This window comes from Rana temporaria, chromosome 7 (genome assembly GCF_905171775.1).
Source record: "Rana temporaria chromosome 7, aRanTem1.1, whole genome shotgun sequence".
Lineage (NCBI taxonomy): Eukaryota > Metazoa > Chordata > Amphibia > Anura > Ranidae > Rana > Rana temporaria.
Window position 1 is genome coordinate 155,009,988 of NC_053495.1, and position 144,179 is coordinate 155,154,166.

Sequence of the window (144,179 nt, forward strand, 5' to 3'; positions counted from 1 at the left end):
TGGAGCAGCTGCCTTGGACTGAGTTAGTTACATGCTGCAGCTTGCAGAGCATGCAGACGTGGTGGGAAACCAGTGTCCGGGTGCCACCAGGCAGTACTGCGCCCTAGGCGGCTGCTTAGTTTGCCTAGTGGTAGCACCGGCCCTGAGCAGTGGTTAAGTGGTTAACTGCTTCTCATCCAACTTCATTGTGTGGCCACATGTCTTCTTTAGAGACCTTTGTTTAAATAGTATTCTCCCAATGCTAGAGTCACCATGCAAAAGATTTGTATATTTTGGTCATATCTTATATGACTCTTCTCCAGGGGAAATACATTTATTGTTTGCAGTTGTTTCTCACAACTGGGTCCTTTGTCCCATAATTAGCTTTTTTACCCATCTCTGTACTCTATTAGATTCCACTAAACAAGTAAAAAAGGCGCAAAGCACAGGTACCTCAAGTAGTGGTACCCAATAGTCCAAGGGCAACGGTAAGAAGGTGTGTATATACACATATATATGCACACATAGAACTATATGGCAGGGTATCAGTCAGGGCAGCCACCAAGAAAACCAAAAGCCGGTTCCGGTATACTAGGAAAAAAACAAGAAGAGGGGCGCCTCTGAGTATGTATCATAAGAATAATTTAATAAACAACAATATCCACTCACATGGAGAACAGGTAAGTTGCATTCAAATCCGTTTGCTGGGCTGAAGAGATGAAAGTGGGACTGCAAGTCACAGCAAGTCCTGTAAAGCTGGCACCACATCAGATCCGTGTAGGATGGAGTGGGATGGCTGAGCACAGAGTGGTTTTCTTCAGTGATCCAGGCTTGGGCATATCTTAGTCTATCAGGAAAAATCCATCTGATAAGAATATGGGTTCCAGGTAAAAGTTGTAGTGGAGAGTGACAAGAGTCAGTGGTTATAGTAAGCCGCGCTGTGGCTTAGGTGTGCACTCTGTCTCTGTAGATTGAAAAGTAAACACGGCCGTGTATTCAGAGTGAGACTAGAGGAGCATCACAGCACGGCGCCCGGCAATGACATCACACACATGCGACATGTTTCGAAGCTAGCAAACCATTGATGGAAAAAAGTCTGCACCTCTTTTTCAAGCATTTACTATGCTTGAAAAAGAGGTGACGAGATTCCTGGCAAGATTCTCTTGCCGGCCGAGTGTACACACGTACGATTCAAAAGAACCATCGTTCTTTTGAATGGCACAAACGCGGTGACGTCATAGACTACAACAAGCATGTGCTCATCACATTCAATGCCGTCGCCGCCATCTTGCTTCACCCTACCTATGCTTTGGAAGCTACCAAGCATGCGCTCATCACATTCTATAGCCACGTACACATGTCCGAGGAACTAGACGGGCGAAACACATCGTTTTGCTCGTCGAGTTCCTTGTGAAGCCGCTGAGGATCTCGGCGAGCTAAATTTTCCCATTCCCGTCAAGGAAATAGAGAACATGTTCTCTTTTTGGCCCAACGAGATCCTCGACGGTTTCCTTGTCGAAAAGTGTACACACGACCGGTTTCCTCGGCAAAAAAAAAAAAAACAGCAAGCTTCTTGCTGGTTTTTGCTGAGAAACTCGGTCGTGTGTACGAGGCCTATGCCATCGCCGACATCTTGCTTCACCCTACCTATGCTTTGGAAGCTACCGCGCATGCGTCAAAGTCATTTCGAGCATGCACGGGTTTCCATGGAGAGAGGTAAGTATACACAAGCTCGGGTTTCTCGGTAGGAAAACACTACCGAGAATCACAATGAGAAAATAGAGAGCAGGTTCTCTTGACAAGAATCCTCAAAGCCTCGTACACACGCTCAGTTTACTCGGCAAGAAAGTTCTGCCAGCAGTTTTCTTGCTGTTTCTTTCCGAGAAAACCGTGTGTGTGTGTACGAGGCTTAAGTTGATAATCCTTTGAAGAAGCTGATTAATTTTGCGATTTAGTGCTGTCTCTCTTTTGCTCTCTCTAAATTTGAAGTCTCACGTATGAAATGCATGAAACTGATATAAAGACAATAGATAGTTACTCTTCTGTCAGTAAATATAGTTAAAACTGTGTGCAGAATAATATTGCAAAATATAATATAAGGAGGTGTGTACTCCACCTGGACCATACCTGAAACTGTGGCTGATTTACTAGATGAGGCTAAAATATTCATTCATTGTTTATGCTTATTGGATTACACTTGCCAGCAACATTACACAAAAGGTTCAGCCTTCCCAGACCACTGCCACTGTAGCATGGACATTTTTCTGCAGCGATCACAACTCTCTCCCCTGACTAGCCTAGAGTCCAGGTACCCTTTCCTGCTATCTTTGCTCAGTCCTGGTGCTGTCAGGTCAGGAATAGGGATGAGCTTTATGTTCGGGTCGAACATGAGTTTGACTCGAATATTGGCTGTTCGCCGAATAGCGAACAATTTTTTGTGTTTGCGGTAAATTCGAAAGCCACGGAACACCATTTAAAAGTCTACGGGAGAAATCAAAAGTGCTAATTTTAAAGGTTAATATACAAGTTATTGTCATAAAAAGTGTTTGGGGACCTGGGTCCTGCCCCAGGGGACGTGTATCAATGCAAAAAGTTTAAAAATAGCAATTTTTTCAGGAGCAGTGATTTTAATAATGCTTAAAGTGAAACAATAAAAGTGAAATATTCCTTAAAATTTCGTACCTGGGGGGTGGCTATAGTATGCCTATAAAGTAGCGCATGTTTCCTGTGCTTATAAAAGTCCCTGCACAAAATTACATTTATGAAAGGTAAAAAAGTCATTTAAAACTAATACTCACGGCTATGATGAATTGTTGGGTCCTGGCAATACAGATAAAAGTAATTGAAAAAAAAAAAACGGCATGGATTCCCCTCCGGTTCATTACCAGGCCCTTTGGGTCTGGTAGGAATATTAAGGGGAACCCGAACCAAAATAAAATAAAAAATGCGTGGGGGTCCCCCCCAAATTCCATATCAGGCCCTTCAGGTCTGGTATGGATATTAAGGGTAACCCTGCGCCATTTAAAAAAAAAGGCGTAGGGGTCTCCCTCAAAATCCATACCAGACCCGTATCCGAGCACGCAACCTGCCAGGCTGCAGGAAAAGAGGGGGGACGAGAGAGCGCCCCCCCTCCTGAACCGTACCAGGCCAGGTGCCCTCAACATGGGGAGGATGTCCCCATGTTGATGGGGACAAGGGCCTCATCACCACAACCCTTGCCCGGTGATTGTGAGGGTCTGCGGGCGAGGGGCTTATCTGAATCTGGAAGCCCCCTTTAACAAAGGGGATTCCCAGATCCCGCCCCCCCCCATGTGAATTGGTAACGAGGTACATTGTACCCCTACAATTTCACAAGAAAAAGTGTCAAAAATGTTAAAATGTTATATGGGAGAAACGACAGGTATTTCTGAGGCCTGCCAACAGGCCAAGTTCAACAATGTGAACTGCACTGAATAGCAAGAGGTCCATTGGTAGAGTGTTGAAGGCAGGGCCAATCATGCTCTGCTTCTGTATCCCATGCCTATAGTAGACATGTGCAGTTCATTTAGTTTCAAATCAAAATTCAGATAATTTCTTTGTTATCTGGAGATTCGGATGTATTTGAATTTCCAAATTACAATAGTAATTCATTTAAATTGAAATCGAATTCTAAAACAAAATTTGAAATTGAAATCGAATTTGAAACAAAAATAGAATAAAATAGAATACTATATAGAGTAGAATAGAAAATGAGAATAGAGTAGAAAAAATTGGAAAGAATATAACCATCTTCCGAAATTATGTCAAGTAGCATGTTGAAAATATAGTACAATACCTTATACTGAAAGATTTAGAAATTAGCCTTCCCAAATAATAAATGTTATACTTGACATCATATTCTAAATATTCTGGGTAAAAAAAATAACACAACTTCACACATTATATTAATTTGAAAGACATTTATTGATTAGAGAATAAAGTTACAGATACGAATTTTGTGGTGCATATAAAAAAAAAATTAAGAAAATCAGCAAATGTATATTTCTTGATTTGATTTTATATATATTTTTTTGTATTTTTCATGCATGTTGCTCTATTTTCTATGTTTGAAGTCCAAAATGCACCTAGAAAATTAATTTGAATTAGTTATATAAATAAACAACAGAACAAAGGGAATTAACTACTGCAGCATTAAAGTGGTAGTAAAAGTAAAATGTGTTTTACCTTAATGAATTTTCTGCATTAAGGTAAAAAAAAAAAAAACTTCTAATAATAGCTCCTATTACCCTTAGCCCGATCTCAAGCCAGTGTAGTGCATGTCTGCAGCAGCCTTGTCTCCTCTCCTATTGTGACGGGCCCCTGTATTTAAGATGAGTCTGTCCGCTGTAAATGCTTCCTCTGTCGGGAACCACACTATCAAAGATCCCTCAGAGCACACAGTCATTAGCCGTAACTCAATGTAGGATGAAAACAACAGACTGTTTATTGAAACACATGTACAAACAGATATACAACTCAGGGGCAATACCCCCTCCCTTGGATTCAGGGAGGGGTAAACAGTCCAATCGTCAATAAGGAACACACAGGCATTGAAACATTTGAACAATAGAGCACCTTATGAGCAGGGAGGGTTGTTGGAAGTATTCCACCCTTGCCTCTCTGCCCCCGGTTTACATGCCAGGAACACAAATACAAACATCCATCCCATAATACACTTTTCCTAAGGAAGACAGACACAACAGAACAATGGGACACAGCCACACCCAAACAGCCCAGCTTGGGATTAAGCCTACATGAGTGCTCCCATAGGAAGCGACTTCCTATGGGGGGATTCTCGGCAGGGCAAGGGGCAGAGCCAAGAGCACTAGCAGGATATATCTGAAGAAGAGTATTAGGATTGCTCTGTGCAAAGCCACTGCACAGAGCAGGTAAGTATGATATGTTTGTTTTTTTAATTGCAAAAAAAGAAAACTTTACAATAACGTTAGGTATATTTTATCTCTTGTCTACGCAAAAAAATCTTGACAAGAAGAGTATACAGATTTTAAGATGTGACTCTGCAAAGCTGCTTAGTAGTTATGTGAAATTTAATGCATTTAAAATCAGATGTCTTCTTAACAATATTGGGCCAGATCCACGAAGCGCGGCGCTTCTTTCCGGCCGGCGTAGTGTATCTCAGATACACTACGCCGCCGTAACTTACAGCGTATTTCCCATATTCTCAAAGAATTTGTGCCGTAAGTTACGGCGGCGTAGTGTATCTGTGTCGGCGTAAGGGCGCGCAATTCAAATGGGTGAGATGGGGCGTGTTTTATGTTAATACGTCTTGACCCAACGTAAATGACGTTTTTTCTGAACGGCGCATGCGCCGCCCATGGGGGTATCCCAGTGCGCATGCTCGAAATTAACCCGCAACAAGCCAATGCTTAAGACGTGAACATCATTCTACGCAAAGCCCTATTCGCGAACGACTTACGCAAACAACGCAACATTTTCCAAATTTGACACGGGAACGCCGGCCATACTTAACATAGGATACGCCTCATATAGCAGGGGTAACTATACGCCGAAAAAAGCCTTACGGAAACGACGTAAAAAAATGCGCCGGCCGGACGTACATTCGTGGATCGCCGTATCTAGCTAATTTGCATACTCGACGCGGAAATCGACGGAAACGCCACCTAGCGGCCAGCGTAAATATACACCTTAGATCCGACAGCGTACTAAGACGTACGCCAGTCAGATCTAGCACAGCTTCAGGCGTATCTTGTTTTGTGGATACAAAACAAAGATACGCCGGAGCAAACTAGAAGTTACGCGGCGTATCAATAGATACGCCAGCGTAACTTCTTTGTGGATCTGCCCCATAGTATGTATAATGAAAAATAAACTCTTAGGCCCCATACACACGGTCGGAATTTCCGTCAAGAAAAGTCAGATGTGAGCTTTTGGTTGGAAATTCCGACTGTGTGTAGGCTCCATTGGACTTTTCCTGTCCGAAATTCCGATCGTCTGTAGCACGATCCGATGCATGCTCGGAACTGTGAAAAATTTGACGCATGCTCGGAAACAATTTGACGCATCCTCGGAAGCATTGAACTTAATTTTCTCGGCTCGTCGTGGTGTTGTACATCACCGCGTTCTTGATGGTCAAAAGTTCAGATAACTTTTGTGTGACCGTGTGTATGCCAAGCTTGAGCGGAATTCCGTCAGAAAAAACATCCAAGGTTTTTCTGGCGGAAAAACCGATCGTGTGTATGCGGCATTAGTTATATAGCACTGAATCTATTCAAATGAGCTAATAACAAATATCTGCTCCTCTGGCAATTCATGAATTTTAAATTCCAAACCATCTGTCAATCTCCTAAAACTTCCCACTTTTATGTTATGATGACATTGCAGTAAATACCAGAGCACTCGTGTGACAAACTGACAATTTAAAGTGGTAGTATACTCTGTACTACCACTTTTACCTACAGGTAGGCCTATAATAAGGCTTACCTGTAGGTATAAAGAATATCTCCTAAACCTGTACGGTTTAGAAGATATTCCCCTCGCAATGCGCCGCTGATTACAGCAGCACATGCGCAGCAGGGATCTTCGGCTAAAGGCCCGGCAGCCACCGGACCTTGCCGGAAAAAAGTCTCCCGCGCGCGGGAGTGATGACATTGTCGCTCCAGCCACTCACAGCGCTGGAGAGGTGATACCCGGAAGACACGCCGAGGCAAGATGACATCTCCCTCGTTGTGGACCAGGTAAGTTCCCCACACCTCGTTCCAAGGTAAGTATTTAGCTCATTATGGCTTTTTCTTTTCAGGTATGAAAAGATCCATGGTCCTGCTGTGATTGAGGGCCATTGCGGGTGCCCGGCGGACATCGTGGCAGCCGGGCAGGTGCACCGGGTCCTGAGCGAAGTGGCGGGTGCGCGCCCCCTAGCAGCCCGGGAAGCTCAGGACGTCATATGACGTCCACCCAGAGGGAGAGAGGGTTCCCACCAATGTCATTTTACAATGACTCGGTAGGGAAGGTGTTAATAACATTCAATTACAATATGACTTGTGTCCCTATATATATGCTATATTCATTTTATTTTTTATTTTTATTTGCTACTTTTTTTAAATGAAAGTGGAGTTCCCTTTTCATTGAACACACTGAAATTAGAAGCTGATTGGTTACTATGCACAGCTGCACCAGATTATGTGTGTCCCAGTTTTAGTAAATCTCCCCCAGTATGTAATAAAAAGTCTGGATGTTGGCAAATCTTTGTTCAGGGGTAAAGTTCTGCTGTAAAGAGATAGATGACCTCTCTGATACACTGATACTTACCTTGTCATCACTCCACCTACCCTCACCCACTAGAGCTGCTACCAGCCAGTGAAAATCCCCCGTGCTTTGGGTATGAGGGATGTGACCTTCTACCAAGTGACAGTGCTTGGGTCTATCATTACAGAGGAGTGATGTCACTGCTCCCCCTAGTGTCTGACATGGAGGATTGTGGAGACAGCTGTGATGGAGGAAGAAGTGGAGGGAGGCAAGGTGAGTATCAGTGTGTTGTGAAGTCCCTTTACACTGACATTGTCACTTTGCCCTGAATGGATATGGTGACAGTTTGTCTTTAAGTAATATTTTTTTTTTACGGTTTGAGGGGAACAATTAGATGATAGTGACGTCCTAATATAAAACATCTAATATAAAATATCATTACATTTTGTCTGTAAACAGTATAGAAGCCGCCATTGCTGATATGAGTTTAAAGGGACAGGCTCTGAATTAGTCACAAATTTGAACAAACGTTTAATCGGTGTATTTGACTGCCCTGGAACCTGCAACTTAAATACCAAGTCAGCATTGTCAGTCCCCATATTTCTGACCTCACAGGTTCCCTTAAGATGAAATGTCTGATTTTATTATAAGTCCATTTCTTTTCTTGAAGTAAAATCCTGATAGATGTATTTAAGAAAATATATATAATAATAAACTTACCACACGCATATTAATGCTGTAAGTAGTTTCCAGCCTTAATTCATATGGCGGGCAGGCCGGGCACGGCGGGCAGGCCGGGCACAGCGGGCACAGGGTTGATCTTGGGAAGAAAAAACAAGATATATACATTAACTATTATTAACTAGAAAACCATATTGCTTCATGTCAGGCTTGCAATATATGGATTGTTATTATAAATATAGATATCAAAATGAAATCAGTAACTGATGATATTCCAAATCCCTAAGATATATAAATAGAAAAAACCATCAAGCAGTAGGTCATATTTAAGTAAATAGAAAATGTATTAGGATTTTTAAAAGTTTACAATGTTACAAAAATATACATAGTTACTGCAAACCGTTTTTTCCATTTGGGATAAAGGTTTTACATAAAATGTGATCATTGCACTCCTGTCAGTGTTATATGGGTTGTCTCAACCCTCTAACTGCTAAATCTGTAGGATAGCTTGTTCTGTTAAAAAAACAACAGTCTTACTGGCAAGATCACCTAAAAAAATTAAATTCGAAAAAAGAAAACAAATGCAGCCATCACACTCAATAATTGGTGAGCTGCAATACAATAAATGTTTTCTTTTGCATTTAATAGCACTTTTATTCAGAATACTGGGTACTATTATTTACTAAAGACAAGAACCTTTGAATACAGAGGCAGGCAACAAAACACATAAGGGGTCTTTTACACTGGTGGCAGTGCATACTGTCCTCTGAAAAGCAATCTGCAGTTGATCACTTTTCAGGGAGGGTGGTATAGCAGTGACTGACAGGCAATCCTGCTACCTCCTGAATGTTTGTTTTTAATATCAAGGGGAATTTTTGTATTAAAAACTGCACAGCAACCAGTCAAGCGTTGGGCCCACGATTGCAGAGGGCTCACCAGGGACATTTTTAATGTTGATTGGACCCTGGGCAAAACATTTCTGGAATGATTGGGGAGCTATTAATATGTTTTAGGGACTATTTAATGTGATTAATTTTAGCTTGCAAAAAAAAAAAAATATGCCCGGAACCCCGCTTTAAAGAGGAAGTAAAGCCGACTTTATTTTTCCTCTAAAAAAAAGAGAAAGGCATAATGAGCTAGTATGTATAGCATACCAGCTCATTATGAATGACTTACCTGAGATCGAGGCCCCCAAAGCGCTTATCGTTCCCCTCCTCCGCCGACATGTCCCCTCCACGCTTCTTCCGGGGAATCGGCACGATCCCGGCATGATCACAATCATAATGCCGGGACGCTCAGTGCGCCTGCGCCATTGTCTACGTTCACTGCGTCGTAGACATCGGTGCAGGGTTTTCTGCAAATATCTCCTTGACCGTGTAGGTTAGGGGATATTTTTTGCACCTACAGGAAAGCCTTAATCTAGGCTTACCTGTAGGTGCAAGTTTACAACCACTTTAAGCCCAGAGAAAATATAATTTGAATGTATACCCATATGAGTATAGAGATAAACTGTACCACTTGCTGACTGCATATTGTATATATGGCGGGTAGGCAGGTCTGCCGGCGAATGATCATGTACCTAGTATGTAATCCTGCAACTTCTGGATCTGGGGCACGAGCCCCCAGTGTGCCACTCCCGCTGTGGTTAGACACAGTGGGAGCTGATCGGAGGGTAACAACAGCACCCACCGATGCTTCAGTACACAGACAGAATGGTGGTCTGCCTATGTAAACAAGGCGGATTGCCGTTCTGTCAGTACAGAAGGCAAAGATCCGGTATCACTGCTAAGTAGGGGCACCAATCCATGCCTTCTCCTAGTACAAGCACCTCCCCCACAGTAATAAAGCACTGGTCAGGAACACATTTAACCCTTAGTTCCCCCAGATGTTAACCCCTTCCCAGCCAGTGTCATTAAAACAGTGACAGTGCATATTTTTTTAGCATTGATTGCAGTATTAGTGTCACTGGTCCCTAAAAAGTGTCAAAAGTGTCAGTGTCCCGCTACTTTTGCAAAACCAATCAATATACACGTATTTGGATTTGTTTAACAAAAATATATAGCATACATATTGATGAAGAAATTCAATTGTTTTTCTATTTTTTATTGGATATGTTTTATAGCAGAAAGTAAAAAAATGTGGTTTTATTTTTTTCAATTGTCTGACTTTTTTTGTTTCTAGAGCAAAAAAAAAAAAATGTAGAGGTGATCAAATACCACCAAAAGAAAGCTCTATTTATAGGGTTACAGCATGACATGACCGCGCAATTGTCAGTTAAAAATAATGCAGTGCCATATCACAAAAAATGCCCCGGTCATGAAGGGGGTAAATCTTCCGGAGATCAAGTGGTAAAATAAATTATTATACTTTTTTTTTTCTTTTTTTTTCACAATATACTTTATTGCATAGTATTTAAAGTTATACAATACATACAAATATAAGGAACGTATTAAAGTATACTTTTCTATATGAGTTAGCCAAACCCAAAGAAGATTATACCGACAATGAAGAATCTCAGACTAATGAGATTTGAAAGATAGCACAAAGCCATATTTACTAAGGAATGCATTTCAAACTTACCACGTGACATAATGTATCGCTAACCAAACCGACTTTCTATAATAAAGATAAGATAAGATAATTAACACACTAAGGTAAAGCTATTGAATAAGTGGAATATTGTTTTAGGGCTTTATACTATTACATTTTTGCAACTGTTAATACATTTAATAAAGAAGTAATTTAATAAAGACAATTAGGTAGATTCAGTAAGAGTTAGGCCGACTTATCAGTAGATAAGTCGACCTAACTCAGAATCTACGCCGACTTATGTTTAAGCGTATGCTCAAACAGAGATACGCTTAAACATATCTAAGATACGACGGCTTGCGCCGTCCTATCTTAGGTTGCAATTTTTCGGATGGCCGATAGGTGGCGCTTCCATTGCGGTCAGCGTAGAATATGTAAATGAGTTGATACGCCGATTCACGAACGTACGCCTGGCCGCCGCAGTAGTTTTACGCCGTTTCCGTAAGGCATTAGCAGGCCTAAATTTATTCCATCTATTAGGTGGAATAACAATGTTAAAGTATGGCCGCCGTTCCCGCCGCGAGATTCGAATTTTTTACGTCGTTTGCGTAAGTCGTTCCGCGAATCGGGATTTACGTGAGGTCAAGCCTCATTTACGTGAGGTCAAGCCTCATTACCATAAAACACGCCCCCCTCCAACACATTTGAATTCGGCGCCCTTACGCCCGCCCGCTTTAGGCTACGCCGCCGTATATTAGCAGGCAAGTACATTGAGAATCATGTACTTGACTAGCTAACTTACGGCGGCGTAGCCTAAACACGCTAAGCTACACCGCCGTAACTATAGGCTTCTCTACCTGAATCTACCTAATTATTTCTCTTTAGCTGTAAAATGGAATTTTTATTCTGGAGAATGTAATAAAAGAAATGTGTTCTTCAATTCCTGGCTGCTTTTCTCAATCTCACTATGCAGTTCACCGAATGTAATATTAGCTGTATGTATCAGAATGAGGAATATATACATTAATCACGAACCAACAAAACATTTTACCCCAGTAAGCAGGAGAAGTTTCCCAACCAGTGGCTCGAGTGAATCATGTCCAAGGCATCCCAGTAATATTTCCTTAATAAATAAAACAAAAACATTTGTGAAATCCTAAAACCACACAGAGAATAAGCTAATACAAAGTCCCATTATTTAATGTGTTTATTGCTTTACATCTTTGCTGTATATTTTAGTTGGTTTTATAATTACTATGCTTTTATTGGATAATTTTTATAATGCGTTTATTGACCCAGGCATTGTTAGTGCAGTGTTGAATCTTTTAACACTTATGCCGCGTACACACAACCTTTTTTAATGGTCTATAAAAAACAACGTTTTTTTCTACGTGATTCTTGTCAAGCCTGCCTTGCATACACACGATCGTGAAAAAAAATGCTTGAGCAAAACGCGGTGACGTACAACACGTATGACGGCACTATAAAGGGGAAGTACCATTTGGATGGCACCACCCTTGTGGCTGCTTTTGATGATTTAGTGTTAGTAAAAGTTTGGTGAGAGACGATTCGCGTTTTTCAGTCTTCGTGCTTTTCAGTCTGTTACAGTGTGACGAATGTGCTATCTCCATTATGAATGCTAGTTTTACCAGAACGAGCGCTCCCATCTCATAACTTGCTTCTGAGCATGCACGTTTTTTTCACGTCGTTAAAGCCTACACACGACCGTTTTTCACAACGTGAAAAACAACTCGAAAAAAAAGAGCATGTTCTAAACATTTCCGGTGAGTGTGGGAACATTGAGGGAACACGGAGCACTTTAGAGCATAAGATCACTTTATGAATGAATTTGTGCACTGAGCGAGGAGACATCGCTGGAATCAGCAGCAGAGGAGCCCCATCTCGTTCTACAGAGCATATATAAGTATGCCAGTCTCCTCCTCCCATTAGATCCGATGAAAATGCGGAAGCATTGAAACGCGTCATTACTACGAGCCCCTGTCTGACGTCACTTCCTGTCTCCGAGAGCTGTGTGCGCTCCAGGCCGAAAGCACGCCACCGAACAGGTACTACCGGGATTCGCTGTTCCCGCAGTGCTCTGCCTCGCTTCTTTCCTGGACAGCAACCAACAATATCTTCACCAGAGGAGCCACCATCATCGGCTGACTATCCACAGTGACTACACTTCCCCTTTTTATGAGCGCACTTTGTACTACTTTTTAGTGAGTAGCCATTTGGCTGTTTTAATGAATTAATAAATTCCATATTAACAGACATACTGCACTTAGTAGGCGCATTTTTTCTTTTTGTTTTTGCTATTACAGAGTCTTGCTTCACTCTCCAAAGTGCTGCCATGGTGTATATGTAATTTTGAACTGTTTATATACAAACTTTAAATATTGGGACTTTTATTACCATCCTTTTTATTATTATCCAGTTACTGGTCTTTTTGTTTCCCTTCCTCCCCTTCCCTTTTTATAACAATTTATTTATCAACTTTTTGTGGTATTGTGGTTCAAATCTCCCTCTTTTGCGCCGTTATTGTGTTTGTTTTTTTCTGGAGCCAATGGCTGCGCTGCTATCAATATATCCAATGAAGAGCCGAGAAGCAGTGGAGAGAGCGACGCGGGATCGTGCCCACTGAAATTCAGGGGCTCAGGTAAGTAAAACGGGGGTGCTGGGAGGCTGGACAGTGCAAGGTGTTTTTTTTAAGAATCTGCTAGACAGAGAGAGCAGTTAAGTAATTTTCAAGGTTTTCTGACCATTATGCCACGTACAAACGATCATTTTTCGGCATGAAAGAAACGTTGTATTTCAAAAATGTCATTTGAAATTATCGTGTGTGGGCTTCACAACATTTTTCAGGTTCTGAAAAACGACAAAAAAAAAAATTCGAACTTGCTGCATTTTTTAACGTCGTTTTTCGGGTTGTAAAAAATGATCGTGTGTGGGCTAAAACGACGTAAAAACCTGTGCATGCTCAGAAGCAAGTTATGAGACGGGAGCGCTCGTTCTGGTAAAACTACCGTTCATAATGGAGTAAGCACATTCGCGCAAATCATCTTTTACTAACACGGAATCAGCTAAAGCAGCTCAAAGGCGAATTGAACTTCCCCTTTATAGTGCCGTCGTACGTGTTGTACGTCACCGCGCTTTTCTAGATCATTTTTTTAAAACAATGGTGTGTAGGCAACATTATTTTAATGATGAAGTTGGGAAAATGTTGTTTTTTCGACATGCTGAAAAACTAAGGTTTTTTTTCATGCTGAGAAATGATCGTGTGTACGCGGCAGAAGAGATTTTCTAAGATTTCAAGTTACTTCCCCGTCTTTTTTTAATAGGAGACATTTATTCTTTGCCTATTGCTCACTGTTACATTTTATCTCATATTAATTACAAAAGCTCTTCTTTCTGTATAGTCAACACAGACCCTGGCTTTTAACAGCAAGGCTTCCAGGGACAGCACACACCTACCCACACATCATTCTCCGATATTACAAATGATTCAGACTGCTGCCCTGCATATAGCTACAATTTAGCTGAGTTCTTATTATTGTTGGTGGAATAGCCCAGATAGCAAGGATAACTTGCCACAAATTTGTGGCAGTGTTGAATTGTAAGTGCAGTGGAGGTCACAGAAGATGGACACTCACTTGAAGCATAAGTTCTAGTTGACCCTTTTCCTATTTGTGGCAAATATTACATGGCAAGGCTCTAGCAAGAGCAAAGTTGCAGTGGTGAGTCTACAGTAATGCCGCGTACAGACGGTCGTTTTTTGCGATGAAAAAAAAACGACGTTTGATGTGATGAAAAAAACGACGTTTTTGAAACTTCATTTTCAAAAACGATGTAGCATACAGACCATCGTTTTTTGCAAAATCTCTAGCAATGCGCGCTGACGTCCATCACGTACGACGGGACTATAAAGGGTAATTTGCATGCGGAAGACGCCCTCTTTTGCTGATATCGTGTTGCTGCGTGTTAGTAAAAGTTTGGTGAGAGACGATTCGTGCTTTTCAGTGGTTGTGCTTAAAATTTCGTTTTCTGTCGTACAGTTTGTGTATTTGTAGTCGGATCTGTGATACAGTGCTTGTATTTAGGACGTATTTGTTTTGCAAGTGCGTTCTTGTGTGCACGTTGCTGTTTTGCAGGTCGTTCTTCAGAGGCCTTTCTGTACTTCAGGGCAGAATTTTTAGTCCGATCTGATTTGACGACCGTTTTCTAGCCATGTTGCGGGTACGTTCTCGTCGCCGAGATCGTGCTGTGCATGTTGTTATGATGTGTGCTGCATCCCGGCTCCGGTCCTTGAGGAGGAGGAGAAGGACTTTGTGGGCCAAGAACTGGTTTCTTTGCAGGGACCAGTTCTCTCATATGCCTCTGCTGCGGGAGATCCAAGAAAATAACCCTGATGATTTCAGGAATTTTCTTCGGATGTCTGACCCCGTATTCCAGCAGCTTTTGGCTTCGGTGTCGCCATATATCACCAGGCAGGACACCAATATGCGGGAAGCCATAACTGCTGAGCAGCGGCTAGTTGCTACGTTGCGATACCTTGCAACAGGGAGAAGTCTGCAGGACTTGAAGTTCTCGACGGGCATCTCCCCCCAGTCTCTGGGCGTCATAATCCCGGAGACGTGTTCTGCCATAATCCAGGTTTTGCAGGAGGACTATATTAAGGTAAGTTCTGTCCTTTAAATGCATAGACTATGTTTCTTCTTTTGTTTTTTAAACAGTCCCTAATTAACCTTTTTTTAATAATATGCTGGTAATGTTACCTTTGTCTCCATGCATGTATCTTTTTTTTTTTTTTGGGTCCTACATGCATTTTTTATCTAGCCCACATGTCCATTTTGGGTTATTTTGTTAGTGGCAAACCCACCTAGCTTAGTCCCTATATCCCCCTTGATTTTTTTTCTCCATTGTAGTGCACGACCAACCCCCCCCCCCCCCCCAATGTTATTTTTGTAACTGTCTATTTGTATTAATTTGATGTTAAACCATCATTTTTTGGAGGTCACAAACTGATCTTGGGGGGGGGGCCCCCATCACACTTTTATGTTAATTTTTCTTACCATGAGAGGGTGTGATTAATCTGCTTAGTGATCCCTTAATATTGTTGTTTTTACAATAATACCTGAACTAATATTTTTTATTTTTAGGATCCAATAATCTTTGCTGATATTCTGTTAGTAATGTACTATCTTAAAAAAAAAATTCTGCTTTATTTACAGTTCCCCACAACACCACAGGAATGGCAGACTGTGGCAGCGGACTTCTCTCAGCGATGGAATTTTCCAAACTGTGGAGGAGCTATTGATGGCAAGCACGTCCGCATCGTGCCACCACCCCATTCTGGATCCCATTATTTCAACTACAAAGGGTTCCACAGTGTCGTACTGATGGCGGTGGTGTCTGCCAATTATGACTTTCTCTATGTTGATGTGGGGAAAAATGGGCGGATGTCAGACGGCGGGGTCTTTGCCGAGACCGAGTTTGCCCAACGGCTTCAGGCGGAGGACCTTGCATTGCCACGTGCGGAGGATAATGAAGAGGGGCTGCCCTTTGTTTTTATTGGTGATGAGGCATTTGCCTTGGGTCCCCACCTCATGAGGCCATTTCCCCAACGTGCCCTCACCCATGAGAGGAGGGTCTTTAATTATAGGCTGGCCAGAGCCCGAAGAGTGGTGGAAAATGCGTTTGGCATTATGGTCAGTCGATTTCGCTTGTTTTTAACCGCCATAAACATGGCAGAATATAAGTGGAACAATATTATTTTATGTTGTTGTATATTACATAACTTTCTACGAAGACATTCTTCAAATTATTTGACATTATTGCCTGATGAGGGAGTTGATGTCCCAGAGGCGGCCCATGAGGCAGGCCATCCAGGCTTGGCCCCCCGAAACGCACGTGCAGTGCGCCAGGCATATGTTGACTATTTTATGGGTAGGGGGGCCATTCCAATGCCTGATCTTTGGTGAATGAACATAATAAATATTTTATGCAAGAAACATTGTATTTTTTGTTCTTATTGTTTTGAATGTTTGTGTATTTTCTTTGTCTCCTAGGTTATCATAGTTGCATGTGTTTTGGATGGACTAAATATCCTTCCTCGTTCTATGTTCCCAGCCTAAATTTCACTTTTTTTTAGGTTTAATGTCATCATTGATCTAAAATAACAAGCCACAAATATATTGATCTGCATAATTTTTATTTTACATATTTTGTGAAACCAAATTTTCAGTCTCACATGTGTTTTTTGGTTGGTCGAACAAGTAAAATCACATATTATTTATTTTTTTTTTTTTTTATTTTTTTGATCAGTAAACATAGAAAATCTTTTTTTTTCATTTTTTTGTAATTTTTTGATCAATCAACATATATAAAATCTTTTTTTTCATTTTTTTTTTTTTTTTTGATCAATCAACATATATAAAATCTTTTTTTTTATTTTTTTGTATTTTTTTGATCAATCAACATATATAAAATCTTTTTTTTCATTTTTTTGTATTTTTTTGATCAATCAACATATATAAAATCTTTTTTTTCATTTTTTTTTTTTTTTTTGATCAATCAACATATATAAAATCTTTTTTTTTATTTTTTTGTATTTTTTTGTAATTCAAGAATGAGATGAAATAATTTTTTTTTTTTTTTTTTGGTTTTTTTCACACCCTACCCAAAACATCCAGTAAATTTTTCAACTGGACCTCAACACTTTTAGCATTTTTGATTATTTTCCGGGCTGCTATCTGTAGTTCTTCATTTTTTTCCCGGCAGGACCAAATTTCGGCAATGAGGAGCTGGGCAGTGTCCCTGTCAATTGAGGAGCCAGCACGAGTTGCTCCTGAAATGTGCAAGCAAACCATGTATTACAAATATGTTTCTCCTACATCTACATTACCTGGGTATCTTTTGAATATGATACTTTACCAGATGTGGTGGCAGGTTCACATTCATCAAGATCCGTCGGGGGTGTGGCTTGTGAACTTGCGTCCTGCCTTGATGCTTCCTTTCGCCCTACGAGATTGAAGAAAGGGAAAACACAATGGAAAAATTTTAGATGAAACTTTAGCTCACAATTTTCAAACAAATAAATCCCTATGTGTATAAATCCTCTGCTGAGTACACTGTCCTTTTTGTGCATATTTTATATCGAAATTATTAAGATCTAATTAGGTAAACATGTACATAAATGTTTACAAATTGATGTCACATTAAACCCAATAAATTTATTGTAACTGGAATATTTGGGAACACAGGAAATGGTCGTATGAGTCGTCGTTCGTTATAACATAAATCAGACAAATACGTTTTTATTTGTGGCTGATACAGTGATTGCACTACAATTTGTCCATGTGAAATAGGCATGTTGCAAATTATCGGGAATCTCGTCGTTTTATATTAGTTAAATTAACGAATGAACGACAACACATACGACAATTTTTAGTGCCCACACAAATACATTTCAACCTGAATGGAAAAGCACATGGCACAAAGAACAAACACCTAAAATTAGGGAACATAAAATTCACTTACTTTTTGCTCGAATCAATCTTTTTATTGCCCGAAGTTGCTCTGGCTCTCTTTTTTTCAGGTCTGACCACCTCTTTCTTATTTGTTCTCTTGACCTGCGTTCACCAAATTTCAGCCGGAGCCTTCTGATTACTTTATCAGTAATGTCCGCCTTAACCTTATTGGGGTGCAGGTAAGGCCCGTGCTTCCCATCATAATCTTCATTAGTGAAGATGGTGACCATCTCTACCATCTCCTGGAATGCCATGTTTTTGGCCTTGTACCTCCGCCTGGATCTTCCTGTTGCCTGGGCCTGGCCTACCTCATGTCTTGAGCCTGACATTTTTTGCTGCTTGTCTTCCAACACCATAAATCACACCCACAAAAAAAGAACGAGAAAGGGGCGTGTAAAGGACGAGACGGAACGTCAGGGGCGGGGTATCGTGCGTTGCGTCACACGTGCGCAGTGTTTAAAGGGATCCGACGTCATTGAAAGCGACGTATACAGTCTGAAGAAAAAGGCGGAAGTAAACGATCGTGAAATACGACGGTACGTAACTCTATTTTTGACATTTCTATTACTGAAGAGTGGATCAGTTTGTGGGCTAGATGATATGGTGTAAAACAGGGAAATGCAATTCTCGGACCTCCAGCTGGTGCGGAACTACAAGTCCCATGATGCATAGTGAAACTCTGACAGCCACAAGCATGACACCCAGAGACAGAGGCATGATGGGACTTGTAGTTTTGCAACAGCTGTAGGTCCACTAATTGCAGATCCCTGGGGTAAAAGCTTGTTGTAGTAGTAGTGGCTTTACTGACACTTTGTTTTTTATTTAATTTTTACATACAGAAATTATGGACCCCTTCAAGGAGCCAGAATTTTTCACGGAGTTTATACAACGCTGGAAAGAACTTCCTGTGCTCTGGCAAACAAAAAGCAAAATCAACAAAAACAAAGATGCCAGGAAGCAAGCACTGGAGACCCTGCTTGCATTTGTTAGCCCAAGGCTCCCACACGCAACTACTGACACGGTCAAAAACAAAATTAATTCGATTAGGGGCACCTACAGGACCCAACGGTCACAAGTCCTGGCCTCTATGAGATCTGGAGCTGCAGCTGACAGCATCTACAAACCCAACCTGTGGTACTATGGTCAGATGCAGTTCATTGATGACCAGCTCGAAACACGGGCATCCGTGTCTACCCTTCCCCCAAGGAATCAGTCCAGTCTTCCCGGCAGCCAAGAGCAGGCTACATCTGATGAAGATCTAGACTTCATGGAGGACACAGATTGTGACCCATCGAGCCAGGTATTGCATTTTAATACTAATTAATGAAATGCAAAGTATAATAATGATTAGAAATGTAGGTTAGAAGTGGTGTAAAATTTAGCTGAGTTGTCAAAACATTGGTAAAATAGCAATAGCCAATACGGCCAAAACAGAATGGGGACAAGATACATAAATGCAGAGGTCATAATGATTGTGGGTAATTTTATGTTACACCATTAGGGGGGTAAACGCTAGACACCTGGAAGGGGTCACAGATATCTAACAAACTTTGTGTTCATTAACATTTTTTCTACTTTTTTTTAACTAAACAGACATTCCTAGCTTTGAGAAACGCACCCTACTTAGCAGGTTCAGTCAGCATCAACCCCCCCCCCCCCACACAACTCCAGGGGGCAAATATCTGAAGCTGGGTAAGGGGCAACATAATTAGGGATGGCGGGCCTCATTTAAATCTATTTCCGCATTCACTTCGCATATGTCATGATTTGTAAAATGTGTGTGATTAATGAAGCCAAAAAATTAAATAATATCCTTTTTTTTGTAGACACACACAGAGCAAAGCCAGGAGGAGGCAGGCCCCACAGGGAGCCAGGGTGAGGCAGAGGCCACTCGGAGCCAGGAGGTGGCAGGCCCAACAAGGAGACAGGGTGAGGCAGAGGCCACTCGGAGCCAGGAGGTGGCAGGCCCCAGTGGGATACAGGAGTCACGCAGGCGGGATTGCATCTCCCAGATCCCTCCTTTTCGCGCTCCAGGAAAAAGAACAAGGAGACTGATGCAAATGGAGGAGGAGACCCAGGCCATTCTCCGTCAAGCAGCTGCGGCCATCAGAGAACAACCATCTGAGGAAGAGGGATTCGCAGCGCTCATCGCAGCCAAGCTACAAAATCTAGAGCGGGCCCAGCGTGTGCGCTGCGAATATATCATATTCAAGGCCATAAGCATGGCCTCACTGGGCAACCTACATGAGAATATAGATCTTGGGCTGATTCCCACTCCTGTGCTTTCTGCTCTTCCTGCTCATTCTCCTGCTCCTGATCCTTCTCCTGCTCCTTCTCCTACTCCTGCTCCTTCTCCTACTCCTGCTCCTTCTCCTGCTCCTGATCCTTCTCCTCCTCTTCCTGAGCCTGCTCTGGTTCCTGCCACAAACTTGGCTCATGAAACCCAGCCCCCGAGGAGGCAGACTGCAGGGAAGGCTGCAGGGAAGGCTGCAGGGAAGGCTGCAGGGAAGGCTGCAGGGAAGGCTGCAGGGAAGCCTGCAGGGAAGCCTGCAGGGAAGCCTCAACCAAAGAGGAAGAAGTGAGGAGATGGTGCCCCTAATCCCAAAACATTGGCATTGCCAGCCTGGATTATTTGCTTGCTGGACCCTTGCCTTGCAAAATCCAAGCAGGGTCTTCTTTACTTTATTCCGGGCTTTTTTTTTTTTTTGTTTATATGTTTTGGTTTGACAGATGTGTTTAAGTTTATTTTATTTATTTTATACATGAATAAATGTATTTGTTTGTTTCTGAAAAAAGTTCACATGTGTTTTTTTGAAACATATATAGAGATCATTAGTGAGGAGGCAAACACATTTCACCAAAAAAAAAAAAAAAAAAAAATTAACAAGGGACAACAACCTCCTTGTGGGTAATTTGCATAATAAGATATTATGTTGTTGTGGTGACTTCACACACTCCAAAATAACAAACATTAAACATGGTATTCATTTGCTCAAATACATTAAACAACCCAAAATAAAAAAGGGACATGGAGATGTGCATAAACCAAAAAAAAAAAAAAATTAACAAAAATAATTCAAAAACAAAAAAGGTTGTCAGAACTATGTAACAAGATGAGCCACAACAAACTAGGGTTTTAGTGTAGCATTTAAATGCATTGTGTCAAATGCTGCGCAGTCTTTTCTTCATTACTATTAAAACGAACGAATGTGCTGAAGCCATTCTGGACAGTAGATTTACCACAACAAGCGCTCCCGTCTCAGAAATTGCTTCTGAGCAGGCGCGGGTTTAAAACGTCGTTTTCAACGTCGTTTTGCCCACACACTATCATTTTAATTGACACAGAAAACGACGTTTTGAAAAACGACACAAAAAATTCGAGCATGTTCGAATTTTTTTTTGGTCGTTTTTCTCAAGACATAAATCGACGTTTTCCCCACACACGGTCATTTGAAATGACGTTTTTCAAAACGTCGTTTTTTTTCATCGCAAAAAACGACCGTCTGTACGCGGCATAAGAGCTCTGCAAGTTTACAGCATGAAAATTCAACCATAGTGACTTGGTGTGCTGGAATGACAATTGCACAACATAACTGAACCAGAACTTGCAGTAGAATTAGACCCCTTTCACACTGGGGCGTTTTTCGGGCGTTTTTTAGGCGCTTTGGCGTTTAAAAAAAGCCTGTAAAGCGCCTGAAAGAAGCCTCATCTGCAATCCCAATGTGAAAGCCCAAGTGCTTTCAGAGGCTTTTCACACTGCCAGCGCCCGAAAAACGCTGGTAAAGCGCTGCTAAGACCCCTTTCACACTGAGGCGCTTTTCAGGCGCTTTGGCGTTAAAAAAAGCTTCCTCAATGGGAAGGGGGCTTTAGGAGCAGTGTATTAACCGCTCCTAAAGCGCTGCAAAGAAGCTGCATGCAGGACTTTTTTTGACGCCCTGCCAGCTCAGCGCCTCAGTGTGAAAGCACTCAGGCTTTCACATTGGGATTGCAGATGCAGCTTCTTTCAGGCGCTTTTTTTTACGCTAAGACCATTTTCACACTGGGGTGTTTTTCAGGCGCTTTAGTGTGAAAGCACTTGAGCTTTCACATTGGGATTGCAGATGCAGCTTCTTTCAGGCGTTTTACAGGCGCTTTTTTTAACGCTAAAGCGCTTGAAAAATGCCCCAGTGTGAAAGGGCCCTTACAGAATGTGTGTAAAGAAATTTGATCTGGAGACATGCAATGAAGACTTTCTGCAATTGTGCAACAAACTTGTGAAGCCTGGCAAGTCTAGGAATAGCTTAGCGAGTCATTTTCAAACTTGCAGCACAATTGCTTCCAGTGTACTAAGGTGTACAGACCCAGTGTGGATGAACTGTAAGCACACAGACTGAACTGACTAACAGAGCAGGGTGAGAGTTTGCCTCTTCTAATCATCAGTGTTAGGTGTACTGTCTGTGAATCTATCTTGTACATCTTCTCCACTCCTATCCTCAGTGTGACTTGTGTGGCTATGAGGTCAGGTCTTGTCATTATGAAACTAAAGTCAGTCTTTTGCAGTGAGTGGGCACACGATAGTTGGCTTAGGGTTGCAGAATGAATAAATATTGCCCTGGCTCTTTAGAATTAGAAAGACACAGTTTTCTCAGTTTAAACCACAGCTTATCAACCATTTACATATGTACCCCAAGAGATACTTCAAGCATTTTCAGGGGTACATCTGTAAAAAAAAATCCATTATTAACAATGCAATGTTTTTGAAAATTAAGTCAGATATATAACAGAATTTGACATTGTATTCTTAAAGTTGATGTAAACCCAATTTGTGAAATCTGACCTGGGCACATATATCTGCAGTGTTTACTTATCCCGTGTGTTTCTGCTGCTCAGTTTCTCTGTTATCAGCATGGTAGGTTCTGACAAGTTCTCCGACATAGGAGATAAAAGCAGTTGGTAATTTGTGACGGGAAGGGTGCTATAAATAGATTAGTACAGAGCTTGTCTATTCACAGCACAGCTCTGCAAGTTTATTTCTTCCTCTGCCTATGTGAAGGGGGCTGTAACGGTCACCACCGTTTACGACCTTCCATCCCATCCACGACAGCTTATCTGACACTCCAACCGTCCAACAGACATCAGACATCCCAGAATAACGAGACTTGCTCCATTACTGGTTTCAAAATGAAGACAACTTTAATGGTTTTTTCTCAGCTTATATACAGTACAAGGCATGGAAGTATTCAAAGGGACAATGAAATCTCCACCCCCCTAATCACACACTAAGGCTAATTACTAAACATTCCTTCATTAACAGCATAACAAACAAAACACCATCACACAATGATCTCCTTCCAATCCACATCCCCAGACAGACGCTCTGTCTCCGACAAGTACATTCCACACATAAACAGTATTTAGCATACATAATTAGAGGTCTGGGAGCAGACCTGGATTAACACCTTTACACAAGGACAATGGAATGTCTTCCAGGCCCTGACTCAATTAGCATGTCACTAGTCAGGGCTAAGCATAGAAATGAGTCATAGAATATTCTTTGCAGGCATTAACCACTTGACCACCGCCCCATGTCAAAAAGACGTCCTGTTTTTAAAGTTGAATATCTCGATAACGGCAGCAGCTGCTGCCACAACCGAGATATTCATCTTTTCAGGGGGCGGTGGTGTACACGATAACGGCGGTCTCCGCGGCGGATTCGCCGCGAGATCGCCGTTATCGGTGGCGGGAGAGGGCCCCCCCCCCCTCCCGCCGCTCTCCCGCGCCCTCCGCCGCTTACCGGAGCCGTCGGTAGCGGCGGAGGGGACCAGATGTGTCCGGCAGCTGAGCGGGGACGGGACTGAAGGAGAAATCTCCTTCACCCGTCCTCATAGCTCTGCTGGGCGGAAGTGACGTCAAAACGTCAGTCCCGCCCAGCCTCTTAAAGAAACATTTTTTTTTTTGTCATTTGAAAAAATGACATTTTTATTTATTTTTTAATTTAAGTCTAAATATGAGATCTGAGGTCTTTTTGACCCCAGATCTCATATTTAAGAGGACCTGTCATGCTTTTTTCTATTACAAGGGATGTTTACATTCCTTGTAATAGGAATAAAAGTGATCAATTTTTTTTTTTTATTTCAGTGTAAAAAATTATAAAACTAAATAAAAATAAATAGGAAAACAAAAAAATTTTTTTAAAGCGCCCCATCCCGACGAGCTCGCGCGCAGAAGCAAACGCATACGCGAGTAGCGCCCGCATATGAAAATGGTATTCAAACCACACAAGTGAGGTATCGCCGCGATCGTTAGAGTGAGAGCAATAATTCTAGCCCTAGACCTACTCTGCAACTCAAAAAATGCAACCTGTAGAATTTTTTAAACGTCGCCTATCGAGATTTTTAAGGGTAAAAGTTTGACGCCATGCCACGAGCGGGCGCAATTTTTAAGCGTGACATGTTGGGTATCATTTTACTCGGCGTAACATTATCTTTCACAATATATAAAAAAATTGGGCAAAATGTATTGTTGTCTTATTTTTTAATTCAAAAAAGTGATTTTTATCCAAAAAAAAGTGCGCTTGTAAGACCGCTGCGCAAATACGGTGTGACAAAAAGTATTGCAATGACTGCCATTTTATTCCCTAGGATGTCTGCTAAAAAAAAAATATATAATGTTTGGGGGTTCTGATTAATTTTCTAGCAAAAAAATTGTGATTTTCACATGAAGGAGAGAAGTGCCAGAATAGGCCTGGTGGTCAAGTGGTTAAGGAATATACTGTAAATCACTGTCCACGCCAAAACAATCCAACATGTGTACCCCATCTCCTGGCTCAATCTGTGCCCAAAAGTGACTCCTGTTACAGGGGCGTGTGTCTTTCACACAGTGTATGCCCAGACTGACCTCCCACTGCTGAAACAGGAAGGAAAATTCGAAAAATGTCTAACACAATGTGCACTTTTTAAAGAATATAGCAAGCTGAAGACTGCATATATATACACATGTAAAATGTATGTAGGAGTATTTGTTTCATCTCTGTGTATCATCTCAAGCTATTCACTTCACTGAGTATCTGTGAGGGTTTACATAAAAAAAAAAAATATATTGTTTGTAAACATTTGAGCACAAAAGTTATTAATGATCAATGTCTACTTGTCATGGGGAGCAGTACAGTATACAGTAATTATGAGGGGGGTGGTGGGGGGATTATTAAGTGCAGTGGAGGTCACAGAAGATGGACACTCACAGAAGTGTCTTTTTCAGAATGAACTTCACCCCGGAATTGCTCTGCATCAGACCTGTGTTCAGGGTTTAGAGACAGCAGGATAGGTAAGAATTTTTCTTTCTTTCTTGCAAACACACATCTATTTAACCACTTCCTGTCCACCATATAGCATTATGACGTGGATAAAGTAGTTTAGTTATCCTGACCGAATGTATTATCACGTGAACAGGAGAACGAGTTGGCGCGAGCCCGCGGCGGCATGCAATGCAGCGATCGGTGGTGCGTCATGTCAGTCTGACACACCGCAACTCCGATGTAGGTAAAAAGTCTCTAAGGAAGACTCTTTACCACGTGATCAGCTGTGTCCAATCACAGCTGATCACAGTGTAAACAGGAAAAGCCATGTACTAGCTTTTCCTCGCTCGCGTCTGTCAGATGTGAGTAGAGGAGAGCTGACCGGCTGCTTAACTGACAGGGAGGTCTGCACTGATTGATTATCAGCACAGCCCCCCTGAAGTACCCCAGACAGGACCACCAAGGATGCCACCAGGACCACCAGGGATGCCAACCACATGTGACCACCAGGTATGAAACCCATGGCCACCGGGGATGCCAATCAGGGCCCACAATTGATGCCAATCAGTGCCCATCACTAATCCCTGCCAGTGCCTCCTTATCAGTGATGCCATCTATCAGTGTACATCAGTGCCAGCCATCGGTGTCCATCAGTGCCACCTATCAGTGCCCACTGTGCTCATCATTGCCACCTATCAGTGCCCATCAGTGCCACGTACCTATCAGTGCCCATCAGTGCAGCCTATTAATGCTCATCAGTGCTTCATATCAGTGCCACCTGTCAGTGCCGCCTATCAGTGTCCATCAGTGCCACCTTATCAGTGCCTGTCAGTGCAGCCTCATCAGTGCCCATCAGTGAAGGAGAAAACGTACTTATTTACAAAGTTTTGTAACAGAAACAAAAAAAAATATATTTTTTTCAAAATTCTCTAACTTTTTTATTTGTGGATGCGTGTCACAATGTGCGTTTGAGTAGTACACAGTGTAACTGTGTACCCAAATCTATGTGAAAAACCAAACAGATTATAGTCTAAACTCTATAAGTACAATAGTGCCAAATGTCGTGGAAAATAAATAAAAGATAAAAAAAAAAAAAAAAAATTTTTTTAAAAGAATGTCCAGCAAATAAATAGTTAAGTGCAAAATGGATCCAGTGTTGTATCAAGTCCAGGTGCAAAATGCAAATAATCCAATCCCAAATCGCAGGGAAAAGTGCAAATGCTAAAGTGCTTGTGAATCTTCAAAATAGCCAAAGTGCGAGAAAGAAGTGATCCGCCTTCACCTATAGGTCACCAGAATAATAATGGATGGCTCCTTACCACACGGTGTTGACCAGATTACTTAAAATATGGTCGATCAGGCTTGTTTTAAATGAGGATCAGCAGGGTCTCATTGGATTCCAATGTTGTTTGTCACTTTTCCCTGCGATTTGGGATTGGATTATTTGCATTTTGCACCTGGACTTGATACAACACTGGATCCATTTTGCACTTAACTATTTATTTGCTGGACATTCTTTTAAATTATTATTTTTTTTTTATTTATTTTTTTTTAGATTTTATTTATTTTCCACGACATTTGGCACTATTGTACTTATAGAGTTTAGACTATAATCTGTTTGGTTTTTCACATAGATTTGGGTACACAGTTACACTGTGTACTACTCAAACGCACATTGTGACACGCATCCACTATTTTGATATAGCGCCCCTCACCTCACTATACAATATATGCAAGTCAGTCACCTGATTTTATTTGGGAGCAGCTTCACTCAGTTAGTCACTTGATTCATCAAGTATATAATTTAGTGTAATTCATTTGGCGCGAGATTTCTTTTTCCTGTAAACTTTTTTATTTGTTTAGCAGAAAGCAAAAATCCCAGAGGTGAAGAAATATCACTGAAAGAAAGCTCTTATTGTGGTAACAAAATGATAAAAAAAATTGTTTGGGTACAGTGTAGCGTGATTGCGCAATTGTCATTTAAAAAGCGACAGCGCTAAAACCTGAAAATTGGCTTGGGCAGGAAGCCGGGAAATTGCCCAATATTGAAGTGGTTAAGCAACTTTTGCTTAAAGTAGAACTAAAGGCAACAATTGTTTTTAGTAAGAAAGGATTATAACCACCAGTGGCGGCTGGTGCTCAAAACTTCTTGGGGGGCGCAAACAAACAAAAAAAAAACATCAATTGCAGCCTCACGGTGCCCATCAAACATAGCCAGTGTGCCATCAAATGCAGCCACTGTGTCCATCAAATGGCACCATTGTGCCCATAAATTGCAGCCACTGTGCCCATCAAACGCTGCCACTGTGCCCATCAAATGCAGTCAATGTTCCATCAAATGCAGCCACTGTTCCATCAAATGCAGCCACTGTGCCCATCAAATGCAGCCACTGTGCTCATCAAATGCAGCCACTGTGCTCATCAAATGCTGCCACTGTGCCATTGAATGCCGCCACTGTAACCCCCGCCCGCTCACTGTCTGTCTGGCACTTACCCTGTCTCGGTGGGGCAGCAGGTGACAGTGGCGAGCAGTATCCTCCAGGCATCTCCTGCCATCATCTTCTCCTGATAGGCGTCCAATCACAGCACCTTTCGTTTCAGCCAATCAGGTGATGGGTAACAGACCCAGATTGGCGGAGAGGCGGTTCAGTGTTAGGAAAGAAAATATTTATTCGCTGTTCTAACACACCTGGGTGAACAGCGAGCGCCAAGCATGTCGCTCATAGGTCACCTTTTTTGACGCCTATTAGAGCTTATGGCTCTAATCAGGTGCTTCAAAAACACCCCAGCCACTGTAATTCAGGCGCCGGGCACCTGAATAGGGGGTGACAGCGGCGGCCTATGCATGAATCTATCCATTGGTCATAGAGGTGGTAGCTGAAGAAAGGGGGCGGCGTCCGTCCGCCCTTATGGATGCACCGCCACTGATAACCTCTGTCAGTTTTTTTTCCATCTGTGTACCATAGGGGAGATTTCTCTTCAGTTTCTGTTCCATAACCAAAACAGGAAGTGAGAGTAAATCTCTCCAAAGCAAGGGAATCTTAACTCTATAACTTTTTAAGAGCCTCCACATTGGAAGCACATGCAATATAATGGATAGATAGAGGGCAGGAAAGCCTGGAAGGAGCCCATCCCTCCTTAAAGACACCTTTATTATGCATGTGCTTCTATTTTATTTCTAGAGTTAGTACTACAAATTATTTTGGGGTGCCGTGAAGTGGCTCTGCAGCTTACGCATGTATTTGCAAATGTGTGCAAACAAAATCCCTTTTTTAACGCATACTGTTAGACAGTATAATTTAGTATACGTTGTTTGTAGGTTGGTTGGTGCAACAGAACCTGCTGGAGAGGTTTCAATAATTAAAGGGGTTGTAAAGGTAAAAAAGAAATTCCCCTAAATAGCTTCCTTTACCTTAGTGCAGTCCTCCTTCACTTACCTCATCCTTCCATTTTGCTTTTAAATGTCCTTATTTCCTGTTGTTCTGTCTGTAACTCAACACCGTAATGCAAGGCTTTCTCCCTGGTGTGAAGAAAGCCTCTTGAGGGGGGAGGGGGCGAGCAGGAATGTCAGGATGCCCAGTAACACACAGCTCCTTTCTCTATGTGCAAAGTAGAGAGCATCCTGACTTGCCTGCTCGCTCCCTCCCCCCCTCAAGAGGCTTTCTCCACACCAGGGAGAAAGCCTTGCATTACGGTGTGGAGTTACAGACAGAAGAACAGGAAGTGAGTATTTCTCAGAAGAAATAAGGACATTTAAAAGCAAAATCGAAGGATGAGGTAAGTGAAGGAGGACTGCACTAAGGTAAAGGAAGCTATTTAGGGATTTTTTTTTACCTTTACAACCCCTTAAAGTGTAAGAATGAACATTCATTTCCATACATGTTGAAGAATATCCTTACCAGTTCTCCATTTTCCAGTCCAAGCTCCTCATCCAAGATACATCCAAGTTGTTTCTGTTTTAAAATAGGTAAAAAGAGGTTTGTACATGATTATATATATATATATATATATATATATATGCTTAAATGTGACACACAAGAAAACTAAGTATGGTGGAGCAGGAAAGCAAAAAAAGAAAAAAAAAAAATATATATATATATATATATATATATACACACAGCAAAATTCAGAAGAGTAATATAATGTAATATATAGACTGTGGACACCTCTGGAAAACAGTTACATTGCCAACCATGGACAGCTGCACCAGATTCTGTGTGTACCAGCCCTTGGCGTCTGCCCAATTGGGTTTGGGGACTGATGTTCGAGAAGTGACAGCAGTTGGGGGCTTTTCTGTAAAGTAATCATTCCCAATTGCAGAGACAATCTGTCTAAAGCCTCGTACTTAAACCCCCAGGACATTATATAGTTTCTGAAAGCAAAGGCCTTGTAGAACAAAAATATGATAGTTGCAATTGTTTATGTCACTTGATATTTGCGTGTGCCCGTGATATCGGAAAAAACTATGATATCCAAAAATCTCCATAGGTGACGCTTTAAAAGCCTTAACATCAGTTTAGCATTAACCAGGAGCTCTTGTGCTAGAATTATTGCGCTCATTCTGATGTTTGCAGTGATATGTCACACGTGTGGGGCGATCGCTGTTTATATATGTGTGCATACCATGGGCATGTATTTGCATTTGTCCATGTGTGTAGGGTGACAGTATTTTTGTACATTTTTGTTATAATTTTTTTTTAATCTTTTTCTTTTATTTATGTATTTATTTTTACTTGATTGCTATCTAAAAGAGTTAATAAACCCTCATGTGATAGCATTGGGCAAGTGACAGGTACTCTTTATGGAGACATTAGGGGTCCAATAAACCTCAATGTCTCCCCTGTGCTGCCCTTGACAATCAAACAGAGTACCTAACGGAGCACAGTTCTGCTTGTTTAGATGTGTTCCCTAGCTGTACCAGCCAGGAAATTGAGGACCAGTAATTGGAGGTCATAAAATCAGTTTTGCTTCTGATTTCTTTGTTTACAGGGGGTATCAACATACCTGTATGTCAGTCCGTGCACTAGATACAGCGGGAGCGTGAGTGCCCGCCGCACGCTGTGGGAGATTGCACATGGACTCTATGTCCACCGGCCACCCGCGATCACGGTGAGGAGAGGCAGAATGGGGATCTGCCTATGTAAACAAGGCAGATCCCGTTCTGACAGAGGAGGAGAGAGAGAGATCAGCTGTTCCTATTGATCAGGAACAGCGATCTTTCTCTACTCCCAGTGAGCCCATCCCCCTGACAGTTGGAAAGCACCTGCATAGGGAACACTTAACCCTTTTATCCCCACTAGTGTTAACCCTTTCCCTGCCAGTGTCATTTATACAGTAATCAACACCTTTTTTTAGCACTGATCACTGTTCACAAAAAAAGTGTAATTTAAGGTCAGATTTGGCCGCCGCAATATCGCAGTCCCGCCGTCATTACTAGTAAAAAACAATAGAAAATAAATAAAAAGTTCCTAAATCTTTTCCCTATTTTGTAGACGCTATAACTTTTGCGCAAACCATTATACTCTTATTGTGATTTTTGTTACCAAAAATATGTAGAAGAATACATATTGGCCTAAACTGATGAATACATTTTTTGGGATATGTATTATAGCAGAAAGTAAAAAATATATATATCTTTTTCAAAATTGTCAGTCTTTTTTTGTTTATAGCGGGAAAAAAACACAGGGGTGATAAAATACCACCAAAAGAAAGCTCTATTTGTGGGAAAAGAAGGATATCAATTTTGTTTGGGTACACCATGGCACGGCCACGCAATTGTCAGTTAAAGCGACACAGTGCCGTATCGCAAAAAATGACCTAGTCATTAACGGGTAAATCCTTGCAAGGTTGAAGTGGTTAAATAAGACAATTAAAGTATACGCCTAGCAATCAGATTTCAACTTATTCCCAATACAGAAATGATTGATAATTGGTTGCAATTCTTTACAACACTTTGCATTCACATAATAAAAAGTTCTTACCAGTATTTCTATTAGTTCAGCAGCAGCACCAGTTGCACCACTGTCCTTTAACTATAAAACAGAAAATGATGGATGTAAATGAATATGTTATCCAACCAGGGCTGCTGATAGGGGGACCACCGGTCCTCCTGTAGGGGGCCCGAGGAGAAGGAGGATCAGTCGAGCAGAGAATGGATGACAGCATCTCTCACCCAGAAACTGAAAGACGGTTTCTTCCCCTTTCCCTCCAGATGGCTTTCAGCTCCTGGGTGAAAGAACCGGATGGACGGATTTAGTGGACGCTCGCACTCACAGCCAGGATAAGGAGAAGGCAGCCTGGAGGCTGGAGCAGTGAGAGAAGAAGAGCCAACAGGAGGTGTGCTGTATTGTGCTCTCCCCTCCTGTCAGAAGAGCGCTGGTCTATACAGTACAGGAGACTGGAACGATCTTACTGTAGATCTCATCGCACTGTATACAGTGTGATAAGATCTACGGTAAGAGCGATCCGGTCTCATGTACTGTATAGAATATGCAAGCTCATCTCACAGGAGGGGAGAGCAAAGCACAGCGCACGTCCCGCTGGTTATATGTGTTGGCAAATGCAATGGGGATGTTGAGAGGGGGGATATGTGCTATATGGAAGTGGGGGAATTTGGGATAATTGAAGTGTTTGGGGGGTAATTGTGCTCGTAGGGGGGATTTGGGGGAGAAGATTTGTGCAAGGATAGAACTTTTGAGAAGAAAGAGTATATGTGCTAGGCAGGTGATTTTTTGGGGTGAGTGAGATTTGTGCTAAGAGGGGGGATTTTTTTTGCAGGGGGGGGGACTCCATCACTGGCTGTATGGTGCCCCATGCTTTCTAACAGCAGCTCTTATCCAACAAAGTGCTTATGGCATTCAAAATACTGATTCCAAGCTTTCTGTTTTGTTTTCTGGATTTAGAGAGTAAATCAATGGTAAAGTTAACCCAACCTGGTTAACAGATGTTCTTGCTGAAATGGGGACAACAACATATGCCTTTAAGCACCCATGTTAATCTTAAAATCTGTTATTTTGTCTCTGTGGAACCCCTTTCAGCCCATTCTGTATACAATGCCTTGGCATCAGTATAGCACATCTATGCCCTTTGACAATTCAACTGTAAGGGTAGGACTTAAAGGGTAAGTCCTTGTTCAATGAAAAAATTGTATAAGTGTGTGTGTATATATTTATATATATATATATATATATATATATATATATATATATATATATATATATATATATATATATATATTCTTATATATCACATACTACTGCTACATAAACCATATAGAAATGTAATATTACTAAAAACTGAAAATGTAATTTCCTGCTTGCATGTTTGGCTAACAGATTTTCTCAGAAATCTGCACTACAATGTCAAATTTTAAGCATCCCTTATAATAAAAATGTAAGTTTTGGTGAGATACTCCCCAAGGTTTAAATAAGGGTTAGATATCTTTAAAGGGACACTGCTGCTATCCTCATTAGAGCACAGGAAGTACACCAGGCCATTATAATGAACCAGATTCTTACATTCAATCTGCAACTGGTGTTAAAGAAACATCTATTTCTTCAGAGCAGAAAAAGTTTGTTAAAATGATTGCAATGTATATTAATCAACCGGTAAAGGAGGATATTTTTTCTCAACAAAAATGTATGAGAAAAAAAAAAAAAAAATACAAAACATGTTTAAATACGGAGAAACTGGCAGACTCAATGAACCACTTTTTCTTTTTTGTTCGTGCCGGCGCTTTTTTATGTTTCTATGATTGTGCAAAATAAAAAAAATATTTAGTACCTCTCTCAAATACATTCACATTCTCCATGATTTGCATGTTTACAAATGCTGCAAGCATAGAAAAATACCTATTCATCCACTAAAAATCCAGTGAGCACATAGCTTCCTATGTACCCTGCCTCTGCTGCACTGAAACATTTTGAACTACAGAATATCTCCCCTCTATGCTAAGAAGGCAAGGTGAGGGGGGGCGTGTTTTGTTGTCTAGATCAGAAGCAAGCAGCACAAAGTGATAACACTGCTCACCCATATATACAGTATTGTAGGAAAGAATTGTCACAGGAAGTGTACTGATAGGAGTACCAGGTGAACATAAAAGGAAAAAAATGTAAAACTATTGAAGTCATCACATCTTAGGACTGGTGAGCTGAAATATAATGCAATATAATAATTTCTTTTTGGGTTTACATACATTTTATCACCAAAAGGGAGTCATAATTTTGACTTGGGTAGAAGTAAAAGCCCCATGTACAGGTTGGGTGCAGGATCCAATGTGATCCACAGGAACACAGAGATCAATCTGAAGACTATCACAGGTCATGAAGATCATCAATAGACCTCACATAGTGCCAATTCCTCAGCACTAATGTTACCTTAGATAGGTAAGATATTTGTTTCTATAAATGATTCGATTAGCCAAGAAAATCGCACACAGTATAAAGCAGTTTTATAAAATCACAGATTGTATGAAGTAGTGACACATATTTTTACTCACACAATGAACAATTTGATTACTCAGGTTTGCTTGGGGAATATTCCCAATCATCCATGTTGGATTTTTCCAGAGCTGTATAATTCCCTAATATTTCTATTTTTGAATACAGTATAATCATATCTAGGAAGTAATTACCTTACAATAAAGGTTTTTCAGATTAAGTAATATGTCCGGAGCAATATTCTGAAATGAAATACAGCAGTTCACATAACAACTCATATCCACATGACAGACATTCATTGAAAAAGCACAAATAGCAAAACTGTTTACACCGTCATATATTTCTTTGAATAAATTATCACACGCTAAGAGTTAAACTCCAGATAATTCTATATACATTTTCACCCACCAAAAGATTATTCACTGTGTTCATGAAGTATTGAGATGAAGACAACCTTAGCAGTCCTGACTTATCTCAACAGCTTTGTCACTAACCTTCTGCTATTCTGCAGCTCTCTCTGTCAAAAACATGTATGAATTTTATTGACTGAATATCTGGATCAAATATTGTTTCTTATATCTGCATGGGGTTCATCTTGATTAAAATATCATGAATATGTATTATAATGTTCATTATCCTCCGTGATAAATCTGTAAAATCTCTTCAGTAAAAACCTGTGTTTGGTATTAGACAAATGTCCAAATCGTATGTAAAAGTTCAGATTCTGATCCCATAGCGACCAATAGTTCTAAACAACATCACACAGTCTATTTTTATGCCATTTCTAATTTACAGATGATATAATATATACATACCACAAGGGCTTTCTGCAGGCACGGTGATTGTAAAATGTCCGCTGCCTATTGGAGGATATTATTTCTAATTAGTATATATGGGTAATTAAAGTTATAAATATAATGAAGTCATGTAAATCATCATATAATACAGTTAAAGGGGTTGCAAAGGTTTTTTTTTTTTTTTTTTTGTTCTAAATAGGTTCCTTTAAGCTAGTGCATTGTTGGTTTACTTACCTTTTCCTTCGATTTCCCTTGTAAATGTTTTTTTTATTTGTCTGAATTTCTCACTTCCTGTTCCTCCTCAGTAAGCTTTCCACCATCATCCGAGCGGTGGAAAGTCATTTAGAACAGCTTACTGAACAGCTTACTTAGGAGGAAGTGAGAAATTCAGACAAAGAAAACAAAGAAAAAATTTTTTTAGAAGGGAAATTGAAGGAAAAGGTAAGTGAACCAACAATGCACTAGCTTAAAGGAGTTGTAAAGGTAAAAGTTTTTTTACCTTAATGCATCCTATGCATTAAGGTAAAAAAACATCTGACAGCACCGCCCCCCCCCCCCCGAGCCCCCGTTTTACTTACCTCACCGTTCGAAAGTCCCGGGCGCGTGCTTGTCATCCTGCTCGGTTCCCAGCCTGGCCGTTGATTGGCTAGGCTGGGCGGATTGATAGCAGCGCAGCCATTGGCTGGCGCTGCTGTCAATCACAGCGGATGACGCGGCGCGCCGGGGGGCGGGGCCGAGTGATACAGTCGGCGGCTATGGCCGCTGCTGTATCACGGGAGCGCGCTCGCAAAAGCTTTCCACCATGCGAGGGAGCTCGCATGAACGTGGAAAGCTTTTGCGAGGAGGAGCCGAGACAGCCGCCGAGGGACCCCAGAAGACACGGATCCGGGTCACTCTGTGCAAAACGATCTGCACAGTGGAGGTAAGTATAACATGTATGTTATTTAAAAAAAAAAATAATTGTACCTTTAGTGTTCCTTTAAAGGAACTTTTTTTTAGAAAATAAAAAACAAACCTTTACAACCCCTTTAAGCCCCATACCCTCTATCAGTTTTCCTACAGGTTTTTCTCTTCAGGTTTACCAAAACCATCTAATAGGAGGTCAAACCTCAAGAGTTTCAATTTGTATGCAATCAGGCAGGCCCTTGCACTATATGGTTTTGGTAAACCTTTAGAGAAAAACCTGCAGGAAAACTGATAGTGTATATGGGACTTTAAAGTGGATGTAAACGCTCACATATACCCAGTGAAGTGAACAGCCTCAGATGATACACAAAGATGAAACAAATCTCCCTTCATACATTTTACATGTATATCTAATGTCTGTATATATCCTTTAGAAAGTGCACATCATGTTACAGATTGGAGAAAAGGCACACACTGCCCCACTCCACATTGGCAAAGGAAGGAATAATGGGCCAGATCCACAAAAGGGATACGATGGCGTATCTACTGATACGCCGTCGTTTCCCTGTTTCTATCTTTGGAACTGATCCACAGAATCAGTTTCCAATAGATAGGCAGAAGATCCGACATGTGTAAGGGACTTACACTGTCGGATCTTAGGATGCAGTACCGCATCCGCCACTGGGGGCATTTCGAGTCGAAATGCCGCTTCGGGTATGCAAATTAGCACTTACGGAGATCCACGAAGCTTTTACGCTTCGTTTTTTCTCCGTAAGTATTAGTTTGCAATCGTAAAATTAGGGCTGCTTTTACAAGGCCGAAACTGTTTAGGCCTTGTAAAAGTAGACCCTTCTATCCCACGTCGCCGTCTTTTTTTTTTCAATTTTTTTTTTCCCACCGCAACTCGTATTTTTTTTTACGCCCGTCGCGATTCTCAAAACCCGGCGCAACGTAAAACCGCGCAAAGCACGTCGGAAAAATGACGTCGTGAGCATGCGCAGTACGGCCGGCGCGGGACCGCGCCTAATTTAAATGGGACTCGCCCCATTTGAATAGGAACGCCTTGCGCCGGCCGGATTTCAGTTACACAGCCGAAAATTTCTAGGTAAGTGCTTTGTGGATCGGGCACTTAGGTAGAAATTTTCCGGCCGTGTAACTTAAATTGAAAAAGTTACGTTGCGACGGGTTTTTGTGGATCTGGCCCAATGTGCAGAGCTCTGCTGTGAGAAGGAAAGCTGTCTGCTAATCTATTTATAGCAACCTCCCACAACACAAATTTCAGGCTTCTTTTATCTCCTGTGTCGGAGAACTTGTCAGAAATTTTCAGGCTGATAACAGATCAGGAGAAAGACACTGGACTCTTTTCAGAGAGATAAGAAAACACTACAGGTAGAAGTTCCCAGCTCAAATTTCTCAAATCAGGTTTACATCCACTTTAAGAGAGACATTTTTAAAACACCATTTATTTAATACAATATGAGAAGACATATTGTTGTATTTAGTAAATGATACACAGTATGTTTTACATGAGCAGGGTGGTTGATTTCTTCCTCAAGCGGTTGTGGTAGCCTCATAGATAAAGTGCTTGTTTTAGTTATAGTCACACATACAGTATTTCAATGCAATAATATACCAAATTGTATAAAAAGTTTTTTTTTTTAATTTCCTAATAAAAATGTATTTACCGAGGAGTGCATTGGAAAATATGATATATAATAAACAAAACAAAATGTCTCAGTTGTCAATATACAGTTTTGGTCTTACCACTGTGCAAATAATATTTGCCTTTAATTCGTCTAGTCCCAGTATTTGCTGAAAAAGCAAAAGCCCAAAAAAAGATCATTAGTATATTTATTCACAAAAATGAGAATAGTATAGCCAGTACCTTGTCCTCACAGGCTTCAATGGGCTGTATACACACACCAACTAGTGTTTAAGACACATAAACACACCACCCATTCACAGACTATGGTCCCAGCGCATCTGTGAATGAAGATTAAAACACAAAAAGGTTTCTTCCCTGAGGACAATAATATTGTCATTGGCCAGGTAGGAAATTATCAGCCCAACAGTGTCTACATCCTATGGAATGTTGGGTATCTAGGCACTGCAGGTGGTGTGATGGGTAAATATAATAGCCAGCAGTGGAAAGGCCCTCAACCACTGTGTTTAACTTGGATGGGGCAATAGACAGAATTTTCTATTTCAGCCTGTGGGACTGAACAAGGTACATCAGGCAATGTATGGTCAGCCTTAGTAAACTAGACGAAGCATTGTTCACTTTGATTGCCCATTTATTCATGTGCAAAGGAAATAGACAAACAGGATTTTTTTTAAATTACCTGTCTACCTTCTTCTATTCTTTGTACTAAGGATGGGTGAAAGGTTTGGCCCAAGCATGAGTTCAAGCCAAAAACTTGCCTGTTTGACCATTCTCCAAATACCCAAATTTGCAGGGTGTTCGCCCAAACAAAAACCCTGCAATGCACTGAGCACTGCACAGTGCATTCTTCACCCTGATTGGGAAAAGCTTTTTCCAATCAAGGTGCAGTGTAAGCTGGTTGCTAAGGAGCGGGGCTGGGTAGCCGGACACGGGTCCTTAATAACCTATGAGTCATCAGCTGTCAATGGTTTTCCCTGCTGAACAATACAAAAAGTGTCGGTAAAAAAAGAAAGAAAAAAAAATGGCGTGGGGGTCAACCCCATGCGAAAACAACTGTGGTCGTGGTTGTGGGGGTCTGTGGATGGGGGGCTTATCACAATCTGGAATGTACCAGATTCTCATTTGTTATAGGGGCTTCCAGATTATGATAACTGCTCCGCCTGCAGACCTCCATAACCACCAGCCACGGTTGTGGAGATAAGCCCCCCTGCCCCAAAGAAACCACCCCCCATATTGAGGGCATCTGGCCTGGTATGGTTCAGAAGGGGGGGATGCTCACTCTCCCACCCACCCCCTTTCCTGACCTGCCAGGCTTCATGTTTAGATAAGGGTCTGGTTTGGATTTTGGGGGGGACCCCCACGCGTTTTTTTTTTTTTTTAAATCCTGGCATGGGATTTCCCTCCAAGTCCATACCACACCCGAATGGCTTGGAATGGACTGAAGGGGTCCACACCATTTGTATACATTTTTTATTTATTTTTCCAATAGCCAGGTGTCGGCAATTGCAATCGTGAGTCATTTTAAATGGGGTTTTTTTTCTTTACAATTTTTATTTTTGCTGCATGTTACAGATGTGCCACTTTACAGGCACATTAAGGGGACCCCCATGCACTATATTTAAAGGAATTTTTCATTTTTATTGTTGCACTTTAACCACTTAAGCCCCGGACCATTTGTCTGGTTAAAGACCGGGCCACTTTTTGTGATTCGGCACTGTGCCGCTTTTACTGACAATTGTGCGGTCATGCGACGTGGCTCCCAAACAAAATTTACGTAATTTTTCCCCACAAAATAGAGATTTATTTTGGTGGTATTTGATCACCTCTGCGGTTTTTATTTTTTGCGCTATAAACAAAAATAAAGCGACAATTTTGAAAAAAAAGAATATTTTTTACTGTAATAAATATCCCCCAAAAATATATAAAAAAACGTTTTTTTTCCTCAGTTTAGGCCGATACATATTTCTCTACATATTTATTGTAAAAAAAAATTGCAATAAGCGTTTATTGATTGGTTTGCGCAAAAGTTATAGCGTCTACAAAATAGGGGATAGTTTTATGGCATTTTTATTAATATTTTTTTTTACTAGGAATTGCGCCGATCAGTTATTTTTATCGGTACTGCGACCTTATGGCGGACACTTCGGACACTTTTGACACATTTTTGGGACCATTGGCATTTTTATAGTGATCAGTGCTATAAAAATGCATTGATTACTGTGAAAATGACACTGGCCGTGAAGGGGTTAACCACTAGGTGGCGCTGTAGGGATTAAGTGTGCCCTATGGAGTGCTTCTTACTGTAGGGGGGGTGGGCTATGTGTGACAAGACAGTGATCACCGCTTACAATTACAGGAAGCTGTGATCACTGTTATTGTCACTAGGCAGAGCGGGGATATACTTGTTTACATCAGCATCTCCCCGTTCTTCCTCACCGTGAGATGATCGCGGGTATCCCCACGGCAATCGAGTCCGCAGGACCCACGGTCAGGCTCACGGACCTCGCTGCGCGCGTCCACAATGCCGCTTCCTTAAAGGGGATGTACAAGTACGTCCTTTTGCCCTGGAGTGCCATGTTGTTGACATATAAGTGCGTGCGGCGGTCGGCAAGCAGTTAAGCATAATTAAAATAACTGCGCCTGAAAAAAGGATTGCTTAAAAAAAAAAATATATATATATATACATTGATACATGTCCCCCAGGGCATTACCTAGACCCCCCTATACCCCTTTGATGATCAACTACTTGCATATAAGCCCCTCAAAATGGGCAATTTTTTTTTTTTCTGTTCGGCTCCCATAGACTTCAACAGGGTTTGCCGTTTAAGTTAAAACATTTCCCCTGTTCGGGAGTTCAGCTGCGAACCAAACATGGGGCCAGATTCTCGTACAGCCGCGTATCTTTGCGGTGGCGTAACGTATCCGATTTACGTTACGCCTCCGCAACTTAGACGGGCAAGTGCTGTATTCTCAAAGCACTTGCTCCGTAAGTTGCGGCGGCGTAGCGTAAATCGGCCGGCGTAAGCCCGCCTAATTCAAATTTGGAACAGGGGGGCGTGTTTTATGTAAATGTTCTGTGACCCTACGTGATTGACGTTTTTCACGAACGGTGCATGCGCCGTCCATGGAAATCTCCCAGTGTGCATTGCTCCTAATACGCCGCAAGGACGTATTGGTTTTGAAGTGAACGTAAATTACGTCCAGCCCCATTCACGGACGAGTTACGCAAACAACGTAAAATTTTCAAATTTCGACTCGGGAACGACGGCCATACTTAACATTGGTACGCTGCACTTACGCCACCATATAGCCTAACGTAAACGGGGTAACTTTACTGTGTCGGCCGGGCGTACGTTCGTGAATTCGCGTATCTAGCTGATTTACATGTTTCGACGCGTAAATCAGCGTACACGCCCCCTAGCGGCCAGCGTAAATATGCAGTTACGATCCGACGGCGTAAGAGACTTACGCCTGTTGGATCTAATAGATATCTATGCGTAACTGATTCTAAGAATCAGGCGCAGAGATACGACGGCACAACGCAGAGATACGACGGCGTATCTGGAGATACGCCGTCGTATCTCCTCTGAGAATCTGGCCCATGGTGGTGTTCGGCCCATGTTTACTTAGTACCATTAGTGTTTGACTAATCTAGTAGTGAGATAGGCATGCACTTCTGGTAAGTGTGTTTTCCCATATTAGTGGTGGTGGTCACATTGGATCAAAGATTTTTTACACTTGGAAGAATAATATTGGTGATGGGAATTTTTTTAGTTGTTACACCCTCGTTACGTTTCTTCATTTGAACCTATTTTGTTTGAAATTCATTTTGGTTAAAAATACTTTAATCTATAGTTTGGAGGGCTTTTTCTATCACAATATTTATTGAATGATTTATTGTGCATGAATTTTCACACTGAAGAATATTTTATATTATTGAATCAGTGATGTAATTATTATTTTGTTATATTACTTAGGGGTTTGTATTTATTTATAGCTGCTGGTTATTGGTAGAATAATATGTTTTATGGTTCACAGTTTTGCAATATAATTTTCTCACAATTTATTATATACATCAGAGATGAAGGGTTTATACATCTATTCCAATTTAGTTTGTTTTATTTTTGGAGAAATGTCCCTGAAGAATAAGTAGCTATTACTTTATAGACCAATGGGCTTATCTTATACAGATATGACAATATGCAAATTAGTCCTATTGCTAATTTTAGATGATCGCAACTAGATCAGTGAAAGATAAATTGCCTTGTGATGTGCTTTACACGGTCATCTTTTTTTAAAATACATATCTGCTGCAAGTCTTCATCTGACTCCACCTTGGCCTGAGTCACTGAGGCTGATTTACTAAAGAAATTGAGAATATTCACACTATAAATTGTATGAAGATTCACGTCAATTATCTAATTATAAGAAAAGCAACCCCATGTTCATTTATTTCATCTTCACCTGATTAGGTAATTGAAGTGAATATTCAACAATTTATTGGGTGAACATTCTCAATCAGCCTCAGTATCTCTCTGACCAGTTGATACAAACAAACAGAAATGAGTGAACAAGCAAACTTACCAAAACCTTTAACACAAGGTAATAGGCTGCACTTCCAGTTTTTCCAACTCCCATCAAAATATCTTCCTGTAAAAAAAAAAAAAAAAAAAAATGCATCAGGATTGTGAATGCATGCATGTCAATTATTTCACTTAATACATATAAGGTGTAGCTTTAACCACCTCAATACTGGGCACTTTCACCCCCTTCCCGTCCAAGCCATTTTTTAGCTTTCAGTGCTGTCACATTTTGAATGACAATTGCGCAGTCATACAACGCTGTACCCAAATAAAATTGTTATCATTTTCCCCCCACAAATAGAGCTTTCTATTGGTGGTATTTGATCACCTCATATTTTTATCCCTTGCGCTATAAACAAAAGAAGAGGGACAAGTTTGAAAAAACACAAGGGGCCAAATTCTCAAAAGAGATACGCAGGCGGAACTGCTGTTCAGCCTGCTTATCTCTGTGCCTAACTTTGGAAACGATCCTCAAAAGGCTTTTTCCAAAGTTAGGCAGAAAATCTGACATGTGTAAGACACTTACACGGTCAGATCTTAGGATGCAGTACTGCATCCGCCGCTGGGGGCATTTCTCATTGAAATGCCGCTTTGAGTATGCAAATGAGGACTTAAGCAGATCCACAACGCTTTTCAGCATTGTGATTTCTGCGTAAGTTCCGATTTGCTTGCGCAAAACTAGGGCTGGTTTTACAATGTGGAAAATTAGTCACACCATGTAAAAGCCCATTCAAGCGACGGCATTTGGTATGCATTCCCGAGGGAGAACTCCACGGCAATTTGTAAAATCAAAACCGACATGGGTTCCCCCCCCAGGAGCATACCAGGCCCTTAGGTCTGGTATGGGTTGTAAGGAGACCCCCCCCTACGCCGAAAATTCGACGTAGGGGGTCCCCCTACAATCCATACCAGACCCGTATCCAAAGCACGCTACCCGGCCGGTCAGGAAAGGGAGTGGGGACGAGCGAGCGCCCCCCCCCCCCTCCTGAGCCGTGCCAGGCCGCATGCCCTCAACATGGGGGGGTTGTGTGCTCTGGGGCAGGGGGGCGCACTGCGGAACCCCCCACCCCAGAGCACCCTGTCCCCATGTTGATGAGGACAGGACCTCTTCCCGACAACCCTTGCCGTTGGTTGTCGGGGTCTGCGGGCGGGGGCTTATCGGAATCTGGGAGTCCCCTCAAATAAGGGGGCCCCCAGATACCGGCCCTCCACCCTAAGTGAATGGATATGGGGTACATCGTACCCCTACCCATTCACCTGGAGGCAAAAAGTTAAAGTTATTAAACACACAACACAAGGGTTTTTAAAATAATTTATTAGTCTGCTCCGGAGGCCCCCCCTGTCTTCTTTATTAGCTCTAATACCAGGGGGGCTTCTTCTTCCACTCTCCGGGGGTCTTCTCCGCTCTCCGGGGGGGGTTTCTTCTTCCGCTCTCCGGGGGGGGGGTCTTCTCAGCTCTCCGGGGGTCTTCTCCGCTCTCCGGGGGTCTTCTTCTATCTTCGCCGCTCTCCGCTGTTGACTCGGCGCACCCCGGTTCTTCTGCAGCTGTCCGGTGCCTTCTCCTTCAGCGCTGGCTGCCTGCTATCTTCGTGTGTTAGCTCAATTACTAACAGGCAGCCAGCGCGGTCTTCTGTGACGTCATGTTCTTCTTCTCCCTTCTTCCGATGTTGACACGTCGCCTCTTCTCACTGCAATGATGGAAGCGCGCCTTGCATCCCATTTATATAGGCATCACCGTCCCATCATGCTCCGGTAGGTAGCCACGTGGTGGGTGCACGTGGGTAGGCACCCACCACGGCAGCTTTTTTGAGAATTTGGCCCAATATTTTTTTCTTTTTGCTATAATAAATATCATTTCTTTTCCTCAGTTTTGGCTGATATATATTCTTCTACATATTTTTGGTAAAAAAAAAAAATCACAATAAGCGTATCTTGATTGGTTTGAGCAAAAGTTATAGCGGCTACAAAACAGGAGATAGATTTATAGCATTTTTTTTTTTTTACTAGTAATGGCTGCGATCAGCGATTTTTATTGTGACTGCAATATTTCGGCGGACACACCGGACACTTTTGACACGTTTTTGGGACCATTCACATTTATACAGCGATCCCCGCAAATTCAATAACCAGACCCTTCAGGTCTGGTATGGATATTCAGGGGAACCCCGCTGTCAATTTAAAACAAAAATGACGTGCGGTTCCCCCTAAATATCCATAACCAGACCCGTTATCCGAGCACGTTGACCTGGCCGGCCACAGAAAAGAGGGGGGGACAGAGTGCGGCCCCCCCTCTCCTGAACCGCACCAGGCCACATGCCCTCAACATGGGGAGGATGTCCCCATGTTGATGGGGACAAGGGTCTCATCCCCACAACCCTTGCCCGGTGGTTGTGGGGGTATGCGGGCGGGAGGTTTATCAGAATCTGGAAGACCCCTTTAACAAAGGGGACCCCCAGATCCTGACTCCCCCCCCTGTGTGAAATGGTAATGGGGTACACTGTACCCCTACCATTTCACGAAGGAAGTGTAAAGTATTGTAAAAAAAAAAACACACTGACACCATTGAATAAAGTTCTTTATTAAAAAAAAAAAAAAAAAACCTCCAGCGGTGAGAAATCCACTCGTTCCCGGCTTCCTGCGTTGTCCTGATCCTGCGACGGCTGCGGGTGATCTCCAGCGATGAGAAGATCCTGCGTCGGGTGATCTCCGCTCCAGCGATGAGAAGATCCATCCATCCGGCGCAGCAGCATCCCCGACCTCCTCTCAGCGCTGGACACTACTTATATAGAGGAGGCAGAGCCACCCGTCACGTGACCCCGCCCCCTCTGACCTACCCTCTGCTACGTCACTGGGTAAGCCCGGCTTCCCTCTTCCTGGGCTTCCCCAGTGATGTAGCAGAGGGTACGTCAGAGGGGACGGGGTCACGTGACGGGTGGCCCTGCCTCCTCTATATAAGAAATGTCACAGCTGCAGCGCGTCATTCGCTGGGCTGTGTCCAGCGCTGAGAGGAGGTCGGGGATGCTACTGCGCCGGATGGATGGATCTTCTCAGCGCTGGAGCGGAGATCACCCGACGCAGGATCTTCTCATCGCTGAAGATCACCCGCAGCCATCGCAGGATCAGGACAACGCAGGAAGCCGGGATCGAGTGGATTTCTCACCGCTGGATTTTTTTTTTTTTTTTAATAAAGGACTTTATTCTTTGGTGTCAGTGTGTTTTTTTACAATACTTTACACTTCCTTCGTGAAATGGTAGGGGTACAGTGTACCCCATTACCATTTCACACAGGGGGGGGGGGGTCAGGATCTGGGGGTCCCCTTTGTTAAAGGGGTCTTCCAGATTCTGATAAACCCCCCCCCTATACCCCCACAACCACCGGGCAATGGTTGTGGGGATGAGACCTTGTCCCCATCAACATGGGGACATCCTCCCCATGTTGAGGGCATGTGGCCTCCAGCGGTTCAGGAGAGGGGCGCACTCTGTCCCCCCCTCTTTTCTGTGGCCGGCCAGGTCAATGTGCTCGGATAATGGGTCTGGTTATGGATATTTAGGGGGAACCGCACGTCATTTTTGTTTTAAATTGACGGCGGGGTTCCCCTGAATATCCATACCAGACCTAAAGGGTCTGGTTATTGAATTTGCGGGGACCTCCGCGCATTTTTTTTTCTAAAAGTCCGTGTCCCATTTCGGTTCGGAGTTCGGGTTCGGGTTCCCGAACCCGAACTTTTTTTTTAAAGTTCGGGTTCGGACCCGAACCCGAACATACAGGTGTCCGCTCAACTCTACAGATAACTTATATAGAACAAACAAGTTAAAATTTCTGTAGAATTAACATACAGTGTATTTAAAAAAATAAAAAAATAAATAGATAAAAGCTTTTTTTGCATTGTAGTTTTGGGTGTGGTCAGTGCTCATTTATGTTTCTAGTGTTTTTTTTTTATATTTGAAAACATTATGAGATTAGAAAGTGAACACTATATAAAAAAAATATATAAAATAAATAAATATATATATATATATATATATATATATATATATATATATATATATATATTGCTGGGAACACTTACCTCCAATCCAATCCTGATGCATGCACACAGTATATGAGTTATACCCTCTGCTCCCATAAATAGAATATACACTAAAATACTTGTCCTGCAGCACCTCGGGTGATTTATTTAAATATTTGCAAAATCTACAAACTTTACATTGTGATAAATCAATGCAATCGGTAGAACATTTTTGAAACGCTCACAGTCCTTTCTCGGGTAAAGTATGTATAAAGCTGAAACAGATCATCTAAAGCCCACGTTTACACCAAATGTGGCTTTGAAATTGCACTACTTCTAACATGTACACCCGCATACGGGCAAAAAATAGACATCAAAGGGTACTACATATGTCAGAGCTCTTTTGTAGTTTTTACGTTAAAGTGCGCCTGAGGTTTGTACTATATTGGAGAGATGACACAGAGGAAGAAATTTAGATTATCACAACATAAATCCTCAATGTAGGCAGATCGGCTGGAGCTCCCTGTCCCCAAAAATGCTTCTATGCATCAACAGATATTCCATCTCCCAGCTTAGATTTCTAATCATTGATCATGTTCCTAGATCGCGGAAAGGTGCCAACAGGCAACTGCAGTTGAAGTGCAGAGAGGTTAAGTTGGATCAGGATATTCAAGATTTGATCCATCTGTGGGCAGGCTGGTTGTACTGAAGTCAATCCATCAGTCGTGATCATTGTGTTCTGCCGGCTGGGAAGGCTCCCCACCAGCAGAACACAATAGTGAGGCACAGTGGATATCTGGAAGAGGCATGCTAGGGGAGCAGGGTGCAAGGCCAGAGGAGAGACTCTGGGATTTTGTGTCAAATCAATGTGGCCTGCGGGCACAGGATTTCCAAGTCGGGATAGCTGGGATCAGTAGTCCACCAACCAAATCACAACAAAATCTGGGGAATAACCAGGGAAAAACCAAGCCTCCTTACCGACCAGCCTGCAGAACAACCAAATTAACCTGTCTAACAGTATGCATTAAAAACAGGGGTTTTGTCCGCACGCATTTGCAAACGCATGCGTGAGCCACAGAGCCGCGCCAAGGCACCCTGTAATCTGTGGTCCTTACACTATACACTTGTGCTATATGCTGGGTGTTTGGTGTGCTCCTGTACCTTTAAGGAGGGATGGCTCTCCTTCAGTCCACCTGCCCCCATCTATCCATTAGAAAGCATGTGCCTCCACTGTGGGGACGCTCATTGTTTAGTGTTAGGACCACAGATTACAGGGTGCCTTGGCGGGGGTCTGTGGCTCACGCATGCGTTTGAAAATGCGTACGGACAAAACCCCTGTTTTTAACGCATACTGTTAGACAATAGACAGGTTAATTTGGTTGTTCTGCAGGCTGGTCGGTAAGGAGGCTTGGTTTTTCCCTGGGCATTCTCCAGGTTTTGTTGTTATCTGTGTTAGCCTTCCTATGCCACTTACTGCGATTGCCAGCAATAGATGGGGTCGGTGGACACGTTTTTGTTTCACCTGTGGTGTTTATATTGCACCAACCAAATCAAGCTGCTAAACAATTAGGCCGCAATAAGGGGGCACTGCAGGCCCCTGGCTTATTAACAAGTTATTCAGTTTAGCCAGCATTTGGGACCATTCAGAGTGATCCCTGGTATAAATGTGAAGATGATGGGGTGAAGAAACTAGCATTGTACAGTGAAGTTTGTGCAGAAGGAGAAGAGTCCTGGGTGCAATAGTCTGCAGGAGTTGTGTGCAGAGGAGGAGCGACAGCCTGCAGGAGTTGATGCAGGGGAAGTGACTGTGAATGTTAGAGTCCATCAGGTCTTCAAGGCTCAATTCATTCAACAATTCTTAAATATGATGGCAAAGTGATCTGTTCTATGAGCATCCCATATGCCCTTTCCCCAACGTTACCCAAAGTTATATCCCCCAAATAAACAAAAACAAAACAAAGCAAAATGACTGTTCGTTGTCTCTCAGAATGATATATGGAGGTCTGGCAGCAGGGTGATATGGTGGATATTAGTAACTAGTAGCAACCATCCACTGCATTGGGAGGTACCACCAAGATCCACCTTCACAGTTAACCTGCTGGCCATCGCCCCTAGCAACCATCAGAAGCAAGGGGGACTTTGCCATGTTTGGGATGTAACAAGGAAAGGACACTCACAAAAGTAATAAGCTCTGCAACTAGTGACTGTAACCATGTGCCATCACCTGTGGCAACCACGGCGAGCGATCGTGCTCATGGATTACAAATATGTCCAGCAAGCTGCATAGCACGGACATTACACACTGTACTGCAGAAACTTTGAAATTACTTTTATTATTCCTGCCTGACACAGTGAAAGGAGCTGACATGTCTGCTGTTTCCCCTGTTGCCCCTAGTAACAACATAACTAGGGGGTGTCTATGACAGGATGCTGCACAGTCAGTCCCACACAGTGAGATGTTTAGTCTGTCTGCATTCAGTGTCCAGCCTCTGTGACGCAGTTCCTAAACTACATGCAATTCTCAACACCTGCCACCAGGTGTCACTACAGCGCACACAGTTTGCCTACTCTACAGTTCCTCTCTGTCAGGGCTGGCAGCTCAGCTGTTAGCTAATTGCCAGCTTCCATCTCTCCACAGTGATTCACCTGTTGATCCTGCTCGTGAGCTCTGCCTACTTAAGGACTTCCAGTTCATTTGCTCTTCAACTTCGCCTGTGTTAACATCACAAGAGACTTTCTCCTGCGTTCCAGTTGAAGACCTGTTTGACTGAAGTTCCCTCTGGCTACAGATCCTGCTTGCTGTTCCACTACCTTTATCGCTGGCTTTTGGACATTAGCTTGGCCAACTACCCAATCTGGTTACCGTACTCTGACTATGTTTTGACTACGCTTACTCTGTTTACCTTTTTATTTTTATTATTAAACAAGTGTGATTTAACTGTACCTCTGTCTCAGTCTGATTCATGGTTTCTGACACTCGCGCGCTGAACCGACAAGCAGAGGGGTGGAGGAAAGAGAAGGAGACCAGCATGCTGCACACTCCACGAGGCTGCTGAAGATGCTGGAGGGTGATCGGAGAATACCTACTGTACAGTGGTTACCTGAACTGCAGGATCGAACGCTGGTAGATACCAGCATCCGGCTGGAGATCTGTGGAGGACTCGCTTTGGGGATGATCGGAAGAGTGGAGCGGCTGTGCCTGCCATGTCCCAGGTGTCACATCCCAACTGCTGGGGTCATTGTGGGGAGCCACTAACCCGACTGGGGCCTGTGCAGCAGGAATCAAGGTATTACTTTACCAACCTGCTTTCAGGACTATGTGTGCCACAGCTGCAGGAGACTCGGAGGGCTGCACTATTCGGGCTAAAAATCACCCAAAGTGTTGCAGAACAGGAGATATATATATATATATATATATAAGAAGGCCAGTATGGTGGCCTGAGTTTATGGGAGGAGCCCGGAGGGTATTTAAGCAGTCCACTCACACATGCTCTTGCGCTGTCAGTTCAGTGTGCGGTACTACACGTCACTGGGCCGACTCTTCCCAGCTCACCTCATGTCAGTGAGTCTGCTCATTCAATCGCATCTGACACCCTCCCGCCCTTCCCTTTTTCAGGGCACTTCTCAGCATAACCTTCTTCAATTAAATACCCATTACTTATCTTGGGTATGCCCCCTTTTCTTGGCATACTGACCAGACCACCAAGGCACACTTCAGGTCTATTTATGTTGTAAGTCTTGTCGCGTGTTTATGTGATCCACATCACTCTCGGTCAGAGGGAAACGACGATAAATATATATATATATATATATATATATATATATATATATATATATATATATATATCATATATCATTTATTAAAAGTGTTTTCAATCTTTATATAAAAAAAAAGTTGCCATTATTTTTACTTACAAATGCAAACAGCAAAGCACAATGACCAATTGACAATCAGTAATCATGTTTCTTTGCTCTGTATGCTGTAATTCAATGAAAAACAAAATGTGATTGGTTAGCAAAGATTCCTGCACTTTCCACATTTTCATTGATCATTGAACTGGTTTACTGAGGTGTATTTTTCTCATGGAGCACAAAATGCTCACATTTCAATACCAAATCATGAATTGAACTATTTGAAAATAAAATTAGGATTGTGATTGGATGATGCTTTATTTAATCAGGATTACTGAAATCATTTGGTTTTCTGCCATTTGTCATGTTTAAAGCGGATGTGCCACTAAAAAAATATATTAAAAGCCAGCAGCTACAAATACTGCAGCTGCTGACTTTTAATATATGGACACTTACCTGTCCTGGAGTCCAGCGCCGTCCGCAGCAGATGACGAGCGATCGCTCGTCACCCTGCTGCTCCCCCCTCCATCCACGGTGAGGGAACCAGGAAGTGAAGCGCTCAGGCTTCACTGCCCGGTTCCCTACGGCGTATGCGCGAGTTGCGCTGCGCCCGTCGATTGGCTCCTGCTGTGTGCTGGGAGCCGAGTGTTCCCAGCATACAACGGGGGACGGACGGGAAGCAAGGAAAAAACCCGTCTTTTGCCCATATCGTAGGGCCGGAAGTGGGTGCAGATACCTGTCTGTAGACAGGTATCTGCACCCCCCTTCCCCCTGAAAGGTGTCAAATGTGACACCAGAGGGGGGGAGGATGCCGATCAGCGTGACTTCACTTTAGAGTGGAGATCCGCTTTAAATGTAGCTAATGAGTTGGAAACATGTGGCATACAGTATATTACAACGAGATATAAGAAATATAGTTAGATGGAGAGAGACTTACAAAAGTACGACCTGTACCAAAAATGTTATCAGCCTGGCAGCCTGTACACTTCTGCAAAAAGAGTATAAAGTACATTGTTAGAGGTAGTAATAATAATAATAATAATAATAATAATAATAATAATAATAACAGTAATAATAAAATACTTAAGTGAAAATTATAAATTGGGGAATTCCATAATTTTTGGGGATTTGGGTAGTATCTTTTTTTCCATGTCTATAAGCTGTATCATTAAAGTGGTTCTAAAGGTAGAGTTTTTTTTTTTTATGTAATGCATTCTCTGTATTAAGATCAGTGTTGCCAACCACCAGTATTTTTTATTGGCAGTCAGTAAAAAACAGGCACTTTTCTCCTGCCAGTTAATGCCAGTGATGCCTCGTACACACGACCAGTTTTCCCGTCGAGAAAACTACTGTGACAGCTTTTGGCCAGGAAAACTGGCCATGTGTATGCTCCATGGCAGTTTTCCCGATTGGAAAACCGCTAAGGAATCACGGTGGGAAAAATGAGAACATGTTTCCTTTTTTCCCGCCGGGATTCCCGGCGGTTTTTAACCTGGCTGTTTTCCTATGGGCAAAGCCTGCGGGAGAACATACACACTGCCCGGTTTTCCGGCCAAAGCTCTCAATTTTTTCTGCCAGAAAAACCGGCTGTGTGTAGGGGGAAAAAGCTGCCGAGCTGGTTCTTGACTGTCCACTCAGGTTTGCCGGTGGTAAAAAGTCCGCCGGGAAACCCGATTGTGGGTACGAGGCATAACAGGAAAAGGTTGCCAGTAAAAAATATGGCTGTGATGCTCGGCATGCGCAGCTCCGGTTTGGAGTCGGCAGAGACCATCCAACTGCTACAGTGTGTTTGGGCGGGTCTGGTGGAGGCGGTGCCTGAGCATGTTGTGTGATGTTATGGTGCAAGGGAGCTGAGCCAAGTTGCCAGGGCCTTGTGTGCGGGTCTGCAGGACAGAAACAAGGCAAGCCGGGAGCTGGACTGTCAGTGCTGTTTGAATTAGAGTGGACTGAAGCGACCACCTGGTGTGGAGAGAGACTGTCACTGTGACTCAGGAGTGGATGTGTCTCATCGCTGAAGTGTCATCATCCTCCGTGCTGCTGCATACTGCTGTCCGTGTCACTGTGAGAGTCAATTTCATGTGTTTGTGCCACCCATTCTAATTTCTTGCCCTCCTGAGTCCTGTCCCTGAGCTTACTATATCAAAAATAAAATAAGAATTGCATATTATACTAGTTTGTAGCCTAAATACTGAAATTTGCACTTAAAACAGGAATTTTGTAACATTTGGAAATACCTGTAAAAACTTGGCCAGTGAATTTTGGGTGCCGTGCCAGTAAATTTCAAATTGGTAGGTTGGCAACGCTGATTAAGATAAAAAGAAAACGTTGTTTTCAGCTTCTTCCCCTAGCCCCCATTATACTCACCTGAGCCTGATCTCTATCTAGTGCATCTCTATTCAGTGCTGTACCTGAGATAAGTGGCTCCCTCCACTCTCTTTCTCCTCTCTGGCCATAGAGGCATCAATCGGCTCCTGATGCTGTCAATTACAGCCATTGAGCAAAGAGCAGAGATAGGGCTGAGTTGCGCTGTGTGTGTTAATTGACACACAGGACACTGCTTAGGATCAAGCTTGCATGAGTGCCCCCATTGTCGCTTGCTATCTGGGCACTCAGAACGGGGCTGGAGCCAGGAGCACTGGTGGGGACCCCTGAAAATGAGGATCTAGGCTGCTCTGTGCAAAACCATTGCACAGAGCAGGTAAGTATATATGTTTGGTATTTAAAACAAATCCCTTTACAATCAGTTTAAAGCAGTCAAAGGGCAGTCAAACGCAAAAAGAAAATTCAGCACAAAGGACATGACTTACAGTCAGTATGATGTGTCCCTTGTGCTGATTCCTTTTCTGGTGAAAACCTCCTCCATCCTGCCCCTCCAACCCCACCACTGTAATCTTTCAGCGTGGTAGGGGTCAATTTTCTTTTACTGGATAGACTTTAGTAAATATTTTCCTATGTTCATGTTGGGCATAAAAAGGAAAAAAAATATTGAACAGCTAATCTATACATAAAGTCTTAAAATTAGTACTCCATACCAGTGCATTAACGTATGGTTTTGCTGCAGCATTGTAATTGTTTACATTTTTATCCTCCTAAAAAAAAGAACACAGAGTCAAACTTACTAAAAGGAAAGTGAAAGAATCTATTGCCATTAATCATATAATACACAGCAAATGGTTTGTATAAAATTATTATTATACACGATTTATATAGTACCAATAGTTTACGCAGTGCTTTACAATGTAGAGGGGGGGCAGCACAATTCTAGTACAGTTCAATACAAAAGGGACAGGTGGGCCCTGCTCATAGAGCTTACATTCTAAAGGGAGGGGGTGGTGGTAAAAAAGGTAATAGCTGCGGGGTATGGTTTGATGGGGGTGGCTCTGGGACAGTTGTAAGGTGGGTGTGGGATAGGCTTCCCTGAATAATTGAGTTTTCAGGGATCTCCTAAAGGTGGACAGGTTAGGGGCTGATCAGACATTCCGGGGCAGGGAGTTCCAGAGGATGGGAGATGCTCTGGAGAAGTCCTGAAGGCAAGCATGGGAGGAGATAACAAGAGAACTAGAGAGCAGGGGGAGACGATTTGGGCGATATCTGCAGATGAGGTTGATAATGTAGCTGGGGGCGATGTTGTGGATGGCATTGTATGTTGTGGTTAGCATTTTGAATTTTATACAGTGGGGTAGGGGAAGCCAGTAAAGGGATTGGCAGAGTGTTCTAGACACCAAAATGCATTCAGAATGCCTAATCAGATCTGTTGGCAGTGATTAAAGTGTCCATTTATGAAATGGATTTATGCCACGATAGTAAATATAATTTATATCCACTGTACAGCGGTTTATGTGGCTGTGATGAGGAGTGGAGATGTTTTTCTGTCTCCCACTGCAGCAAAATGAGAGAAAATGATCTCCCTCCCTGATTCTCCACCTCAGAGATAGTAATAGCAGGGAAAGAGAAACAGTCACAACGTGATGAGGGAGCAGATGAATGTCACTACTTGGCAGCCCCAGTAAAATCACCCTTCACATTCAGGTTATATATATATATATATATATATATATATATATATATATATATATATATATACTGTATATATATATATATATATATATATATATATATATATATATATATATATATATATATATACGCACACATACCTATGTGTGTACATATACAACTATAAATATACAGCATATGCATATATACATGTCAGTTTTTGAGGAAACAACATATTGGTATATTACCATGCCCCTTAGGGCTTATAAAAGTCAGAGGCTTTTACCCCCTAGAAACATTTCCTAGTGCTTAGGGCAGGCATGTCTAAAGTCCGGTCCGCGGGCTAATCGGCCTGCCTGGTAATTTTGACATTTGTCGGGGATTCGTTGCCCCCAACAAATCCCAGAGCATCGGGGGCCACAAAAGATATAAATGCTGGCTGCCTTGGAGGGGACGGGATGAGTGCCGTACAGGATACAGGAGTATTTACTGTTTACACGGTGTCCTGTGTAAAAGGAAGTCCCGTCTCCTGTGCTGCCATTGGACAACTGTTCTGTCCATCATAGGAGACGGGACTTTCAATTAAAGAGGCAGCTGAGAAAACAGGAGTTTCTCTTGTATGTCTGTCGGCTCTTGTCCTGCCCCCTCCCTGTCTCTTGAGACTGCAGATGGACATGAATCAGGTTGCACTGACGGCAATGGTGAGTCTGCATTCATATCAATGTGTGTGCTGCATTCATGGCAATGGAGTCGGTGCTGCATTCATGCTAATGGAGTGGGTGCTGCATTCATGGCAATGGAGTGGATGCTGCATTCATGGCAATACGGTGGGTGCTGCATTCATGACACTTGTGAGGCTGCAGATGGGCACTGACCCTTATTTTGCTTCACAGTTTGTTATTTAAAATTTAGTATTTCTTCCTGAAACTTTCCTTTTAAAGTTAAGGTGCGTATTTTAAGCAGATAAATATGGTATATCCAAATAACACGCCCAAGCTCATCTCTTCACCACTCACAATCACAAAGGCAAGAGAATTTTTCCAGCCAGAGTCTGCTTGGCTGGTGTGGTCATTTTGCCCCGTCGGATCTCGACACGCTTGGGACACACAGTCATACATATATATATACTGGGCCAATTTGGACAAGATTCAATTTATCTACCAGCATGTCTTTGGACTGTGGGAGGAAACCGGAGTACCCAGAGGAAACCCACACAGGCACAGGGAGAACATGCAAACTCCAGGCAGATGGTGTCGTGGTCAGGATTCGAACCAGCGACCCTTTTGCTGCTAGGCAAAAGTGCTACTCACTACACCGCAGTGCTGCCCATGCACAAGAAAACTGCTTCTTGCCGAGAAAGCCGTTCGCGATTCCAGACGAGAAACCCAAGAGTGTGTATACTTACCTTTCGCCGTGGAAACCCGCGCATGCTCAAAATGACTTTGATGCATGCGCGGTAGCTTCCACGGCATAGGTAGGGTGAAGCAAGATGGCGGCGATGACATGACAGCGTTCTTTTCTTTCTAGAAATGAAAGTCAGTACACTCGGGCGGCAAGAGTTTCTTGCCAAGAATCTCGTCAGGGAAAACGACGGGTTTTTCCTGACGAGATTCTCGGTTGTGTGTACGAGGCCTGAGACCAAATTTTTAATGGTTTAAAGAATGTCAGGCAAAATGGTCGGCCATCAAGCGTGTTCACCTCTTCAAATCTGGCCCTCTTTGAAAAAAGTTTGGACACCCCTGGCTTAGGAGGTCGTGTCCTTTTTAATTCCCTGAGGTCTTATGTGGGTATACTTCCACTAGACTTCAATATATTCCCATTCTGTATGTGGACAGTAAAAATAACAATAATAAAAGTCATATTGGAGAGGGACCATGCATGAATAATTCTGTTTTTAATTATATCAGGACATTTCAGTGACCAGAGTGTATTTATAAAGCCATTAATACATTTGGTTACAAATGTCACAGGAATGTCTTGATATAAAAAAAAAAAAACATTTTCTTGCATAGCCCCTGCCGAATAAGTCTTTTTAACAATTTATTTTATTTTAACTGTTATTTTTCCTGCTTTCCCTACTTATTTAAGTTTTTATTTAAGAGTGTTTTCTCCTCACCTTCAATGCACATTGTGGCCATTCACTGCATATTCCATTCACTTTTTTTCTCAGTCAAAAAAGTACAATTGTTAAAGCGGGGGTTCACCCTAAAAACTATTTTCTAACATTACATTGACATGACTCTCGACAATGACAGTATGGCGTTTTTTTTTTTTTTTGCTGTACATACCTTTGTACAGCTATTTTCTTCCCTGGCTTCCGGGTAGTGAATCCCACGGGAGTGGGCGTTCCTATCCAACAGGTGATTGACGTGATGACAAAAACTACCTCCCCCTGTCGCATAAGGAGCGTCACGAGTTGCCGAAAGAAGCCGAACGGCGGTGCGCAGGCGCCGTATAGCGCTGACTCGCGGTTCGGCTTCTTTCGGCAACTCGTGATGCTCCTTATGCGATGGGGGGAGCTAGTTTTTGTCATCATCAGTGGCGGTTTGTCCATAGAGGGCGCTGGAGCGCCGCCCCCTCTGGCTCTCACCGCCACTGAGTGAAATAACATAGATTCATGCATTGCACGAATCTATGTTATTTTCGCCGCTGCCACTGTTATTCAGATGGTCGGCGCTCAATGTCCGGCCATCTGAATAACGCCAGCTGGTTGGCTGTAGGGAAATGTCTATCAAAGCCAACGGCTCTGATAGGCTTTCCCAATACAGCCCTCGGGTCCCGGAAGCTTATTCTCGGAGCGCACAGACTGTACGCCCCTTGAATAAGATGACAGGCGTCTCAGCCAATCACGTTGGCCGGTTTTGGCTACCTGTAACCTGATTGGCTGAGACGCCTGTCAGTCATCGAGGGCGGGAGAAGACATTGTGGGACGTGGATGCCTGACTCCAGTAAAGGTAAGTGCCGGGCGGGGGGGGGGGGGGGAGAACGCAATTTACAGGGCACAGTGGGGACAATTGGCACAGCGGCGACCATTAAAGGGCACAGTGACTGCGTTTAATGGCATGGCACAGTGGTGACAATGGATGGCACAGTGGCTGCGTTTAATGGCATGGCACAGTGGTGACAATGGATGGCACAGTGGTGACAATGGATGGCACAGTGGCTGCGTTTAATGGCATGGCACAGTGGTGACAATGTATGGCACAGGGGCTGCGTTTAATGGCATGGCACAGTGGTGACAATGTATGGCACAGGGGCTGCGTTTAATGGCATGGCACAGTGGTGACAATGTATGGCACAGTGGCTGCGTTTAATGGCATGGCACAGTGGTGACAATGGATGGCACAGTGACTGCGTTTAATGGCATGGCACAGTGGTGACAATGTATGGCACAGTGGCTGCGTTTAATGGCATGGCACAGTGGTGACAATGTATGGCACTGTGGTGACAATGGATGGCACAGTGGTGACAATGGATGGCACAGAGGCTGCGTTTAATGGCATGGCACAGTGGTGACCATGTATGGCACAGTGGCTGCGTTTAATGGCATGGCACAGTGGTGACAATGGATGGCACAGTGACTGCGTTTAATGGCATGGCACAGTGGTGCGAATTGATGGCACAGTGGTGCGAATTGATGGCACAGTGACTGCATTTGATGGCATTGCACAGTGACTGCATTTAATGGCATGGCACAGTGGTGCGAATTGATGGCACAGTGGTGCGAATTGATGGCACAGTGACTGCATTTGATGGCATGGCACAGTGACTGCGTTTAATGGCATGGCACAGTGGTGCGAATTGATGGCACAGTGGCTGCATTTGATGGCATGTAACAGTGGCTGCGTTTGGGCACAGTGAGACTGCAATTTTTTTTTTCCTTTGCGCCCCCCCAAAAATTTTGAGCACCAGCCGCCACTGGTCATCATGTCAATCACCTGCTGGATAGGAAAGCCCACTCCCACAGGATTCACTACCCGGAAGCCAGGGAAGAAAATAGCTGTACGAGCTATGTACAGCAAAAAAAAAAAACGGCATACTGCCGGAAGATTAATTGCAAACCTTAAAAACCTTGTGACCTTTATTTTTAAATCTTTTCCCTAACACCTGAACCTTCTGAACATCCTGGCTTTTTGTTTTATTATTTTCTGTATTTTGTAAATGTTATTAAGACCCGGTTCACACTGGGGCGACTCGTCAGGCGACACAGCCGCCTGACAAGTCGCGTCCCATTGTAGTGAATAGAACCGTTCTAATAGGAGCGACGCAAGTCGCTCCGACTTAGAAAAAGGTTCTTGTACGACTTTGGGGGCGACTCAGGGCGATTTGCATTGACTTCTATACAGAAGTCATTTTGCAAGTCACCTTAGAAGTCGTCTTCAGGTCGCCTGGCCGAGTCGCCCCCGAAGTCGTGCCGCCCCATTGTGAACCGGCTCTAAAGGTTCAGAATTTTCTGTATAGGGCCCAAACAAATATCTATAGCAGAAAAAAGCAAATGCATCTCAGGGGCCTAACAGACTCCCCTTCATCAGAACTCAGCACTGCTTTAATGGACTAAGATAATCAGATATCAGACAAATCTGTGGTTTTCTGTTTGGAACAGTTTTAGAAAGCAAGTTATGCCAGTGTTAATGAGCATATCAAAGGACCTGATGATTGGGGAGTGAGGCCTCGTACACACGACCGAGTTTCTCGGCAAAAACCAGCAAGAACCTTGCTGGGAGATATTTTTTTGCCGAGGAAACCGGTCGTGTGTACATTTTCGTCAAGGAAACTGTCGAGAACCTCGTCGAGCCAAAAAGAGAGCAAGTTCTCTATTTCCTCGATGGGAGTCTGATTTGGCTCGTTGAGATCCTCCACGGGCTGGTTTTCGACGAGAAACTCGGACGTCTGTATGCTAAGAAACCCACGCTTGCTCAGATTAAAGTATGAGACGGGAGTAAAAGTAGCATTTGTAATGGAGATAACACATTTTTAAAGCTGTAACAGGCTGAAAAGTGCAAATCGTCTCTTACCAAACTTTTATTTAACACGCAAACACATGAAATTAGCAAAAGAAGCCCCAAGGGTTTAGCCAGTGGAATCGAACTTCCCCTGCCATTGTATGTGTTGTATGTCACCGTGTTTGAGAACGAGGAGATTTTGGCTTGACAGTGTGTACGCAAAGCAAGCTTGTCGAGTTCCTTGACAAGCCTAACAAGGAACTCGAGGAGGAAAACGATGTGTTTCGCCCGACGAGATTCTCGGTCGTGTGTACGAGGCCTGAGTCTGTTTGGCTCCTGAAATTGTTGACTTTTTCCTGCATTGAACCAGTTTTATCAATAAAAGCTTTGGCTGCATGTTTGGTGCTCTCATTAGACTGTATATATGTTTTTATTACTGTCTGTGTCCCAGCTAAGAAGTTTCACCTTCCCTGTTTGTCCTTATGACCATTGACGCAGGACATAAGGTGCCGAAAAATGCTAAATGTTACCAGGACAAGAGTTGAAGGGGGAAATCTTGCAGTGTGGGGACCCCTTTTTTTTTAAAAGCTGTCTAAGAAGAAAATTCCCCCATTATTTAGAGAATTCCTTTCACTTCCTGTTGCATTAAATATAATTCTCCCTTTTGATACACAGAATGCCAAAAATAATAGATAAAACAAAGCATAGTGTGTACATTAGGCCCCTTTCACACCGACACGTTTTTCAGGCGGTTTAGCGCTAAAAATAGCGCTGCTATTCCGCCTGAAAAAATCATGCCCTGCAGTCTTCAGTGTGAAAGCCCGAAGGCTTTCACACTGAAGCGGTGCGTTAGCAGGACCACTCCAAAAGTCCTGCTAACCGCATCTTTGGAGCGGTGAAGGAGCGGTGTGTTTACCGCTCCTACACCGCTCCTTTCCATTGAAATCAATGGGAAACCGCAGTAATACAGCCGGCAATGCTCCTCTATACCGCCAGCGCACCTTCTGCGCCCAGTGTGAAAGGGGCTTTAAACTATGAGAGATCTTGAAACATTTTATGCTTATTTAGATATATCTTTATTTATTTTTCTTTTCTTTTTTTCAAACTATTTAGTCTACTTTCTTGCTGTTAATAGGATAATCTCAAGTGAGCTGAGGATGGTGAAAATTATAATTTTTTAGAATTAGTCATATCAATGTTACAAAGGATAACATCCCTATTGCATAACTTACATTTCAGCTTCACTTGTTATTCTCAGCTCTCTCCATTGTTTTACAGAATAAGAAAGGGGGCACATTAGGAGCCCACTTGAGTGGGATTGTGGCCATCACAGGGTTAATATGTTAATAGGTGATGGTGTATGGGTTATATTTAGTTAATGTTTGCAGGTAATTCCTATGTACTGTACCTTTAAATTCGGGATCATCAGCCAGCCAATGGGAGGCGACGGAAGCTTCTGGGAGCCAGGAAAGGCTTTATAAGGATTGGCTGGGCTGGGAATCTCCCTCTTTTCCTTTGGCAGCAGCAGCTGAAGAACTCCCTCCCTCCTCCCCTGTTGCGGTAAATTTTATGTGGTAGGCGTCACCTTGGGAGTCCAGGGGGGACGTGATATGTCAATTAATGATTTAAATGCTGCTTGAGTTATAAAAACTGAGCAGTTGCACATATTTTGGTTTTTGCTTGATTAATGGCAATTTTTTGATGTTGAAGTTATGAAATAAAATGGATATGATGATTTAAAAATTCTTTGTGTTTAAACCAATAAAAGTTACCGCGGCCTTTATTCGCCAATGATGGGTCAGTGTATTTATTTGTTATTTGTGCCTGGAGTAAGGTTGTTGGGTGAAGTGTATGGCCTACAGTCCCAACTGCTTCATGAGACAAATATTTTTTTTTTTTATACCTGGTAGTAGTTAACTGGAGATGAATGCGACTACTAACTATGACTAGGTATACCATGACCTAGATAAATGAGATGCGCCACAGGCATTACTTTTGTATAGTGGCTCTTTAGAACAAATAAACTTACAAACGTGTTATTGTCACAGTAAAATGTACCTGAAATTTATTGTATGCACAAAAGAATTTGCCAAAAGCAGGAAGAAAATCTCCAAGTTCCTGAAAATGAACAACATATGTTAGTGATGAATATATCCAACACTATTAACTTTCTTTTTTATTTAAGTATTGTAAAATACAGAACCAATAAGAAAAACATGTAATGTGCATACCAGGAGATTAAGGAAACAGTAGAGCGGTATAATACATAGAACACTCCCAACAAGTCAAGGACCAAAAAGATTAGATACATTTGACAATGGAAGCATAAAATCAAACAGTGAATATTTAGAAGGGGCAAGCAAAGTATTATGTCCTTCTCCCAATGAGATGATCATAAGCCTCAGGAGTAAATGAATCATGCAGAGTGTTTAGTGTCTGCCTGAAATATAGGGCCAGATTCAGGTACAATTACGTTACTCCACGGCGGCGTAACGTATCCCATTTACGTTACACCGCCGTAGGTTTACAGCGTAAGTGCCTGATTCACAAAGCTCTTACCTGTAAACTTGCGGCGGTGTAACGTAAATCCGCTCGGCGCAAGCCCGCCTAATTCAAAAGGGGCGGGCACCATTTAAATTAGGCGCGTTCCCGCGCCGAACGTTCTGCGCATGCTCCATGTTTAAATTTCCCAACGTGCTTTGCGCGAAATTACGGCGCCCGGACGCTTTTTTAACTGCGACGTGCGTTACGGCGTTTCGTATTCCCGGACGTCTTACGAAAAAAAAAAATTGAATTTGACGCGGGAACGACGGCCATACATTAACATGGCTGTTCTAAAGATAAGCCATGTTAAAGCAGGTGTAACTTTGCGACGAGTAAAAACGACTAGCGGCGACGTACGAGATTGCGATGAACGCGCGGATCTTCGTGGATCGCCGTAACTAGTCATTTGCATATTCTACGCCGACCGCAATGGAATCGCCAACTAGCGGCCGGCCTAGAATAGCATTCTAAGATCCGACTGTGTAAGTCAATTACACCTGTCGGATCTTAGGGCTATCTATGCGTAGCTGATTCTATGAATCAGCTGCATAGTTAGGATGGGCGGATCACAGAGATACGACGGCGTATCAGGAGATACGCCATCGTATCTCTTCTGTGAATCTGGCCCCTTATCCCTAAGGAGAAAAAATGCTAGAGGACCTATGCACCCCATGCATCATACCAACATGGTGGATTAACAAGAATCTGATTTTTGAATATCAGGATACAAAAACAAAAATGGTGAAGGGGAACCATAGCTGAGGCCTCAGGAGAATGACCACCATTCGTGAGAGAGAGTCATATATACAATTATTTCTGCAAAGAGTATGAGTCCTTTAATACAGATAGCTGAAACTGACAAAAAGACAATGGGGCAGATCCATGTACAGCGGTGCATATTACCGCCGGGCGTAGCGTATCTAAGATACACTACGCCACTGTAACTTACTTTTTTTTTCAAATCTTCAAAGAATTTGCGCTGTAAGTTACGGAGGCGTAGTGTATCTTTGGCGGCGTAAGGGCGCGGAATTCAAATGGATGTGATGGGGGCGTGTTTTATGTAAATACGTTGTAACCCGACGTAAACAACGTTTTTTTTGAACGGCGCATGCGCCGTCCGTGGGGGTATCCCAGTGCACATGCTCGAAATTAAACCGGAACAAGCCAATGCTTACGACGGTGACGTCATTCTACGCAAATCCCTAAAAACATTCTAAACATTTTTTTTCGATTTTCCTGAATTTCCAAAAAACGAATGAAACAAAAACATTTTTTTTTTCCGATTTTCCCGAATTTCTGAATTTCCGAAAAAAAATAAAAAAACGAAAATAACATAAACGAAAAAAACGTTTTTTTTGGCAGTGCACATGTCTAGTGTCCTTATTGGGGTTTCACTTGTAGCGTTTGTACAGGGAGTGAAAGTCCCTAGTCAATCCGTTTATTTCAAGGCTGCGTCCAACACTATTAACAAAGGAACTTATGAACTGAATGGAGATGATTTAGTATAGGAATAGAGACTGTTTACTTAGCAAACTGAATGTCCCCATAGCGTAGTAAAACCATGACACTGGACCAGATTCAAGAAGCAATTGCGCCCCTGTAACCATAAGTTACACGGCGCAATTGCTTACTTGCTCTGGTGTAACGAGTGCTCCTGATTCAGGAACCTCGTTACACCGACTGCAGCCTAAAATCTGCGCGGCATAAGGCACTTATGCCTCGCAGATTTTAGGCTGCATTCTTGTGCTTGCCGCTAGGGGGCGCTCCCATTGTGATCAGCGTGTAGTATGCAAATTGCATACTACCACTGATTCACAAGCTTGCGCGGGCCCCGCGCAAGCCAGGTACGGAGTTTCCGTACGGCAACTTTAGTGCAAGGTTGCCCCTTCTAATAGTAGGGGCAGCCAATGCTAAAGTATAGCCGACCTTCCCGCGCCGTGAAATTTGAATTTCACGGCGTTTGCGTAAGTGATTCGTGAATGGCGCTGGACGCCATTCACGTTCACTTTGAAGCAAATGACATCCTTGCGACGTCATTTGCCGCAATGCACGTCGGGAAAGTTTCCCGACGGAGCATGCGATGTACGCTCGGCACGGGAGCGCGCCTAATTTAAATGATTCCCGCCCCCGGCGGGATCATTTAACTTGCGCGCGCTTACGCCGGGCAAATTTGCCGGCGCGCCCTCGCAGTTCACGGAGCTACTGCAAATATTTGCGGGGGCGCAGGGCAAAATCGTTGCCCTGCTCCCCCGCAAATATAGCGCAAGCTATGCTGAATCTGGGCCACTGTGTTTGCTTCAATCACATCGTCACACCTCGGGTTATACATAGATCAAATTTGGCTGTTTCAGCAGGGACCAGCACATTTCAATCCACGTATGGGCTAGCTGGTTGTACACAAGTCGATCTATCAATCGACTTGTGTACAGACAGCCTGTTTTTTTTTTTTCCAAATGATCAGAAACGCCGGCTTCCCACCTTGTAGAACACAAAAGTGCTGCTGGAGTGATTCTCCCATCCACATTGAGTGTGTGGATGGGGGCATCAGATATTTTTTTGTTGAACCTGCCGGTTGAACAAAAAAAATCCTGTAACAATCCTGTGTATTAAATGTGAACACAATTTTTCTTTATTCACTTTGCTAAGTAAACAGCCTCTCTATTCCTTTAGTAAAGTAACCTTGTAAAAGGTCTTTTTTATAAAACAAATTCAGGAGGATATTGCTTTTAAAGTTAAAAAAAAACAAAAAAAAAACAATGCATCTGTAGATGACAAAAATGTAATACAAGATGTAATATTTTTAACAAAATCAACAAAATGTGTGTGTAACCAAGAATATAGTTCTTGGTTACACACATAGTAGTGGTGTTCTAATTGATGCCTTTCTGCCCTAGATCTCTATTGTTGAGGTATTTTTTCTCCTTCATTGATATGCGCTGATGAGGCTGCACTGATGGGCACTGATAGGTGGCACTGATGGGTGACAATGATGTCCCACTGACAGAAGACGGGGATCAGCTTTTCTTTTCCCCCTCACGCTGCCATTATGAGAAAAAAAAGAGATTACCGATCTTCTGTTTACATCACGTGATCAGCTGTCATTGGCTGACAGCTGATCATGTGGTAAGACGTCAGGATCTGCCCCTTACTCAAAGACTCTGTGATTACAGAGCATGCCACAATCACAGGGCGCACAGGCAGCTTATGCATGGGAGGATGTCATTTGACAGCCTGCTGGCAATTAAGGCCCACGCTGTAGCCGTCATTCGGCTATAGTGTGGGCACAAGAAGATTAAAAATTACACGCTGTACTTTGTCTTGATGACAAATAAAAAAGATCCTAAAACAATTGTATTTGTATTGTACAAAATAATTTTCATGTTAATTACCACTTTACCTTTAGTGCTAGTATCAGACAATTATCGTCGCCTGGATTAGAAACAGAATTTCCTGAACAGCTACTATCTATAATACAATGACATAACATAGACATAGATTAATATTACCTGGAGACCTCCCAACAATGGGCTAGATTCAGATAGCCCGCCGTAAGTTTGTGCGGGCGTAGCGTATCTCAGATATGCTACGCCGCCGTAACTTAGTGAGGCTGGGGCTGGATTCACAAAGAACCTGCGCCCTAAGTTACGGCGGCGTAGCGTAAATCTGCCGGCGTAAGCGCGCCAAATTCAAATTGAGAAGAGGTGGGCGTGTTTTATGTAAATAAAACATGACCCCACGTAAATGACGTCACTAACAAACGGCGCATGCGCCGTCCGTGAACGTATCCCAGTGCGCATGCTCGTAATCACGTTGCAAATAGTCAATGCTTTTGACGTGAACGTAATTTGAGCCAATCCCTATTCGCGAACGACTTACGCAAACTACGTAAACAACGTAAAATTCAACACTGTCCCGACGTCCATATTTAACATTGGCTATGCCTCATATAGCAGGCATAACCTTACGCCGGAAAAAGCCTTACGCAAACGACCTAAAAAAATGCGCTGGGCGCACGTACGTTTCTGAATCTGCGTATCTAGCTCATTTGCATATTCTACGCGGAAATCAGCTGAAGCGCCACCTAGCGGCCAGCGTAAATATGCACCCTAAGATACGACGGCGTAGGAGACTTACGCCGCTCGTATCTTAGCCTAATTTAAGCGTATCTGGTTTCCAGAATACGTTTAAATTTACGACGGCGTCGATTCAGAGTTACAACGGCGTATCTACTGATACGCCGGCGTAACTCTCTATGAATCTAGCCCAATGTGTCCAAATTGTTCTAGCAATTTGATAAAAATCTTATTTAATGATTAATAGTGCTTACCTTGACAGAAGCTCAGACCAAACAGTGCAAACAGCAGGATGATCTTCATTGTACTGATTGATTTTTTTTCAACTGTGGATGATTGCCTCAGTTCTTATTTATAACGTTTTAAAGTCAGTGCCTTCATTAAACACATGACATAAAAAAATGTCATGATGATGAAACATTAAATTAAATATGTTGCCAGCATTTAAGAAAACAAGCAGTGCTTGCCAAGACTAAATTGAAACATTAAAGACAAGACTGTTTGGTTTAATTCTCTTTCCTACCATCTCATCTTTCTGCACATCATGGCTTTTTTACTATTTCTTTGTATTTTATGATAATGTTAAGTGTTAACAATTTTCTGTACTAGACTAAACTATTTGTCTTGGAACTTTCCTTTTTAAACCAACTAGACTTTTATATTTTATGGGAAAAATTAATTTTGGTTCCAGAGTAAATGTTTTAAATTAAATATTATATACCATATATACTCGAGTATAAGCTGACCTGAATATAAGTCGAGGCACCTAATTTTACCACAAAAAAACTTGGAAAATGTATTGACTCGAGTATAAGCCTAGAGTGTCCATCTGCATGCCACACTGTGCCTCACTTTGCCTCACTGTGTCCATGTGCATGCCTCACTGTGCCCATGCCTTACTGTGTTTATGCCAAACTGTGCCCATGCCTCACTGTGTCCATGCCTCACTGTGCCCATGCCTCACTGTGTTCATGACTAGACTTACGTATAACATGGGAGTCTATGGAAGGGTTGCCCGGTTTGAAAAATCGGTGCTCCCCAGCCATAGGTCCCCCAGACAGCAAACTTTGCACAATTGTAGAGGAGAACTGTGGCTATATGTGTGCCCAGGGGACCTACGGCAGCCGGTACCGGGTCCCCAAAGTTACCAAATAAATTACCGTTTAACATGGGAGTCTATGGAAGGGGTGCCCGACTTTGAAAAATCGGTGCTCCCCGGCCGTAGGGCCGTAGGTCCCCCGGACAACAAACTTTGCACACTTGTAGGGAACATACGGCCGGCCAGTAACAGGTCCCCAAAGTCCGGGAGATTAGGCGCAAAAAGGTGACTCAGGGCCAAGGAGGGGCATTTTCAGCACAAAATAAATGTGCTGGAAAACTTGGCTTATACTCGAGTATATACGGTCGTGCATATTTAGGTACTTAGGTGGATCCCATTAGTACATATAACACAAACAGAGAGACAGAGGGCAACACCATCATAAGTCAGCTATAAATGGTTCAAACCTTGGTCAGTTCAGAAGAAACTGGCCGAGATTCGAACCATGTATGGGCAAGTGGAATCAACCTTGGTACAACCAGCCTGTTGGATTTTGCATGCAATTATTGTTAGTGGCTGTTATAGCCACTAGCACTAATCACTGTGGGGGTTAATCCATCCTTGCCAGGAGAACACAATGGCTTGGCAATTTTTCTCCAGACTCTCAACCAACTGGCTTATGTCAGTGTAGTAGGACACAGGAGGGATTCATGGCTCCATGAGGGTCAATGTGAACCAGTTCTTCATTTTCTGGACTGACCTGTGGACACCCCTCTACCAAGTCTTCCTTAGGCTGAAACTAGATCACCCGGGCATCTACCCCTTCCGCTAGACATCTCTTCTCCCTGGAAACAGGTGGGTATAACTTCCTGCCATTCCAACAACACTCGAGTACAGTCCAGGGTAACCTCTTCCCTTGTGTCCAGAATGTACACTCTCTTTTCTGGTACTAGGGCCCTTACCCACTGTCGAATTTGATTTTCAGTGCACTTGTTCCCTGGGACCTCGATTACTGTGCACAATTCCACTGTATTGCAACAAATTCTCTCTATGTCAGCTCTCTCTAAACTACTTCAAGAGCACACTGACAAATGGCTGCTACGTACCCACCCTTTTATAGTGAAGGGGCTGGCAAATAACAAAGCCGAAATTAAAGGCCCTTCTAAGTACCGTAACTTAAAGGGGTTGTAAAGACAAAAATATTTTCCTCTTAAAAAAAGTCTGACAGTAGCTGATAAAGTAAAAAGTAATGTTTTGCATTATAACTAGTTTGATACCTGTTGAAATCGAGCCGTTTTATTCACCTCCAGCACTCCTGAATCAATATTTTCACTGACTTCCTGGTTTGCGGTGCGCATTCATTCTTGCTACATCACGGCCTAATGGGAACTACAGTTCCCATTAGGCTTAGCCTCCATGCCTGTGAGGGATAAGAGAGCATCTTCACGCAGGGCTGTAGTCATAGGGAGGGGGTGAGCACATTCTGCTTTCCACCATGCAAAACGGCTCAGATGCTGGTGGAAAGCAAGAAGAGGAGTGACAGGAAATTGCATTTTCAAACCTGGATTACTGTATTTTGGAGGTCAAAAGGAAAAACGAGGTAAGTGATATTTAAATGCTCTAGCTTACAGCAATCAATTGATCTAATAAAAAACAAACCTTTAGTGTTCCTTTATATTAAAATGATGCAGTGAATTATTGTTACAAGCTGGCAAATTCCCATATTATTTTTCCAGGTCTGTGTACCTCAAACATACAGGATTCACCTCCAAACCCATGGTAGCACTGAACTTAATTTCTATTACTGTGTTTTGTAATGATGTGGGGCTCAACAGGAGGAACACGTGGGAACTGTGGGCCAGATCCACAAAAGGGATACGACGGCGTATCTGCTGATACGCCGTCGTATCCCTGTTTCTAACTATGCGGCTGATTCATAGAATCAGTTATGCATGGCTAGTCCTAAGATCCGACAGGTATAACGGACTTACACTGTCGGATCTTAGGATGCAGTACCGCGGCTGCCGCTGGGGGCATTTCTCGTCGAAATCCAGTGTCAGGTATGCAAATTAGCACTTACGGAGATCCACAAAGCTTTTTCCCTTCGTTAAGTCTCCGTAAGTGTTAGTTTGCCGTCGCAAAGATAGGGCTACTTTTACAAAGTGTAAAGTTAGTACACCATGTAAAAGTATACCTGTCTTTCCCGCGTCGCTGTCAAATTTCTTTTTACATTTTTTTTTTCCCACCGCATCTCTTTTTTACCCGTCGCGATTCACAAAACTTGGCGCAACGTCGGGAAAATAGCGTTGGGAGCATGCGCAGTACGTCCGGCGCGGGAGCGCGCCTAATTTAAATGGGACTCGCCCCATTTGAATTGGCCCGACTTGCGCCGGACGGATTTAAGTTACACCGCTGCAAATTTCCAGGTAAGTGCTTTGTGGATCGGGCACTAACTTGTGTAATTTGCGGCGGTGTAACTTAAATCACAAAAGTTACGTTGCGCCCGCTGGTTGTGGATCTGGCCCTGTGAACACAGAATTTCAACATTCCTGAAAGTGTTAGTTTCCTTTCCATTACACAAAGATTTCTCACTCTATTTTTTATTTTTTAAGTATGTTTTTGCTCATATTGTATTTTAGTTTTGCTTTAACTAGCAGTATGTGTTTTAATCAATGTTCTGTACACAAAATGTTAATGAGAAATATGAGGAAGAAAGTCTTGGTGGAACATGAAAGGTGTGGAGGCTACGACAATCAGGATTCATTTGGCAGCAACGGCATGCAAACATCCTTGAGAGATGCTGGCAGAGTTACTATTGTTGCATCAGACTTTGGTAACTGAGAGAAAGTCTCCATTATTATAGAAGTGAGAAAAGAAATGACCAAATCTTTAAAATGGAGATTTGTGAAAAAAAAAAAAGTGATAACATCTTGTTACCGTATTTTTCGCTCCATAAGACGCACCTGACCATAAAACACACCTAGGTTTTAGGGGAGGAAAACAAGAAAAAAAAATATTCTAAAACCACAATATGGTGTACCAAAATATTTACCAGTGCCCATGAAATGCAGCCTGACCTGTTTCAAATAAATGCAGCCTTACCAGTCCCATAAAATGCAGCCTAACTTGTGTCCATAAAATGCAGCCTGACTTGTGCCCATTAAATGCAACCTGACTTGCGCCCATTAAATGCAGCCTGTTCTGTGCCCATTAAATGCAGCCTGTTCTGTGCCTGGCAACTGGCGAGGATGTCATCACATTCGCTTGTCCACCTGTCACTCAGAAGACAGAGCAGCCCGAGCGGCAGTACTCCATTCGGCAGCTGGGGTTGCTCTGTTTTCTGTCTTCCTTGAGTGACAGTAGATCGCCCGGCGCTCGTGGGACACAGCCGCCCTGTATTGTGACATGGCGGCGACGACGGGCGGGGGCTGTTCAGTATTCGCTCTATAAGGCCGCGTACACATGGTCGGACAAAACCGATGAGAATGGACCGAGGTTCAGTTTCATCGGTCCAAACCGACCGTGTGTATAGCCCTTCGGTTTTCCTTTGGTCGAAAATTTAAAAACATGCTTTAAAATCGAACCGATGGCCCGCTGCCCGATCGGTCCAAACCGCCGATGGTTAGTACAGAAAGCATCAGTTCAAAACCCGCGCATACTCAGAATCAAGTCGACGCATGCTTGGAAGCATTGAACTTTGTTTTATTCAGCACGTCGTGTGTTTGACGTCACCGCGTTCTGACCCGATCGTTTTTTGGAACGATGGTGTGTACGCACATCAGACCATCAGGCCACTTCAGCGGTGAACCAATGGAAATGGCCCATCAGACCATTCTCATCGTTTGGAACGACCGTGTGTAGGCGGCCTAAGACGCACAGGCATTTCTCCCCATTTTTGGTAATTGCAGAACAGATCCAGAGAATGTAAGGTACAGCTTACTATATCATAATCTACTTTAGCCCACATTGAGTAGTAGTTAGAGATGGGCCGAACGACCCCTTGTTCTTTTTGCAGCAGAACTTTTGAATATTGCAAATGTTCGGACCCGAATAACAAACCCCATTGGAGCCTATGGGACCCAAACTGTAAAAATCAAAGTGCCCATTTTGAAATCCTATATGCATGAAAAAATATGTTTTAAAAAATATATATATATATTTATTATAAAAAAAAATTGTGTTTTTTTTCAAACTTGTCATTCTTTTGTTTATAGTGAAATAAATAATAAACGCAGAGGTGACCAAATACCACCAAAATAAAGCTCTATTTGTGGGTCCAGTGTTGCATGACCGCACAATTGTTATTCAAAGTGTTACAACGCTGAAAACTGAAAATTGGCCTGGACAGGAAGGGGGTTAAAATTCCTTATATTGAAGTGGCTAAAACATAATTAGGATGGGATATGGACCTCAATAGGTAAAAAAGATAATATAGAAAAATGGTAGCTTGATAAAAAAATTATAAAAGCAATATTAATAAAAAGAATGAATAGGATATAAACAATATGTGTGTAACAATATATTAAAGAGGAACTTCACCCTTCCTCACAAGTTACCTCTTCTTGAGGTGGTGAGTAGTATGTACAGGAGAGGAGTGCAAAGTGTTTGGTTGGTAATATGTACAGGAGAGCAGTGCAAAGTGTATGGCGGTGGGTAATATGTACAGGAGAGGAGTGTGGAGTGTATGGTGGTGGAAATATGTACAGGAGAGGAGTGCAGAGTGTATGGCAGTGGGTATTATGTACAGGAGAGGCGTGCAGAGTGTATGACGGTGGGTAGTTTGTACAGGAGAGCAGTGCAGAGTGTATGGCGGTGGGTAGTATGTATGTATAGGAGAGCAGTGCAGAGTGTATGGCGGGGGGTAGTTAATGCCTCCTTATATCCTCTGGAGTGCCCCTTACATCCTCCCCCAGAGTGCCCCCTTACATCCCCCTCCAGAGTGCCCCCTTAGTACTACTATACTAAGCGGCACTCTGGAGAAAGTAAAGGGGCACTCTGGAGAAAGTAAGGGGAGGAAGTAAGGGAGCACCCTGGAGGAAGTAAGGGGGCACTCTGGAGGCACACAGATAGTACCTTCAGAGTTCCCCCTGCAGAGCGTCCTGAGGAGTTATGGCATTAATCCATGCCATGTCAATGTTAGGAAAAGCAGAGCACACCAACCACCTCATGGCTGCAGGCCCGTCGCTACAGGACAGGCAAAACAAACAATTGCTTGGGGCCGCCGAGCTGACCTGGGGCCCCCAACTTCCCCTTCCCAGGCTGTAGCTTGGCCAAGCTCCTCCTCCTGCCTCCTGGAGTCCTGTCATTCCGGCCAGGTACCACACGTGGTACAGGAGATTCAGTTTCCTGTTCCCGGCCAGACTAACAGGAAGTGCACACTTCCTTTCAGTCCAGCCTGGAACACAGGAAACTGAATCTCCTGTACCGCATGGTACCTGGCCCGGGCACTATCTGATAGGGGACTGAGGACCCATAATGATAGAACACCAGACTGACAGGAGGAAGAGGAGCTTGGCCACGCTACAGCGGCAGCCTACAGGGAAGAAGGGGAGGTGAGAATAGAGAAACATAGGGACTAGGGGGGAGTAAGAACATGGGTGTTAAAAATTTGTGAAGCGCTAACGTAGGCTTTGCGTGCGGGAGGGGGGTGCTTGAGGGCCCCCCAATTTAGCTTGGGGCCCCCAAATTCCTTCAAACGGCCCTGCATGGCTGCCCTATTCCACTCCTGCTTGCTCTATCCCTGAGACAGACCTGACATAAGCCCGGTCCAGCCTGTGGTGTATGTCCCCATTTTATCTGTACCTGAATTACTGCAGTTCCTTGTAGGTCTCACTTCCTGCAGCACATGTCCTCCTCGGTCTTTGCATTGAAGTGCAGGGAGAAGGGGGAGGAGAAGATCTGGCATCTGGACACTGCATGCGATGCTCTTCTTTGGTCAGCCTGACAGACTCTTCACCTGTCACTTGAGCAGTAGCAGCAGTCGGGCACATCCATTCTTAGCTGACAGCGGGCAGGCTGACACAACTATCACCGGATACTGGAGAGTGAAGATCACACCAGACCAGTCCCTGCTAAATGCCACTGGGTACCAGAGGAGGAGGAGGGGCGGGGGGTGCTGAGGTGGATGCAAAGAGTTGAGCAGCACTAGACGCGGGCTTCGCTCCTGGCCTGTTTGATAGTCTGTGACATCACTGGTTGCTAGACACCAGGCGTGGCCGGCCCTAGCAACCAGTCCAGGAAATGTATTTAGTAGGGTGGCTGCACTGGCTGACAGGCTGTGTCCTCTATTTCATTCTGGGACACTGTATTGTCCCGGAATGAAGGTGCCCGGGACCTGGGACATACATGGCAATTGCGGAATAGTCCCGGGCAATCCGGGACACATGGGCACCCTAGGCAGCATGGGACCCAAGTGCCAGCTACAGAGAAGAGGATCTCAAGCCTCGTACACGACCGCTTTTCCCGGCAGAAAAACTGGAACTCACGCCGCTCTGAGCGGCTCATCTGGCTTCCTGCTCCCCCGTGGCTCCCCGAGGCTCCTGAGACACTGGAGTTTATCATATCCAGCGCTTCGTTGGCTGAGGAATGTGGACCGGGACCTAGGAACTGCTAATGACCTACAGTGACATCGGGCCAGCATTACCATCCACTTGCCTTTTTTACCACTCATGTTTGTGAGTAGCCAATTGACTGTCTGTGACATAATTTTTTTTATAAATTCCTTCCATAGTTACCAGACCACCTGCTGTGCGCAATGCCCACACTGCCAGAGCCCAATGCCCACCTGCAAAAATGTAAGATTTTGTGTGCAACACAAACATGATTTTTATTCATTATTTTTTGTTAACTTGTACAAACATAACATTACCATTGGATTTATGAAAATATTGTAAAAGACACACAGGTGGGTGCAAACACCTCGTGCATTTTGCTTTTATCCACTTGTAAGCATTAATTTGTCTTGGAGTTTGTAATACATTTGTTAATGGTAATGCATGAGTTGTTTGCACCCTCCTGTGTGTCTTTTGCAGTGTATTAAAGACGTTCCAGTCTGCGGAGGGCTGCACCCCAATGAGGCATTGCTTATTGAAGCTTTCAGCGTTGGATTGTTTTTGGAGAGTTTTAGTTTTGAAAACATTGGTTATATGTTTTTCTATGTATCTTTTGCAGCAGCTCTCAGTGGAACAGGCCGTGAGGGTATATTTTCACATGGGGTCTCAAGTTCCACTGAACACTGCTGCAAGGTCATTTAACAATGTGTTATTTTAACAATGCATTACTGTTTGTTTATTTGCAACTTCAATGTTCACCCTTTATTTTCTCTTTCTGTCATTATCACCAACATCCAGAATAGAAATTGAGTGGACCTCTCTTTTTCTTTTAATCCTGGTGACTACTTGGGATTTCCCCTCACTTTCTGTGGTGGCTAATTGGCTATGGAACTAAAATTGATGACATTATTTCTAAGTTCTAGTTCTGCATTTATTTTAATATATTCCATTTTCTCATGGAGGGCAGCAATTGCCTGTTGGCAAAAATAACAGTCCTAGTGCTGTCTTATTTATCCTGAATATCTGCATACTGCGCGTCACAGGTTGCCGACAGAACCCGAACGTCGGTGCGCAGGCGCCGTATAGAGCCGCACCGACGTTCTGTTTTTTTCGGCAACCTGTGACGAGCAGTATGCGCCGTTCGGAAGCCTGTCAATCACAGGCAGTGCTTGGGAACGCCCACTCCCGCGGGATTGCCGCGAGTTTAAAATCTTGATTAAGAGGTATGTGCTGAGGAAAAAAAAAACACCGGCATTCTGTCGGTAGGATGGCGCGGCTCCGTGTGATGTCAGAATTTTTTTTAAAGGGTGAACCTCCACTTTAAGTACAGAGCAGGAAGTTGTCAAAAATTGTTGCTAATCTGTCCTTTTCTTCCTCCTTCTCTTCTGTTTATTCTGTCATAGCCCTGCAAACTGGCAATGTCGAGTTAGTAGAATTAATCACTTACTTTGCGCATGACCAAGATCATCCACCTTCAGCAAGTAAGTGATTAATTCTACTAACTCGACATTGCCAGTTTGCAGGGCTATGACAGAATAAACAGAAGAGAAGGAGGAAGAAAAGGACAGATTAGCAACAATTTTTGACAACTTCCTGCTCTGTACTTAAAGTGGAGGTTCACCCTTTAAAAAAAATTCTGACATCACACGGAGCCGCGCCATCCTACCGACAGAATGCCAGTGTTTTTTTTTTCCTCAGCACATACCTCTTAATCAAGATTTTAAACTCGCGGCAATCCCGCGGGAGTGGGCGTTCCCAAGCACTGCCTGTGATTGACAGGCTTCCGAACGGCGCATACTGCGCGTCACAGGTTGCCGACAGAACCCGAACGTCGGTGCGCAGGCGCCGTATAGAGCCGCACCGACGTTCTGTTTTTTTCGGCAACCTGTGACGAGCAGTATGCGCCGTTCGGAAGCCTGTCAATCACAGGCAGTGCTTGGGAACGCCCACTCCCGCGGGATTGCCGTGAGGTCAAAGTCGTGATTAAGAGGTATGTGCTGAGAAAAAAAAAAAACACCGGCATTCTGTCGGTAGGATGGCGCGGCTCCGTGTGATGTCAGAATTTTTTTTGAGGGTGAACCTCCACTTTAAGAGGAGAAAGGAGATGATGTATTTGTTAGCCACTCCTCCTTTGTGGCTGTAAATCATGGCCTGTATTGTGGCCGTAAAGATAGAGATAGAAAAGGCAAATACACCCTGCATCTAGATCAGTGTGTCTCAACTCCAGTCCTCAAGGCGCCCCAACAGGTCATGTTTTCAGGATTTCCCTCAAAACAAACAGCTGTGGTAATTACTAGGGCAGTGAAACTGATCAAATCACCTGTGCAAAATAATGGAAAGCATGAAAACAAGACCTGTTGGGGCGCCTTGAGGACTGGAGTTCAGAAACATTGATTTAGATGGTGTGCTTGATCATCACTTTTTCCTGCAGAACTTGTCTGCTTCCTAATACCATTGTATACAGACCTTTGTCTCTGCCTTTAGGCCTGCCTGATGTTTTCTAATAAAGGGTATTGTCTAAATTTAATTTCAGCTATGACAATAGAGGCAGCATAGGGCTAGCACAGTAGCTAAGTAGCACTTCCACCTAGCAGCACCAGGGTCATCGGTTTGAATCCTAACTGCAACATGTTTTCCCAGTGCCTGCGTGAATTTCCTCCATGTACTCTAATTTCCTCCCACACTCCAAAGTCTGCTGGTAGGTTAATTGGCTTCTGTCTAAAATGGCCCTAGTATGTGTATGTATGAATGTGAGTAAGGACCTGATGTGAGTGTACATTATGGGCCAGATCCACAAAGAAGTTACGTTGGCGTATCTATTGATACGCCGCGTAACTTCTAGGATGCCCCGTCATATCTTTGTTTTGTATCCACAAAACAAGATACGACTGAATGGGGGCTAGATCCGACTAACGTACGTCTTAGTACGCTGTCGGATCTTAGGTGCATATTTACGCTGGCCGCTAGGTAGCGCTTCCGTTGATTTCTGCGCAGAGTATGCAAATTAGCTAGATACGCCGATTCTCAGAACGTACGTCCGGCCGGCGCATTTATATACGTCGTTTACGTAAGGCTTTTTTCAGCGTAACGTTACCCCTGGGTCTATGAGGCATACGCAATGTTAAGTATGGACGTCGGGACAGCGTCAAATTTTCCGTCGCTTACGTTGTTTGCGTATAACGTTCGCGAATAGGGCTTGGCGTAGATTACGTTTACGTTCGAAAGCATTGACTATTTGCGACGTGATTTCGAGCATGCGCACTGGGATACCCCCACGGACGGCGCATGCGCCATTAAAAAAAACGTCATTTACGCGGGGTCAAGTTGAATTAACATAAAACACGCCCACATCTTTGTCATTTGAATTCCACACCCTTACGCTGACACATTTACGCTACGCGGCGGTAACTTTAGACGCAAGTGCTTTGTGAATACAGCACTTGCCTCTCAAAGTAGCGGCGGCGTAGCGTAACTACGATACGCTACGCCTGCTTAAAATTACGCCGATCTACGTGGATCTGGCCCTATATGTGTAAAGCACTATGTAAATTGACGGTGCTATATAAGTACCTGTTATAAATAAAATAGAGGAGAACACTATTGGGGTTATTTACGAAAGGCAAATCCATTTTGCACTACAAGTGCAAAGTGCACTTGAGATTTCACTGAAAGTGCACTTGGAAGTGCAGTCGCTGTAAATCTGAGGGGCAGATCTGAAATGAGGGAAAGCGCTGCTGAATTTATTATCCTATCATGTGCAAGCTAAAAATGCAGGTTTTTATTTTCCTTGCATGTCCCCCTCGGATCTACAGCGAGTGCACTTCCAAGTACACTTTCAGTGCAATTTCGAGTGCACTTTGTACTTGTAGTTTGCACTTGTAGTGCAAAGTGGAATTGTCTTTTGTAAATAACCCCCAGACTGTCAGCTCTCACTAAACTACTTCAATGCACACTGATAAATGGCTGCTGGGTTTCCATCCTTTTACGGTGAAGGGGTTGGCAAATAACAAAGCCCCCAATAAAGCCCTTCTAAGTCACCTGACCTAAGGTTATGCAGTGAATTATTGTTACAAGCCGGTAAATTCCCATATTATTTTGCCAGGACTGTGAACCTCAAACACACAGGATTCACCTCAAATCCATGTTAGAACGGAACCTCGGGCCAGATTCACAGAAGAGATACGACGGCGTATCTCCTGATACGCCGTCGTATCTCTGTGATCCGCCCGTCCTAACTATGCGGCTGATTCGCATAGATAGCCCTAAGATCCGACAGGTGTAATTGACTTACTCCGTCGGATCTTAGGATGCAATTCTAGGCCGGCCGCTAGGTGGCGATTCCATTGCGGTCGGCGTAGAATATGCAAATGACTAGTTACGGCGATCCACGAAGATCCGCGCGTTCGTCGCAATCTCGTACATCGTCGCTAGTCGTTTTTACCCGTCGCAAAGTACACCTGCTTTAACATGGCTTATCTTTAGAACAGCCATGTTAAAGTATGGCCGTCGTTCCCCGCGTCAAATTTTGATTTTTTTTTTTGCGTAAGACGTCCGGGAATACGAAACGCCGTAACGCACGTCGCAGTTAAAAAAAAACTTTGAGGTGCCAAAAAATTTTGCGCAAAGCACGTCGGGAAATTTTAACACGGAGCATGCGCAGAACGTTCGGCGCGGGAATGCGCCTAATTTAAATGGTGCCCGCCCAAATTAGAATTAGGCGGGCTTGCGCCAAGCGCATTTACGTTACACCGCCGCAAGTTTACAGGTAAGAGCTTTGTGAATCAGGCACTTACGCTGTAAACCTGCGGCGGTGTAACGTAAATGGGATACGTTACGCCGCCGTGGAGTAACGTAAATGTCTCTGAATCTGGCCCCTCATCTCTATTACTTTGTACTGTACTGATGTGGGGCACAGCAGGAGGAACCAGCGAGAACTGTGGGTGACAAAGAATTTTCCTGTGGACATCACAGGAAGATTACTCACAGTATTTTTTAAGCATGTTACAGCTCATATTAGATGTTAGTGTTGCTTTAACTTGCAAGTGTTGCTTTAACTGGCAGATATACATCTCACAAAGGGAGCCATAAGGGAAGCTGGACCTGCTAAGAAAAACAAAATTCGAATTGCCTACAGTATTTGTTTTAACCAATGTTCTGTACACAGAATGGCGATGACGAGAAATACAAGGAAAGATGTCTTGGTGGAACATTCATTCATTTGGCAGCAATTCCATGCAAACATCCTGGAGAGATATTGGGAGAGATAACTACTAAAGTTACAGCTGTTCCATAAGACTTTGGTAACTGAGAGAAATTTTCCATTATTATAGAGATGACAAAAGAATCAGACCTTACATTTAAAATAGAGGTTTGTGAAAGAAAAAGAAAAATGTATGAAAATCTTGTTTTTTTTTAGATATAAACAGAAAACGATCAAAAATGTTGAAAAAAAAAAAGATATTTTCTACTTTTTGTTATAAGAAAATTCCAATAAACTCAATTTTATTCATACATTTAGGCCAAAATATATTCAGCCACATGTCTTTGGTAAAAAACAAGTCAATAAGCGTATATTTATTGGTTTGCACAAAAAAAGTTATAGACCCGGATTCTTAAAGCACTTACGCTGACATATCTTTATATACGCCGCGTAAGTGCACAGATGCACCGTCGTATCTATGCGCCTGATTCTTAATGTTAGATACGCCTGAAATGTGGCTTCATCCGACCAACGTAAGTTTCCTACGCCGTCGGAGCCTGGGCGCATATTTACGCTGGCCGCAGGGGGCGCTTCCATTGATTTACGAATTGAATATGCAAATGACCGAGATACGCCAATTCACAAACGTACTTGCGCCCGCTGCAGTAGTAAATGCCGTTTACGTAAGGAGGCGCATCCCATGCAAAGGTATGGATGACGGAACAGCCGTCGTATTTTACGTCGTTTACGTAAGTCGTACGTGAATGGGGCTGGGCATAGGTTACGTTCACGTCGTAGGCATTGAGCCGTTGTATCTTAGGGAGTAAATTCGACGTGATTCTGAGCATGCACGCGCATGCGCCGTTCGTTCGGCTCATCATGTGTATGGGGTCAAGCTTCATTTAAATGGATCACGCCCAATTCCTTCCTACTTTGAATTAGGCGGGCTTACGCCGGACAATTTACGTTACGCCGGCGCAACGTTGGGAGCGAGTGCTTTGTGAATAATGTTCTTGCCTCTCAATGTTACGTTGGCGTAGCACATATGAGATGCGCTACGCCCGCACAAATATACGCCGCTCTGCGTGAATCGGGGCCATAGCGTCTACAAACTAGGGTACATTTTCTGGAATTTACACAGCTTTAAGTTTATGACTGCCTATCTCATTTCCTGAGGTGCTAAAATGGCAGGGCAGTACAAAAACCCCCCCCCAAATGACCCCATTTTGAAAAGAAGACACCCCAAGGAAATTGCTGAGAGGACTTTTCGGGAGCCTAGCCGTGTACGGTGCCCCAAAAACCAAGCACCGCCTTCAGCATTTCTAAGGGTGTACATTTCACTCCTCACTACCTATCACAGTTTTGAAGGTCATAAATTGCCAAGATCGCACAAAGCCCCCCCCCCCAAATGACCCCATTTTGGAAATTAGACACCCCAAGCTATTTGTTGAGAGGCATGGTGTGTATTTTGCAGCTCTCATTTGTTTTTGAAAATGAGAAAATAATTTTTTTTTTTCCATTTTTCAAAACTTTGTGACAAAAAGCGAGATCTGCAAAATACTCACAATACCTTTCAGCAAATAACTTGGGGTGTCTACTTTCCAAAATTTAGTAATTTGGGGGGGGGGGGGGGTTTGTGCCATCTGGGCATTCCATGGCCTCCGAAACTGTGATAGGCAACTGTGATTTGTGCAAAAAATATATATATTTTCCCCGCAACTTGTATCAAAATATAAAACATTCCATGGACTTGACATGCCTCTCAGCAAATAGCTTGGGGTGTCTACTTTCCAAAATGGGGTCGTTTGAGGGGGTTTTGAACTGTCCTTCATTTTATGCACAACATTTAGAAGCTTATGTCACACGTCACCCACTCTTCTAACCACTTGAAGACAAAGCACTTTCTGACACTTTTTGTTTACATGAATAAACATTTTTTTTTTGCAAGAAAATTACGTTGAACCCCAAACATTATATATATTTTTAAAGCGAATGCCCTACAGATTAATATAATGGGTATTTGTGCAGCGATTTTTCAAACAATTAAAAAAAAAAAAAAAACACACTTTTGTTAATATTAATGCACTAAAACACACTATATTGCCCAAATGTTTGAATAAAAAAATATGATCTTAGGCCGAGTACATGGATACCAAACACGACATGCTTTAAAATTGCGCAAAAACGCGTAGTGGCGACAAACTACATACATTTTTAAAAGCCTTTACAAGTTACCACTTTAGATTTACAGAGGAGCTCTACTGCTAAAATTACTGCCCTCGATCTGACCTTAGCGGTGATACCTCACATGCATGGTGCAATTGCTGTTTACATATGACGCCAGACCGATGCTTGCGTTCGTCTTTGCGCGAGAGCAGGGGGGGACAGGGGTGCTTTTTTTTGTTTGTTTTATTTATTTTGCTTTTTTTTTAAACTGTTCTCTCCATTTTTTCTCTTTTTTTTTTATTGTTATCTCAGGGAAAGGAAATATCCCCTATGATAGCAATAGGTAGTGATTGGTACTCTTTTTTGAAAAAATTGGGGTCTATTAGACCCTAGATCTCTCCTCTGCCCTCCACACCAAGATCGGTGTGATAAAATGCATTCCCAATTTCCCAATGGAGATGTTTATATCCGGCGAAATCTAAGTCATGAAATGCTCGTAGCTACCGGTTTCTTGATGATTGGAGCCATTCTGGTCTCTGATCAGCTCTATGGTCAGCTGGCGGAACCACCGGCTGCATTCTTAGGTTCCCTGTTGGGACAGGAGAGCCAGAGAAAACCGTGGAAGACAGTGGGGGGGCTTGTAAAATCAGTCTAGAGGCTAATTAGCCGCTAGGATTGCTTTTACATGAAAGCCGACCGCTGGCTGAAAAGAATGATACCAAGATGATACCTAAACCCGCAGGCATCATTCTGGTATAACCAGTACGTTGCTGGTCCTTGTTGGACATATATTGTAATCTTTTTTTCATGCAGCCTGTTGGCTGAACGAAAAAAAGAGAATGATAGGTGGGTATGCCCTCCATTACAATACCTCCCTTCATCCACCCACTTCTAATGATGGGCATACATGCACCATTTATATATGCCAAAGCATGGGGGCATCCTCTAGCAAAATTTAGGAGCAAATCGCTCCTCCGCCCCTGCTGCCCCCATGCTTCGGCATATATGCTCTATTCTTTTTTATCTATGGTGGTGAAATCACCTCCTACAGCGCAAGTCACAGCTTTATGTATCGTGGGAGCAAACGCTGTTGCTGTCAAGATAAATAAATCCGCGCTGCAACTGAATGGCGTACCTGCTAAGCAATTGATGGTTAACAATAAAACAAAGTAACATTACAGTATAACAGTAAGACACACCATACCTGCAAAGCAAATACAAAAAAAAATAGTAAAAAATAAACAAAATTTTAACACAACCTGTGCCTAAAATATATATATGGCGAAGCATAGGGGCATCTTCCCGCAAAAGTTATGAGCAAATCGCTCTTCCGCCCCTGCTGCCCCCATGCTTCGGGATATATGCTCTTTTCTTTTAACTGTGGTGGTGAAATCATCCCCGACAGCACTGGAGTCATGGCTTTATGTATCGTGTGAGAAAACGCTGTTGCTGTCAAGATAAATAAACCCATGGTGCAGCTGAATGGCATACCTGATAAGCAAATTATGGTTAACAATAAAACAAACATTACAGTATAACATACCATGCCTGCCAAGCAAATACAGTAAAACATAGTAAAAATAGAGAGAACGATAGATATAGAACAATAGTGAGCGAACATTAGAGTGGGCATTAGAGAGTGAACATAAGAGAGAGAACAATAGAGAGAGAGAGGAGAAAAATAAAACCTCTATTTGTGGATTTTTTATTTTATATTGTGTATGTGTTTTTTTTTTTTTTTACTTTTTTTTCACTTTTATAAAAACTGTAAAAAAAACTGTAAACTGAACGTTGCAGATTAGGATCTCTCAAAATGTGATGCCCATAACATCTTTAGAGACCCCGAGACCCTGAGACCCTGGGGCTGATTTACCAAGCCTTTACTCCATGACTCATGGAGTAAAAGCAGGAGTAGCAGCCGTTTTGCCATTTACTAAAGAAATACGCTGCTAGTGCAGTGTATTTCCCTAGTTACTAATGTGCTCCGTGCGCCCAGGCGAGGGTGCATTGTGCACCAGTACAGACCTGGCGCACGGCACATTAAACTATAAATTGCGGGGGTTTGGGCGGGAGTTTATTAGGGGGGGAGGTGGGGGGATGCAGGGGAAGTGAAGTGACATGTGTTTTGAAGTGTTTGGCGGGCCGAATTGAAAGGGAAAGTGTTTTTTGAAAACAGATCCCCGTACGCTTGCACAGTGCGCCTGAACCTCGGGAGGTTCATTTGCATACTGGGCATGCGCAGAGAGAAAAGTCAGGGATTCCCGTGCGCCTTGTCAGTACGCCGTGAAAATCTTGGTAAATACCAAGCGGCGTACCCGTGATTGCGCTGCGTGACGCGGCGCACGGGAATCTCGGAGCTGTTTTCAGCCCTGAAGGGGAACTCCGCGCCAAATTTCAAACTTGAAATCGGCGCGGGTCCCCCTCCAGGGCTACATTAGGCTCTTAGGCTTGGTCCGGAACGTGAGGGGTTAAACCCGCGCCGATTCGGCGCGGGGGTCCCCCCCAGATCCAAACCAAGCCCTCATCCCAAGCACGCAGTCTGGCCCGGACAGGAATGGGGGCGGGGACGAGCGAGCGCCCCCCCCTCCTGAGCCGTACCAGACCGCATGCCCTCAACATGGGGGAGTGTGTGCTGTGGGGGAGGGGGGCACTGCCCCCCCACCCCACAGCACTCTTGCCCCCATGTCGATAGGGACAAGAGCCTCTTCCCGACAACCCTTGCCATTGGTTGTCGGGGTATGCGGGCGGGGCTAATCGGAATCTGCGAGCTCCCTTTAATAAGGGGGCCCCCAGATGCCGGCCCCCCACCCTATGTGAATGAGTATGGGGTACATCGTACCTCTACCCATTCACATGGGGGAAATGTAAAGTAAAATAAAACACCACACAATAAAATATTTTATTAATCTGCTCCGGAGCCCCCCCTTTCTTCTTTAGCTCTCTTAGAAGGGGGGGTTTCTTCTCTCCCGATCTTCTGCCGGGACCCTGGGCTTCGGTGATTTCTGCCGGGGGAGGGCGCCATCCCTCGGTCCTCTCCGGAGCCTTCCGCCGAATGCCCCCACCCCATTTAAGCTCTTTTTCATTAGGGAGGGGCATCCGGACTTCGGGGTCTTCTGCCGGGGGATGGCGCCTATCCCCCGGTCTTTCCGGTGCCTTCCGCCAGGGTTCCGGTCTTCCTGGTCTTCTGCCGGGGGTGCGCCAACTCCCCGGTCTTTTCTCTTCTGTCTTCTCTGCTCCCTCTTCTGCCTGGCTCCCCCGCGGAGCCAGGGCTTTCTTCCGTCTTCTTTCTTCTCTCTTCCTTCTTCTGCCTGTCTCCTCCGGGATTACAGGGCTTGTCTGCGCTGTCTTCTTCCTTCTCTTCCATTGGATGTTGACACGACGAGGTTCCGCGCTGACATGCCGTGTCAGCGACGGGCATGGACTTATATAGGGTAATGCCACCATGTGACCTCAACCCATGTGACATCACATTCCCTGGGCATGATGGGAATGTGATGTCACATGGGTTGAGGTCACATGGTGGCATTGCCCTATATAAGTCCATGCCCACTGCTCAGACGGCATTCCAGCGCCGGACCTCGTCGTGTCAACATCCAATGGAAGAGAAGGGAGAAGACAGCGGAGACAAGCCCTGTGCTCCGCGGAGGAGACAGGCAGAAGCGGAAGGCATCGCAGAAGCCCGGAGAGTGGCGCCCTCCGGCGGAAGACACCGTACAAGCCCGGGACCCTCCCCCAAAGGCAGGAGCCTCCCTGGTGAAGGGGGTCCTGGTGAATTACGTCGCTGAAGACGGGGGTGGGGTGCCAGTGCACCCCCCCCCGCAGAAACCGTCGTGGAAGCCCGGGACCCTCCCCCAAAGGCAGGAGCCTCCCTGGTGAAGGGGGTCCCGGTGAATTACGTCGCTGAAGACGGGGGTGGGGTGCCAGTGCACCCCCCCCCCCGCAGAAACCGTCGTGGAAGCCCGGGACCCTCCCCCAAAGGCAGGAGCCTCCCTGGTGAAAAAAATATTGTGTAGACGCTATAACTTTTGCAAAAACCAAACACTAAACGCTATTTGCGATTTTTTGGAACCAAAAAGATGTAGAATACGTATCGGCCTAAACTGAGGGTTTTTTTATTTTTTACAATATATATTTTTGGGGATATTTATTATAGCAAAAAGTAAAAATAATTTTTACATATGTGGGCGGGACTTACGCAAGTCCCGCCCACATATATAAACATCGTTCAAACCACACATGTGAGGTATTGACGCGTGCCTTAGAGCGAGAGCAATACTTTTACCACTAGACCTTCTTTGTAACTATAAACTGGTAACCTGGAAAAAAAAATAAAAGGTCGCCTATGGGGATATTCACGGAATTCATTTTGGCCCCATTGCAGGAGTGTTTCCAATAGTAAAGCGTGACATGTAAGGTATCTATTTACTCAGTGTAACATCATCTTTCACATTATCCCCAAAAATTGGGCTCACTTTTGTGTTTTGTTAATTTTTAACCACTTGAGCCCGGACCATATTTCTGGTCAATGACCGGGCAAGTTTTTGGGATTCGGCACGGCGTCGCTTTAACTGACAATTGCGCAGTCGTGCGATGTGGCTCCCAAACAAAATTGGCAACCTTTTTTTTCCCACAAATAGATTATTAAATGTGCGTGTTTACTTCTGTCTTTAACACCTCCCCTTCAGGCTGGAAAGCATCAGATCAGGGGAAACAAAAAAAAAAAAAGCTCTCATTCCATTGCAGCTTGGTTCCTACATGTGTGATGAACTGAGCATGCTCAAACACTTAGAAAAAAATTATCCTTTCTTTTTAAAAGGTGAAAAACACTCCTTGGATGCTCATAGAGCGTGGTTTGGGTTAATTGCAGGTGTGCCCAATTACAAGCTCACCCAAACTAGAGACTGCAATTTGTTCATGTGATTTCAATTGCTTCATTACTAGCACTGTTATAAAAAGCTTGGATCGATCAGTCCTCAGCTGCCCTCAGAAGGGGCAGGCTGGCAGAAATGCTGTTGCTAAACACAAATGTGGTTTGTTGCATGGGTTTTGTTTTCTATTGCCAATGGTTTTGGTTTATTTTTAAATGATGTTCACTTTGATGTATTTGTCTATGTGGCTTTATTTTATGAAAAATGTGTGAAGCTATGGTTGTTTAGAATTTTGAAATGTATTTTTGTTTGTGTTTGTTTGTTTGTCTTTTTTCGCTTTCCTTGTTTTGTTGACCAATAAAAATTACTTTAAAATTGTTAAGTTTGTCTTTTGTTACTTTTTCATGCTACATATGTTGACAGCTGCAGCTGAAATCGGTTTGGGCCTAACAAATTATGTGTGTCTAAGCTTCTTTCCTGGTGTGTAATCATGAAATGTTTGCCATGTTTATTCCCCATGACTTTAAAGACAAAAACTGGTAAGTATTTTATTTTTTCTGCAGTGGTCCTCAGCCCTCAAGTACCCCCGACAGGACATGTTTTGTGGATTTCTCTTATCAAGAATTGCTGTCCAGACTGTATTTTAAAGCACATGTGCAAGATGAAGGAAAACCTGCAAACATGGCCTGTGGGGGGGGTTTGCTATTGGTGGACAGGCTTGACGTGCTGATTTACAGCACTGTGCTTAAATCTAGCGCAAGGCAATCCTATTCAAATTGTGGGTGTTTGAGGGAAGCCAAGTGAGTGTTAGAACCCCTGCTTTGTGTTTTTTTTTTTTTGTGTTGAGCTTTGTGTCCCTTTTCTTAAAATTGGCTTCACTTCCTGTCACACAGCTGAACAGGAAGTGAGGTTAAAACCCTACCAGTGTCATTTCTTGGGGACACAGGTCAATCTAACTAGTGTCCCCATTAAGCAAATTGCACTCCAGCACTGCTGTGTACACCCCAAATCATGGGTCTTCAAACTACGGCCCTCCAGTTGTTCAGGAACTACAATTCCCATCATGCCTAGTCATGTCTGTGAATGTCAGTGCATTACAAGGCCTCATGGGATGTGTAGTTCTACAACAGCTGGAGGGCCGTAGTTTGAGGATCCCTGCCCCAAATGATTATTTAGTTTGGGGTTTAGTAAAGGCAAAGCCACTCTGCAGTACAAGCATAGTTGCTGAAAATCAGAGAGGAAGCACTGATGGTTTTAACATCCAATCCTGTAGAAGCAAAGTTGTTTTGTTTTCTTTCTTCCTTGCTTTGCACTTGTAGTGCAAAGTGGATTTGCCTTTAGTAAATGGACCCCAAAGTCCACGATCCCTAATAATTTGGGGTGTACACAGCAAAATGCTAGAGTGCAATTTACATAATGGGAAACTATTTAGATTGATCTCTGTGTCCCCAAGAAAAGATATTAGTAAGGTTTTACCCTCACTTCCTGTTTGGCTATGTGACAGGAAGTGAATGAATTAGAAAGGGTGAAGACACCTCACAAATGTTGTCACTATCAGGGGTGCAGACATCCCCCAAAAAATGAGCAGATAATACTTATTTGCAAATTAATAATTTTTTAGTTAACATTGGGTGGGGTGCTCTAACACACATTCCTACATATTAGCAACGCTCTATCCTGGCCTATTGGCATGGTTATATTTTCTTAGGGCTCTCAATAAAACTCTATGAAATTTGTGCTTAAACTAGAACCAGGGGCGGACTGACAACTCATGGGGCCCCTGGGCAATAGAAGATTATGGGGCCCCTCTGGCTTACAGATGACCACCACGCCAGGAGGTAGTGCAGAGGCGGGCAGCTAAAATCTTGGGATATTCACATTAAAAGCATGTCATTTTCGGACATATCAGGGACAGATCTAAAAAAAACACAGATTTTTACATACTGTCCCTGGTTTTACTGAGCCTGGCAACCCGGATGGGGCCCCCTAGTGGCATGGGGCCCTCGGGCAGTGCCCGAGTGACTCAATGGTCAGTCCGCCCCTGACAAGAACTATAATCAACAAGTTTTATTTTCTTTAATTTTGGATAGAGTGAGGGAGGGTTATAGGCCCTGTCAGTTTATTTTGTATTATCTGTGTCCAATTGGGGAGATTTGCCTTCACTTCCTGCCCCATAGCCAAACAGGAAGTGAGAGAAAAACTATGCAAATTAACCACTTCCCGCCCAGCCTATGGCCGATTTACGTCCGGGAAGTGGTTACACAATCCTGACAGGACGTCCTGCAGGATTTCATGCCGCACGCGCCTGTGGGGGCACGCAGCGCGGCGATCGGTGATGCGGGGTGTCAGTCTGACACCCTGCATCTCCGATCTCGGTAAAGAGTCTCTCACGGAGACGGAGACTCTTTACCACGTGATCAGCCGTGTCCAATCACGGCTGATCACGATGTAAACAGGAAGAGCCATCGATGGCTCTTCCTCACTCGCGTCTGACAGACGCGAGTATAGGAGAGCCGATCGGCGCCTCTCCTGACAGGGGGCGTTCGCGCTGATTGTTTATCAGCGCAGCCCCCCCTCGGATCACCACACTGGACCACCAGGGTGTGCAAAAACAAAAAAAATATAGAACAAAAAAAACAAAAAGCATTAAAAAATAAGAAAAAAGATGCCAATCAGTGCCCACAAATGGGCACTGACTGGGAAAATCAGTGCCACCCCACAGTGTCCATCAGTGCCACCCCACAGTGCCCATCCATGCACAGTGCCCACCTATCAGTGCCCACCTGTGCCACCCATAAGTATCCATCAGTGCCACCCATAAGTGCCGCCCATCTGTGCCGCCCATGAGTGCCCATCAGTGCCGCCTATGAGTGCCCATCAGTGCCGCATAGCAGCGCCGCCAATCAATGCCACCTCATCTGTGCCCGTCAGTACTACCTCATCGATGTCCATCAGTGCCATCTCATCGGTGCCCATCAGTGCCGCCATATCAGTGCCCGTAATTGAAAGAGAAAAACTTATTTACAAAAAAATTAACCTTAAAAAATAAAAACGTTTTTTTGTTTCAAAATTTGCAGTCTTTTTTTAGTTGTTGCGCAAAAAAAAAAAACCCAGAGGTGATCAAATAACAACAAAAGAAAGCTCTATTTGTGGGGAAAAAAGGACGCCAATTTTGTTTGGGTACAGTGTTGTATGACCGCGCAATTGCCATTCAAAGTGCGACAGTGTTGAAAGCTGAAAATTGGCTTGGGCGGGAAGGTGCGTAAGTGCCTGGTATGGAAGTGGTTAAGGGAATCCAGTGCCCCCCCAGAACTAGTGTGTGGGTCCCCTGAAAATTACTGGGCGGGGTTATACAAAAACAGGGTGTGACCTTGACAGGAAGGGGTGGGTCATTTTTCTATTAGGAGGTGCAGATATGTAGTCAGGCCTAGGGCAGAACCAAACCTAAATATACTACTGCATATTAGGGCTTATTTAGACCGGATCCGATTTACAGCATGTTTTTATATTGTGGGAGGAAACCCACGCAGGCACAGGGAGAACATGCAAACTCCATGCAGATGCTGTCACGGGCGGGATTCGAACCAACGACTCTTTTGCTGCTAGGTCAAAGTGCTATACACTACACCACTGTGGTGAACGAACATGATTGCAGCTGAAAGCATGAGATCTTTTATTTTTTTTTTCAATACCATGCTTTCCAGCCTTATTGACCCCGCCTCTCTCCATAAAGAGGACCTGTCACACACTAGTCCTATTACAAGGGATGTTTACATTCCTTGTAATAGGAAGAAAACTGATCTTTTTTTTTTATTTTTTTATTTCAGTGTAAAAAATTATAAAACTAAATAAAAATAAATAAGAAAACCCAAAAAAATTTTTTTAAAGCGCCCCGTCCCGACGAGCTCGCGCACAGAAGCAAACGCATACGCGAGTAGCGCCCGCATATGAAAACGGTATTCAAACCACACAAGTGAGGTATCGCCGCGATCGTTAGAGTGAGAGCAATAATTCTAGCCCTAGACCTACTCTGCAACTCAAAAAATGCAACCTGTAGAATTTTTTTAACGTCGCCTATCGAGATTTTAAAGGGTAAAAGTTTGACGCCATGCCACGAGGCGGGCGCAATTTTAAGCGTGACATGTTGGGTATCATTTTACTCGGCGTAACATTATCTTTCACAATATATAAAAAAATTGGGCAAAATGTATTGGTGTCTTATTTTTTAATTCAAAAAAGTGATTTTATCCAAAAAAAGTGCGCTTGTAAGACCGCTGCGCAAATACGGTGTGACAAAAAGTATTGCAATGACTGCCATTTTATTCCCTAGGATGTCTGCTAAAAAAAAATATATAATGTTTGGGGGTTCTGATTAATTTTCTAGCAAAAAAATTTTGATTTTCACATGAAGGAGAGAAGTGCCAGAATTAACCCGGTGGGCAAGTGGTTAAAGTACTCATGGCTATAAAGAATAGAGTCATTGCTCATTAAAAAAAAAAAAAAAAAAAAAAAAAAAAGGGGGTCCCTCCAAATTAAATTACCAGGCCCTTCAGGTCTGGAATGGATATTAAGGGGAACCCCGCCGTAAAAAACCCCCCAAAAAATGGCGTGGGGTCCCCCCAAATATCCATACCAGACCCTTCAGGTCTGGTGTGGATTTTAAGGGGAACTCCACCCCAAATTGAAAAAAAAATGGCGTGGAGTCCCCCTAAAAATCCACACCAGACCCTTATCCGAGCACGTTGACCTGGCCGGCCGCAGAAAAGAGGGGGGGACAGAGTGCGGCCCCCCCCCTCTCCTGAACCGCACCAGGCCACATGCCCTCAACATGGGGAGGATGTCCCCATGTTGATGGAGACAAGGGTCTCATCCCCACAACCCTTGCCCGGTGGTTGTGGGGGTATGCGGGCGGGGGGCTTATCAGAATCTGGAAGACCCCTTTAACAAAGGGGACCCCCAGATCCTGCCCCCCCCCTATGTGAAATGGTAATGGGGTACATTGTACCTCTACCATTTCACCCCAAAAAAAATGTCAAAGTGTTAAAAATGACAGTAGCCGGTTTTTGACAAATCTTTTAATAAAATCTTCTTTTCTTCTTTCCTTCGGGTTTCTTCCGCTGCTTCTATCTTCTCGTCCACATCTTGCCCGACGTCTTCTTCTATCTTCTCCGTCCGTCCTTCAGCCTTCCGGTCACGCATCTTGCCCGTTGTCTTGTCCTGTCTTCTTCTCCGTCCTTCCGCCAGCCTCCTCGCATCTTGTGTCTTCTCCGGTCTTCTTCTCGGTCCGCCAGCCTTCTCGTCCCCGGACTCAGCGTTTGAATTTGAATTGGGCCGTCGTGTTCCCGCTCCTGGGACCCGCCCCCCTCTGACGCCACAAGTAAACTCCTTAGAAGGTCATGTGCGTCAGAGGGGGGCGGGGTCACATGAGTGTGACACGGCGGGAACTTCTTCTCCGGGCGGCGCGATTGAATTGAATTCCCCCGCTGTGTGACGCTCTGTGACCCCGCCCCCCTCTGACGCACATGACCTTCTAAGGAGTTTACTTGTGGCGTCAGAGGGGGGCGGGTCCCAGGAGCGGGAACACGACGGCCCAATTCAAATTCAAACGCTGAGTCCGGGGACGAGAAGGCTGGCGGACCGAGAAGAAGACCGGAGAAGACACAAGATGCGAGGAGGCTGGCGGAAGGACGGAGAAGAAGACAGACAAGACAACGGGCAAGATGCGTGACCAGAAGGCTGAAGGACGGACTGAGAAGATAGAAGAAGACGTCGGGCAAGATGTGGACGAGAAGATAGAAGCAGCGGAAGAAACCCGAAGGAAAGAAGAAAAGAAGATTTTATTAAAAGATTTGTCAAAAACCGGCTACTGTCATTTTTAACACTTTGACATTTTTTTTGGGGTGAAATGGTAGAGGTACAATGTACCCCATTACCATTTCACATAGGGGGGGGGGCCAGGATCTGGGGGTCCCCTTTGTTAAAGGGGTCTTCCAGATTCTGATAAGCCTCCCGCCCGCATACCCCCACAACCACCGGGCAAGGGTTGTGGGGATGAGACCCTTGTCCCCATCAACATGGGGACATCCTCCCCATGTTGAGGGCATGTGGCCTGGTGCGGTTCAGGAGAGGGGGGGGGGCCGCACTCTGTCCCCCCCTCTTTTCTGCGGCCGGCCAGGTCAACGTGCTCGGGATAAGGGTCTGGTGTGGATTTTTAGGGGGACTCCACGCCATTTTTTTTTTCAATTTGGGGTGGAGTTCCCCTTAAAATCCACACCAGACCTGAAGGGCCTGGAATGGATATTTGCCGGGAACCTCACGTCTTTTTTTTTTTTGGTTTTTACGGCGGGGTTCCCCTTAATATCCATTCCAGACCTGAAGGGCCTGGTAATTTAATTTGGGGGAACCCCTACACAATTTTTTTGTTTGCTTTATGAATGAATCCCTTTAGAATTGTCAGAGCCGACAATTCATTATTGCCGCGTGTGAATTTTTAAATGACTTTTTTCCTTCTGAATGTCACTTTGTGCAGGGGGAGTTTCTAAGTGCGGGGAAAAATGCGCTATTTCACATGCTGACATTACACCCCCCTAGGTACGAAAATTTAAAGGAATATTTCACTTTTATTGTTTCACTTTAAGAATTATTAATTTCACTGCTCCCGAAAAAAACGGCCGTTTAAAAAATAAAAAAAGCATTGATACATGTTCCCTGGGACAGGACTGAGGTCCCCAACACTTTTTAGGACAAAACTTGCAGATTAGCCTTTAAAATGAACACTTTTGATTTCTCCCATAGACTTCTATAGGGAGTTCGGCGCGGCTTTACATATTAGTTTCAATGCGCCGGCTGCTACGCTGGTTCATGCGCCCAATTAAGCCTCCACCCGGAGTACTAATTAACGCATGAACCAGCGCAGCGCACATAGCATAGTAAATCAGGCCCCCTGTGTTGGTGTGCCTTGGACTGTGTGGTGCTGTACCCTACGCTAAAACTCAACTAGTGTGTGGTAGCGTTTGAAACATTCACCAATGCAGAGACCAGGTTGTTCAGGACAATAAAAGCGATTGTCACGCATAAATCCGCGTTTGCTTTATATTGTAGGCCTGTAGGGCCAGATTCATGTAGAACTCCGGCGGCGTAACGTATCCCATTTACGTTACACCGCCGCAAGTTTTTAGCGCAAGTGCTTGATTCACAAAGCACTTGCCTGTAAACTTGCGACGGCGTAACGTAAATCCGTCCGGCGCAAGCCCGCCTAATTCAAATGGGGCGTGTATCATTTAAATTAGGCGCGTTCCCACACCGAACGTACTGCGCTTGCTCCGTTTTGAAATTTCCCGCCGTGCTTTGCGCGAAATGACGTCGCACCGACGTCATTTTTTGAACAGTGACGTGCGTTACGTCCTTTACTATTCCCGGACGTCTTACGCAAAAAAAATAAAAAATGTAATTCGACGCGGGAACGACGGCCATGGCCTGTCTATTTTTACACCACCTAAATAGCATTCACAACTTTACGATGGGAAAAGCTGACTAGCGACGACGTAAGAGAATGTGACGACCGCGCGTACCTTCGTGGATCGCCATAAACAGCTAATTAGCATACCCGATGCGGAAAATGACGCGAACTCCACCCAGCGGGCGCCGAAGTATTGCATCCTAAGATCCGAAGGCGTACGAAGCCGTACGCCTGTCGGATCTAAGCCAAATGCCGTCGTATCTTTGTTTGAGAATTCAAAATAAAGATACGACACGGCAAATTTGAAAGTACGCCGGAGTATCAGCAGATACTCCGGCATACTTTTTCTGTGAATCTGGCCCGTAATTCTTAGGAATAACTCACTTAAATATGTCCAAACAAGTCTAGTAGACATCCCGGGTATGATAAAGTTTGAAACACAAAATCATAAATTATAATATAATAAATAACTATAAATTATTATAACAAATAATAATGTAAATATGATAAAAAATATTCAATAATGTAATCAAATCAAAAACACTGAAATGTGCTCAGTTGCAGAATTGTCGCTGTCATTACTTTCAGTGTTTGATGAAGAATTTCCCCACAAATCACTATCGCTCAATTCTGCAAGTGATTCAAATTTATTATCGCTGTTTTCTAGCTCTAAACCACTTTTGACACTTTTTGGTTGCTATGGACAATCTCCAGTTTCCAGGCAGAAAGAACAGTTTTTATTATATAAAAGTACATGCAGGACACTGGACAGACCACTAGGGACTAAGGGGATGTGTAATTATTTTATACAGTACTGTAATCTGTAAGACTATACTGTGTTTTTACTTTTTTGAAATTGGCGCGAACTCCGCCCCCGTGTGCCGCGCTGCCTGATTCTTAGCCAGGAGGTGTCTGGGGGTACCCCGGAGGTTGGCCTTGGGGGGAGCGTCCCTTTTCGGAGGGCTCCCCCTTGCTGCTATTGGCCCGAGGCTTAGTTCCCAGACAACGAGAGGCGATCCCCTGACCCACCTTTCCTTTGTGGTCTGTGTGTGGTATTATGGTGTCAGGATGGTGGGTGGTAAGCTCCTGATGCCCCCAACACAATTCGGCTGGTGGTAACCGAGCAGAAAAGGGCGGATGTTGGTCTGCATTTTGTACAGAAGACCGTGTTTGAGGAACTTTTTGGGATGGCACGGGAGAGTATCTTTTGCGTGCAATGTTTTCCGTCCAGTGGTTTTTATGATGTAACCTTTTGGACGAAAGCAGATATGCAGACATGTTGGCTGAGACAAACGGAGAAGGCTGGAGATCCGATCCTGGAGGGTATGACTTTTTTTTGTGCAGCGAGACCAAGACGCGTGTGCCCCTGACGGGGCACATGTATAATCCGTTTGTGAAGGACGAGGAAATTAGAGTTTTTCTTTTGCGTTATTTTGAGTTTGTGTCGGCAGGGTCAAAGCAAACCAATATTTTTGGTACTTTCAATGGACATAGGAAGTTTTGGGTTCAGTTTAGGAAGGATTTGGCAGGAATTGGTGGGGTTAGACACCCACCACAGGCTTTTTCCATAGGGCAAAATAAGGGTTACCTGTGGGCAGCCTGTTTTCTGTAGGTTCTGTTTCTCCTTTGGCCATACTAAGGAGGACTGCCAAGCAGGACAGGTCTGTCGCAATTGTTTCAGTGTCCTAAAGGGAAAAAATGTCACCTATGTGGGGGTGAGGACCACCTGGCAAGGGCAATGCCCCCAGATGTCTTCACCAACAGGGCGGAGGAAATGCCGGGACCCAAATAATCCGGCAAAGGAGGGAGGTACTGCGCCTGTGATCTCCTATGCGGATGCCGTGAAAGGGAGTAAGCGGTCCAATAATCCCTTGGAGGCCTTGGGTCAGGCTATTGCTGACCTTGCCGGGAATGGGTCACAAGGCCCGGAGCCTGGATTGCTCCCTGATGAGGCTGGGGCGGGTAGGGTCTCCTCAAATGGAGGTGTGCCTGATAACCTTGTGGCTGAGGGGGAGCAGCAGGCGGATGGAGATGGTGAGTGTGGTCCCATTGAAGGTGTGGAGGAGGATATGGAGCAGGACCAGGACTCTGGGGAGCAAAAAGTAGCGGGCTCCGAGTCATTGTCCTCCTCACAGGCTATTGGGGAGTTCTCAAGTGATGCGGAGCCTTCACCGACTGGGCCGGACATTGAGGCAGGTGGTTCGGAGGAGTCTTTTACCAGCGCGGGCCAGGTGGAGAACCTTCAGGCTGTCATGGGGTACCGTAGGAGCTCTAGGATGAAGGAGTTGGAGGCAAAGATGGTGGGTGTCCTAAAAAATAAGAAAACGGGGAAGTGGAAGGTTAAGAGCTGACAGTAATTTTGATTATATTTGGTTTGCTTTGACCCTGCCTTTTTTTCCTTTTTCCTTTAAAGTTTTGGGTATTCTCGCTCAGTGTGCACAGCATAAAATCTGAATTGTATTTTGAGGGAGGGGGATGGGCGTGGTGCTGGTGGGAGTGGGGGAGGGGAGGTGGATGAATTGGGGAAGGTTTAAGGGATATTTTTGTTTCATTTAAGTTTAGTTGCCTTGTTATGTTTTTTTTTCTCTAATATATGCCTTTTGTCTTTCAGGGTTCGGAGAAGGGCAAGCAAGAAGGGATAGGAAAGGATTGAGCTATGTTTTTGTAGGGATAGGGTTGAGGGAAAGAATGCATTTTTTGTTTTTTGCATATGTAAATAAGGGTGGTTGTGGGAAATTTGTTCGGATTTTTTTGTTTCTTTGTTGTTGTTATAAATATTCATGTTTTTGATATTTTGGGAAACTGTTCATGTCTTGATATTTTGGGGGGCCAGCTGTATTTTGTTTGCCAAGTTGAAATAGTTTTTTTAGGTGGAAGGGAGCCTATTTTGGTGTTGGGGGATGAATTATATTATGAGGGAGGGGGATGGGTGTGGTGCTGGTGGAAGTGGGGGAGGGGAGGGGAGGTGGATGATTTGGGGAAGAGTTAAGGGGTATATTTTATTTAAGTTTATTTGCCTTGTTATGTTTTTTTTTTCTAATATATGTCTTTTTGTCTTTCAGGGCTCGGAGAAGGGCAAGCATGAAGGGATAGGAAAGGATTGAGCTATGTTTTTGTAGGGGTAGGGTTGAGGGAAAAATGCATTTTTGTTTTTTGCATATGTAAATAAGGGTGGTTGTGGGAAATTTGTTGGGATTTTTTGTTCTTTTGTTGTTATATTCATGTTTTTGATATTTTTTGGAAAATGTTCATGTTTTGATATTTTGGAAAATATTACGTTGTAAATATTCTTTTGAGAAAATGCTTTTATATTATGTTTGTATGTGTTGAAATTTTTAATAAAAGAAAAAAAAAGCTGTCAGTTATCTCCATTACCAATGCTATTTTTAACAGACCGAGCGCTTCCGTCTCATACTTGATTCAGAGCATGCATGGAATTTTGTATGTCGGAATTGTCCACACACGATCGGAATTTACATTGTCGTCGGAAAATTTGAGGACCAGCTCTCAAATTTTTGTTGTTGGAAATTCCGACAGCAAATGTACGATGGGGCCTACACACAGTCGGAGTTTCCGACCAAAAGCTACCATCAAACATTTGTTTCGGAAATCCTGAGCGTGTGTACGCAGCATTAGGATTCTTACTTTCTAATATCTTTATAAATGATCTGGGATTAAAAGTACTATTTCAGTCTTTGCAGATGACACTAAGCTATTCAATGAAATAAAGCCCGTACAAGATGTCTCCAACTTACAAGCCAACCTCAATGCACTGCTTAAATGGGAAACTATGTGGCAAATGAGGTTTAATGTTGATAAATGTAAAGTTATGCACTTGGGGGCTAAGAACATGCATGCATCATACATACTAAGGGGAACATAACTGGAGGAATCCAAAGTGGGAAAGGATCTGGGGGTTTTGGTAGATCATAAGCTTAAGAATAGAATGCACTACCAAGCTGCGGTTTCCAAAGCGATCAGAGTTCTTTCTTGTATAAACGAGCAGTTATTTTTTGTATTAAAGTGTTTGTTAACCCAGTGCTGCAAATCACTGCCAGAACCTCTATTATAGCAAAGCATACCAAGTATTTTAATAAAACAAGGCATGTAAATATCTTTTTAGAGTGATCTTTAGGCACGTGACTCAAAGCTGCTGTACACTTCTGATTCAGGGCTACTACAAGAGGGGTCGGGATCTCCCTCTGATGTCACCAGGGGAGGTCACATCATCGTTCATCCCCTCCTGCGGTAGCCCTAGAGACCGGCCAGGAGTCACGTGACCATCCTGAAAATAGCTCTAGAATGGTATTTACATGCCTCATTTTATTATAAGTCTTATACAGTGTGGCATGCTATGCTATAATAACTAACTAAATAATTAACTGGCAGTTAAAATCTGAAAACTTGTTTTTCTGAAAATTGTGGCAGGGGCAGGCAGTGACAGAGACACAGAGCTGACAGGCAGAGAGGGGGGGTGGGGGGAGAGAAGAAGGCAGAGAGGAAAGCTGCAGATTACGAAGGAACATATGCTGACAACTGTAGTCAGGTCTCAGCAGCCCTGATTATCATGGTCAGCTCACAGCGGGCGACACAGGAAGTAGTAGGATCAGCCAGATTTTTTACAGTTTAGAGAGGGGCAGGTTACACAGCACATCTGCTTTAAGGGACCAGAGTCTCTATTTATTTTTAGGTTACAAACACTTTAAAAGAGGTATAGACTCCAGAAAGAGCGTGAGAGAGATATTTGTTCCCCTGTGCAAATTATTAGTAAGACCTCATCTGGAATATGCAGTTCAGTTTTGGGCACCAGTTCTCAAAAAGATTATCAAGGAACTAGAGAAAGTGCAAATAAGTTTAACCAAACTGATAAGAGGCATGGAGAAGCTTAGCTATGAGGAAAGATTAGAGGGACTTGATTTGTTCTCTCTTGAGAGAAGGAGATTTAGGGGGGTTGGTTGTCTTCCTCTGGATCAACTGTGGGTATAGGACTGTGCATATGAAATTGTATGATTTTTTTATTTTATTGGTTGAACTAGATGGACTTGTGCCTTTTTTTTCAACCTGACTAACTATGCAATTATGTTTTCCAGTGACATTTGTAAAAATGTAAAGTTAGCAGCTACAAAAACTGTAGCTGCTGACCTTTAATAGACAGCCACTCCCCTGCTCAGGTGATCCAGGTCCAGAATCCAGCTGTGTCCTCATCTCGGCTGTTTTCTTCACTGGTCTTTGGTCCCCAGCAACAGCATCGTACCTGTGGGCAGCCAGCTGTGAATGCTTGTGGCTTCACAGCCTGCTGTCTGCTGCGCATGGGCGAGCAACAATGTCCTTGAGAATGGTCCCACAGTCTTCTGGGATCTGTGATGTGTCCCAGAGAACTGCAAGTGCGTGGAGCCTAGGCAGAAGTGGGAGTATTAACCTCCCCTCAAAAAAAAAAAATCAGGTGCCAAATACAACAGGGAGGGGGAGGGAGAAACAGAGAAACTTCCCCTTTTGGGTACATGCGGCAGGCGTCTTACCTCCGGGAGCGATCCGTGATGAGGGGGCGGCTGTTCGTTTTTGTCGGCCCCCTAGTGATCGCTCTTTAGCAGCATATTGTTCCGGGGCTTAAGTGGTTAAAGCGGGAGTTCACCCATTTAAAAAAAAAAAAAAAAATCTCCCCTTAGCTTCCTGCTCGTTCGGTCTAGGGGAATCGGCTATTTATATTAAAATATGTGCAGTACTTACCCGTTTTCGAGCTGCATCTTCTTCCGTCGCTTCCGGGTATGGGTCTTCGGGAGCGGGCGTTCCTTCTTGATTGACATTCTTCCGAGAGGCTTCCGACGGTCGCATCCATCGCGTCACTCGTAGCCGAAAGAAGCCGAACGTCGGTGCGGCTCTATACTGCGCCTGCGCACCGACGTTCGGCTTCTTTCGGAAAATCGTGACGCGATGGATGCGACCGTCGGAAGCCTCTCGGAAGCCTGTCAATCAAGAAGGAACGCCCATTCCCGAAGCCCATACCCGGAAGCGACGGAGAGGATGCATCTCGTAAACGGGTAAGTACTGCACATATTTTAAAATAAATAGCCGATTCCCCTAGTAATAACGAGCAGGAATCTAAGGGGAAAAAGTGCCCTCTAAGGGTGAACCCCCGCTTTAAGTTATCACAGGTTTAAATGGGAGCAATAGCAGATATTTCTGAGGCTTGTCAATAGGCCAAGTCCAATAATATGCACTGCACTGAACAGTAAGAGCTCCATTGGAATAGTGTTGTAGGTAAAGACCATTAATGCTCTGCTTCTGTGCCCATTGCTTACTACAGGCATACCCCACTTTTAAGTGCACAATGGGGATTATTTACTAAAGCTGGAAAGCGCAAAATCAGGCTCACTTTTGCATAAAAAACAATGAGCTTCCAGGTTTTATTTCCAAAGCTTAATTGAACAAGCTGGAGTTAGAAGCTCATTTGTTTCTATGCAGAAGTGAGCCTGATTTTGCGCTTTCCAGCTTTAGTAAATAAACCCCATTGTGTACTTAAAGGGGTTGAAAAGGTTTAATTTTTTTTAAAAATAACAAACATATCATTTTTGCCTCCACTGTGCAGTTCGTTTTGCACAGAGTGGTCTTGATCCTTGACTTCTGGGGTCCCTCGGTGGCTGTCTTGGCTCCTCCCCACAATAGCTAACCCCTTGGGAAGATCTCTCCCGAGGGGGTTAGCTTGCGGGCACGCTCCCGTCTCATGCCCTCTGCGTCCATAGACACAGAGTGTAAGTCTCGGTCCAGCCCCCTGGCGGCTGCATCATTGGTTTTGATTGACAGCAGTGGGAGCCAATGGCTGCGCTGCTATCAATCTATCCAATCATTGCCGAGAAACAGTGGAGAAGAGGATGCCAGAGGATGCGCACAGCAGGTGAACTGGCTCAGGTAAGGAAAAAAGGGGGGGGGGGCGCCGTCATTGCCATGTGTTTTTTCACCTTAATGCATAGGATGCGTTAAGGTGAAAAAACACAAACCTTAGCAACCACTTTAAAAGTGGGGTATGCCTGTATATAGAGACCAAACAGAAATTTTCAGATATTGCTTGGTACCATAGGACTTTATCTGTGGTTATCTATAGTTATCTAAACCTGACTATGGAAAATTATTGTAAGGACACAACATATGATGTGTATTTGAAATCTTTTTACATAGTTATATACTGCTAACATATTTATTTATGGCTGCTAAAGATAAATGAGATGTTAGGCAAGATTGTTATGTTTAAATTTAAAATCAAAGTAATTTAAAATCACATAAGATAGCATGTTCCAAACATAGTACAATACCTTATACTGACAGTTCAAGAAGTTAGCCTTCCCAAACAACAAACAATATACTTTACATCATATTCCAAATATCCTGGGTAAAAATAACACAACTGCACAAAATTCATTCATTTGAAGAAAATTTATTGATTCGAGAAAAAAGTTACAGGTAAGAGTTTTATGGTGCATATAAAAGAAATGTAAGAAAATCAGACTACAGTCAAAAGGTATATTTCAAAATTTGATTTTATATATTTTTTTGTATTTTTCATGCATGCTGTCCTATTTGTTATGTTTGAAGTCCAAAATGCACCTAGGAAAAAAAAAAAAAAGAGTTATATCAATAAACAACTAAACATAATGGGCCAGATTCACAGAAGAGATACGCCGGAGTATCTACTGATACTCCGGCGTATTTTCAAATTTGCCGCATCTTAATTTGTGATTTACAAACAAGATACGAGATACGACGGCTTTTGGCTAAGATCCGACAGGCTTACGGCTTCGTACGCCTTCGGATCTTAGGCTGCAATACTTCGGCCGCCGCTGGGTGGAGTTTGCGTAGTTTTCCAGCGTCGGGTATACAAATGAGCTTTTACGGCGATCCACAAAGGTTTTCGCGTTCGTTACGTCGTCGCTAGTAATTTTTTCCCGTGGCAAAGTTAAGCATGCTTTTACATGGCTTAACTTTAGACGAGCCATGTTAAAGTATGGCCGTCGTTCCCGCGTCGAATTTCAATTTTTTTTTTTTTGCGTAAGACGTCCGGGAATACAAAAGTATGTTACGCACGTCGCCGTTCAAAAAAATTACGTCACTTCACGCAAAGCACGGTGGGAATTTCAAAACGGAGCATGCGCAGTATGTCCGGCGCGGGAGCGCGCCTAATTTAAATGGTACACGCCCCATTTGAATTAGGCGGGCTTGCGCCGGACGTCTTTACGTTACTCCGCCGCAAGTTTATACTCTTAAGCCCTGTACACACGATCGGATATCTGATGAAATCTAATCCGATGGATTTTTTCGCCGGATATCCGATGAACCTAACTTTCATCAGTCTTGCCTACACACCATCAGTCAAAAATACGACCGTGTCCAACACGGTGACGTAAAATACTACGACGTGCTGAGAAAAATTTCAATGCTTCTGAGCATGCGTCGACTTGATTCTGAGCATGCGCGGATTTTTGACCGATGGACTTCCACACAGACGATCGTTTTTTTCTATCGTTTTTTTATCCATAGAACAATTTTAAAACATGTTCTATTTTTTTTCACCAATGGAAAATAAACCGATAAACCGATGGGGCCCACACACAATCGGTTTGTCCGATGAAAACGGTTCATCGGTCCGTTTTCAGCAGACAAACTGATCGTGTGTACAGGGCTTTAGTTTGTTTGAATAGATTCAGGCCCCGTACACATGGCCGAGGAACTCGACGTGCCAAACACATCGAGTTCCTCGGCCAGTTCAGCCCTGAAGCCGCCGAGGAGCTCGGCGGGCCGAGTTCTCCCATAGAACAACGAGGAAATAGAGAACATGTTCTCTATTTCCTCGCCGAGGTCCTCGTCGGCTTCCTCGGCCGAAAGTGTACACACGGCCGGGTTTCTCGGCAGAATTCAGCCAGAAACTCGGTCGGAAGCTGAATTCTGCCGAGGAAACTGGTCGTGTGTACGGGGCCTCAGTGTTGTAGCACTAATATTGACATATTTGTTCCTCTAGCAATTCATTTCTGAATTGAAAACCTTCACTGTCACTTTTATGTTATGTGACATTGCAGTAAATAACTTCTCACGTGTATGGCAATCTGTGACAATTTAGTAGACATGTGCGATTCATTTGGTTTAAATAATTTTTTTCGGATAAAAATGTCATTTTCAGAGGTTCAGATGTATGAGAATTTCTAAATAGAAATTAATGGCAATAAATCCGAAAAAAGTTATAACAAAAAAGTTTAATGCATTTGTTTCATTAATTTTATTTGGATTTCGAATTAATTTGATACATATTAAATTCATTGTCATTAGCTGGTTGCTAAAGTGGAAGTTAACTTCCATCACTGACTTTTACCTATATGTTAGGCCCCGTACAGACGACCGAACATGTCTGCTGAAACTGGTCCGCGGTCCAGTTTCAGCAGACATGTTCGGTCGTCTGTACAGCCGAGCGGACAGGATTCCAGCGTACATTTGCCCGCCAGGCCTTTTTCGAGCGGGCAAATATTTCTAAACATGTTTAGAAACATGCCCGCTGGAATCCTGTCCGTCGGACATGTTCGGTCGTCTGTACAGACCTACCGTACATGTCCGAGCGGCCGCCATCCCTCGCATGCGTCGAATGACTTTGACGCATGCGTGGAAGCATTGAACTGCCAGGGCCGCGCACGTCGCCGCGTCATCGTCGCAGCGACGGCGCGGCCTCGTGTGGTGTGTACAGCCATCATACAGAAATCTCCGGGCAGACATGTACGCTGGAAACGGTCCGGCGGACCGTTTTCATCGTACATGTTTGCCCGTCTGTACGAGGCCTAAGCCTATAATAAGGCTTACCTATAGGTAGTGTAAATATCTCCTAAATGTGCACCGTTTAGAAGATCTTTACTGTACATGCAGCCAGTGACAACACTTCAGAACCATGTGTCATAAATGGCGGCTCCCGAATGCATGCACGGGAGTGATGTTATTACAGCTCTGGCCAGTCACAGAGCCGGAGTCTTCGAACCCAGAAGCAAGACTGGTGAAGATGGAAGTGGTCCCTGGCTCTGAAATCTTGGAGAGGGCGGGCTTTTTTTTAAGGTAAGTTTAACATAATGTGCAAGTATGTAATGCATACTAGCACATTATGGCTTTACCTTGCAGGGTAAAAAAAAAAACATCCAGCGGTTTACAACAGCTTTAAGGAGCAGGTAGCCAGCCTCTGCATCCTTCACAACTATGACTCCCCACTGACAGTAGAATATAAACAAACAAGTGCTCCATTAACCGCTTGCCAACCACATCACTTAGATGTATGGTGGCAATGGCTCTCCTGTGCTGGATCACGTACCTAGTACATGATCTGGCACTTCTGGGCAGTGTGTTCATGCTAGCACCCCCAGTGCCATGACTGTGCTGTGATTAGACACAGCCATGGCCGCCATCACGGGGGTACAGGCAGTACACCTGTAAGGGGCCCGGAGGCCCACAGGGCCCCAGATGGCAACTCCCCTTTTTTTTTATAAAAAAAATATTTTTTTAAAATATATTTTTATTGAATTTTTTATTAAAGGGCCATTTTTTTTTTAGAGGTCCGGATGGCAACCCCCCCCCCTTATTTTTTATTAATTTTTTTAATAAAGGGACAATTTATTTTTTATTTTTTTATTTTTTTATAAAAGGGCCCAGAGGTCCCCAGGGCCCTGGATGACAAACCCCCCCCTTTTTTTTTATAAATATGTTATTTTTTATTTTTTTTTTTTTATTATTAAAGGGCGCAGAGGTCCCCGGATGGCAACCCCCCTTTTTTTTTTATAAAAAAAAATATTTATTTATTTTTTATTAAAGGGGCCAGAGGTTTTTTTTTTTTTTAATAAAAGGGCCCAGAGGTCCGGATGGCCCCCCCCTTTTTTTTTTTATAAAAAAATATATTTTTTTTTTAGTTTTTTTTTTAAAAAAAATATTTATTTATTTTTATTAAAGGGCACAGAGGTCCCCAGGGCCCCGGATGGCTACCCCCCTTTTTTATATATATATATTTCTTTATTTCTTCTTTTATTTCTCCAGATGGCAACCCTGAAGAGAATAGCCCGGAGGAGGAGAAATGGAGCAATCCACTCAATACAGCCAGAAGATAAATGCATTCCCCACTTCAGGATTACCGTGACAGATGTTACTATGAAGGACATGATCTTACTCTCAGAGGGGCTATACAACAAGATATAGCTAGATTTATAAGCTCCACTAACAAGGAAATTATTTCTGGTTCTCAAGACAGGAGGATAACTTATGGTCCAACATTGAGCAGGAAATTACACTGGGACACAACCTTCCGGCATTATTATTAGCCTCTACTATGTACCATAATCCCAACTACTCCTCTTACCCAACCATACAAGCCACGACTTATGCCCTGTACTCACGATCGGTTTGTCTGATGAAACCGGTCCGATCAACCGTTTTTCATCGGATAAACCGATAGTGTGTGGGCCCCCAGCGTTTTTTTTCCCCATCGGTGAAAACTTGTTTTAAAATTTTTTGATGGTTAAAAAACGATCGTCTGTGGGAAATCTATCGGTCAAAATCCACGCATGCTCAGAATCAAGTCGACGCATGCTCGGAAGCATTGAACTTAATTTTTCTCTGCACGTCGTTGTGGTTTACGTCACCACGTTGGACACGATCGGACTTTTAACTGATGGTGTGTAGGCAAGACTGATGAAAGTCAGCTTCATCGGATATCTGATGAAAAAGTCCATCGGTCCTTTTTCATCGGATGAACCGATCGTGTGTACGTGGCATAAGGCTTGGGCAACATTCAGCAATAATAAATTTCCAGACAAACAAATCTTCCCATTAAAAATACCTATAGTAACTTACGAATACCTCATACAATATTTTTCAACCCATCATTGGAAGCAGAAGGGTATCTACTTCTCCACAGATGACTTGGCAAACCCACAAACCCAATTCCTTAGAAAGTTCCATAAAGGAAGTTGCACTTCTAGCATTATAGGTATATCCTTGTGTTAGAGATATTTTAACTACCACCCTGTACATTCTAAATTACCAGTAAATGATCAAATGGGGAAAAGGAACTACAAAAAACATTTATGCCTCGTTTCTACTGAGCGGATCGGTTCGGTACGGTACGCTTTTTTGGGTGTTTCCATTATGAAAGCGTGCCATAAAAGCGAACCGTACCGGACCATTCTGGGTCCTGCTTCAGATGTGAGGCCATAGATAATGGAACGGTTCCATTAGGGCGGACCTACAAATACATCTCACTGATTGGTGGACGTGCTAGGCTTTTTTTCTAAACCTTGCATGGTCCCGGATGGTTCGATTTGCAGTCGAAATGCTCTGCAGAATAGACCAGACCATTCTAACCCGTTCCATTCTAAGCGACCCGAACCGATCCGCTCAGTGGAAACGAGGCAATAAACTTTACCTCAATGGCTCCTGACAATAAAATATAACAGCAAATCTTCAGTGTGTGTAGACCATTGGGACAATTGCCAAAAAAGTCCTTCTAGGTGGTACATGACCCCAATGCGTCTACATACCATGAATCCAAATGTGTCCCCTTTATGCTGGAGAAAATGCCAATGTCATGGCAATCTCTTACACACAATGCGGTATCTGGACAGATGTTCTCTCCCTTATATCAGAAATTACAGATATAGGCCCGGATTCACAAAGGCACTTGCGCCAACGTATCTCTAGATACACTGCGTAAGTGCAAATATGCGCCGTCGTATCTGTGCGCCGGACCCACAAACTTAAGATAAGCCTAAAAACAGGCTTCAACCCGCCGACGTAACTTGTCTACGCTGGCGTTAGCGTAGGCGCACATTTAGCTCGATGCTCCCATTGTTTAGCCATTCTAAATATGCAAATGAGGGGAATATGGCGATTCACGAACGTAAGTGCGCCCGACGCAGGCTACGCGATGTGCACGTTAGTTGTACGTCCGGCGTAAAGTTATGCCCCCATAAAGCAGGTGTAACTCAGCAGCAGACATGCAAATGCCTGCACCAGGGAACTCAAGCCGGGGTATTTTAACATAGTTACGTTGGACGTGAATATGGCTGGGCGTAGGTTATGTTCACGCCGTAGGCAGTGATCGGCGTATCTTAGGCAGTTGTTCCGACGTGGTCATGAGCATGCGCAGAGGGTTGCGTCCTCATTCGGCGCATGCGCAGTGTTAATACGTATCTGTCTGGCATTCGGCCCTTCATTTGCTTGGGGTCACGCCTCATTTGATGGCTCACGCCCCAATTCCACCTACGCCGACGTACGCCTTCAAAACCCAGCGCATTTTCGGAGCATTGGCTTTGTGAATTCAATGCTTGCTCTCTGCGCTGCGTCGGCGTAAGCGTATATTATTTGCGCTACGGTGGCTTAATTTGCACCCGCTCTCTCTGAATCCGGGCCATAGTATGCACTTTAACAACCAGAACTAGCACCTTATTATACATTATATATTTATTATCATCGTTCATTATTTATGACATGTATTTATAGTAAGTATAGCGCCCCCCCTACCTATTTTTGGTTAAAAAAATCGCAATAGGCGTTTATCGATTGGTTTGCGCAAGATGTATAGGTTTACAAAATAGGGATAGTTTTATTGCATTTTTATTAATATTTTTATTTTTTTACTACTAATGGCGGTGATCAGCGTTCTTTTTATTCGTGACTATGACATTATGGCGGACACATCGGACAATTTTGACACATTTTTGGGACCATTGTCTTTTTTACAGGAAAAAGTGCTCTAAAAATGCATTGTTTACTGTGAAAATGACAATTGCAGTTTGAGAGTTAACCACTAGGGGGCGCTGAAGGGGTTAAGTGTGACCTCATATGTGTTTCTAACTGTAGGGGGCGGGGCTGGACGTGTGACATCATTGATCACCTTTCCCTATATCAGGGAACAGACTATCAATGACAGCACCGCTGTGAAAAACGGGGAAGGTGTGTTTATGACCCACGGCTGGGCATTTAACAATCAGGTACAGGTACGTGATTGTGCCCAGCCGTGCCATTCTGTCGACGTATATTGGCCTTAGGCGGTCCTTGGTATTTAGTGGTTAAATACCAAGCCAACATTGGCAGTCCCCATATTTCTGACCTCACAGGTTTCCCTTAAGAAGAAATGTCTGATATTATTATAAGACCATCAATTTTTTTTTCATTGAAGTAAAATCCTGGTAGATGTATTAAAGAAATATATATATATATATATATATATATATATATATATATATATATATATATATATATATATATATATATATATATAATAACAAACTTACCACGTGGATATTAATGTCATGAGTTTTTTTCCGGCCTAAATTCCGTCTAGTGCACTGAACTTGGGAAGAAAAAAAAAATATATACACATTATTTGTAGACAAAAATTAAGTAACTATATTGTTTCATGTCAGGTTAACAATATACAGTATGGACTATTAAAATATACATGTAATATAGATACTAAATAGATTTGTTTAATTTAAATTAATTTATGTGACTGCCATAGGAACCAATAACAAATTGACTACAAAATTGACTGATTCCTGGTATGAAAATAGGGGCACCTTCTAAGAAAAATAAGTATAACATGCAAGATTAAATGATATAAAATGGTAACAGGGAATACAAGTTCTAAAAACTAAAAACTGAATTATAGATCAAAAAGGGACTCACTTTGCACCTTCATAGTTTTACATAACATACTGTACAACAGGTGTCTGTTTACCACATGATAAACACCTGAGCTGTCTCACAAGCTTGCAGTCCACCCAACTAGTATGAATGAATGAATGAATGAAAAACTTATAAAGCGCGGCGCATGCGAACTGAATCGCTTCTGGCGCTAGTTGTTCGTGTCTCATGACATCAAAAGAGCAGAGTTTTGATCTGTCTTCTGAAAAGTCAGGTGGTTTTCCTCCAACGAATGCTGGTTGGTAAAGCGTTCCATAGTCTAGGACCCTGAAAAGCAAACCTTCTTTCTCCTTTGGACTTGTATTTGGTTTTTGGTACCCTGACCAGATTTTGGTCGCTGGATCGCAGAACGCGATTCGAATTGTGAGGTTCTATCTTGTCGCAAAGATATTGCGGAGCCTTCCCATGGATGCACTTATGTGTCAGGCAGAGTGCTTTAAATGCAATTCTGTCTTTTACTGGCAGCCAGTGAAGGGTTCCCAACGAAGGTGAGATTGATTCCCATTTTTTTTTCCCAGTCACCAGTCTGGCGGCCGTATTCTGAACGACTTGCAGACGGGAGATTTGGTACTTTGGGAGTCCGAGGTACAGGGCGTTAGCATAGTCCAGTCTGGAATTCACGATTGTTCCCACCACGACTGCTACGTCTTCTTTGGGGATAAATGGAATAAGTCTGCGTAGTAGGCGCAACAGATGGTGCGCTCCGCTGACTACTGAACCCTATTTGTGCGTCCATTGTCATGAAGGTGTCGAAGATGACCCCGAGACTTTTGACTTTGGAGCTAGGGGTGATGATTTGGCCCAGAATGGGGGGGTGTCCAGGTTGTTGCCCAGTTGACTCTTTCGGCTGGCGTGAAACATAAGGAGTTCTGTTTTTGAACTGTGAGTTTAAGATAACTCTTTGTCATCCAGTTTTCTATCAAAGAGAGACATTTCTCTAAACTGGGATGATGATCTTTTTGTTGCAGATGCGAAAATACAGTTGCGTATCGTCTGCATAAGAGTGATAGAGTAGTTCTTGGCTACTGATAATATCAAAGAGAGGGCGAAGATAGATGTTGAAAAGCACCGGTGACAGGGGGGTTCCTTGGGGGACTCCACATGACACCGTGAGCTTTTCCGACGTGAAAGAACCCAATTTAACTGTTTGTGATCGGTTTTCAAGAAAGGAAGAAAACCATGGTAAATCACCCTTCTGCGACTTCTGCTACCTTGGCTAGTCGCATCAGTAACAGTTTGTGGTCTACCGTGTCAAAGGCTGCGCTTAGGTCCAGCAGAACCAGGAGACAAGATTCTCCTTCGTCTGCGGCCTCGAGGGCATCGTCCCATATTTTGAGTAAGGCGTTTCTGTCCCGTGTCGGGACGGAAGCCTGATTGTAATGGATCCAGTAGATTGTGGGTATCTAGATGCTGTTGCAGCTGTTGTACCACTACTTTCTCCATTATCTTGGAGAGAACATTTAGGCCTGTTATGGGACGGTGGTGAGTTGGGTCCGTGGGATCCAGGTTAGGTTTTTTCAAGATGGGCTGGATTGTGCTCTCTTTCAACAGGGATGGCACTGTGCCTTCCTTAAATGACTGGTTTTAAGCTGTGTGATGGGAGGTGCCAGGATGTCGGCACATTCCTTCAGCAGTTTGGTGGGGATGATATCATTGGGCGATGTGCTGTTCCGCAAAGCACAATGATACTTTTTTGTGGTATCGATGGAGATCGGTTCCAGAATGAACTTTGTTGATTGTAGAGCGTTTCTGTGGGTGTTTTGTGGTTGATTGACGGTGGGGTTGAGGGGGGTATTGTTTTGCAAGATGCTTTCCCGGATTCTTTCAATTTTGTTGATGAAGAAATCCGATAGTTCATTACAGAACTCTTGGGTGTCTGAGTTGGGGACTTCATGACATCCTGGATTCATGGTCTGGGTGACCATCTTAAAGAGTTCGCCGGGGCGGTTTAGGGCGCTGTTAATCGCCATAGAAAAATGATGTTTCTTGGCTTTGAAGATTTCTTTATGATATCGTGTTGTTATTGCCTTGTAGATGATGAGGTTATCCTCTGCAGGGCTTCTTTTCCAGGCGGCTTCCGCCCCTTCTGCGCTCTTGCTTCAGAAGCGACAGCTGGTTGTTGAACCAGCCAGACTTTCTTTTTCGGATGCAGGCTTTGCGTTTCGGTGCTACTAAATCGGCTGACTGTAGCAGGGCTGCGTTTATGGCATCCAGTGTATCTGCGGCTGTTTGATGTGGATGGATTGTTTTGATTCTGTTTCCCAGGTAGATTTAAAGAGATCCGAATGGAGATCAAGCCCAGTGTATTGTTACCGGCTTGGGTGCTTTTATCACTGGGGGAATTTTGGAGATTATGAAATTGATTGCATGGTGGTCTGTCCATGGCAATGGTTCATTTTCTAAAATGCTTATTTTCAGATTTTGTCTGAAAATTAGGTCGAGTGTGTGACCTGAAGCATGTGTTGGCCCGCATATAAGTTGCTGTAGCCCTAATCCCTCCAGGTGATCGATGCAGGTGTCCGCAATGGGATCCTGTGCGGAGTTGGCCCACAGATTAAAGTCCCCGAGCAGCAAAAGGTGTTTGCTGTTAAGGGTATAAGTGGATATAAACTCCGTTAAAGATGGCAAAAACTGCGATTTTGGCCCAGGTGGCCTATAGCAGAGGAGAATGTGACAGTCTCCTGGGGGAAGTTTGAAGTTGAAGAGTAAGGATTTCCATGAATGGAAGAGGATTTTGAAGGGCTGGCTTAGTGATTGTAATGTGATTCTTGTGGATCACCGCCAGGCCTCCTCCTCTTTTGCCCTATTCTGTTTTTCCGTTATAATGCGATAGTTTTCTGGCACCAATCTCGAGAATGGTGTTGCAGTCGTCTGAGAGCCAGCTTTCTATAATAAAGAGGCAGTCTAGATCGTTTTGTAGTAAGAAATCGTGGATTTCTAATCGGTGTTTTACTGCAGTAGACGTGCAATTTGTTTCTTACAAATTAGTTTTCGGAGAAATTCTGCATATTTGTTTAATTTGGAAGCATCCAAATGAATAAAATACTTTTTTGACAAATAAATACAAAAACAAATTTTCAGAAAGACCGAAATCCGAAAGAACGAAAATCTGAAATAACATAATCCCAAAGAATGAAAATACGAAAGAACGAAAAACGATTCAACCTACGGGTTTAACCACTTAACCCCCGGACCATATTGCTGGTCAAAGACCAGAGCACTTTTTGCGATTCGGCACTGCGTCGTTTTAACTGACAATTGCGCGGTCGTGCAACGTGGCTCACAAACAAAATTGGCGTCCTTTTTTTCCACAAATAGAGCTTTCTTTTGGTGGTATTTTATTCACCTCTGCGGTTTTTAGTTTTTGCGCTATAAACAAAAAATAGAGTGACAATTTTGAAAAACAAAAAGGAATATTTTTACTTTTTACTATAATAAATATCCCCCAAAAATATATGAAAAAACAATTTTTTTCCTCAGTTTAGGCCGATACGTATTCTTCTATATATTTTTCAGAAAAAAAATCGCAATAAACGTTCATTGATTGGTTTACGCAAAGTTATAGCGTTTACAAAATAGGGGGTAGTTTTATGGAATTTTTATTAATATTTTTTTTTTACTAGTAATGGCGCCGATCAGCGATTTTCTTTTGGTACTGCGACATTATGGCGGACACTTCGGACACTTTTGACACATTTTTGGGACCATTGGCATTTTTTATAGCGTTCAGTGCTATAAAAATGCATTGGATTACTATAAAAATGGCACTGGCAGGGAAGGGGTTAACACTAGGGGGCGGGGAAGGGGTTAAGTATGTTCCCTGGGTGTGTTCTAACTGTAGGGGGGTGGCCTCACTAGGGGAAATGACTGATCGCTGTTCATACATTGTATGAACCGACGGTCAGGCATTTCTCTCCCTGACAGGACCAGGAGCTGCGTGTTTACACACACAGCTCCCGGTTCTCGCTCTGTAACAAGCAATCGCGGGTTCCCGGCGGCGATCGCGCCCGCCGGGCACGCGCACGCGCCCCTAGTGGCCGATTACAGAGCCAACGTTATTGTACGGGCTCTCGCGCAGGGGAGCCGACCTGCCGCCGTAGAACTGCGGCGGCAGGTCGGCAAGTAGTTAATGAATCGATTACATTTAGATACAGTAATTGAATATTTTTGTATTTTCTATTATAATGAAATTATTAACTATTATTATAGTTATTATTATTATTTATTATTATAAGCTATTCAATTATGGGTATTGGAATTTCCTTTCTAATTTGGCTAAAGTAACTTTTTGCGAACATAATGAATACAAATGCAATCGATATTACAAATAATCTGAAGTAACGAAAGCCGCAACTAAACTAATGAAACGTGCCAAATAGGAATGCATTCGAAATTAAAATCATTACAATTTGTTAATTAAAAAAATCATTACAATTTGTTAATTAAAAAAAAGGAAGTTGCATATAGTAAATAATTTACTGAATTGGTAGAAGTACAGCAGTTCACAAAACAACTCACATTCACATGACAAACATTTTTACAATTAAGCACTAGACATGGGCTGAACACCCTCCTGTTTGGTTTGCATCAGAACTCTCAGGCCTCGTACCACACGACAGAGGAAACTCGACGTGCCAAGCCCGTCGAGTTCCTCGACGAGTTCCTTGTTGAACTTGTCGAGAAGCTCGGCAGGCTTGCTTTGCGTACACACGTAACATACCAAAATCTGGTCGTTCTCCGGCGCGATGACGCTCACGACGTATGACGCGACTATAAAGGGGAGGTTTGATTTTGTTGGCGCCACCCTTGGGGCTCCTTTTGCTGATTCCGTGTTTACGCGTGTTAGTAAAAGTTTGGTGAGTGACGATTCGTGCTTTTCAGTCTTTGTGCTTTCAGATTGATCTCTGCGTTCAGTTTGTACTTGTGTGGGTCGTATCTAGGCAATCGAGACGTGCGGTCAGGTCGTATTGTTTTACATTGCGGTCCTGTCCCGCGTTTTTCATTGTCAGGGTCGTTCTTCATAGGTCTTGCTGTTCTTCACTGCGGTCTGTTTAGTGCAATTCTGATTTGTCGTTCGTAACTAGCCTTGTAGCCATGTTGCAGGCACCTAGTCGTCGCCGACTTCGTGCTAAGCATCTTCTGTCTATAGGTCTGTTTGTTTATGACATAGACAATGAGGAGTTCATGAACAGGAGGAGGACACGTTCATGGACCAAGAATTGGTTGCTCCGTAGGAACCAATTCTCTCACATGCCTTTGCTGCGGGAGCTTCAGGAAAATAATCCTGTTGATTACAGGAATTTCCTGAGGATGTCTGATCCCGTCTTTCAGCACCTGTTGGCTTTGGTGTCCCCCTATATTACCAGGCAGGACACCGTTATGCGGGAAGCCATCAGTGCTGAGCAGAGGCTAGTTGCCACCCTCCGTTATCTGGCAACTGGGAGAAGCCTTCAGGACTTAAAGTTCTCCACGGGCATCTCCCCCCAGGCTCTGGGCCTCATCATTCCTGACACCTGCTCTGCCATCATCCAGGTTCTGCAGGAGGAATATATGAGGGTAAGTTTTCTCCTTTAATATCACATTTTATGTCTATAATGTATGCTAATGTCTTGTAGTTATCTCCTCCTTCCCTAATTACCATGTCTGGAATATGCTGTGAATGTCCCCTTTGCCCCCATGCATGATGTAAACTTTGATGCCCCTTTTTTGGCCCTACATGCATATTTTCCATCACTTACCTCCCCAGCATGCTATCCTGGGCCCCAACCTACCTAGTCTAGTCACTTCCCAATGTATTGTGTTATATCCATTGTAATGTCCCCCCCCTCCCCTCCAAAATGTGTTGTAAAGTCTATGTTCACCAATATTTTTTATTTTTTATTTAAATTTTAGGACTCCCAAACTCATCTAGCCCTCCCCTCCAAAATGTGTTGTAAACTCTATGTTCACCAATATTTTTTTTATTTTTATTTAAATTTTAGGACTCCCAAACTCATCTAGCCCTCCCCTCCAAAATGTGTTGTAAAGTCTATGTTCACCAATAATCATAATTAATTTTTTTTAGTACTCCCAAACTCATCTAGCCCTCCCCTCCAAAATGTGTTGTAAAGTCTATGTTCACCAATAATCAAAATTAATTTTTTTTTAGTACTCCCAAACTCATCTAGCCCTCCCCCAAACTTGGCCACTGGCCCATCAGAGGGGGTGTTTAATGTGTTAATTGGCTAAATATATTTAGATATAATATGCTAGTTCTGCTTGCAAGGTTATGTGGCTAATTTTTTCTTTTTTTCTTCCCCAGCTTCCGTCCACACCACAGGAGTGGCAGTCTGTGGCTTTGGACTTCCAGACCCGATGGAACTTCCCCAACTGCGGGGGAGCCATCGACGGGAAGCACGTCCGCATCGTGCCTCCACCCCGTTCAGGATCCCAGTTCTTTAATTATAAGGGGTTCAACAGTATTGTGCTGATGGCGGTGGTGTCAGCACAGTATGAATTCCTTTTTGTGGATGTCGGGATGAATGGACGGGTATCGGATGGGGGAGCCTTCAGGCAGACGGAGTTCGCGCTTCGCCTTCAGGATGATGATCTGTCATTGCCACCGGATGACCAGAATGTAGAAGGCCTGCCATTTGTTTTCCTGGCTGATGAAGCGTTTGCCCTGGGACCCCATCTTATGAGGCCATTCCCTCAGCGCACCCTCACCCCAGAGAGGAGTGTCTTTAATTTCCGGCTGGGCCGAGCACGTAGAGTGGTTGAGAACGCTTTCGGCATCATGGCCAGCCGGTTCCGCCTTTTCCTCACCTCTCTCCACATGGCGGAATATAAGTGGAATACAATTATTTTTGCCTGCTGCATTCTCCACAATTTTTTAAGGAGACAATCTCCAAATTATATGGCCCTGGTTGGGCCCGAGGCACAACATTTGACCCCTGCAGAAACTTTGGCGGGCCTTGAAGCTGGCCACACAGGACTGCCCCCCCAGAGTGCCCGTGAAGTCCGGGACAAATACATGGACTATTTCATGGGTAGGGGGGCAATACCATCTCAATCAAATTTGCCCTAATTGTAGCTTTCTAAAAAATAAATCATAATCTTTTTTCTAAACTTGTTATGTCTTGCTTGTGTTGTTTGGAGTTCTTTACTAAGTGTAACTAAGTGTATTTTCATTATCAACTAGCAAACATTTCCCAGGTGACCCCCAAACCAAACACATAGAAAATTTTACGTATTTTAGGAAAAACACCACACACTTTTTTGATGTTCAAAAGCTCTTTATTTTCTTAATTTTTTTATTTTTATTTATTCATAAATACCCTACAAAAATTTTTGTTATATTTTCTCATACAATATACAATCATTTTTGTATTTTTGTGGGTGATTTTTCTCATACAATATACAATCATTTTTGTAATTTTTTTGGTTTTTATTCTCATACAATATACAATCATTTTAGTATTTTTGTGGGTGATTTTTCTCATACAATATACAATCATTTTTGTAATTTTTTTGGTTTTTATTCTCATACAATATACAATCATTTTTGTATTTTTGTGGGTGTTTTTTCTCATACAATATACAATCATTTTTGTATTTTTGTGGGTGATTTTTCTCATACAATATACAATCATTTTTGTATTTTTGTGGGTGATTTTTCTCATACAATATACAATCATTTTTGTAATTTTTTTGGTTTTTATTCTCATACAATATACAATCATTTTTGTATTTTTGTGGGTGATTTTTCTCATACAATATACAATCATTTTTGTATTTTTGTGGGTGATTTTTCTCATACAATATACAATCATTTTTGTATTTTTGTGGGTGATTTTTCTCATACAATATACAATCATTTTTTGTATTTTTGTGGGTGATTTTTCTCATACAATATACAATCATTTTTGTAATTTTTTTGGTTTTTATTCTCATACAATATACAATCATTTTTGTATTTTTGTGGGTGATTTTTCTCATACAATATACAATCATTTTTGTATTTTTGTGGGTGATTTTTCTCATACAATATACAATCATTTTTGTAATTTTTTTGGTTTTTATTCTCATACAATATACAATCATTTTTGTATTTTTGTGGGTGATTTTTCTCATACAATATACAATCATTTTTGTATTTTTGTGGGTGATTTTTCTCATACAATATACAATCATTTTTGTATTTTTGTGGGTGATTTTTCTCATACAATATACAATCATTTTTGTAATTTTTTTGGTTTTTATTCTCATACAATATACAATCATTTTTGTATTTTTGTGGGTGATTTTTCTCATACAATATACAATCATTTTTGTATTTTTGTGGGTGATTTTTCTCATACAATATACAATCATTTTTGTAATTTTTTTGGTTTTTATTCTCATACAATATACAATCATTTTTGTATTTTTGTGGGTGATTTTTCTCATACAATATACAATCATTTTTGTATTTTTGTGGGTGATTTTTCTCATACAATATACAATCATTTTTGTATTTTTGTGGGTGATTTTTCTCATACAATATACAATCATTTTTGTAATTTTTTTGGTTTTTATTCTCATACAATATACAATCATTTTTGTATTTTTTGTGGGTGATTTTTCTCATACAATATACAATCATTTTTGTATTTTTGTGGGTGATTTTTCTCATACAATATACAATCATTTTTGTAATTTTTTTGTTTTTTTTTATTAATAAACATTAAAATCTGGTTTTATTATTTTTTTGTTTTTTTTTTTTTATTAAATAAAGTAGAAAATCTGGTTTTATTATTTTTTTGTTTTTTTTTTTATTAAATAAAGTAGAAAATCTGGTTTTATTATTTTTTTGGTTTTTTTTTTATTAAATAAAGTAGAAAATCTGGTTTTATTATTTTTTTTGTTTTTTTTTTTTTTAAATAAAGTAGAAAATCTTGTTTTATTATTTTTTTTGGTTTTTTTTTAATTAAATAAAGTAGAAAATCTTGTTTTATTATTTTTTTGGTTTTTTTTTAATTAAATAAAGTAGAAAATCTTGTTTTATTATTTTTTTGGGTTTTTTTTAATTAAATAAACATCAAAATCTTGTATTTAAAAATTTTTTTGGTATTTTTTTAAGATTCAGACTCTCCCCAAAACATCAAGTAAATTTTTTAATTTATTTTCCACCCTCCTTGTTCTTTCTTTAATTTGTCGGTTGGCCAGATGAATCTCCTCCACCTCTTCTCTGCAGGCCCAGATTTCAGATATAACCATCTGTTTTGTATGCCTGTCCAAGCCACCACCTGATCCTGAAATGTGGGACAAAACCATTTTTTAAAATTAGGCAGGCCTACATCTACATTACCTGAAGCTGGGTTAGTTATATGTTACTTTACCTGATGTGGTGGCAGGCTGCGCATCATCACCATCCCTCGGGGGTGTGGCTTGCTGGACTTCTTGCTCCCGTGTCGAAGCTTCATGACGCCCTACGAGAATGAAGAAAATGGAAACAGGATTTTTAGAGCTTATAGGCCTGAAAGAGGAATATGATTCACTTTATACAATTTCTGGGACTATTGATGTTTTGAAAAACCCCTCAGGGCAAAACACAGGATTGAAGGCATTCACAAAGATCCTGACAAATCTTGTAGCTTTGGTCTACTTTTAAACATGTAAGCCAACAAAGTATACACTGGATCACCTCAGCTCTGTGTGAAGCCCAAAATGGGTTATTAAAGGGGACAACAATTATGCAAATGAGTCCACATGTGTCACCAACTGCTGAGCAGACTCTCCTTTTACTGTATATTTAATTATTAAAAAAAGTTTGGTGGTTTTAATAGCACATCTACATAATTTTCACGATTGATCTCACCACAATTTAAAAAAAATGTCATAATTTATAGGATTTTAAACACAATATTTAGTCGTTCCGAATGGACGTCCAGTTTGACGACAAATTATTGTGCCTAAAAAAATATTACAGTACAACCTGAAATTAAAAACACATGGCGCGGAACAAATCTTACAAAATATATAACAAACTTACTTCTTCTAATCACTCTCCTGATCCTCTTCATTTGTTCCGGCTCCCGTTTTTTAAGGTCACACCACCTTTTCCGGATCTGCTCCTTGGACCTTTTCACTCCAAATTTGCGATGGAGACTCCTCCTCACCTTCTCCATTATTGCGGCCTTGACCTTGTTCGGGTACTTATATGGCCCATGCCTCCCATCGTAGTCCTCTGCTTTGAGGATGAGGACCATCTCCACCATTTCCTCAAAGGTCATGTTGGAGGCCTTACAACTGATTCGCCGTGCTGCCATATTCTCCAACATGTGCTTCCAACCCAAAAAAGATGGAAAAGGGGCGGGGAAAATACGATACCATGAACGTCAGGGGCGGGGAGACGTGCGTAAAGTCCCACATGCGCGTGTATAAAGGGCTACCACGTGAGTAAAAGGGGCGTTCACAGTTTGTGGAAGACGGCGGAGATAACGATCGGGTCAAAGACCGGTATGTAACTACATTTTACATGTTTTTCTTGATTGAATGATTTGTGGCCTACATCTTAGGTTCATAAATTAAAACATAGCCAGTTTGAAATTTGAAGGTAATGGTCCGCTATAGTGCCGTCGTACGTAAACAACGCTTTGATTATGCATTTTGATCCAACTACTGTTGTGTGGGCAATCTCGGTTCTCATCAGGATGTCTTCTAAAAACAAGTCGGTTTAAACATGATGCAAATGGTCGCTTTTATGTCTTGACCAAACTATATCGGGAGTGCTTTTATCTAACTAACGTTTCATACACAAATGAGGATGAGATCTGGCTTATTAGTTCGACACAACTGGTCATCTGTTTCCTAGGAACTGACCAAACATGATCTGCTGCCAATTCCACCTTGTCGTTTTTGCGACGGAAGATAAGGGGCGGGGGGGAAACATCAAATTTTTTTAAGCATGGGCGGATGTCGTGTGCGGAGTGTATATAAGGCTCGAACACATGTAGCGTCCATACGACCGGGTTGCGTAAGAAAGACGTTTGAACGACAAGCGTGTAGGTATGCTTCGAACTTGGGACAGCAGTGGCATATTCAGGAAAGACAGACATTTAAAGGAGCAATAAGCCAAAATTGTTTGGGGCAGAAATAACTAACTTTACATTATATCAGTCTTGATTTCATGTCCTCATTGTCCCTTTTTGCTTTTAAGCAGCTGTAATCATTTGCATAAATCATCACTTCCTGGTTCTGCTCCCTCTCAAATTTATCAGGGGAGCTTGTCACTGTGGTCTAAGCTGTGTGTCTAAAAATCAACCAAAACAATGCTAATAATTGTAGAAATTAAATATGCCCTGCTTTTATTTTTTTTGGGTTCTGTGTGTCTCTTTACTTCACAGAAACAATAACTAAATTTCAAAACAAAAGTGAAACTAGAGGCACATTATATGTATGCACTTGTATGTCTCTAGACACTGTAAACAGTCATTTCCTCCAAAAATATAGTTATCCATTAGTGACCCTTTAAGGGCTAGCTTGTGAGAAAGAGTAATTGACTTTATAGATTGTGTAGTGACATTATTTTTTTATCCTTGGTTTTGGACAGGAAAAGATGAATCTCTTTAACCGACCCGACTTCTTGGAGATCTTTATTGATAGGTGGCAAGAACTTCCTGTTCTGTGGGCCACCAAAGACCCCATCTCTAGAAATAGAGAATTGCGGAAAACTGCACTGGAGAGCCTGCTCCCACTTGTGCGGAGACAGGTGGGGTTTGATGTGACAACTGACCAGTTGGAGGTCAAAATTGGGACCTTGAGAGGCACCTACAGGAAGGCACGCAACAAGGTCTTGGCTTCGATGAGGTCTGGAGCTGGAGCAGGGCGGGTATTTAAACCCAAGTTGTGGTACTACAGCAAACTGAGCTTCCTGGATGAACACCTGGAGGTTAGGGAGTCACTTTCTAGCCTTCGCCCCAGAAGCCACAGAAGCTCCAGCCTTCCCTCCAGCCAACCTGCTGCTCCCTCTGCAGAAGAACCCTCTCAGCAGCCTTCCATCCTGGATGAAGATCCAGATTTGCCCAGCTGGAGCCAGGTATATAGTACTTTCAATGTGCAAATATGTGGTGTTTAAATGTTGTTAAAGAGATGTAAATTAAGATATTAAAGGTAAATAAAAATTAGATCTAAAAGTGTTATTCCAAAAATTTGTCAGTATTGGCCATGAATTTTTGTGGTGTGATTGACCATAAAACATGGGTCAGAATGATTGGCTTAGCTAAGTCGTGACCAAAAAAAAATGCAACAGTCAGGAGCTTAACTAAATAAAACAAAAATTTTATAAAATAGTAAAACTTTACTTTTTTTCCATACACAGGACGAGACCAGGCAGCAGGAGGATCAGGAAAATGCCAGGCAGGAGGAGGACAGGGTGAGTGGCTTGGAGGAGGCTGCAGGCCCAAGTATCTTGGACGTGTTGGCAGGCCCAAGTATCAGTAACGTGGTGGCAGGCCCAAGTGGAGCGGATGAGGTGGCAGGCCCAAGTGGGTTGCACGAGGTTGCTGGGCCAAGCACGAGATGCCAGGTGTCTCCTCTTCGTCTGCGTCCGAGAAGGCAGGTGAGGGATACAAGGGTGCGTGACGCCTCACTAGCCCTCATTCGGGACGCCCATGCAACCCTGCAACAGCCTCCCACTGCTCAGGAGGGATTTGTCACAGTGGTTTTGGCCAAAATGTCAGAAATGACATTAGACCAACGCCTCCTCTTTGAGGGCCTCCTCATCACCCTGGCAAATCAGGGGGTGAGGGGTCTTCTCACGGAGGACACTGTGATTTGCCGCCATCCCCATCCTCACACACCACATAACTCCCAAGCTCCCCCACCTTCTTCTTCTTCTCATGCTCCTTCTCAAGCTCCCCCACCTTCTTCTTCTTCTTCTTTTTCTCATGCTCCTTCTCAAGCTCCCCCACCTTCTTCTTCTTCTCATGCTCCTTCTCAAGCTCCCCCACCTTCTTCTTCTTCTTCTTCTTCTCCTGCTCCATCTGAACATTCTTCTTCCTCTTCTTCTCCTGCTCCATCTGAACATTCTTCTTCCTCTTCTTCTCCTGCTCCATCTGAACATTCTGCTTCCTCTTCTTCTTCTACTACTCCTCCTCCTTCTACTGCTCCTCCTCCTTCTACTCCTCCTCCTTCTACTCCTCCTCCTTCTACTACTCCTCCTCCTTCTACTCCTCCTCCTTCTACTGCTCCTCCTCCTTCTACTCCTCCTCCTTCTACTGCTCCTCCTCCTTCTACTCCTCCTTCTACTGCTCCTCCTCCTTCTACTCCTCCTTATACTGCTCCTCCTCCTTCTACTCCTCCTCCTTCTACTGCTCCTCCTCCTTCTACTCCTCCTTCTACTACTCCTCCTCCTTCTACTGCTCCTCCTCCTCCTCCACCTCCTCCTCCACCACCGTCGGCTACTCATCCTCCACCACCTTCGTCTACTCCTCCTCCTGGCATGAGTACTACCCCTGTGGCACCACCTCCAGCCAGGCATAAGAGGAAGGCTGCTGAGAAGGCTGCAGAGAAGGTGAAAGAGCAGGCTGCAGGGAAGCCACCAAGGAAGGCCTTGAAGAAATCAAGAAAGTGACTCCCTTACTTCCATGTGGTGTACCAGAGTTCAGGCTGCTGTAGTACCACAACCTGGTGACATCTGCCTGCCCTGCTCCAGTTTCTGACCTCGGGGAGTCCAAGACCTTGATGCGTGACTTCCTGAATGAACCTCTCAAGTCCCCATTTTGGCCTCCAACTGATCACCAGTCACATCAGGCCACACCTGGCTGTGCACAAATGGCAGCAAGCTCTCCAGTGCTGACTTTTGCATATCAAATATTTTTTTATTACCAAAATAAATGGTACATTTTTTTTTTACAGTTCATACTTGTCCTTGTATTTTTTTACATTTCAATTTTGCAAGTGAGAAGGCAGGTTCTTATTTTGTAAAAATTGGATATAAGGTGTAATTTGAAAGGGACACATGAGATAAGACAAAGCAATAAGGTTTCTATGGGGGGAACTTGACATTACAAAAAATAAAAGGATTTGCATTTTTAAAAAATTTAAAATTAAGGTGATTAAAAGCAGGATTTAAAACACACGACCAAAATAAGGTGACAATAAAAAAAAAAAAAAATATTGAGTCCAGTAAGAAAAAGGTTCCACCTAATTTTAAGGAACTCTGTGTGAATATCGTAAAAAAAAAATAGTATATTGCTGTTTTGTGCCCTTAGGAAAAATTGTGTCAAGCGCTGCAAATAAACGATTAAATAATGTTGGAAGCGACACGAATGTGCTATCTCCATTCCAAACGCTAGTTTTACCTATGTTGGTCTCCAGTGTCTAAGTTTTTGACAGGTTTCTTAGCATACACACGACCGAGTTTCTCGTTTAAAAAACAGCCCGATGAAGAACTCGTCGAGCCAAAATCCACTGCCATCGAGAAAATAGAGAACCTGCTCTCTATTTGCTCGACGAGTTCCTCGGCGGCTCCATCGGGCCGAAAATGTACACACGACCGAGTTTCTCGACAGAATCCGGCTCTTCACCGAGATTCTCGACGAATTCTGCCGAGAAACTCTGTCGTGTGTACGAGGCCTCAAACAGGGGGAAGTTCTAACCTGAACGGAAAACCCTATTGAAGTCTATGGGAGCCGAACAGGAAAAATCTAAAGTGGCCATTTGAAGGCTTATATTAAGGGATGAGCCCGATAAACTTACGCTCGACTCGAACATCGGGTGTTCGACGAATAACAAACAATTTGGGGTGTTCGTGGCAAATTTGAAAAGCCGCGGAACACCCTATTAAAGTCTATGGGAGAAATAAAAAGTGCTAATTTTAAAGGCTTATATGCATAAAAAGTGTTTGGGGACCTGGGTCCTGCCCCAGGGGACATGTATCAATGCAAAATAATTTGTTTTAATACTGAAATTTTTTTGGGAGCAGTGATTTTAATAAAGCTTAAAGTGAAACAATAGAAGTTAAATATTCCTTTAAATTTCGTACCTGGTGGCACATTTTTCCCGTGTTTAGAACAGTCCCTGCGCAAAATGACATTTCTAGAGTAAAAAAAGTAATTTAAAACTACCCGCTGCTATAATGAATTGTCGGGTCCCACAATACAAATAAAAAGTATTTGAAAAAAAAAACGGCATGGTCCCCCCCCCCCCCCCCGTCCATTACCCTTCAGGTCTGGTATGGATATTATGGGAAATCCTGCGCAAATTTTAAAAAAAAAATGGAGTAGGGGTTCCCCTCAAAATCCATACCAGACCCTTCAGGTCTGGTATGGATTTTTAGATGAACACTGCACCAAAATAAAAAAAATGGTGTGGGGCCACCCAAAAAATCCATGCTAGACCCTCATCTGACCATGCAACCTGGCAGGCCGCAGCAAAGGAGGGGGGGCGCTCTATCTGAACCATGCCAAGCCACATGCCCTCAACATGGGGAGGATGCTTTGGGGTTCCAAAGGTCCACGTCCCCATGTTGATGGGGACAAGGGCCTCATCCCCACAACACTTGCCCGGTGGTTGTGGGGTCTGCGGGCCGGGGGCTTATTGGAATTTGGAAGCCCCCTTTAACAAGGGGAACCCCAGATCCCGCCCCCTATGTGAATTTGTAATGTTGTACATTGTACCCCTACCATTTCACCAAAAAATATAAAAAAAAATTAAAAAACACAAGAGACAGCTTGGGATAAGTCCTTTATTAAAAAAGAAAAAAATCCAAGCGATGTACATCCATTCTCGCCCGATGATACCGTAAAAAATTAAAAAATTAAATTAAAGCCGCTACTGATGCTTTATAGGTGGTTCCCGTCGAATGACGCTACACCCGCCGTGACAGCTCTTAAATAGCTGAGGGCGGGCCACCCGTGACGTAAGCGGGGGACCCCACCCCCCTCTGACGCCACAGGGGTTTCCTGCGGTTTCCCTGTGGCGTCAGATGGGGGCGGGCCAACCCCATCTATTACCCTTATTATCTCCATCTTTTACCATTATCATCTCCCGACTACTGTCCACCACCATTTATTAACCTCATCATCTCCATCTATTACCCCTATCATCTCCATCTATTACCCCCATCATCTCCTGACTACTGTCCCACCACCATCTATTAATCTCATCATCTCCATCTATTACCCTCATCATTTCCTGACTACTGTACACCACCATCTATTACCCTAATCATCACCATCTATTACCCCCATCATCGCCCAACTACTGTACACCACCATCTATTAACCTCATCATCTCCATCCATTACCCTCATAATCTCCATATATTACCCCATCATCTCTATCTATTACCCCCATCATCTCCTGACTACTGTACAGCACCATCTATTAACCTCATCATCTCCATTTGTTACCCCCATCATCTCCCGACTACTGTCCCACCACCATCTATTACCCCTATCATCTCCCGACTACTGTCCCACCACCATCTATTACCCCATCATCTCCCAACTACTGTCCCACCACCATCTATTACCCCCATCATCTCCTGACTACTGTCCCACCACCATCTATTACCCCCATCATCTCCTGACTACTGTCCCACCACCATCTATTAATCTCATCATCTCCATCTATTACCCTCATCATCTCCTGACTACTGTACACCACCATCTATTACCCTCATCATCTCCATCTATTACCCCCATCATCTCCCGACTACTGTCCCACCACCATCTATTGATCTCATCATCTCCATCTATTACCCTCATCATCTCCCGACTATTGTACACCACTATCTATTACCCCCATCATCTCCCGACTACTGTCCCACCACCATTTATTATCCCCATCATCTCCCGACTACTGTACACCACCATCTATTACCCCCATCATCTCCCGACTACTGTACACCACCATCTAGTAACCTCATCATCTCCATCCATTACCCTCAGCATCTCCATATATTACCCCCATCATCTCCCAACTACTGTCCACCACCACCTATTACCCCCATCATCTTGCGACTACTGTCCTACCACCATCTATTAATCTTTTCATCTCCATCTATTACCCTCATCATCTTCCGACTACTGTACACCACCAGGAACAAAAATTGTTTCTGGACAGCCGCACTTTGAACAAGTTGTAGCCTTTATTAAAAAAAAGGACAGCACTACAAGTCACAGCAACATAAAATAAAACCCGACTACTGACGCGTTTCGCACTGAAACTAGTGCTTAGTCATACTGTACACCACCATCTCCATCTTTTACCCCATCATTTACAGACTACTGTCCACCACTATCTATTACCACCATCATCTCCCGACTACTGTCCCACCACCATCTATTAATCTCTTCATCTCCATCTATTACCCTCATCATCTCCTGACTACTATACACCACCAACTCCATATTTTACCCCATTCATCTGCAGACTACTGTACACCACCATCTATTACCCCATCATCTCCATCTATCGATCCCATCATCTCCCGACTACTGTCCCACCACCATCTATTAACCTCATAATTTCCATCTTTTACCCCCCATCATCTCCCAACTACTGTCCCACCACCATCTATTAGTCTCACCATTTCCATCTATTACCCTCATCATTTCCTGACTACTGTACACCACCATCTATTCCCCCTATCATCTCCATCTTTTACCCCCATCATCTGCAGACTACTGTACACCACCACAATCTATTAACCTTATTATTTCCATCTATTTCCCTCATAATCCCCTGACTACTGTCCACCACCATTTTCTAACCTCATCATCTCCCGACTACTGTCCCACCACCATTTATTACCCCCATCATCTCCTGACTACTGTACACCACCATCTATTACCCGTGACGGGTGACTCTGCCCCTTCTGACGCCACGGGAAACCGCAGGAAACCCCTGTGGTGTCAGAGGGGGCAGGGTCACCCACGTACATCACTGATGGCCCCGCCCTCAGCTATTTAAGAGCTGTCACATCATTCAATGGGAACCACCCATGAGGCATCAGTAGCGGCTTTTTTTTTTTCTTATTGTCGGGCGAGAATGGATTACAATGCTGGAAACAATTTTTTCTTTAATAAATGACTTGTCTCAAGTTGTCTCTTGTGTTTTTTTAAATTTTTGACACTTTTTTGTGAAATGGTAGGGGTACAAATTACCGTTACCAATTCACATAGGGGGGGCTGATATCTGGAGTTCCCCTTGTTAAAGGGGGCTTCCAGATTCCAATAACCCCCCTGCCCGCAGACCCCCAAAACCACCATTGTGGGGATGAGGCCCTTGTCCCCATCAACATATGGACATGGTGCTTTGGACCCCAAAGCGTCCTCCCCATGTTGAGGGCATGTGGCCTGGTACAGTTCAGGAGGGGGGCACTCTCTTGCCCCCCTCTTTTCCTGCGACCTGCCAGGTTGCGTGCTCGGATAAGGGTCTGGTATGGATTTTTGGGGCAGCCCTACGCCATTTATTTACGCACAGGGTTCTCCTTAAAGTGGAGGTTCACCCAAATAACATTTATATTAGACCAACTTCTTTATACTTCTAACATGTACAGTCTGCAATGATTGACGTTGTTTCAGAATAAGTTCTCCCCTGCGGATAAGGCCCCACCCCCCGTATTGCGTAGGCGCATCACGAGTCACGGCGTTTCTGAAAGAAGCTGAACATGAAGAAGCTCTATACGGCACCTGCGCAGTCAGCTCTACACGGCTCCTAGTTGGTGCGCAGGCGCCGTATAGAGCCGACTCGCAGCTCTGCATGTTCAGCTTCTTTCGGAAACGCAGTGACTCGTGACGTGCCTACGCAATACGGGGGGCGGGGCCTTATCCGTCAGGGAGAACTTTTTCTGAAACAACGTCAATTATCTGGGCGACCTCCCAGATGACATGCCTCCTCAGCATAGAAACGCCTAACCGGAAGCCGGATTGCAAATATACATTAGAAGGTATGTGCAGCCTAAAAAAAAAAATGCGGACTGTACATGTTAGAAGTAAAAAGAAGTTGGTCTGATATAAATGTTATTTGGGTGAACCTCCGCTTTAATATCCATACCAGACCTGAAGGGGCGCTATTGCTTTCAGCACCAAAGGGTGCAATTCTGGTGGCCACCAGCGGGTGTCTCCCAGTAGATGGACTTTTCATTAATCAAGCTGCACCTGATGTGAGCTGCTGGGAGAATATAAGCCCTCCCTTCACTAAGGTTCAAGGCTTCAGTATCCTCTCTGCTAGCTTTGTCCCTGCCTGACCTGATCAATTGTCCAAATCTGTTCCTGATCGGCTTCCTCCTGATTCCTGCTTCCAGCTTCCCCTTGCTACAGCTCCCGCCATCTGGGCGCCTGTTCCCCCTTGTCTCTTGTCCCTGCCTTGCTTATGTATATGTGCTCCTGTTCTTGTATATATTAGTTAGATTGTTAGATTAGGTGTTTTGGGGTTTGCTCTGTTTTCTTGTATTTATTTCTTGCATGCATTGCTTGTTTTTGGCTTGCTGTTGTTTGGTTTGCATGTGTGCCTTAATAAATATATATTTTTCACATACTTTTGTGACTGATTACTTAAGTGCAGCCCGCTTATCTGTTTACCCTGGGCTGGATGCCTGTGTTAGGCATCCCTGACAACCCCTTTTACCTAGTACTGCCTAGAAGGCATTTTGGGACTATCTATTTTTGATCCCTACAGCAAACTCTTATGCCGCGTACACACGACCGGAATTTCCAATGAAAAAAGTCAGATGGACTTTTTTCATCAGAAATTCCGATCGTGTGTGGGCCCCATCAGACTTTTTTTCTGTCGGTGTTTAGAAATAGAACATGTTTTATTTTTTTTTCCGATGGAAAAAAACGATAGGAAATTCCTATCATCTGTGTGCAATTCCAACGGAGAAAAAACCCACGCATGCTCAGAATCAAGACGACGCATGCTCGGAAGCTTTGAACTTAATTTTTCTTGGCTCGTCATAGTGTTTTAGGTCACCGCATTTTGGACGGTCGGAATTTGGTCTGACAGCTTGAATGGAATTCCGACGAAAAATTCCATTGGATTTTAGGCCATCGGAAATTCCAATTGTGTGTACGGGGCATTACTCTCCTTCATTCCCTGGCCTATGCATTCTGCTTCTGCAATTACACGTGTCTTGTTTTTTTTTCCTGGCACATATTTAAAACATCTTTGCTACAATGACAACCTTCCTGATTGTCACTGAAAGGATCTCTTCATAATGTTAGTCCTCAACTGACACTACTACTACTATTAACTCCCTTATAATCTACAATGGCTCCTATACTGGTTTCCCTTAATGTTAAGAGACTGGGGCGCCGTGATGTAGCCACCCTAAAGGTGGGTGCCACACTGGACGAAGAATACCCAGAACCAATCATGTACACATATTCGCCAGCACACCAAGGATCATTTAAAAAACGTCCAAAAATGTAATGCATAATAGCGATCCAAAAAGCAACGTTTCGAGGTCACGCAGGACCTCTTCGTCAGGCAGAGGTCCTGCGTGACCTCGAAACGTTGCTTTTTGGATCGCTATTATGCATTAAATTTTTGGCCGTTTTTTAAATGATCCTTGGTGTGCTGGCGAATATGTGTACATGATTTGCTTTCCGGTTCCCAGCTGGTGATCGTTTCAGCACCCTTTTACTTATTGGCCATTTTCCTGGAAGGTGTGCAGTTGGAATATTTTGTACCCAGAACCAATGGCCTCTGGCCCATAAATACCCTTCCCCAGCATGCACAGCGAGGACAAACCCTTGTGACTGGCTGCTGGAAAGAGCACCCAAACCTTGACTCCACTGCTGCCACCTGCAGTACCGGGATTGGAAGAACACCCCAGCACAGCAGAATGGGCTAACAGCACAGCCAAGCTGAGACAGAGACCATATTTTGCTATTAACAATCTGGATCAGAGTCTAACTACACTCTGATCTGCCCTTAAATTTCACTAGCACCAGTACTGTAAGGTACAGAGGCGCTACCTGAATAGACACTGTCCTTAGTGTCCCAAAAGAGGGCATTCAATCCTAAAAATACCCGACCTGAATCTGCACAACAACAGAAAAGGACAGTAGAAGGAAGAGAATAGAAAACTACAAATGTTTTAAAACATTATTATACAAACATTTAAATACAGTGATGCATAGAAATTTCCACAGTCCTGACTATCTATACTGCCCTATTCTCCGATAGTTGTTGATAGCTGGTCAAACCACCTGCAGAAAAAAATTGGAAGAAACCAAACATATGTACAGACATATATTAACGCATTGACCACTTGGAAGGATTAGGTCTGCAGCAACTGGTATGCGGACCCACACATGTTTCAGGCCACACGCTCGATCTGATCTTCAGACAAGATTTGGAAATTAACACACTGGGAAATGAGCCCCTACCCTGGACAGATCACCATGCAATAAAATTCAAAATCACTACAAACGCCCCCTTTAAAAAAACGATAAACCCGGTGACAACACACTGGACAAGATCTCAGATGAAACTCCACTCGGAACTCTTCAAAAACTACATTATACAACAAAATAAAAATAATTGAACAACATCAAACAGCGACAGAAACACTCAACTCCATCAACAAGGCTCTACTACAGACAGCCGACATAGTAGCTCCAAACTGCAGAACGCGCATCCGGAAAAACAACTCCAGCTGGTTTAACGATGACCTCACATTGTTGAAGTAAGAGCGCAGAAGAGTGGAAGCAGCCTGGAGAAGAAGCTCAACGGGGGAAAACCACATTATTTACAAGGTAATAACTATGAAATATCACAAAGAAATCTTCAAAGCCCAAAAAAAATTCTAAAATCATCGCAAAAGCCCTGAACTGCCCCCGTGAACTCTTTCATTTCGTTGCTCAGTCCATGAACCCAGCCTGCCAAGAGGCTCCGAATTTTGAATCACAAGAATTTTGCAATGAATTATCGGATTATTTCATTAACAAAATTGAAAAAATCTGTGAAATTATTCAGCAAAATAGAACCTCCACCGACTCCCCTTTAAATCAAAAAGCTAATATCCACACAAAAATGCCGCAATCAACTAAATTCACTCTAAAGCCTATCTCCATCGACGCCACTAAAAATATCAGTACTGGGACAGCACAGCGCCTAATGATATCATCCTCACCAAATTGTTGAAAGAATGTGCCGATATCGTTGCACCGGCTATCACGCATCTCATTAACCAATCATTCAAGGAAGGCATGGTGCCGACCCTGCTGAAACAAGGCATAATAAAACCAATTCTAAAAAAAAACACCCTTGACCCCAAAGACTCAAACCATCGTCGGCCCATAACAGGCCTAAATGTCTTCTCCAAGGTAATGGAGAAAGCATTTGTACAACAGGTACATCATCATTTAGACACCCACAAATTACTCGATCCGTTTCAATCGGGTTTCCGACCTGGTCACGGAACAGAAACAGCACTTCTCAAAATATGGGATGACGTTCTCGAAGCAGCAGATGAAGGAAAATCTTGTCTTCTGGTACTGTTGGACCTAAGCGCAGCATTTGATACTGTAGACCACAAATTATTACTGACTCGCCTAGCTGAAGTAGCTAGAGTCGCAGACTCAGATTTACCCTGGTTCTCCTTCTTGGAAAACCGATCTCAAATAGTGAAACTTGGTCCTTTCACTTCTGAAAAATGCACAGTGTCATGCGGAGTCCCACAGGGATCCCCTTGTCGCCCGTACTATTCAATATCTATCTCCGCCCTCTTTTTGAAATCATCAGTAACCAGAAGTTACTCTACCATTCCTACGCGGATGACACCCAACTCTATTTTCGCATCAGCAACAAAAATGGTCATTATCTCGGACTAGAGAGATGCCTTACTTTGATAGAAAATTGGATGACGAAGAGTTATCTTAAACTCAATGGCTCAAAAACAGTACTTCTCCTGTTCCACGCCAACCGAAAGAGACTTCCTGCAATAACATGGACACCCCCGCCCATTCTGGGACAAACCATCACCCCTAGCAGCAAAGTCAAAAGTCTTGTAGCTAGATTCAGAAAGAGTTAGGCCGGCATATCAGTAGATACGCCGACCTAACTCGGAATTTGCGCTGTCCTAAGTTTAAGTGTATTCTCAAACTGAGATACACTTAAACCTATCTAAGATACGACGGCTTTCGCCGTCGTATCTTAGGGTGCAATATTTAGGCTGGCCGCTAGGTGACGCTTCCGTTGAGTTCGGCGTAGAATATGCAAATGAATAGATACGCCTATTCACGAACGTACGTGCGCCCGTCGCAGTAAAGATACGCCGTTTACGTAAGGCATTCAGGCGTAAAGTTATTCCATCAAATAGCTGGACTATTTGTCTTGTGCTTCTGTGATAAATGGCCTGTTCAAAATGTGTTGAAAGAACTTGGTTTCTAGAAATGGAGGAGATAGGCAACTTTGCTGTTTTTTTTTTTTTTTAATCCGTTAACTGTAAGGCCGGGTACACACGGACAAACATGTATGGTGAAAGCGGTCCGTCGGACCGTTTTCACCATACATGTCTGCCAGAGGGCTTCTGTACGATGGTTGTACACACCATCGTACAGAAGTCCGCGCGTAAACAATACGCGGGGCGTGTCCGCGGTGTCGCCGCGTCGATGACGCGGTGTCGCCGCGACAATGACGCGGCGACGTGCGCGGCCCGCCTTTAAAATGCTTCCACGCATGCGTCGAAGTCATTCGACGCATGCGAGGGACGGCGGGCGCCTGGACATGTACGGTAGGTCTGTACTGACGACCGTACATGTCCGAGCGGGCTGAATTCCAGCGGGCTGTTTTAAAACAAGTCCAGGAATATTTGTCTGCTGGGAAAAGGCCCGGCGGGCAAATGTTTGCTGGAATTCGGCCCGCTCGCGCCCACACACGACCAAACATGTCTGCTGAAACTGGCCTGCGGGCCAGTTTCAGCAGACATGTTTGCTCGTGAGTATGGGGCCTTAAACCTTTAGATGTCAGAAAAGACTAGGGCATGTCTATGGACTTTTCTGATGAGGATGTGGTTAATATTGTATTGCTGTGTCATCTTGCTGCCTTGTGTCCATTTGCTATGCAAATAAGATTCTAAAGTAGTGCTGAACATTTGGTGCTTCTCTGCACCATAATCGCGCTTCGCCGTCTTCAGTGACAGTGATGAGAACTGTATACTGTATTTAAAAATTGCCATCATAGTTTAGGGAGACGGCAGTTAAAACTTTGCAACTTCTGACTGTAACAGACTGTCAGGTTTTAGTTTTACAAAGGAGTTCATAATCCAGCCATTAAAAGGACTCTTGTTTTAAAAGAAAATATCTGTGGTTTAAGGCTGAGTTCCACCTAAAAATGGAACTTGCGCTTTAAGGTAAGGTGACCCCCTGACATACCACATTTGGCATGTAATTTTTTTTGGGGGGGGGAGTGTAAACCCTTCTTTTTTTTTTTCTCTCTCTCTCTCCCGTGCGCCGCAAGAAAGTTCACATCAGCAATCATCTGGGACACATCACAGATTGCCCGGCCAATCGCAACGCATCTCGCACATTGGGCAGTGTGTGCCCAGCTGTGAAGCCACAGCCAGGCACCCACAGTCATGATGCCGCAGAGAGGAGAGGGAGACGAGCTGGGCTTCGTACACCCGCATCACTGGGACAGGTAAGTGTCCGATCTAATAAGTCGGCAGCTACACCTTTTGTAGCTGCTGACTTTTATATTGGTGGAACTCCACTTTAACCCCTTCCCGACCGCCGCATGTACATATACGTCGGCAGAATGGCACGTACAGGCACATTGGCGTACCTGTACGTCCCTGCCTAGACGTGGGTGGGGGGTCCGATCGGGACCCCCCCCCCCGCGACTTTGCGGCGGTCGGGTCCCCTCGGGGAGCGATCCGGGATGACGGCGCGGCTATTTGTTTATAGCCGCTCCGTCGCGATCGCTCCCCGGAGCTGAAGAACGGGGAGAGCCATATGTAAACACGGCTTCCCCGTGCTTCACTATGGCGCTGCATCGATCGAGTGATCCCTTTATAGGGGATCTCAAAAATATTCCGATTGCACACCTTCCGGCAAAATGGCCAAGTAGTAAAAGGGTGCTGAAACGATCACCGGCTGGGAACCGGAAAGTAAATCATATATATATATATTCGCCAGCACACCAGGGATCATCTTAAAAAAACGTCCAAAGATTTAATGCATATCTATTGATCCAAAAGAGCAACGTTTCGAGGCCACGCAGGACCTCTTCGTCAGGCAAAAGATGCTTTTCTTTTGCCTGACGAAGAGGTCCTGCGTGGCCTCGAAACGTTGCCCCTTTATAGGGGAGACTCGATCGATGACGTCATTCCTACAGCCACACCCCCCTACAGTGGTAAACACACACTAAGGGAACACTAACTCCTACAGCGCCCCCCTGTGGTTAACTCCCTAACTGCAACTGTCATTTTCACAGTAAACAATGCAATTTAAATGCATTTTTTGCTGTGAAAATGACAATGGTCCCAAAAATGTGTCAAAATTGTCCGAAGTGTCCGCCATAATGTCGCAGTCACGAAAAAAATCGCTGATCGCCGCCATTAGTAGTAAAAAAAAAAAAATTAAAAATTAATAAAAATGCAAAAAAAATAAAACTATCCCCTATTTTGTAAACGCTATAAATTTTGCGCAAACCAATCGATAAACGCTTATTGCGATTTTTTTTACCAAAAATAGGTAGAAGAATACGTATCGGCCTAAACTGAGGGAAAAAAAATGTATATATGTTTTTGGGGGATATTTATTATAGCAAAAAGTAAAAAATATTGCATGTTTTTCAAAATTGTCGCTCTATTTTTTTTTATAGCGCAAAAAATAAAAACCGCAGAGGTGATCAAATACCACCAAAAGAAAGCTCTATTTGTGGGGAAAAAAGGACGCCAATTTTGTTTGGGAGCCACGTCGCACGAGCGCGCAATTGTCTGTTAAAGCGACGCAGTCCCGAACTGTAAAAACACCTTGGGTCTTTAGGCAGCATTATGGTACGGGGCTTAAGTGGTTAAATAGCCATACACTGACATAAAGACAACACGCCTATGCATGGGCAGTGACAATCCACCTTCTCTACACTAGAGCTAGTATTGTGTTGAAGCAGGAAGCCGGGAACGAGTGGATTATCACCGCTGGAGTTTTTTTTTTAAAAACATTTATTAATAAAGGACTTTATTCTACGGTGTGTGTGTGTGTGTGTTTTTTTACAAGACTTTACACTTCCTTCGTGAAATGGTAGGGGTACAGTGTACCCCATTACCATTTCACACAGGGGGGGTCAGGATCTGGGGGTCCCCTTTGTTAAAGGGGTCTTCCAGATTCTGATAAGCCTCCTGCCCGCATACCCCCACAACCAGCGGGCAAGGGTTGTGGGGATGAGACCCTTGTCCCCATCAACATCAACATGGGGACATCCTCCCCATGTTGAGGGCATGTGGCCTGGTGCGGTTCAGGAGAAGGGGGGGGCGCACTCTGTCCCCCCTCTTTTCTGTGGCCGGCCAGGTCAACGTGCTCGGATAACGGGTCTGGTTATGGATATTTAGGGGGAACCGCACGTCATTTTTGTTTTAAATTGACGGCGGGGTTCCCCTTAATATCCATACCAGACCTGAAGGGTCTGGTTATGGATATTTAGGGGGAACCGCACGTCATTTTTTTTTAAATTGACGACGGGGTTCCCCTTAATATCCATACCAGACCTAAAGACCTCCGCGCATTTTTTTTCTAAAAGTCCGTGTCCCATTGACTACAATGGGGTTCGAATTTCGGGTTCCCGAACCCGAACTTTTTTTTTTAAGTTTGGGTTCGGACCCGAACCCGAACATCCAGATGTCCGCTCAACTCTAAACCTGACCCCACAGCTCAGTGAATGGAGAAGCCACAGGTACTACTATCTATCTGCCTGTGTCCTTTCTGTAATGCTATTAAAGTCGTGTGAACCATCTGTAGTATGCTCTGATTGGACTGACTGTGGACGGAGGGGGCATCCTGCTTCACCTTTGCCCCCAGCTGTTCACTGGTAATCTGCTGGTGAAGACAGAGACATGTGCCTGGCAGGAGAGGAGAGCAGAAGCGGGTGGGGGACTGCTGATCATAGCAAATGCTTCTCCCATTCACCACTAAATCTCTCTCTCATCTGTCTGTCTCATCGATCTATCTATCTCTCATTCTGCCCCTATCACCCAATGTTTATCTGTATATCTATCTGTCTGTATATCTGTCTGTCTATCTATCTGTCTGTCTATCTATCTGTATATCTATCTGTCTGTATATCTATCTGTCTGTATATCTATCTGTCTGTATATTTGTCTGTCAGGAAAGAAGTGGGGACTAGCGAGCGCCACCCCCCTCCAGAGCCGTACCAGGCCACATGCCCTCAACATGGGGGGGTGGGTGCTTCGGGGCAGGGGGTCTTCTTCCAACTTCGGGGGTCTTCCATCGACTTCTCTGCTCTCTTCTTCTGCTCTCCGGTGTCGTCTCTGCACTCCCCGGTTCTTCTCCCACTCCAGTTCTTTCTCTGTTCTGCCGGGCACCTCTGCTGTCTTCTTCCAGCTCTTTTACCAGCAGGGGCATGGTCTTTTGCATCGCCTTCTTCCCTCTTCTCTTCTTCGATGTTGACTCGACGCTCCCTCCCGCTGTAATGCCTGGTGTATGGTGCGCAACGATTTATATAGGTCTCTTATTGTGTCACAGTCCCAGCATGCTCCAGGTGGTGACGATATAAGGAGGCGGGGCGGGCGTATGTCCTTTTGAGTCCGATAGTTCCGGGAAGCCTTTTTAAAGTTATTGGTGGCTATCTCCCATATCTACTCTTCTCACTTGTCCTCCCATTGATGTCCTAAGGTGGTCATCCATTTACCTGGATTAAAACCAATACCCTAGTTCTCATCTGTAGACTTTGGGCCAGATTCAGGTACATTGGCGCATCTTTGAGCCGGCGTAGCGCATCTCATATGCGCTACGCCGACATAACATGGAGAGACAAGCTGAGTATTCACAAAGCACTTGCTCCCATATTTACGCCAGCGTAACGTAAATAGGCCAGCGTAAGCCCGCCTAATTCAAAGTAGGAAGGTAGTGGGCGTGCTACATGTAAATTAACCGTGACCCCATGCAAATGAACGGCGCATGCGTGCGCATGCTCAGAATCACGTTGCATATACTCCCTAAGATACGCCGGCTCAATGCCTACGACGTGAACGTAACCTACGCCCAGCCCCATTCACGTACGACTTACGTAAATGACGTAAAATACGACGGCTGTTTCCGACGTCCATACCTTAACATGACTTACCCCTGCTTTGTGAGGGGTAAACTTACGCCGTACGTACGCCTTACGTAAACGGTGTAGATTATTGCAACGGGCGTAAGTACGTTCGTGAATCGGCGTACCTTGCTCATTTACATATTCGACGCGTAAATCAATGGAAGCGCCCCTTGCGGCCATCGTAAATATGCGCCCAAGATACAATGGCGTAGGAGACTTACGTCGGTCGTATTAAGCCAAAATTCAGGCGTATCTTGTTTCCTGAATACGGCGCATAGATACGACGGCGCATCCTAGAACTAAGCTGTCTGTGAATCTGGTCCTTTGTGTTTAACACTTTTTTACATTTATCACGTTGCAGACTTTATTGAGTTTATCACTTTAATTTATTTATGTTTTTACACATGTGTCATATGTGTATGTAAATATTGTATTAATTAATTTTTTTATATGACTTTATACAGTCTTATTATCTAGTGGCCATTCATATTGAACATTTATTTGTCATTACCCTCTTAAATATCCCTATGAAAACCCTATTGTTAGTCATAAGGATTAATAATGAGCTTCCCAAAATCACCTTACCAAGCTATTTCACAATTAAATCAGTACAAACCCTCTTGGCAACATATAGAGCAAGTTGCATCTATCTAATACCCGCTTACCTCTCCCGATCATCTACCTCTATCTCCACATACAGTACCTTATCTTCCCCTCAACAATTGGGCACATGTAGGTGTTCAGATAGCAGATGACATAGTCCCCTTTGAGGATTTACATAGCAAATATGACCTTCCCTTATCTGAGTATTATATTTAATTTGAACTTTATACAAAAACTGATGTTCCAATGACTCTTACTATACCTACACCTAGATTGAACTTGTATAACATTCCTCAAGCACCCCAAAAAAGGCATCTTGTTTTTTTAACAACTTCTTAGTAACTCCACATATTTTTACTAAAGCTGCTGCCTTCTTGGGAATGGGAATGAGACTTAGATATTTTCTAATGCCTCTTGGCAAGCTGCTATAACTCAGATATATAAATCCACATTATGTATGAAGCACCACCAGAGAGGGAACCACGCTGTACCCGCACCACCAGAGAGGGAGAAAGATCGAGCCACTGCCAGGGTACAGGCATGCTACACTACTGACTAAAGTCACCCCGGGCAACCCAGAGTGAGCGAACGTCCAGCCAGATGGATCACTGTTACGATTTCATCAGGTCTGGTAAGACCATTATCCATTACTGTTCCTAGGGACTGAGCCATTAGGAAGTGTCTAACCTGATATCCTCCCATCTATGCTGGGGGCAATTATTGCAGAAAATGACACCAAATGCTGGGAGGTTTTAGCGCAGAAACTGACACCAGTGCTGAGGGTCATTATTATGTACACTGGTACAGATGCTGAAGTTTTTATTCTAGAAATCTGCACTGATGTGGGGGGTTATTATTGTTGCTACTGACACCAATTCTGGTGATTTTTATTGCGGAAACTGACACTGTCATAAAGGGACCGAGCATGGATGACCTTGAAATGATGCCCCCCCCTGAAAAAAAGTTCAGCGGACGCCCATGCACTCAGCAGACCTAGCTCTCCTGTATCTTTTTATTCCCAAATGAGTCAGAACAGTAGTACTATAGGTTCTGTCTTCTGCTTAACTTAATGACTATGTGGAATTGGAAATCTCTCAGGCTGGGTTCACACTAGCTGCAGCCACGACTCACAGCAGGGGTCCGGTGTGTGTCTGTTCACGGTTCAGATGTGAATCAGGTGTGAATTTTTGGCTGAATTTGCACCTGTAATGGATCAGAAGATGCACAGGATCCTTATGCAATTCGGACCGCAGCTGCCCTGGAGCTGTGTGAACTGGCTCCATCGAGAGCAGGCCACACTCTTCTGTCATGCAAATTGGATGCAGGGAAACCAGCGTTCAATTTGCATCAGTGTGAACCCAGCCTAAAAGTACCTAATATATCTGATGATCTGAATTATAACTGTTCACTTGAACATCTGCACGCTCTTAAAAAATAATTATTTTAGCAAATTCACAACTGTTTGGAATCCTTGGCTCTTAAGTCTCTCTCAGGAAATGGACTATAAGCACCCAGAGGCGATTCAGTTCGCATGTGTTGCGCTATATACGTTTTTCACTCACTCACTCACTGAATATTTCATATAATCAAGTATTTAATCTATTTTGGATGTCTTGTTTGTTCTGCATTGCTGCTTAGGATGCCTGACAACCTTCTATATGCAGTTTATTATGTGCCATTTTCTTTACATTTTTGTTCTTCCTTTCCCTGTCTATGGTATTCCTGATCCTATTACCACTTAACAACTTGCCACACTTGACCGCCGCACGCAGATGTACATCGAAACAATGGTGTACCTGTACGTCCCTTTAAATTTGCCACCCAGCGGGCGCGCATTCCCGCCACGTGCCTTGTGAGCATGCTCGCGGGTCCCAGGAACTCAATGTTCCCGGGCGGCCCGCGATTGCGGTCGGCAAAGGCAGAACAGGGGGATGCCTTTGTAAACAAGGCATCCCCCTATTCTGCATAGTGACCCTTTCACTGATGGCTGTTCCCCGTGATCGGGAACGGTCATCAGTGACGTGTCACGTGTAGCCACACCCCCTAACAGTAAGAATCACTCCCTAGTACTGACTGCGGCCGGTTGGCCCCCCCAGGGTGAACCAACGTAGTTGTACGTCTGTTCGCTTCTTGACCACTAGGGGGCGCATGCGCGCCAGCGGAGCCAGGCCGAATGCCCGACGGTCGCGATGACCACTGGGCACCCGCGATCGCTCTGCACAGAGACAGAACAGAGATCTGTCAATGTAAACAGACAGATCTCCATGCTGTCAGGGGTGAGGAGAGCGATATGTTGTTCATACTAAGTATGAACAACGATCACTCTCCTCACCCAGGCAGCCTCATCTCCCCACAGTTAGAATAACTCACTAGGTAACACAGTTAACCCCTTAATCACCCCCTACTGTTAACCCCTTTCCTGCCAGTGACATTTACACAGTAATCAGTGCATTTTTATAGCACTGATCGCTGTATAAGTGCCAATGGTCCCAAAAAATTGTCAAAAGTGTCCAATCTGTCCACCATAATGTCGAAGTTCCGATAAAAATTGCAGATCACCACCATTACTAGTAAAAAAAAATAATAACAAAAATGCCATAAATGTTTCCCCTATTTTGTAGACGCTATAACTTTTGCACAAACTAATCAATATATGCTTATTGCGATTTTTTATTACCAAAAATTTGTAGAAGAATACACATCTGCCTAAACTGAGGAAAAAATTGATGGTCTTTTTTGCGCAAAAAATAAAAGCCGCAAACATGATCAAATACCACCAAGAAAAAAAAATATTTGTGGGAAAAAAAGGACATCAATTTTGTTTGGGTACAACGTTGCATGACCGTGCAATTGTCAGTTAAAGCGACGCAGTGCCGTGTTGCAAAAAATTGCCCGGTCATTGGGGCTGAAGTGGCTAAACACAGGGCTATGTGCTGTAATTGGTCAAAGCAGATCAACATTAGGGATGAGCCGAACACCCCCCCATTCGGTTCGCACCAGAACCTGCTAACACACCAAAAGTTTGTGTGAACTTTAGAACCCAGTTAAAGTCTATGGGACTCGAACATTTGAAATCTAAAGTGCTAATTTCAAAGGCTAATATGCACGTTATTGTCCTAAAAAGTGTTTGGGGACCTGGCTCCTGCCCCAGGGGATATGTATCAATGCAAAAAACTGCATTTTTTTCTGGAACAATGAATTTAATAATGCTTAAAGTGAAACAATAAAAGTGAAATATTACTTTAAATTTCGTACCTGGGGGGGGGGGGTGTACAGTATGTCTTAAAAATCACTTGCGGCTATAATGAATTGTCGGCTCCCGGCAATTCAGAGAGAATTCATTCCCTTCAGGTCTGGTATGGATATTAAAGGGGAACCCCGCCATCAATTAAAAAAACAATTACGTGGGGTTCTCCCCAAATATCCATTCCAGACTCCTTCAGGTCTGGTGTGGATTTTAAGTGGAACTCCACCCCAAATAAAAAAAAATGGCATGGAGTTCCCCCAAAAATCCACACCAGACCCCTTATCTGAGCATGCAACCTGGCCAGCCACAGGAAAAGAGGGGGGCCCCCTCCTGAACCGTACCAGGCCACATGCCCTCAACATGGGGAGGATGCTGATGGGGACAAGGGCCTCATCCCCACAACCCTTGCCTGGTGGTTGTAGGGTTCTGCGGGCGGGGGGCTTATCGGAATCTGGAAGACCCCTTTAACAAAGGGGACCCCCAGATCCTGGCCCCCCCTATGTGAATTGGTAATGGGGTATATTGTACCTCTACCAATTAACTAAGGAAGTGTAAACAATAGTAAAATACATGTCCCCTGGGGCAGGACCCAGCCCAAACACTTGTTCCGCGGCTTTTCGAATTTTCTGCAAAGTTCATCCCTAAGCAACATGTTTGGCCATATTTATTAAATGATACATGTTTTACATGGCTTTTTCCTCAAAGGGTTATGGTGGTAAAAATAAATAATGTGCTTATTTTCAATATAGTCACATATTTCAATGCAATAATGTTCAAAATTGTAATATTATACTTAAACAAAAAAAAATAAAAAATCTCAGTTGTCAATATACAGTTTTGACTTTACCGATAGACAAAGAAGATCATTCTTGATTTTTTCTGTACCCAGTTTTTCCTATAAAAAAAAAAAAAGAACAAAAAAGATCATTAGTATATTTCTTACAAAAATGATTATAGTAAGACCTGTACCCTGCTTCAATGGGCTGTCTGAACGCACAACCTGGTGGCTCAAGTCACATAAACACACTTCCCATTCACAGACTACTGGTCTCAGTGCACCTTTGAATAAGGCTTAAAATACAACAATGCATTCCTTCCTGGGAACAATAATACTCCTATTGGCTTTGTACCTCAATCTTCGTTCATCCTCCTTTCCAAATGTCTGTCAGCTACATTACTCTAAAGAAAGTAATAGATACAAATGTATTTTTCTTTTCTGCAACCATGGATTTCAGGAAAGAAAAATTGCTCAGTTACCCCATCAACACAATCAGTGTTGCCTGCAGTGCTATTGTGTTCTGTCGTGGGGAGCCTTCATTGTTAGCGCCTATAGACACTGGCAATAATCACAAACAAAAAATCTTACAGGCTGATTGTACTGAAGTCAATTGATGGATTAACTACAGTACGAACATTCTGCCCTGCTGAAATTCATTCCATCTATCATAGATGATCTATGTCCAGATTTACAGTAAGCAGTCTCAGGCCCCGTACACACGGCCGAGGAACTCGACGTGCCAAACACATCGAGTTCCTCGGCCAGTTCAGCCCTGAAGCCGCCGAGGACCTCGGCGGGCCGAGAGCTCCCATAGAACAACGAGGAAATAGAGAACATGTTCTCTATTTCCTCGCCGAGGTCCTCGTCGGCTTCCTTGGCCGAAAGTGTACACACGGCCGGGTTTCTCAGCAGAATTCAGCCAGAAACTCGGTCGGAAGCTGAATTCTGCCGAGGAAACTGGTCGTGTGTACGGGGCCTTAGCTTTATCCCCTTATTTTCTTGGTACAAGTACTCTTTATATTGGAAGACTAATTTACTAATGGAGTAGAGAAATTCAAGCCATGACTAGCCCTACAAGCACACCCAGCTAAACAAAGGTCAATATAAAATTGACTGAGCCAAGTGGAAAAATATCAGCCCAACAATGTCTGTATTCTATTACATGCAGTCACTGTTTTAGTATTTAGGCAACCCAAGGTGGTATGGCTGGTGAATACAATAGCCAGCAGTGGAGATTATTCTACCCATGGTACAGCATGGATGGAGAAATAGACTGATTTCTCCATTACAGCCTGTGGAGTTGAATGAGATAAGTCAAGCCATGTTTGGCTAGTCTTAGTAAACTATGTGAAGCTTTATTCAATTTGCATGTGTTTAATTTGAAAATCGCTTAACCATTTTCAATAAGCTAAGTGAAGAGTCTCTATTCATTTAGTAAATAAAACAATTAGCTCTTACTATAGCAGAAAGTGATCTTACCAGAAATCAACCAAGTTATTATTTAAAATCACCTGTCCACTTTCTCCCATTCTTAGGACCATGACATTTTAGAAAATCATGACCTATTCCTTGAATATTTTCTTCATGTGTTGCTTCCCTGAAGGTCTGATGAGCAAGCTCTCTTTGGAAAGTGATATTTTGGAGTTTTTGTCATTTTGGGAGTGATGGTACATACAGCAAAAGACATAATTATAAAGTAGTGAATATAACATTAAAGTGATTATATATTTTGATTCAGTGGTATTAACCGGTTAAAAACAGGCTCACGCACTTATACGTCGGCAGAATGGCGTGACTGCGCAAAGTGATGCACCCTTGCCGCGAGTTCCCTGACTGTGCCCACGAGACCCACGGACTCGATGTCCGCCAGTGTCCCACGATCGGGTCACAGAGCTGCAGAACGGGGAGAGGCCAGTGTAAACAAGGCATCTCCCTGTTCTGCCCAGTGACACTGAACACTGATCATCTGCTCCCTCTCATCGGGAGCATCGATCAGTGACGTGTCACTCGTAGCCATGCCCCATAATCACTCCCTAGGACACACTTCATAGCCCCCTAGTGGTTAACCCCTTCACTGTCAGTCACATTTATACAGTAAACAGTGCCTTTTTTTATAGCACTGATTGCTGTATAGGGTGTCCAAAAATAACTGTGAGTAAATAATATGTTCCACTTCAAATCCAACCAAATCATAGGATTAAGTGACGTGCTGTCACGATACGCGTGAGGACCCCGGAGAGCTGTTGGTGACGTCATCCGCTCGCGGCCGCAGAGCGGAGACATTTCTTGTACTACACGCTGATGACTCATCATTGTTTGTGAGTGTAATTTCTTGTTTTACTTATTAAACTACCAAATGATTTTATGCTATGGGAGCCTTCCTATATTTTATCTGAGTGTCAGCGCTGGGATCTGGGAGCATCTAGCTGCGGGATTTGGAGCAGCAGGCTGGCTGTGGGAGGTATATTCTATACTTCACAGCAATACATCAGGCTTTATCTAAGCCTTACTAAGGTAAGGGGCTGGTGAAAATGCTCATCCTTATCTACTTGCACTGAGAGACATCTGGCATTTATCCTTCACCTTTACAAGCACGTGTGCATGGTCATTCATTCTTTGCACTGAATCATCAATTGTTGGTGGAGCACAGAAATCAGTGATTGGAACTTTAAAGATATTTATTCTGGAACTTTGGACTTTGTATTATTTGCAAAACTAGTGCACTTGTCACTTTGGCATGTTTTAATTTTTCACCTTATTGGACTTCAATCCCTCGGAGGGATTTTTTGTATGGGACACACATTATTTTATTGCAATTTTTTTGGATCAATTTTATAGTTCACTGATGCATGATTTCAAGTCCATTGTGTTTTATTTGATTTGGATTTGTGCACACTAAATTTTGTATTCACAAAAATATTTTTTTGCACATTGCACTTTATCATTAATGAAGCATCATTTAGGAAGGATTACAGTTCTTCACATTTCACAGCATCTTTGTCTATGATATATAATTTATATATTATTATATTTTTTTGTTAATATTTTGAAGATTACGGATTTTGGTAGCACGGTGCTCTTTGTGGCGCGTTTGTCTACACATTTATTTCTATTATCAATTTTCCACTCTCCTTGCCCTCTACATCAATGTATTGATGCTGGGTGGGTTGGATTTGAAGTGGAACATATTATTTACTCACAGTTATTTTTGGACACCCTTTTAAGAATTCTTTGTTTAACTTTCAGTTAGTTTTATTTAATGTAGTAAGTGCCACTACACCCCCTTAATTTAAATCCTGACTGTGTGTGAACACTAATAGTCATGGCTGCTGCTCTAGTATAGTATATTTGTTATTTAATTTAGATCTCCATGCTCTGGTTAGTTTGATTTGCGCATTAGTTCCCCCCATTGTTCATGATTGCTGTATAGATGTGAATGGTCCCAAAATGGCATCAAAAGTGTCCGATATGGCCACCATAATGTCGCAGTCATAAATAAATAAATAAATCGCTGGTCGCCGCCATTACTAGTAAAAAGAAAAAATAATAAAAATGCCATAAAACTATCCCCTATTTTGTAGATGCTATAACTTTTGTGCAAACCAATCAATAAACGCTTATTTTTTGTTTTACCAAAAATATGTAGAAGAATACGTATCGGCCTAAACTGAGGAAAACATTTGTGTTTTTTATATATATATTTTTTTTTTTTTGGGGGGGATATTTATTATAGCAAAAAGTAAAAATTGTATTTATTTTTGTTTCATTCATTATGATCGAAATTCGTTATTTCAAATAAATTCAGAACTTCAGAAAATTTTGATTTTGTTACATTAGTTTAGATGTGCTATTATTTATTTTGATAATTCGTAAAAATCCGAAATTCAAAATTAGAATATAAGAACGAAATTTTGAATGAATGAAAAATCCGAAAATAAGAACGAGAATTTAAAAATCTGAAAACTCTAAATATGAAACCACTTCCAGCCCAAGGCCGTAAATTTATAGGTATTGGAATTTCCTTTTAAATTTGGCTGTTAGTGAAGAAATTTATCAGAAGTTACGAATTATCCAAAATAATGAATGCTACATCTAAACAAATTAATAATATATATTTTTAAAATATTATTATTATTTATTTTAATTAATTTGTTACGTTCCATTCGTTTAGATGCAGCATTTGTTATTTTGGATAATTTTTAACTTTGGATAAATTTGTATTTGTTACATTCACCAAAAGCCAAATTTGAAAGGAAATTCCAATA

The 144,179-nt window shown here is 43.2% G+C and overlaps 1 protein-coding gene across 2 annotated transcripts; it reads right to left on the minus strand.

Moving 5' to 3' along the window:
• Positions 1 to 4,058: 4,058 nt before the first annotated feature.
• LOC120945791 lies at positions 4,059 to 65,395 on the minus strand. Of its 2 annotated transcripts, XM_040360197.1 has the most exons (15): positions 65,293 to 65,395; positions 64,363 to 64,430; positions 60,480 to 60,539; positions 52,515 to 52,571; positions 50,420 to 50,470; positions 41,622 to 41,687; positions 37,139 to 37,186; positions 34,487 to 34,531; positions 33,866 to 33,913; positions 31,215 to 31,265; positions 29,133 to 29,186; positions 11,483 to 11,554; positions 10,483 to 10,518; positions 7,942 to 8,041; positions 4,059 to 4,082 (listed from the first exon to the last, which is right to left on the minus strand). In XM_040360197.1, the coding sequence occupies exons 1-14, from the start codon at positions 65,339 to 65,341 to the stop codon at positions 7,982 to 7,984; spliced, it is 765 nt and encodes a 254-aa protein (XP_040216131.1). In that variant the 5' UTR covers positions 65,342 to 65,395; the 3' UTR covers positions 4,059 to 4,082; positions 7,942 to 7,981. The 2 variants fall into 2 exon arrangements, with proteins under 2 accessions (XP_040216131.1, XP_040216132.1); XM_040360198.1 differs by lacking the exon at positions 31,215 to 31,265.
• Between the last annotated feature and the right edge of the window lie 78,784 nt (positions 65,396 to 144,179).

Coding starts and splice junctions, on each gene's coding strand:
- LOC120945791 (XM_040360197.1), bottom strand. CDS start 65,341: ATGAAGATCATCCTGCTGTTTGCACTGTTTGGTCTGAGCTTCTGTCAA. Junction 60,540..64,362: donor GTCTGATACTAGCACTAAAG/GTAAAGTGGTAA, acceptor GTTCATTTTCAG/GAACTTGGAGATTTTCTTCC. Junction 29,187..31,214: donor CTGAACTAATAGAAATACTG/GTAAGAACTTTT, acceptor ATTTTAAAACAG/AAACAACTTGGATGTATCTT.